At 36.7% G+C, this 140,562-nt stretch overlaps 4 protein-coding genes across 16 annotated transcripts; 1 reads left to right on the forward strand and 3 right to left on the reverse strand.

The window, feature by feature from the left end:
• Positions 1–267: 267 nt before the first annotated feature.
• On the reverse strand, positions 268–16,496 carry WASHC3 (WASH complex subunit 3). 6 transcript variants are annotated; one of them, XM_055711596.1, is made up of 8 exons: positions 16,309–16,486; positions 14,587–14,685; positions 12,228–12,293; positions 10,710–10,838; positions 9,100–9,207; positions 6,587–6,679; positions 5,314–5,378; positions 268–2,048 (listed from the first exon to the last, which is right to left on the reverse strand). In XM_055711596.1, the coding sequence occupies exons 1-8, from the start codon at positions 16,357–16,359 to the stop codon at positions 1,964–1,966; spliced, it is 696 nt and encodes a 231-aa protein (XP_055567571.1). In that variant the 5' UTR covers positions 16,360–16,486; the 3' UTR covers positions 268–1,963. The 6 variants fall into 6 exon arrangements, with proteins under 6 accessions (XP_055567571.1, XP_055567569.1, XP_055567574.1 ...); XM_055711594.1 differs by having other exon boundaries at positions 9,100–9,210; positions 16,309–16,485; XM_055711599.1 differs by lacking the exon at positions 10,710–10,838 and having other exon boundaries at positions 16,309–16,496.
• Positions 16,497–20,385: 3,889 nt separating this feature from the next.
• Positions 20,386–45,230, reverse strand: NUP37 (nucleoporin 37). 4 transcript variants are annotated; one of them, XM_005435045.4, is made up of 10 exons: positions 45,127–45,230; positions 43,546–43,765; positions 41,208–41,332; positions 40,157–40,229; positions 34,108–34,202; positions 24,544–24,634; positions 22,598–22,779; positions 22,014–22,064; positions 21,540–21,633; positions 20,386–20,725 (listed from the first exon to the last, which is right to left on the reverse strand). In XM_005435045.4, the coding sequence occupies exons 2-10, from the start codon at positions 43,699–43,701 to the stop codon at positions 20,612–20,614; spliced, it is 981 nt and encodes a 326-aa protein (XP_005435102.1). In that variant the 5' UTR covers positions 43,702–43,765; positions 45,127–45,230; the 3' UTR covers positions 20,386–20,611. The 4 variants fall into 4 exon arrangements, with proteins under 4 accessions (XP_005435102.1, XP_027655212.1, XP_055567015.1 ...); XM_027799411.2 differs by lacking the exon at positions 45,127–45,230 and adding an exon at positions 44,693–44,711; XM_055711040.1 differs by lacking the exon at positions 45,127–45,230 and having other exon boundaries at positions 43,546–43,767.
• Positions 45,231–45,234: 4 nt separating this feature from the next.
• PARPBP (PARP1 binding protein) lies at positions 45,235–106,859 on the forward strand. Of its 5 annotated transcripts, none has more exons than XM_055711034.1 (11): positions 45,235–45,341; positions 46,994–47,146; positions 56,860–57,090; positions 58,812–58,922; positions 60,300–60,470; positions 64,549–64,703; positions 79,886–80,069; positions 85,336–85,514; positions 89,883–89,964; positions 101,124–101,274; positions 101,926–106,859. In XM_055711034.1, the coding sequence occupies exons 2-11, from the start codon at positions 46,997–46,999 to the stop codon at positions 102,258–102,260; spliced, it is 1,749 nt and encodes a 582-aa protein (XP_055567009.1). In that variant the 5' UTR covers positions 45,235–45,341; positions 46,994–46,996; the 3' UTR covers positions 102,261–106,859. The 5 variants fall into 5 exon arrangements, with proteins under 5 accessions (XP_055567009.1, XP_055567011.1, XP_055567010.1 ...); XM_055711036.1 differs by having other exon boundaries at positions 101,929–106,859; XM_055711035.1 differs by having other exon boundaries at positions 89,883–89,959; positions 101,122–101,274.
• On the reverse strand, positions 102,738–103,862 carry PMCH (pro-melanin concentrating hormone). Its single transcript, XM_027799415.2, has 2 exons — positions 103,623–103,862; positions 102,738–103,094 (listed from the first exon to the last, which is right to left on the reverse strand). Exons 1-2 carry the CDS (start codon positions 103,860–103,862, stop codon positions 102,738–102,740), a joined length of 597 nt encoding a protein of 198 aa, XP_027655216.1.
• Positions 106,860–140,562: the final 33,703 nt, after the last annotated feature.

Below are 140,562 nucleotides of genomic sequence, written 5' to 3' on the forward strand. Positions count from 1 at the left end.
TTTCATTGAAGTCCTCATTAATTTCAGTCTTCCTTAAATTTTCTTGTTAGAATAGTGGCTATGGGGTATTCAGTTCCCCCCTAGTCAGAGTGCTAGTATGGCTTAGGTTAAACTCCAAATCCCTATATCCAAAACTCCCCCCTTCAGACAGCAGATTGATGCAACTTCAGCATAACCAGCTTTGGAGAAACATGACTTGCAAAGACTTCAGAAGAATTGTCATTAACTTCTTTAAAACAACATATGGAAATAAAACAGAACCACAGCTTTGGTTTACAAAGCATAGCTTTAATTAAACAGATTACTTCAATGAGTTTTCAAAGACAGATTTTAAAAAGTCACCGGTGTTTTAATATATGCTTTCTGGAATAACGCTGTAACATTTACCTTTGAAATACTTATTGCTGATATGTTAATATTTTTCAAGTTTTACCAAGTTTCAATTATTTAATATTTTTGTTTCTGTTGAATGATAATTAACTCATTATTGAAATGCCATCTCTAGACATTTTCCATTGCATATATGCTTTCATAGGGATTCAGGCATTAGTCTGATTTGCAGGTTATGAAGAACTTAAATATGTCAGCTAGACTGAAATGGGAGCCATGCTTAAGTTACAGGAAAAAAAAGCAGCTAACCTACCGAAGTGGCATAAATAACTGAGAGAGAAGATAACGACTCGATCATAAAAGCTAACAAATCTATATACTCAGAGCTTCAGTTTGAGTCTTTTCTTGGTCTCAGGAAGAATGTGAAAGACCAGAAAGTGAATGATTCCTGGCCCACAGCATTCTGGTATAATCACAATAACCTGGGGAATTCAAATAGATTGTGAAGAATGTCACGTGGAACAAATTATATTAGAGAAGATTCTTTAATAAAATGTCATTTCTGACTCATGGAGTAGATTAAGTAACTTGCAGGGAAGTCTTCAGGGCCAGTCAGGCTCCAAGTGGGTTTCTTTATGTTGTTCCCTAATGCATACCTCAACAGGTAGCAAGGTAGTTGTATCATCATACAAACTGAATTATGGCTTCTTTGCTGGAGTTATTAGCACAGGCATCAGCTTGAAGGTGGTTTCTTATTCCACGCAAACTGCTCAGCCACAGCTCCTTTCAAATAAGCCCAACAGCCGTCAGAAAGTGGTTTCTACTGACCCACGTGACAATGAACAAGCAGTGAGAATCTGGTATTCCATTAATAATCTCCCAGTCACTTGCTTCTTTCACAGTGTCATTTTCAAACCAGTCTTGCAACGTTTGCACTTGCCTACACCGCTGTAACCTGAATCTGATAAATCAACTCTTCTAAAGAGCAAGAACTGCTTTAACAACTTTGTATTAGACTCTAACGTGACACTAAATAGCAGTACATAGTTCGAAAATAGATTCAGATTGGTTTTTAGTATTTTCAGTTGTATTTTAGTTTCTCTCAAAACAGAGTATCACCGATTTGCAATCACCATAAGATAGCTGATTTCTACGTAATTCTTGTGTCACTACAGAATATAGTACATTAGAAAAAAATAATACCTTTCATCAATGAAACAATTTCATTTTGAAAAGTTACTTTATCTGTAAGTTATGGGACAGGAAGAAGACAACCCAGGTTAAATGTGTTGCACAGAAAATCCAATAATGACCAGAATGCAGTGTTTAGAGGTGTGGAATTTTTAGAGTTTTACAAAGTAATTTCAGAAGAATCAGAAAGGAATCTGAAATGATGCAGCACAAACATTGCAAGGATCTCACGATTCATTTTCATGGTGGAAAGGTTCTAGTTGAAACACACTAACACGCTGCCTGTTCAGACTTTCTGGGAGAGAACATGGAGGATCTTAGCTCTTAAAAATGCTGTCAGATAAACCATGTTACTCATGTGACTCACAGAAAACCACTGTCTGCTAAAGCTCCAAACACATTAGCACTTAACAGAGGTTTCCAAAGGCTGAAATCAGTCTCTTTAATCACTAAATGAAGATTCACTATCGGAACTGTCTTCTGCTTTCCCATCATCTCCCCAGGCAGGCACAGGGGCATCCGGGGTCCTGCAGGCAACAAAAATGTTCTATGTTGTAACTCCCAGAAGGTGGCTGAGAACACAAGCAACTTAGCATGTCATGTTAATGTCCTTTCACTACAATTGCATGCACTTTATTTCCAAAACATTTAACACATTAACTGTTTACAGTTTACAAACTCTCATCTCACTGGTATTGCTTCACTTACAACTGAAAAGCACTAGAAACTGTAACTCACAGGACATCAAAACTCTGTAGACGTCGATTTGAATGCAAATCTTTGAGGCTATCGGAAATACTGACAGATCACCAAGAAGTGGCAAACACTTGTAGAACAAGTTGAAAGCAGGCAATACTGATTAATTCAATATTTTTCAATCTTCAGAGTTTCTAGGGCTGAAAGGAACACGCTGTACACTATTAAGCAGTGTAAATAGTACATGAAAAAAATAACACAGGAAATGAACAATATTGTATCCAACTAAAACTGCAGGGATAATTTAGAGAAGCAAAAAAGAATTACTCAGAGTGGAATTTGGCTAGAACTTTGGGTTAAATTTGACATGCAAGAGCAGCCATGGGATTTTTATTGACTATAAATGATCCGACCTCTTGTGCTTAGTTTTGAAGAGAATTTAAGATGGATCTAAACATCACATCAAAACATTTGCACAGGGGGATCTATTGGGAATGAAGGGGACAGAAGCAAGTCATCTACAGACTAACACTACTGACTGAAGATGCTGTCTCTCCCTGGAGTGTCCCTCCTAAGTATGCAGTGAGTTTGACAATACAAGCAGGACTGAGCCTGGTCAATTCTGAAACCAAGGTAGAAAATAAACAGGCAATTACACTTGGGGAAGAATGATCTTCACAGAAACTAGGCTCCTGTATGATAGTTAACTGCTCTCTTTGATAAAATATTAAAATAAGCTGACAATTGTATTATCCTGTTGATATTTATCTTGGGACTACCTCTGTGTGTCATGCTACAGAATTTCTTTTCCAACTTTAGTTCTGTTTATTATAATTTCTGTTGGAAATCCCTAAGGTACTTTTGAAGTGTTTCTAAACATTTTGGGCACAAAAAATGAGAAGTGCATTAAAGAAATGCGAAAGAGCCTTCCCTCTCCCCCCTGCACACCTCTAAAATAAATCAAAGAGTTTGCTTTCTTATGTAAATACCACTTCACGGTATTATTCCTTGTTGCCGTGGTAATGACAAAACAGAAGAACTGTGCAAAGACATGTGATCTGGAGAGACCAGTGCAAAAACTCGCCTCTAGTAAGGAAAGGAAGATGGCAATGAATTCCTTTAGTTCGTAAGAGCAGGACAAACCCTCTCAGCATTTTATAAGGAGAAGAGAGAAAGGATAAGAAACAAAAGTTAAAAATAGATAAATTGGGAGCTTGATAGAATAGGGAGTTATTAAACTGCAAAAAGTTGAGAAAGGAGCAGTAACAGAAGTAAAACAGCTGAAGGAAGACAGTATAAACAAATCCATATTATCAGAATTAGCATCTCTGCAGCCACACAAAAACACACGCTCAGTCACTGGTTAATAGCTGGGAGAGTGTGCAGGAACTGACTGAGCATACAGCGATAGCGATATGTACGTTTTCCTAATTTCCACTGGGACTGAGTGAGCAGGAAGGAGTGACTAAGGAACCTGAAGACCCAAGAAATGTGGTGTGAATGGCAAGATACATATTTTTTAAAAAGTCTATGATATTGAGACAAGGAAGCAAGAAAATTAAAAGAAGCGTCATCCCTGACTCCTTAAAATATTGTGTGGTGTGCACCTTGCCAAATAATTAGCTTTCTTTAACCATGTAGATTTGTATACAGTTTTCAAACCATTAACATTTTAAAGAAAATCCGCCTAAGCCTTACTGTTGCACAGAATCTTTGACCCCAAACATATTCTGTGAGCCCCAATTCACAGCAATAACATTTCTGTCTTAGCCCAAAACAGACAATTCAAAAGCAGGTACTTTTTTAAAGTTTTTGAAATTTTAACCTATTACCTTATTTTTATCTACTACAATAATCCACCCAAACATGAATAGCAGCATTTACAGAAAGGCGTGGATCAGAAATGCAGAGTAAAAAATACAACACATGTAACACTTGCACACGTTCTTACTTGCGTTCTTTTACTTATTTCTCATTCGATTGGTAAAAATATTAAATGAGGAATAACTACTTTAGGCTCATTCAGAAACCAGGAAGTAGCTGGGAGATAAAGTGACTCAACCTACGACGATACTTCAGTTTTCCTATATTTTTATTTATTTTGTTAAACAAGTTGCTGGTTTCAGAATAAGCCTTTCCAAAATGTAAAAAGACTTCACTGGAAAGGAGAAGCAGACTTTCTAATACATTGACATTTTCTGAAGAGGATGCAAAACCGTATTGAACATTTTAGTGGCTATAATGTAAGAATGAAAGTATTTTCATCAGTTTAACAAATTCTGTGAAATAGTACAGTAAAACTAAATTACATGTCAAATCTAAAATAAGCCTAAAATTCATGCTTATAGTCAGACACGTAGCTTTGAAAATGAGTATCTATTCTTAGTAGTTTTCACAACAGGTTAGCTCAATCAGTCACAATTTCAAACTGCTGACTTCAATTTACACTGTCGATGTTGAAATCAAGTTGTACATTCCATCTACTGAGGGAATCGGGAAACTGCTGCGTTGTCCCTCATGCATCCAGCAAAATAAAATAGATTTTGTTCTTACTACTCTACAATGATGGCATTTTGGTATTGAAGTGTTGAAAGAAAATATCTGGGAAAAACCTCATATTCTTAACAGTACAGTGAAAATGGCTACTGACGTATTACCTGATTTCTCATCACTAAATGAACGTTGTCAAATGTTACCTTGTCATTGCAGTATCTTTTTCCTTGAACTGCATCCCCTCTGCTTGGCTTGGAAGAAGTCCTTCCATTTCCTCTCAAGTCTTAATAGTAAAGTCCTACAACTTTCTGTTTGGGAGAGTGCAGTACTTACCCAGTCTCTATTTCCTGGGCTTTGCCTTGGGCTAGACAATACTGAAAAAACCCGAACTTGAGACAGCATGGCTCCCCCTTTGGCCCTGATGGCCCTATTCAGACATACAAAATGCTTAAACCACCTCTCACAGAAGACTTCAAAACCTATTTTAATGCTCATCATTTAGATTCAAAATACCATAAACAAGCTCTTCTAAGCAAACTTTTTTCCAAGTTTTTTAAACACACAGTTGCTTTCCAGCCCTACTGAGAGTTGCATATTACTTACTCGAGAAGATCTGGATTTAGCCCTTCAGAAATCATTTTGTTTCGTATTGCCATTACAGGAACACCCTGTGTAGGAGGAGGAAGAATATGAAACTACTGAACACAAACAGGTGAACTAAATTCCACAGGTTCTTTTAGGTTACACTTTCATACAAATTTATGCATGTCATTTGTTGAACAAAAGCATGGAATGATAATCTCAGTTGCCATCAGTATGAACCTAGAGGCGAGAAATGACTGAGATCAAAAGCCCTTTTAATCCTTCTCATATTTATGGCAAAACTTCTACAGAAAGTTGCAGGGAAAGAATCAGGAATGGGCAGATAGATCTGCAATTCATGCAGACAAAACCAGGAAGCTGAAGTGATATGTATGGATGAGAACGTGAAGAAAGAACAGAGTAGCACAAAGACAGAAGAGAATGGTTGTGCTAGACAGATGAAGAACACTTGGACATGCTAAAGGTATAGCCAAAGAGGGAGCAAAACAGAAGATGCATCTACTACCACTCCAGAAGAATACCTTAACGCAGAGCTAAAAATTGGAAAAGTCTTTAAAAAGCATGCAGAAAAAGGCAAACAGGACATGAGAACAGGAGCGCAATTTAAAAGTGATTCCACTGAATACAAAGTGCCTGTACAGTCAGGCTTGAATCTTCTATGACTTGTGGACAGATTTTAGCCAACTATATGTGTTAAAAAAATTCCTTCCTTTCACTGCAAGTTCTTCCACAGCTTCTGTACTTTATTTTACTCAGCAACACCTAAGCATCCCCTCATCATGGATTGCGTATCCAAGAACACTTTGACCCACGTCGTCTTAAAAGACACATTCCAACAAACTGCTCCTATGTTTCCACTAGAGTTGCTCAAAGACAACTTGTTGCTTTGCCATCCCCTGTTGCAAACCATCAGAAATACCACCTGGATCACTGCATGCCAAGATAGTTAGAAAAAAAAATTAAAAAAAAAGGAAAAAAAAGAAAGAAAAAAAGAAAAAAAGAAAAAACAAAGAAAAAGAAAGGAAAAAAAAAAAGGAAACAAGGAAAACAAACAAGGAAGAAGGATGCTATAATTTCTGATTTCCAAGAGACACAGCTACTGGTGGTCAAGGAAAGTCAGCAGAGGCCTCACAACCTAAATAAAAAGTAGTGTAGCACTGTTTTGGCACAGGACAAATATCTTTTGTCCAACGTAAGTAAAATAGTGATAAAATAAAGGGCAGCCATGACTAATGTTCCAGAGAAGCATGTGGTACTAGTGACAGTTGCTAACCTGGCAAAGTGAGAGCTGAGCTAGCTGTCTTACTGTGTTTTCCTTGTGCAGTTTCACAGCAAGAATCACAATCAAGACTTGTGCATGAAGATTCTGGAATAGCACACAGACAGGTACATAGTTTTAACAACCTATCAGGCATATCAGGAAAAATGTGACTCAAATAGTTGTAAGGTATTAGCTTGTAATAAAGAATTTCTCAGTAATTCACAACTAATGTACACTACAAAGGGGAAAGCATTTGAGCATTTCATGACAGTTTAAAATATTCACTTATTCTAGTAACAGATTTGGACACCAGGAATTGTGTGCCTATACACCATCTCAAACTATCTAATGCTTTTTCCCTCACTTGACTGCTCTTAGGGTTTCTTTCCCCAGCTCAGAAATCACTGATGAAGTGTTTATGCATCAATTCAAACCAAGTGAAAGCAAGACTGAGTCAGATCAGGCAAAGCAGAATCTGGCAAATCAGAGCTTAACACTGCTGTGACCCTAAATCTTACTAAAATAAAACAGGAAGTATATTAAATATAAACAGTAACTACACGGATCATACAGGTCCACTGAAATGGCAAAAGTGCACTTTTCTAACAGAGGAGAAAATACTAAATTTCCATTGCATTTGTCTCTGCTCAGTTAAGATTTTAAATAATCCAAATCACCACACATTCAACACAGTGTAAGCCAGCCCTACTCCCAGCCTGGCCCCGCAGCCCGGGAAGCATGCAGGTCCTGGAGAAGCCAGAGTGCAAGTAGCAATCTTGCTGCAAAATAGGTTTTGGTTCTTCATAGTGCAGAAAGAGGTCAAATACTCTAAGTGCTGGCAATTCCTGAAGATCAGTGCACTCTCCATGTTTGGTTTTTATTTCAGTGCTTGAAAGCAAGGACCCATCTGTATCAGGCCAGTCAGTATCTTGGCATCTATGCAGTCATATTTGTTATTTAAAGATGTTGTTTATCTGAAGTCATAGACTGCTCCTCTCAAACTGTCAACAGAAGTGTTCTGAACATTTGTTGTAGCAAATACAATATTGCCTTTGTAAGGTTTGCTTGAATATTATTGTATATTTTAAAAATTACGAATTTAGTACGGTCAACCGCACTTCATTGAAATGAGTTTGTTACTATCTCACAGAACAGCTATGTTTAGTGTAAAAGAAATATGTCTTCATAGTGCTAGTTCTTAAAAAATAAAAATATTGTGAACAATAAATAAACAATAAACAATAAATGTTTAGCTCAAACAAATCTTCAGCTAGAAGCTTAATTTGGGCAAATAAATGACACTAACTAAAATACCTGACTGGATGACAAGACAAGTTTGGCAAATACAAAACCACGCATCAGTGTGTAGTATGTTAGTCTGACTTTACCACACTGTTTACAACTGGCAGAGGAACCACCAGGAACTGCCAGTACAAAGTACAAATGCAGAAGGTAAGATCTCACTCCTCTAGCAGTCACACACAAAAAAAGTCAAAGCAATTAGACCATCTAGCTCTTTCACATCCACTTTCAAGTCTGGCATAAAAAAATAACATAGTGTTCTACTCTCTGCTACTACCCCACTGCCAGGTTTCCCAAATGGCTTGTAATAAGCTACCCATAAAGTGACAATTTGTGATTCAAATGAAAAATAAGGTCTGGAGTGTCATCCAAAGTACCAAGCACACCAATTGTAATAATTTGTTTGAAGAGGGAATAAAACTATGAAGTTAGTTTTAACATAGGCAACATTTTACTCATACTATGACATAGTCACATTTTCCAGAATTATAATATTTATTTTAGAGGAAAATTTCCACTGACAGCTTGAAAATAAAGCCAGGTTTTTTCTGTTTCCAATCTCATTTTTAATTTTGTGGACATGAAAAAAAGAGCTCTTAAAAAATGTCACCGAGTCTCCCATTCACCTTTTCACTCCTTCATTAGTTTTCACACATGTAAATATTGAGATTACATTCATTTATTTCCTACTTATCTGTAGAACAGCCCACATATAAAGAGGTAAGCAAAACCTGCATCATGAATAACAGGAAACTGATGTGGAACCAAGTAGTGAAGCAATTCTTGTATCTCTATTTTGAACCCTACAGAAATACCAAATACTCATGCTCTTGAGTACATGGGCAAAGCTGTATTTTGTACCCTACAGCAAAATCAAACTGTAATCATGTCTGTGTGTAGGGAATGATACCAATTCTACCAGAATAACTACACTTTCAGTGGCAACTTCTGTCTGCATTTACACATCTTCACACCTTCAGTTCAGAAGTATATTGGCAAAATTTTGTAGAAAGACCTTGCCTGAAGCTGGCTGAGGGAATGTATTACATCAATTCATTTATTAGAGATGTGCTAGAAATATTATGATCTTATCCTAGCTTAAAGATTATTGTTGCAATAGATGTCTTCAGACATCTAATGTTCACTTACATTCACTTTGATGTGTGTGACATTCCACCTAAAAATAACTAAGTACATAAAGAATGATAAGACAACTGACTTACCACTTGTACCATTTTGAGATATCTGGCATATCGAGGATCCTTGGCCACAGTTCTGACATTTTCTGTTACTACCTCTGTTTTCTGTAACCCTTCTTCATGTATATTGTTCTTCTGTGTACAAAGAGAACACTTTAATGGTTAGGTATGCAGAAGCACGGAGACTTCAAACCATAAAATCTGTAATTTAAGGGTAAAGTGCAACTCTTCTTCATCTAGATTATTCTCACTCGTAGTATTAAATATTTCCAAGATGAATGAATACACAAAACTCAGCTTTTACTATCTGCAGTTACAAGTGTGACTTTCTACTTTTAGTCACAATTTTAAGCAAAATACATGAGAAAAACCCACCTATAATCGCACTCTGAAGTTTGTTGTATTTAATGAATAAAACAGAACTAAATCTAAATGTTCACTTTATACATATATATATTTTTAAGGATTATTTCTACATATCTCTTCTAGTGGTCTAATGCATTTTTTACTCAAAATATTTATTTGATTCCATAAGAAAGGTTTCGTACAGATCATATAATTTTTAAACTATAGTTTTCAGTATAAAGCATTAATCTCAAGGATATCATAATGAAATCAAAAGAATCCTTGAGAGTAAAGAATTAGAAAAAAAAGAAGAAAATGACAAGAGAATGTTTGCTATTAAACTAACCATCTGAAAGCAGCACTGGAAACCTCATTTCAGGAGTATTTGTTCCTACTTCAGTATCTAAGAGGAGGAACATTTTAAAGAAAACAAAATAACCAGGAGTCATTCTCTAACATGGCTGAAACATGGAATGCTAACTGTCTATTCTGTCTCCCACGCTGCTGGCTGAAGAGTTACAACCTTTAACAGGCTGCTCCACGACAACTTCCACCAAATAAGAGAACAAGCAGAGACTGGACTTGGAGATTCCAAGAAAAGAAACTATTGTAGGAAACTGGGGAAAGAACCCCATGTACAAATGAGCCAGAAAGTCTCCCCTAGTGAAGTGGTGATCACAGGATTTAAATCTGGGTTAAAAAAACAACCAAACACACACATACATAAAAAAACCCCCAATAACCCAACAAAAAATTAATTGCAGGGATAGGATCTTAATATCGATCACTTTATTATAAGCTGGCATTTTCTGTACATAGATGGTAATATACAGAAAATATTCATGTAACAACCTCTTTAAAATAAAGTATGCTAGAAACTCCGATTTCAGCTGAAAGCTCACATTCTAAAGAAGGCAGAGAAGAGCTGGAGTCATGTGATTCAAACTTACTTTCATTCATGACCTTCCCAGTCCCCTCATGTAATTCACGTTCATATTTTAGTGTGATTGAAGAAGAGGAAGTAGACATTTACCACTAGATTTGAGTTAGTTCTAATTATTTAAGCCACAAATTCAAGAAAGGAGATACTTTTTTAACAAGTGACTTTTTTGTTTTAAATCACTCGTTAGAACAGTTTCATTAGTGAAAAACGCAGTTTTAGATCTTTACAGTTGATTTCTCTCTTCCAATAGGCTTGCTTCTAACTATTTCAAATAAGACTAGAAAGAGAGACACTGGACACAGAGAGGTATATTCCTTCAATCTGTTAGTTATGCTTCATTACTCACTCCAGACTGAGGTGATACAGCTGTCTGTTGATCCACAGTAGTCTGTGCCATAGGACCATTTGTAATGGTATTCATATTTGCACTGGACACTTCAAATCTGACATCTTCTAGGCCAGGAATAGAGGATAACTAAATGTACAAAACATTATCAAATAAGCAATGAACATTAAGTCTATGTGTACAATAAAATCTGCAGCATGCTGCTTACCACATATTCCCCAGGTAGTTTTCACATTAGTATAATCATAACTTTTTATCACTGGTTTTCATATTTTGATTGGGAGGGGAAAAAAATAATTTTATTCAGGTGGCTTCTACAACAAAAACCCCAAAACACTGCATTGGAGCTTTCACTGTTAACAGCACTGCAGCGCAGGAAAGGCTTCAACACCTTTCCAGCTGCGCTTTATCAACCCCACAAGAGCCAGGCCATCTTCTCTGCTACTTCCCCTACAGTGAAAGAAATCGTTAACAAGAAAAGCTCTGTTATCTAACAGATGGGTGACTGGTTACAGATTTTGCAATCTTCTACATCTTTCACACATTTTTAAGGAAATGCTGAGAGTGGATATTAAATACGTTACATATCTACTTGAAGGAAATTCTGTTTACCATGATTATGAAGAATTCTATAAAAATGATCAATACTGATTATTCCTAAATACTTTGAAATAAATAAGAGTTAGTAAGCACTGTTTGTACTACTACAGTATTTTCTTCACAAAGATCTTAATGAATGGTTTCAAAATGTCCTATCCCTGCTCCCAGAAAAGACAACCAAAACTGCTTCCATCATTTAAAGAAGGACTGGTTAAACCTTTACAGTGGGTGTTTGGGCTTTGGTATTTGTTTCCAGTTTGTTTGTTTGTTTTCTTCTAGCAACTTAAATGATAATATCTGAGTATAGATTATATCCTTTTGTCATTTTAGCTAAAGATACATCAGACACATTGTATTACCTTAGATCCAATTCAGGTCACATTTCAATACCAGAAGATTTACAAAGGCTCTGTCTAGCTACTTATACCAGTTGAGAACCTTATAGTCTGGTAACACAAAGATATTTCGCTTGTACAAAGAGAGTAGCATTTCTTACTAGAGTTTGCATGGCAAATGCAATTTCATACCACAGCCCTGCAACATACTTTAATATTGGAAAACTTCTCTCCATTTTCTTAAAACCAAACATAAAATCAACCATAAAATTGCCATACAGTTCAGCTGCCCTCTCAAGATCCAAGTGCTCCTTTCCTGTTCAGTATGTTTAACAGAGACCGAACCAACATTTCCACTATGTGCTGTTGGTTCCTTTTTTCCATATCAACTACATGTTTAAATGTTACACAATATAAGTGGCAAGACATGCAAAGAGAGAAATTGCCATGTAAGCATTTTATATTAGCTCCTTCAAATCATTATGAAAACTTATTTGATCAATTTAGACTATGATCAGGAAGCTAGTTCATGTAACTCAGGAGGCTGTCACTGTTAGAAGACAAAGTCTGTACACATACAAACCTTTGCATCCAAAATATTGAGTGTTGTTTCAATTTGTTGGATACGGAGAGAGAGTGCTGATAATTTCTAGAATAGAAAAAAAAATTGAACACATAAACACTCCCCTAGGCACTTGTACATATAAAATGGTTCACATCTAGCTAAAAAAAATCACTTTTGTCTTCTACCTGGTGAAGGCAGAATAGAGTATAAGTGAAATGATAACATTTCAAAATAAATGAAGCAACGACATCCCTTTTTAGTACAGTAGCTACAATGGTTCAAATTTTAAGTAATCTTACTAGGCAGTTAGTTTTCCCAAATAATGAATAACAGAAATGAAGACAGACTATGCACAAAGGAAAGCCAAAGTAAATAGGGTATTACTTTGGGCAACTGGAGAATAATGGTAGACATACTGTACTCTCACAGTTTACAAACCAACTTTCTCCAAAGCTTTTTCCAAATGTGGAAGGTGAAAAGATATGAAGTGTATGTATGTAACTGAGCAAATACAAAGTAAAAAAATCTGATAAAGAATACAGCAGGTGACTGAAAGTCAAAATGCATAGTGAACCAGAACTCACCAACTTTACATGCTCCAGGTGTACCTCGATCAAATTTTAACACTTTTTTTTTTTTAAAAAAAGACAACTTAACTTTTTCTACATTACTCTATAAGAACTGTCACTCTTTTAACTAATCACTACCATACTCCACCAGACCTGTCCAAGTGAAGTTGGCTAGCATGCTGGCTGGCAGATATGTACCACTCTGACAGCTTTCTGGCACACTGGCAAGATTCTGCCTGGCTCTGAAGCAGAACTTTAACACCCCAAGAAAATGGCAGTTCTGCCAATATGCTAGAAAAAGTAAAAAGAGACTGACAGGAATTAGTCTTTTTGGATAGTGCACCAACTTATTTACAGATGGCTTTTTGTTCATGAGGAGTTTGTTCCTATTGAAAAGAACTATGTGCCCTACATGTTGCTGGGGAAAGGGGAGGAAAGATGTACAAGACAGTTACATAACTTTATGGGTGAGTTTGACTAGAGAAAGAAATCTAGAGTTAAGGACAGTGTCAGCCCTAATTTTGAATTTCTTGGCTTCTGTTGATTTACACTGGGACCTTTCACATTAAAAACGATTCTGCACTTTCTAAATACAAAAAAAATTTTCAAGGAATTTAGAAAGCAACCATTTAGTTTCTGGGGTAACAACACATTTAGGTTAACCAGTAATGTTTTATTAAGTAGACTTCACAGAGTTGCTGCATGCTCAAGATGGTTTTAAATATATGTGTTCTGACTTCCACAGTGCCTATATAATAGGTAATATTGCGATCATGTGACAACCACGTTTTGGACAACTGACAACAGCATCACCAGGCAGTTACACCATCCCACATATCAAATTACAGTAAGTTTAAAAATCTAGGAAAAAAAGGTAATTATTTTTTTCCTCTGAAGCTCTATACGTTGATGTGGTAGTCAAATTTTATACTTGTCACGGGTCTGGCTCTAAACTTCACTAACAACAGAAATTTCTCAGATTACACGGCTTAGTCTAATTGTATTTGACTGCTGCCCCAGCCCTGCTGGCTAGGGCTGTATAGTAGTCTTTGTTGAATAAACTAGTGAACAGTTACAAAGAAACCACTAATGACAAAAAGGTTAAGCTCAAAGCCGCATTAGAAAACACTCTTCCTACGAGGAAGCACTCTTGTCCTGTTCAGTAGGCAAATCTAGTCCTGTCGGTCTGGTATGTTTCCATTGATGCTGAAGACACCACAAAAAACTTATTAACACTAAATATTTTTATTTTTCTTTTGTTTACAAGACACTAAAATTAACTGCTTCATGTTCCATACTAATCACTTGCCAAAAATGTCTTTTCTTCCACATCAAAATTATTTACATTCAGAGCTTAGTGTAACACCCTTTTAAATTACAGGGGGTAAAATCTGAAAGCAAGTTCTGATGCTATATCCAAAGACACAGATGAGGGGGATACTGACTGTCAAAATGGATGCAGCACCATAGGAATATGGCATCCTTCTTCCAAAACAAGATGATCTCCACAGACAGAGCTGCTCAGAACAAATTCCATGTATCAAAAAGTTCAAAGGCAGTGCCAAATGCAAAAGTTTGAGGAAACAGGATTAGGTGTGGTATAATCAGCAGTTCACTTGGGCATCTTGGGGAAAAAAACCCAACTGTCTTAAGCACTTTCTCAAGAGAAACCTGAACAGAAAGCAGATTAAATTTTCCAGTTTAAGCTACCACTATTACTGCATCAAAAATATTTAAGTGAATGGCTCTTATTTCTAGAATTTTTTTTCCATTGTATAAATTGACATCTGGGAAAATAATAAACATACCTCTTCACAAACAGTAGAAAAGCGGTTGAGAAACTGCACTGTGTGAACCACAAACTGGTTTAGAAATGCTACAGTTCTTTTCTGCTGAATAGCAGGAACCTGCATTAAATAATATAAGAAAATTAGATTATACATAGATGTCAATTGCCACATTTGGATTCAAAGACCTGTTAAAAAAATGTAAAAGTTTTAGAAGAAATTATTTTAGAAATCTGCCTTAAGTGCACTCGCTACAAATGCATATATATATATATACAAACCATTTTTTGATATATATACCTATACAGTATACAAATCCTTTTTCACTAAAAGTCTACTAACATGACTGTTGAAAAGTTGCAGGATACACAGAAAAGACAAGATCCCCATATATTAAGGTCTGTTATCTTATTTAAGAAAACATTTTCAGATGAAATTAACAACATTCCTGAAATTAAGTGCTAACATTTTTAAAAAACAGAGGAAATCAGAATTTTTCCTTCTGAAGCTTAAGAAGGAAAAGCAGACTTATCCAGACAAATAGTTACAACCAACATTAAAATAAAAAAAAACGGAGAGTAGTGAAATTGCTGTCTCAATTTTTAGTGGCCACCTATACTACTTATTTGCAAGTCCAGACTACCCTAAAATTACACTTTAGTGTCACTCCGCCAAGTGAGATCTGATGCACACAAACTTCTCAGACTAAAAGGTAGAATGATACATTTGTCAAAAAAAAAAGGCTGGTGCTCATAATGTAACAGTCAGTTGGCATTTTTATTTACACCATTACACAAGACTGGAATCAGGAACATTCACACAAATGTTTACGTATAAAATTACAGCACCTCAGGGTTAATCACCTTGGACAATTGTTTGTCTTAAACTTCACATAGGAAATCACTGTATTGAATTGCAGTTGGTTACAGTGAAGGATTTACAAGCAAAACCACTTGCAGCCAAGCTTCAGCTGCCCTGAACAACAGTGTGTGATTACGGTGAGCCTCTGGTCTTCACCTCTTTGGTCTTTCATCTGTCAGCGCAGTCATTTGCTACACTTCACCAGTCTTAAGATGTCCTTATTCTTTGTGTGACTTTGTTGCTACTATCTCAAGTTTTCAGCCTGTGCCCCTGTATGGCAAGGTTTGCTGAAGCTCAATACCGTAGTTCTGAACCTGTCAAACGGTGCTTAAGACCTCAGAAATTTATGGGGTAGCACAAAAGATGGAACGGCCACCGTGGCAGCTGGAAGCAAACCGTCTTTATGCTCTATAGTCGAGAAACAAAGCTAAAAAAGTGTTTCTGCATCACTGAAAGCCATGAACAAGCAGCTTCGCACGGCATTTGCCTCACAGTTTTAAGAGTGAAACGGCTTAGCCGTTACCTGTAAGGCCAGCGGAAGAGGCGCAGCGAAGCGCCCTTGGAGCAGCCCGCGGCGCCCTGGGGCACGGCTGGCGGCGAGGCCCCGCGGCGGGACCTGCGCGGCTGCTGCGGAGGCAGCGGGTGCTGGCGGCACCGCCTCGGCAGCCCCGGCGCGACACCCGCAGCTCGCCCTGCCGCCCTCCCGCCCGCAGCGGCGCGCCCCGGCCGGCCCCGGGCGCCCGGCCGTGCTCAGGGGTGGCCCCGCTGGGCAGCGGAGCGCGGCGGGGGCGGCCTGGGCTCGCCCAGCACCAGGGCCAGCGCAGCCGCGGCCGGGCCAGGCAACGGGACAGCTCCGGGCCCGCAGGCGAGCGCCGCCCGTACCTTGGTGAGGTCAATGCCGGAGCCCACAATGGGCAGCCCGTCCTCGTCCATCCCCGCGGCGCCGCCGGCCGCAGCGCAGCCCCGCGCCCGGCAGCACGCAGCCGGGCCGCGGCGCCTCCCGCCGCACTCCGGAAGCGCCGCCGCGCCGCTCGCGGCCTCTCCGCCTCGGCCCGGAAGCAAAACCCCGCCGCGAGCGGCAGCGGGGCCGTGCCCGGGGCTTGCGCGCGCGCAGCCGCCTCTCCCGCGCGGTGCAGCATGGGAGGCGCAATCCGGGGGAGGGCGGGCGTTCGCCCCCTCGCCGCCGCCACCCCTGCCTGCGGCCGGGCAGCGTGCGGGCCGGGTGATCCCGGAGGAGAAACGCACGGGCTTTGCCAGGGATTGCGTGGTTTGTTCTGCAAAGCGTCCGTGCCGCTGAGGGGGCCCGCATTGACTCGCGCCGGTATGGGCACCAGCACGGCTTCAGGACAAGGCCTTGGTCGTGCAGGTTGTGAAGATAAAGAGTCTTCCCCCACAGTCAAGCATCCAAGAAATAGTGAGAAATGACAGTGAAGACACGGTTTCTGTGCCCACATGCATGCTTGGAGTGGTGAAGGGCCACACTTGGAATATATGTAAAAATAACAAGCACTGAATGACCCTGGATCTTCTGAAAAATACAAAAGCGTCATTGAAATCACGTTACAAAACATTCCTGTACCTTAATGCTTACACAACAGGAAAAAAGGGGGTATGGTAAACTTAGCTGTGGGCTACCTGTAACGGTTTTGTTTTGTTCAGCAGTACCTATCACTGCTTTCACTTGATTCTCAAGCATAGGGCGTAAGTAGGACTATTCCGTTTCAGCCAAGGAACCTCCGATGTACCATGCTCCAGAGCGACGGGGGCATTTCTCACACCTCCAAAGGAAGGACAGGGGGTTCACCTACAGAGTTCAGTAGGTTTAATCTAGTTTATAGGAATTGGGCAAATTTTTGTTGGGCAGAGGAGCTCTCTGTTTAAATTATCTAAGTGAGTCATCTTCCCATCTTTATTACCTCAAAAAAACCCACCAAACCTTCAAAAAACTCCCAAGTTCTATTCAAGAAAAATTAATCCCATTTACCGTAACATTTCCATAATACAAGTTTTCTAGGCAATGCCACAGAAACTTTTGTTTCTGTGTATGTAAATGCTTAGTCAAGTTTTATCTGAATCTCTTGGTCTGTAAAGCTGGGAAAGAAATCTCAGAATATGCTCTTTGGTGAGCTTTCTGGTACTTCCTGCTTTTAATTTGGCCAAAAACATTGCATAGAAAAGTGCAACACAGCACTTCTTCTCCCAGCTGGAATTAGGAAATGCAAGGTATGAAAAGTGAGAAACAGAGAGTAGAGGAAAATGATCCAATTTTTTCCAAAACCTCTTAAAAAAATGTTTCAATTAAACTGGTTTGTTACACTGGAACTATTAATGACTGAACCCCCCCCATGGGAGGATTTATAAAAAAATAATTGAGTGGTAATATGCAGATTTACAGTGTGTGATTTGAAAATGTATTTTGTACCAGCATCCGCACTGGATGATAAATGTCAAATTAAGGAATAAAAATGGTACAGTACATAAACTGCTGGCAATTTATATACTATGTATGTGTACACATATATACACAGGCATTTAAAGACACAGTCATATAGCTCCACCTTTTAGTGAAGGAAAGATTAAAGACCGTTTAAGAGTTACTGAAACGCAGTTCAGCTGAACATAGTATTTTGAAGACGTTCACCTTAGAGATGCTGAGGCTAACTTGGAGTGCCAAAGCTGTGTGTACAGAACACTGATCAAAGCTTTGTCTTCATCATTAGTAAATATTTTGTCTTGTGATTAGCACACACTAAAAAGTTTAGCATGGGTTTTAAAGTACTGAAACTGATCTGCTACATAGATTTTTATATTGCACAAAATCAGAACCTCTAGTCAATTGCAAAACAAAATTACACAGGGTGAAAAAAACTGGCAAGCGCTACTGCAACTTACCATGTTCATATGCACTTTGTATGCTTAATATACTGTCTTACAGGTCCCAAGACATCATATTCTGTTAGAATCAGCACAGAACTCAAGTAGCTATACAACTGAGAAGCAAGTTAAACAGAAACAAAAAGCTGATCCAAAAAAATTTCCAGACATGGTGTCACCTGATCCTCCACAGGGGCAACAGTTGTTTTTATTAAGGTGGTCCAATGAACAGCTGAAACAGCCAGAGTGTGGATTAACATTTTTTTGTTTTCCCATAAAGTCTTCTAAATCCATGCTTGCAAAGGGTATTTTGGTAAAGTTTTGTATATGAAACTGATATTGCCTTGATGATTTTCCCCTCTGAATTAATCCCAACTGAGTTTTTTTAAAAAAGTCTATAAATCTAGGTGTGTCAGAATGTACAAATTTAGCAAACAGAAGGTTCAGAGAATTATCATAAACCTTTGACAGTTAAATAGACTAAGAAATACAAATGTCAGGTGTTATGTAGGTTCATTTGAAAAAATAAATGAAATGATAAATGCTTTGCAGTTCTCTGAAAATGGCTCTTCAAGTTTCAGTTTTCCAAGCACTGCTAAGACAGCATCAAAGCCTTAACTCATTATTTTGTTCTGTACAGAAGAACATAGGGAACATACTAAAAACATTAGCTGCTTTTTATTTTTTTTTCTACATACCCATTTTATACCAGAAATAAGTAATACGAAGAGCCTTGAACTTAACATGATCATTCCAATCCTATGTAAATTGTTTTTAAGGACTACTTAAAACTTATTAAAAGCATAAAAGAAGAAGCATAAAAAAAGAAGCATCCTGGCTTCTGAATTAACTACAGAACAAAAGAATTTCTGCCCTCTGCCCCCTTGGGTTTTAAGCAATTCTAAATAAAAAATGTCTTAGTCAGATGCACCTGCACATACCTAACACACGCTGCCTTTGTCAATATGGGTACCGAGTATGATATTCTGCATAACTAGGTGCTATGTAAAGCTTTGCTCTGAATGCACAGGAAAACAACCAAACAACAATCTGTTTCAGTTTCACTATACACCCAGAACTACAGCAGCATCCTAGTCCAATCCTTCCTTTCAGACCCACAGAGAATTTTAGCTACGTCTATGAGCCAATTAAATCTCCCATTCAGCCAGTGCTCTCCGGTCAGACTATGGATACAAGACACACGAAGTGCTGTGTATCTTGAAACATCCTCCAGTCTGCTTTTTTTTACAGTTTAAGCCAACACCAGTCAAGACTGGAACATATGAGGAACTTTATATTCATCTTTTAAGTAAATTTTGGTGGCAGTTGGAAGCAAAATTTCTCAAGGGTAAGAAACGATGAGAAATAACGAGAAATAACATATGGTCTTACTTTTTAAAAGGTGACTATAATCTCACTTTTTGCTGTCCTAATTCTGAATTGGTTTTATGTGTCCAGCATAAATAGGGACAAATAAAAAATATTTAAAAATCTAACTAATGCTAATAGGGATGGCTAGATGGCTACAATGCTGTAAGGAGGTGTTATGCTAGCTAAACATCTTGGTATCACTTCACTTGCAAAACCATGCAAAAAGGATACCGAAGACAGAAGTTGCCTCTGTCCTCTTCCTCTTTTACTTCATTTCTGAGTCTTGTATGGGAGGGACAAGCAAAATACACTTCTAGAAAGCAGAATGTGTTTGATTTTCCTGTAAAAAGTCTGTAAACAGCCACATGTTCTTTGGCATATTTGAAGTAAATCCCTTGGTCATCTTAAGAGAAATACTTCTTAAAATTATCATTCTGATAATACCATTAGCTTCCTACCACTGTTAGTGGTAACTAGCTTATTCAGCAAACAGATTCACAGACAACATTTTATGACAGTACACTATTGCGTTTGTTTCTTATAGCGATAGTCAGGAAAGTTAATACAGACACAGGTGTTCCTTCTGTAGGTACTCTGGACAATTTCAAAGTATTTGAGCCATGTTAACTGCACAACATTGCCAGGCTGAGATTGATAGACACAAAATCTCTTAAAAAAAAATTAAAAAATTAATTTCACACCAAATACCATGTTAAAAAAAGTATTTTATTTTAAGTAACCAAGTATCAGATGCATAGCTGATTTTACAAAAGTTCTTGTATTTGCAAGCTAAAAATCAAACACAAATGTTTCATATTTTACTTGTTCCTTTCTTACGTTCTCCAAGTGAATAAATACCAGTACAAAGAGTAAATTCCTTCGTTTTACCACAAAAGAGACGTTGTGTTGTAAAATTTCATATTGAAGGCAAATGCTTATTTTACATTTCAGTTACCCAGAAGAAAATTTTATGATCTCCTCCAACTGCACATAATGGAAGAGTTCTATGCCATGTCAAACCAGATCCTACAGCTGCAGTGCCAGTAAGAATGGGCTTTGAAAAAAAAAAAATAGAAAGAGAGAGGGAGGGAGAAATATCAATACCATTTACCATATAGATTATTTTTATACCAGATATACCAAGTTGCACAAATAAAAGACCACAGATTTAGTACTCCTTAACAAATACAGTTAAAATACAACAGAAATCCAATTGAAAAATCTTGATTATCTGCTTAGTTCCAGTAGCTACTTACTGCATTTAAGTAAGATACAGCAAAATATTCCGTAACAAATAGTTTTAACTATTTTCATTAACATTATTATTATTTTAAAGGCATATTTTCAAACTTAGAAACCTTTTTTAATGAAATTACTTCCTGTTATTTAAGTGTACTCACAACTTGTATGTTTGGAGGTAGTATTTTTACTGTAAGCATTACAAATGTATACTAACTCCAGCAAAACAAAAATATTTTGTATGCTTTGTATTCATATATTTTCATTAATGATTTAAAATATAATTAGTTCAAACCTGTAAAATACACAACCACCTGCTTCTAGTCTCTTTAGAACTAGAAATACTGAAAAATTTATTAAATAATGGGTTAATGTGTTATTCTTCCCCTTAGCACCAGTAAGACAAAGTAAAATAAAACAAAGATGAAGCAGCTTTTAAAATAGCAGGTTAAGTGTGGTGTGGTTTTTTTTTTTTTTCTTAGCAGGGATAACACAAAATAAAATAGGTATACCAAGCAGCATTTCTGGACAGTTTGGGCTAGCTTTTAATTGTAGCTTTTAAGTATCTATGAGCCTGATTTGAAGGGAACAAATGCAATTCCAGCCAAAAGCCGATCTCAAAAACTTACCTGGGGATGTCCTAAATGATGAACAAGCAGTTGACTAGTTGTCTTTCCTGGATATCCAGTGGTTGCAAACAGATTTTCATTTACTCGGGACCACCTATTAATAAAATTAATGTACTTTTCAAATATCGCTATCAGACTATCAGAAGTGCACAGAAAGTGGAGTTCTGTCCCTTGCAGTTAACTGTGTGAAGCTGTCAAATATTCCACCAACACCAGAGAAATTCAGAGAAATGGCTTGTAAATGATTCACCACCCACAGCCCCATATGCCCATCATTGTAAAACAGAAAAAAATCATGAGAATTTTAGACATATATACTAAATTTAGCTCATTCACAAATTTTGCAAAGTTTATAGACCAGGTCCCCTTAAAAATTACTTAAGTGAGACACAAGCAGTTCCCTAAACTCACAACTCCTTGTGTATACTTAGGTTTATATAGACAAAATCCACAGAATAGAAACAACGCTAATACCTGAATAATCTGGCTCGATCAAGATGGACAGGTCTTTTATCCTGTGGATAACTAAAACAGACATTCAGGGTAAAAAAACTGTTCTGCAAACAGTGACAGCTCATACTGTAAGTACCAAAAGCATGTATCTATTAAACAGTGAAGAAAATCTACTCTCTGTGAAGAAGCTGAGGGAAGACCTGAGCATTCCTGCAGCTTACATCTCAATTTGGGGTAGGAAAACTTAAGTAGTTTTCCAGTTTATTACGGTTCAGTTATGGTTCAGTAATTATCTATTTATGACTTAGAATGAAATTTTAACTAACACATAAACATTACAGTGAGTGGTAAACAGTAGTGAGATGCTGTCTCAAATGGGCAAAAAGACAATGTTATTTTTACCAGATAAATATCGATAAAGATGAAACAAACAATACCAAGGAATGATCTGCACTGATATTGTAATTCCTGATGAATGTTCATTTATTTACTGAACAGGTGATATAAATATATAGTGCATTTGAGTGCTATAATAGCAAAGTAGCTACATCTCTTCATGGCTGCCTAAGAATAGAATAAAGAAACATATTCATGTATGAAAATACCTGGAGCAAGTGATATCCCAGATTAGCCAATCACTTCCAGCAACTGCTCCAATTTTAAGAGTATTTTTTAAACACCAGTCTGCTGACATCAGCGGCGTCTGTTCACACTCTAGGGAGAGGATGGCTTGCTGTGTAATTAGATCATAGAATCGGATTGTTCCATTCTTCTCTGCTACCATCAGCTGTTAAGAGAAATTAATATAACGTTGTAAACTCAGCGTGTAATGAATCTTAGTATGTTTTCTACTCTATAGCAAACCTAGCAGAGTTTCAAGCAAATATTAGTAATATTAAAATAGGTATCATTTTCACTTTGTTTCAGAAAGCATTCTTCTGAACACTCTTCCACCAATAAATAAAAAGCACTTTAATCTGTATTACTGTCACATTGTTTTAACGATTACATTATCTATATATCTTGTTAGAAATCTATGCATATAATTTTGGTGCTTAGAAGCACCAGTTCTTAACCACCAATGCACTGTGCTTTTAGAATTGTAAAGCAAAAATTATTCTTTTAAAATTAAAGAGTCCTTGTTCCGAGTACAAGGAACTGACGGATATAGTGCTGTATAAGGAAATAACAGTATTAATCAGCGTAACTGTAGAATTTGAATTCACACTTAATGGTTTTATATAACATCACAAATTTTGCAACAGATTTTATCTAAACTGTTTTCATTATAGTAATATTTTCAAGCAGTTTATTATGTATTGTAGAAAGAGCTTCCTGATTAAATGATGAAAGAGGTTTTCTCCATGAGGAAATTATGTGCTCAGACAGTCATGAACAACAATTAAGGAAGGGAAAGAACCATTAAAAACAATACTCCAAGTTTGTTTGGAAAAAGAGAGCTGTCAGCAAAACATGCTCTTCTGCAAACTAAAGGACATGGTACAGTAAGCATTTTGACCTGCAGTAAGCTTTTCAGCAACCATCAAGTCTGTCAAGTTTTACAAGATTTTTGAAGGCGGTTTCTCTTTAAAAAAAATTTAAAATCCTGTGCTTACTCTTTCATAAGGGTCCAAGAAAAGACAAGCTAATGTGTAAGATCAGTGTAATACCGCAATTTTTGGGCATATCTAGTACTTTTGTTGTGCTACTGGGCAACTTTGCTAGCAAACAGTAGCAAGCACATTCGTGATACCACTTGAATCAACAGTTTTCCTAGTTTTCTTAGTAAGGACTGGATATTGATATTGGTGGAAAGTATGATGAAATTACTGATCTTTCTTCCCTATCGCTATGTAAATATTTTGATACCTTATTTGACTGCTTTTCTATTTTAAGTGTGTGTTTTTGTGGTAATCTGAAAAACTATCTGTAGCTACTTAAGGCAGTTATTGAGTAACACAACAGGAATAATAAATCCAAGACTACAAGGACTAGACGATTAAAGAAGCTGAACATTTTGGTACACATCAGCTGGTTAATCCTCCCCAGTGCAATAAACAGGTAGGTATAAAATCACAGTTTATTGATTTATTTTTATTTTTCAGCACGTATTTCATATGTTCCAAGCAAAAAAAAAATAAAAAAAAAATCTCTTGCTAACTTCAAACGGGTACTTTTCAAAACTTGGCATGCTTTATAAGAATCTATGTTGTTGGTGAACAGTGTTACCATAACTGAGAAAAAATTCAACTTTTCTACAATAGCAGTAAGTTAACATGCAATTGGCAGAACAGTTATCAACAACAGTTGATATATGTGATCAAATGTGATCAAGAAGGAATAATTCTGATGAGAGGAGTGAGGAACTGAGGGTAAAATGACAAGAATGGGAATGAGAATTCACATTATCAGATCCAACCAATATCCAGTTACAATGGATACTAGCTCCCCAAGCTTTAATCTTAGTACAGCACTGAAGATTCATAGTTTAGGTAAGACCACCCTCCTGTTATTTGAAAGGTGATGAGGGTGAAGAGCTGAAACACACAACCTTAAAAGCCTCCTCAGGATGCCAGCAAACACTCATTCCAGGAGAACGTAAAACAAAATGGGCCTTCTCATTTCCTTCCAAATCCCAAACCCTAAAGCAAAAAAAAACAAACAAAAAAGGCAAAGTATTAATCAATTTATTGCCATCTGACTGCAAATACATAAACTTTCAGTGCCTCAATACATTCACAAAGGAAGCGACCACGTGAAATAGTGTTTGTGCTTTATCACTTCAAGAAGTCAGTAAAAGCGGTCAGTGCTGAAGTGAAGGTATTTTAACATTGATGAACTAGGCACAGCCTCTGTTTAAAAGGGGAATATAAAGTAATTTGACAAGTTTAGTTGTCTAGACATGAAATCTAGAGGAGATGTTCCACTTTATTCTTAAGTCACAGCCTTTGTACTATACCATGAGTAACAGTGACACAATACAAAGCAGAAAGGTCAGTGTTGGTCTAGCTGATACAAGCAACCTACAGTACCAAGTAACTTAAATCATCCATATTACCACATAAAGGATAAGACCATTATCCACTATTACAATACCACTAAAGTATTTTGCTTGTCTAATACACGAATTTCCAATTTTTCCTGGTAAGACAAGATTGTGTAATGGAAATACAAGAAACTACAAATGAAGCTAAGGCAAACAAAAGGATCTACAGCAGAGGTTAACACTAGCCCAACAAAGGATCCTGGCAAGCTTTCAACCAATAAATCATATGTGCCAGTTTAATCTTTTCCTTTAACATCACCTACAGTACATATCAAGCAGTTTAAATTTAATAATAAAAAAATCAACAATATTTGGGTCAGTATGGATTGACAGGGAAGTGTATGCTGAAACACTCTTAAGTTAGATGTTGAGTAACTAGGTTAGATGATGAGTGAGTTTTCTTTGGATGCATTCAGTCTGAGTGGTAGTGAGCCATGAAGCTACTTTGCTTATAAAATGCAACAAAACCAAAACCGAGACTCACAGCCACTGCTCAACTGCCTCTTTTCCCACAAAATCAGCGGCTCAGTTGTAGGACAAAGACATCACAGTTGTGAACATTAGTCTGAACCACAATGCTGCATACTATTTATATGCATTTGAGCAATGAAACATACACATATATCCTTAAGGCCTTGCTGACATCCAAAACCCTAGAAAAAGCCAATTTTTTTGAAGTAGTGTTCTGCCCAGTCTTTTGAGTTAGATGAGTAGTTATGTACTATTATTGTTTATTCTAGAGGATTTTTGCTGACTTCCTCCAGACTTTTTTGGTTTATATCTCACCAGGGTGCTTAGAGCCTTGTATTTAAGAGATTTCAAAAAAACTCTTAAATAATACATCATAAGTCTAGACAAAATATATGGGAATAAAGTAAATATATTTAATGAACAATGCTGTTTTCTTATGCCAAACCACAATAGATCAAATATTTGCTCTCCCTGCAGAAAACACAGGGTCTCTAATATTGAAGAATCAGTGTCCTTATTAAAAAAAGTCAAAACAAAAACCTGAAAATTGTTTAAAAAATGAAATATCTACTTGATTAGGTAATTTAGAAACATACAATACTTTCTTCTACTGCCAAAAATGTTGCCTTGTAGATTTGTCCAAGTCAAATCAACACTTTCCGTGTGTATTTACTGTGCAGAGAGAAAATTATGATACAACAGAAGATGGTGAATCATTTTGACCAAAGGAGCATGCCATCATATTTCCTTCCCTGAAGTGAGCAAGGTTATTAGGTGTTGAGACAGAAATTTATGCTTTCTACCTCCCTAACTTTGTTATTTATAAAATGCAAAACTTGTATCTCTTACTTTGTAAGAATGGTAACATTGTTAGTAACAAACAGTACAGGAGGGGGAAAAAAAGGATAAATGCCCTTATTATTATTTTTGGGTTTCTTTACTGATAACAAAAATGGTATCATTCAGGGTGGAGGGGTGCAGGGTGGGGAGGGACCCCAAAACAAAACCCCAAACAAACCATGCAATACATATCAGAATAGATACTTGTCTGATGCATCAAGTCCATTGCTGGTATGGAAGTTTACAATTACATATGTGTTCAATTAACTTTTTAAAATATTTCTTTGTCTCTAACCCAAGTAAAAAATGTGCAAAGACCAAAAATTTAGCCAAACTGAATTGCAGTTACTCAATTACTCAGTAATCATAAGCAAATCAGCTACAGATGCTAAAAAACCCTCTAGTTTTGTCCACATTCCTATCATGTAAATCAATCCAAAAAGAATGAGCATTTTGTCTCCCATTCAAAGCCCTTGAAACTTTACTAATATTACGATGATTTTATATCAAACTAGTGTCTATGCTTCTCCAAACATCCTGATTTTTTGTAACCTTGCAATATGTCACCCTCTTAATTCTCCTCCTCCTCCCACCAACCATTGTATAGACTTGTTATTTGGCCTTGTCGTTTTTTTTTTTATATTAAAAAAAGTTTCAACATAAATTTAATGGAGAAAAGTCTGAATAACCACAGTTGAAATGAGGGCCAAAGTTTGAATAATGGAAAGCCTCAAAAATACTATGTGATCTGCTCAGTAAATTCATTATTTTTAAAGTAACTAAGGAGAAATTACATACTGCAGTGCTCATAAAATTTAAACTAACAGGAAATACAGATAGTTGCAAATGTCCTTAAAGAAAATTCCTGAGGTATTAGTATGTTTCTCTTGTCACTCATATCCTATGATTAAACAAATAAATAACAACTGCAGTTCTCTCAAAGCATTAAGATATTCAAACTACATTGGAACAACTATATTGTATGTCATATGCATGAATATGGATAATGACATGCTGCATATGTGCAGTAATTTTATCACACAATGGACTTTCATTAAAATTGGCAAAGTATTCATTAGAACATCTGAAAACCTGTCTTGTGGCAATGGAGATTATCCTTATTTTAGATTCTAACTTTCTGATTAATTTGAACTAGAGAGCAAAACCAAATCCTAACGGAATAAAAATAATCATTTGCAATAGTAAAAGAACAAAACTATATTTCAACCTTCAGGCATTTCTCAAATCCCCAGAAGATTTAAGTAAAAAAGGGAATTCTTGCACCATAGGATTGCCAGCAATTTTAGTGAGTGGGGTGGGTGCTAGAACAAAACCTTGTCATCCAATACCATTCCCAACCACAAGGCATGATCAACTATACTTGTACCATTACTCACAGATTACTGTCTGACCTACTCTTAAAAATGCCCAACATGTTTTTTAAATAGTAATATCTAACTTAAAATACCCCTTGCTGATGTTTCTTGATACCTCCATCAGAGATACTGCACATGAGAGGAAAATCCTATGACCTCTGAAAAGCTTCGAGGACTATGGAGAAAGGAGAGATTCCTTTTACAGAGCTCACACAACAAAGGTACAGCAAAGCTGTTCCTCATTGAGCACAAGGAGTGAGAAAAGGAAGATCTCAGAAAAAGAAAATGAAAGTGCAGAGATTAGTTAACACCGTGGACAATATACCCAACACTGGCCTTGTCTCAGGTCTTCTGCAAACTCCATATGGAGGTGGTTATCAAAGATTGGAAAAGGATTTAAGGCAGGACATGAAAGAACAGAAGGCTGAAGCAGAACTGCAGAAATCCCCTCTAGCTGTTCAGAAGAAGAGAAAGGTGTAATATTAAAGACAATTTCCAGTGATTTATTTTATTTTACTGAGAAAATAAAAGACTAACTTTTAATAAATCAGTTAATGCACTATCAAACTAACACTTCATTGCTGCAAAATCTGTAGCAGAATCAGGTATCAGAACTCCCTATTCAGCACACTGTGCAAAACAAGCCACAAAAGTGGTTGCATGGGGAGAAAGGGGAAATCCATCTGTGCCGCCTAGCACTAGGTCACCACACACAGCCATCTTAAATTATCTCCTGACTCAGCATACAGGTTCCTAAATTTGTGCCTGTAGAGCATTTCCTTCACTTACTTCTGATCCATGAAATAAAAGCATTTTCATAGAGTAAATGTGTAAATGCTCTTTCAGAAAGTTGACCATGTTCACCACTTTCTTTTGGTGGTCAATGGAAATGTCAATGTTATTAAAAAATTAGTAATTAGAATCTTTCCAATTTTGGCATTAAAATCCATGTTACCTCTGGCTTCTTGTAATATCTATTTGGGTATGCAAGCATTGATCTATTTTTCATGTGTAACTGAGGGATGTAATTCTGATTAACCCCTGCAACATTGCTAGAAGTGGGAGAAGCAGGGGAACTGCACATATAGTATCTCAAGTGTCTCAACTGACTGTTCTTTGCCAATACGCATTTCAGAACATGCACACTCAGAAATAAGTCCAAGAAATATACATTACTACTACTACTGAAATACCTTTAAAAGTTATCTAAAATAAAGCTAGAGACTAAGCAGCATTTACAAAAACATGACGCAACAGTTGTATCCTTTCAACTGAAGAAAAATTAGCTGTTAGCGTTACCAGCTAATTGTTTCCAATGTAAATGCAAAGCTAAATGCTCCTATGGTATGACCGAGAGACTCAAAACTGCAATTTTGCCAATAACTTCCTAAAATACAAAGGTAAATGCTAAACAAATATAATGCAATGATTTCTATTTAAAACAATTTACAGGCTAGACTACATTCTAGGACTGTGTGACCCTTAACATAAGTCATAATGCATCACACAGGAATTACCTACCACTTTATCCATATATTCTGAAAATTTCCTAACTAAAGGCTTATTCATTCACACTTAAGACAGACCGAAACACATTCTGCACATCTGATTCAGAAAGTGAGGTTTTTAAAAATTTTTTTTTTTTTTTCAGCTGACTGGATACCATTAACAGGAGACCGGTTATACTTGCATAGTGATTGTGAAGTATAACATAAGTTATTGGTTAATACTTTCATCATGGCTGTAAAGGACAACAGAAATTGTGTAAGATTACATTTGGGAGACATACAGGGACGTATACAAAAAGTGTGCGAAGTCAAAGACTAGACTCTTAAAAATAATCCAAGACTTTCCTATATTTTCATCAATTATAATGCATAGCTTGATAATTGTAATCATCCCACCTCAAAAAGGATAAATATTTCAGAATGGCATGTCTTATATGAAGAAACACTAGGGAATTTATCACACAGATGAAGACAGAACAACATGAAATATGATAACTTTTAAAAAAATTTTGGCAAAAATCCGTAACTGAGTGCACTAGGAATGGGAAGATGGAAATAAAACATAGTTTTGGAGGCAGGAGTGAGAATGACAGCTTTTCAATATAGGCAAAGACTGAAATATTTATTGAATTAACAAGGTAAGACTCAAGGGCAACAGGTGCTGGCAACACATTAAAGAACAGAAGACATAAAAAACCAAACAGGAGTTCCCATTGGCTTTCACTTCACATTGTCTGGAGAAAGACCTACACAAAATAACACACAAAATAAGACACAGGAGTAACCATGTAAACCAATACACCACAGACTAAAAACCCCTAAAAACAGATGAAACACTACAATAAATTTTGAGACTCTAGTTAATTTAGTTTCCAGTGATACCAAACCATTCCCCCAGATCTCTGTCCAGGGAGAAAAACTAACCTTCTGATGGACTGGCATTTGTGGTATGTGGAACAGAGAAGGCTGAACTTGACAGTGGCTGATAAATTCACGTAAGTCCTTTTCTATGAAGCAGCATAAGCCACAGCTTAAGTAACTGTACAGAACTCAGAAAGGAATCAAAGAGCAAGCACATTCACAGATGAAGTGGAAGATAAGTCAGCTGTACATTCTTTTCTATTACACACACAGAAAGAGAGGAAAATTATATAGTTTAAGGGGTAATAAAAAAAATAGAGAGGGAGACAGAGGGATGGATGAGTCCTTTTCAGCTTTTTAAAATACAGGGCTATCCAGCACTTGATGAACAAAAGAAATTGCCATGCTCCCATTATTAAGGGCCTGACACTGTCAGTAATCTTGCAGTTCAGCATGAGGATGGAGTATGTGGTGGTTATCAGCCAGACTGAATTAACCTTTTAACAGTCAGAGGTTAATTTTTAGCATGCATATGAGACTAGTGGGTTTTACTAGGATGGTATTTTGCATGAAATAATTCAAGAAACATCAGGTATTGTTAAGCTTGTGCTGTTTTCCAAACACGTCCTATGCTGTTTTTGCAGAGCCTTCATTAAAGTACCAAAACCAAATGATTTGTATATCTGAATCCCTGCAGTCTCCTGTACTGTTTCTAAATCATAACGAAAAAGCCAGCAATAGTTTTTAAGAGTGGTTCACAGGGAGTAGCACACACAGTTCTCATTAGCAAAGTGGGATACATATGTTGCTACGCTTAAGACAAATGTTCAAAGTGTATAATGCATTATAATTTTAAGGAATTAAATGAAATAGTCCTTAAACCTATCATAAAAGATTTTTTCTTATTCATTAACCCAACCTTACGATACCAAGAAATGGACAAGCAAATTACTTTAATTACACATAAATATTATATAGAATTTTGAAACCAAGATATGAAAGGCAGATCATGAAGAAAAAACAACTAGATCTGAAGGAAAACAATTAGATTAAATCCAAGAGGCAATTCACTTCTCTGCCATGACAAAGTTTGGCTTTCAGCAGAAACATAGATATCTTAATTTGATTTTTTTATGTATACACAAAAAACTTTCATTTTTACCTCAATTGTATTCAGTATGTTAACACATAAGACATAAATAAAACTGATTCAAATTTTTGTTTAATATAACAAGTTATTTTCTCTGCCAGTCTTTTAGCATTTTCTTTAGAATTTTGCAAACTTTAAAAATATTTTTTCTATTTTTTAAAGAAAAATAATTATAAAAAGTGTAAAAAAGTGAAACAAAGCAAAATTTGAAAATTACAATAGCCTGCCCAAAATATAAATTAACTATATGATTATGAACAGCTTCATCCATCTTGGAACATAGCCATCCTTGGAACAAAATGATGGAAGTCATGTATGATATTTAGGATCCAGAATTTGAATTTTTCAATCAACTTTGCAGATGTAATTTTTAGCTACAAGAATTTTATCTCTAATATATACAGTTGTGAGTAACTGCAACATGGTAGGTTTTAAGAGTCTTCCAAAGGTATCTTCTTTCAGAAAAGCAATTCTTTTTAAGTTTGTCATATTAGTTTTGAGATTCTCAGTGCAGTGAAACGCAAGATTATTGAAGTGTACAGCACATTTACATACCAACACCTCTTCAGCTGTCTATGAATGCACATAATACTTTTATTCACAATTACATAACATAGCTACTGCAATTATTTTATGCAAGAGTATTTTTAATTCAGTTCTACATCAAGCTGGGAAAAAGTCGTATGTTGTCAGACCAGCAAGGCCAACAAAGACTACATACAAGAAACAACAAGGATTTCTGAATGACACAGCAGCAATTTAAAGGTAAGAAGAACACTGAATATAACCCGTATCTGACTTAAACTGTCTTCCAACCAAAATGACTGAGTCCAGCTCTGAGATGTCACTATTGCAGCAGCTTGTGGCAAGATTGTTTAGTACATGAAAACTGAAAATTCAAGTTCTTTAAAGATCTCTGCTAAATTTAAAACTGAGTGAAAACCAGGGAAGATCAAAACATGTTTGTATATATTCTGGACATAATGAGACATCGTATTAAGACTTGAAAGTGGAACTCTAACAGAACAATACCCAAACATTCAAAACTTCATATTCTTATACTAATTGTTCTAGAGCTTTATTCCAAAGGTATTAACAGATGATGTATTCTGAGAACAATTTCAGGACAGAAATCTACAGACAGAATAATTATTCCTCTTCTTACATTACTGCTGAAGCAAATTACACATTAAGTAAGGAATGATTTTGGTAAGTCCCAAGGAATGCATTTTCCATTGGTTTTGAAAGTGTAACCTTTAAATTCAATAAAAAAGTCTTCATGCTCCGCATGCATGAATGGAAAAAATAAGAACTCAAGTAGCCGAAAAAAAAAAATCCTACTATTTCCCATGGCTTTTAACCAAAGCCTTTATGGTTTACTGCATAAAATGTCTTTCAGAGTTATGAAGTTGAAATCTTGAGAGTATACATTAATTATATACTTCCCATTTCCCCTTATTTTAGTGTCAATGAGACTACTGGTTTTAAAAGTTCTCTTTCATCCCAGGAACACTGAGCATTTCATAAAATAAAAAAAGGCCACACATTCAAACAGCTCTTTGCTGAATAAACCCAGTATTAGTTTAGATTTGATGAAGAAATCAAGGATAGGAAATAAATCAGAACAAGTTACGAATAATACTGTTCATTCCTAATGATTTTGTTGGGAATATGCACAGGGCGTCTATGGAAAATCTGCCTACTTGTCACATTAGTTATTTCTAAGTTCCCTAGGGGTGTTAAAATCACAAGCCTTTTAAATTTTCTATTTATGTAGGACAGAGTAGCTCAACTAAAGCTACTAAACTGTGATTTATGCCAGTTGATGATCTGCCTTTTACAAAATCTCATACACAGTGTAATCATTCTAAGAGCTATTCTCTTCTCTCCTATCAGGTAGAAGAAGGCTTAAGTAAAAAATAACTTTTTTCCCCTCTGAGTACTACCTGGTCATTTATATAGGAATTGATATGGTGGTAACTTCAAAGAGCAAATACATAATTCATATAATCAGAGAAAAAACTAAAACTGATCCTTTAACTGAGACAGGTTTTCAATTATCACAGCTATTACAAAGAAAAGTCAAAGATGATACTTTCTCAAGTCTCTTGCTGCTACTGCAACAACTTGCAAAGCCTGCATAGCCGCCCTCCTGATCCCTCCAACTGTAAGCTATACTGAAGGGATAAGAGTAACAGCTTTACACATTCATGTGCATTACTAGAAGAGGAGGATGGGGGTAAAAACTCCTGTACTACAAAACCTTAACCAGCATTTTTCAAATTATTTAACCATTTTTCTCTTTTACTTCCAGTTACAAATAATTTCATAAATAGGTTTGAAGCAGCTATAATCATGGCATTATGAGCTGCCAATACCACTGTATTAGTATGGTACTGTCCTTATGCTATGTAATCCCACCTCCTAGTAAGGCTAGTAAATTTGGGAAAGCAGACAAATTCACACACACTGGTTTTAAAGTTGAGTCATCTGATGACAGAATGGATAGGGGACTGTACAGTTCAGTGCTGAGCTATGCATGTCTCTTCTCTTCTGTTCTCGTGCCTCTTATCCCTGTCCCAGCAGGAGAAATTATATACAGTGTGTCATTCCAAGACTGAACAGTTTTCTTCACATTGTATCTAGTTAGTTCAAAATATTGCTTTGAAAAAAACTGAACTCGCAAGTCACAACAAAAAGCCAGTCCACAACCTAGTTAACAAGACTAGTCCATCTGTCGTCTTGTTAGTGGGCTATGAAGGCCCACTAAAAATAAAAAATTCTTATTTATTTAAGCAAGCACATAAAGCATACACTCACAGAAAAAGTACTATTTCAATAATGTTTTGAACAAAATGCATACCTGCAGGTGTGGTCGTCACTTACACTTGCAACTTCCTGACCTTCTTTGGGAGCAAACACCAGATCATTAATGTAATCTGAGTGGCCATCAAATGTCTGTCAACCAGAAAAAAGAAATACTTTTACCTTAGAGCTGACTGATCCATCAGTCCACAATGTATTTAACAGAACCACTAAAGAAAAGATGTATGAGTGTTAAGATAAAGCTGTCATTTCACATGGAAGGTAAAAAAAGTATTTATCAGTAACGAGTTCTTTAAAATATCTTGCTTGACAGATCAGTGAGTTGCACTGGAGTTTTTTATCCTCCTTTTGACCACTGAATTTTGAAGTTAGAACATAACAAATGTCAGAAAGAAAAAGAATGACCAGGGAGCGAATGTATGCATGATCTAGGTATCTTAAAGAACTCTGATTACTGGTAAGTACCTCTCATCTCTGAATACTAGTTTTCGCTAGGGGTTCCTGCAACCAGCAAGAGTTCCTGAAGGAGCAGTAAACCAGCCACTTGTCCAGTATGTGTCCTTTTCCAAGCAGTCAGCACACAAATTGCCTAAGAGGATATGTCCACTAAAGGCGGCAGATGAAAAGGCTACCTTTAGAAAACACAGTTAAAAATTTAATTGTAAGAAGATGAAACAGAAGACAGCACAGGCTGAAGACTAAGAAATCCAAAAATGAAGAACAACTGTACAAGCAAAAGCAAGCAAGCCATACAACACCTTAGCAATTAAGCACAGTATCTATGAAGCATTTGAGAAGAACAGACACGATGCCTTGTGTTTATATGCTGTTGTGCTGAAAAGGAAAGAAGATCAGGTATAATGCATATTTCTCTTCTTGTGAACTAATAGATAATCCATTCTCAAACAACAGGATAAAAGCACTTGCCATGTGAATGCACACATGAACTGTCACTCAAAAGTAAACATTTACTGTTGTATCAAAGCATGACCTTGTACCTGTGTAACTGTTCTTGCCCGAAGTTTCTTAATCATGACATTTTTATTTCAAAGTGCTAACAATAATTTATCTGTAACAAAAACCAACTTCGCAGCATAGATTTCCTGAATAAAAATCTTAGTTTTTGTAAAAATTAAAAGTTAGATAACTTTTACGTATTTCAAAGGCTTTTCAGTTATCTTGGCCATAATATCAAGGCACCTTTCCCCCCCCCCCCCCCCTTTATACTCAGTGCTTTGCATTTACCTACAGGTATCACTGATATTTTGATGCTTACAGTATCCTCAAAAATCTAAGTTAAAGAACTTATACACATTTAGCATTAAGCAAGCATGCAAAACTCATCTCATTTAGGGTCCAGTCAAAGTTTAAAGTACATTCAAATTCATTCACATGGGGGCTAGATATGAATAAATCATCTCTGGTCTCATTAGAAAATCTGTAGCTAGTTAAGGTATCAGTTTGCTCCATCTGAGGATTTACATGTATTTTCCCTCACTAACTGCATCTATGGTCTTTCTGACAGAGATCTCAAAATTTTATGTCAGGCAAAGTCCATGGGTAGATGTTATATCTCTTACTGTTCCATCCTCCTCAGTCCCACCAATTAAGTTTCAAGGTATAGCTTCTCTTGTTTTGCTCAGCAAGATATCATAAAATGAAAATATTCTCTGGTTAATAGCATGACATGGAGAGATTGCAGTGGAAAACAAGGGCAAATGAAAACAAGCAGTTCTACAGTTTTCTGAAAAGAAAACACACTATCTGTTCTCTAAGTGTAGCTATTCTGAAGAACAAATGCAGAATTGATAAAACCCAAAAAACAAACCTCTCTCAAGCATACACAATAACTAAATCCCCCTCTCTTAAAATTTGATGAATGCCTCATCAATTCAATACAGAAACATTTTCAGCAGCCAACTGAATGTTTTCCAATAGCTTCTAATTTTATTAAAACCTAGTGGATTATACTAGAACTAATACATCCTAAGATGATGCTAAACTATTTAGACAGAAATGCCAAGTCTTTTGAAAATTTTCAGCATTCCAAATTCAAATATCCTGCCTCATTTTACTTGTGCAGTTCTGATGAAATATGCTTTTTATTAAACAAAATTTGATGCAGGAGAAGGAAGCCACAATTCATTTCCAAATGAAAACCTCAAAAGAAGAAAAAGGTTTCATGAAGATCCATCAGTCATATTTTACCTTTTGTTTGTTGTTCTGGGCTTGATCCAACCCATAAATTTTGGATTAGTCGTGTTGACAAAGTAATGGAAAACTCAGTATGCTTCAAGTTCCTTGTTGATAATTACATCAAGACAGTTTTTCCACTGGGAAAACAGAGTAAGATTACTCCGTCTATCCCTCCAAAAGCAACACATACTAATTGTTTACTATAAAAGACAAAATGTTCAGAGATTACATTTTGACTGTAATCACATACTTCCTTCAGCTTTGCACATTTTGTACCTCTCCTGAAAATCCCACATGTAAAGTATGCACCATACAACGGATCAAAGTCTTGAATGTGTTCATCATGAGTTCAGCCTCAGGTTTATGAAATAGCTTTTCTGAGGTATTATCAATTGACCATTACTAAGAAACCATTATATCAAACTTTTTTGAAAGCCAGCTCAGCATAGCTAACCAAGTATTTGTGAACATCAGAGATACTCCAAATACTTTCAATCAGAGTAAGGCGTTACATTTTTCTTGACAAGAAGTAGATAGTACAATGATAATCCAGGTATAAGAAATCAAGATAATTATCTGGAGAAATTATTTCCACACATTTTGTCAAAAAAAACCAGAAGGTAGTCTGAAGGACATAAACACACTAATCCACATTCTTCCTTTTCACTAGTGAGTTCCTCACTATTAGGTAATTTTTATTTCCTGTTTCCTGATTATTTTTGACATTAGACCAAGCCTGACCCAGTAACAATATGGATTTTTACTTTTTCCTCAGTCTCAGTACATCCTTACTGAAGTTCTTACACTGTTAATTCCAGTGATGGAGCTGGCACAAACAACACTAATATCTTTACTTTTAAATTGAAGCCAACATTTCTCATTTGTATTGTGTAAGTACCAAATGATCTTTAGTCCTCTATAGTGTCAAAAATGAAGAAGCAACCCATGGTATCTTCAGCTGACGAAACTCAAATTCTATGATCCTTCTGTCTACATTGAACACTGGAATAGTTTATACAAGAGATGAATAATTAAGATATTCTAATTGCTTGTTTCCTTCTGGGGCAAAATAAATTCTGTACTTACAGTACTTAGATCTGTGGCTGTTCAGCCTAAATACCACATTCTGATGTCCAACACTAAATACCACATTCTAATGTCTAATGCTCTGTAGTCTCTGTACTCACTACCTGTCATAAAAAATTATTCTGACGCGTTATGCCATGAACACACTTTTGCAGTAGAAGTTTATAACTGCAAGTCAGAGCATTTTGAGTAGAAAGAAGTCCTAAGGGTAGATGAATCAGTTCTCCAATGAACCTTCTTGTATGAAAAATAATTGCTATCTTAATGGAAATGTAAATGTGGCATTTCAAATGTATTTCCAGGCATCCAGTCAGAGCTACTGTGTTATAAAAATCCCCTAAATTAGAACTGCATGTTTAAAATGTCATTTGTGTTGGTCTGATAACCAGAAAAATACCTTGTCAGAACTGGGGAAACAATAACTTATCACAGAAATCCTACTCTGAAAAAAGAGCACTCACCAGACTGTACTACTGAGTTGCCCCCTTTGCTGCTCTGCTTGTAATACACACCATGCACTGATAATAAGCTAGAAGAGAATCATCTCATTTGGTATAGTCAAAATTATTATTTCAGAAGTGTGCTGTTTGTATATCTCAATCTAATTCAGTAATAAAAGGCTTACTAGAATTCTGCATTGGAATAAACTTGCTTATTTGAACTTGTGTGTTAAAAGTTTAAGCTCATGAATTATCAAAGATGAGCTTGTGTGAAGTTAGAATATACTGATTATTTCTCTGGAAGCAATTAGTTCCTAACAAGCAAACTGGCAGATCCATTGGTAATTCCTAGTGTTATGTCTGGGTTGTATCCCACATCAGTGTGGAGAGTCTGAAAGCTGGTGTAGACATGAAGTCTGCTCTGGAGAGTATAGAAGCTTTTTTTTTTTAGCCTTTTGCTAAGTACCAGATGATGTAGAAACAGGAGGAGTTATGAAAGTTATGCACTATGACAGCTGTCACGTTCAGCTTTTGGCAAAAAATTATTGAACAATAATTAACCCCCAATAAAAATAATTAACAGCTTTCCTATTTATTAACTATGTGGGAGAAAACACTCATCCATGGCTTGAACCAGTGTCCACTGAAGTCAAGAGACTTCTCATAGATTTTAGCAGATTGTTGATCAGGTCCCTTGTTAATCCAAAATAATAAAAAAAAAAAATCAGAATTTAGATGCTGAATTTAGCGGAATAAAGCCTGTAGTACCAGGTTCACCCATATGTTTGATTATTTCCACTTATTAACCATCAATTATCTACAGTTATTAACAATTTCATCCATTTTCTTGCTTCTGCATGCTTATGAACAGTTCTATAAATTTCTCAAATTGCAAGAGACATAAAATAAGTAACTTTACATTCTGTCAAAAGATTTAATTAATAACTTAAATTAAAGCTGCTGTTGTCTGCAATATCATAAAACTGGCAGATATTATATCAATAGATAACTTTAATAAGGAACGACAGAAATCAACTCACAAGCAATCAGCATTAAAAACTTATATAAATATTTTGATAGAAGTGCCACCCAAGTTGATTATAACTATGTCAGCTATCCCCCTGCCTGGGTGACAAAGCTGTGCAAGATGACCAAAGGTGAAGGAAGGGAATTAACAGTATGTGCACATATCAAGTAACATAAAAAGTAGTTTCTTTAAAGAAAAGCCATTCTGTTTTTCATTATTATCCATCTTTACTTCTTATGCTATGCTTTATTCACTCCATTATCAGTACAGCCACATGTGACATCTGCAATTCACTTACTTCCTGTGTGACAAATATTATTGTCTTACTAATACAAATTACCAAACCACAAGTGAAAATCTATTATTTTCTCCTTGAAAATAGTACACTATAATACTCCATACACAGCTGCCACCAAAAGAGGCATTATCATATTCAAAAGCACTAAAAGAAGGAACCCTTTTCCACAATTTTTTAGTCTAACTAGCCTTGCTTACATTTTTGGTTGAGATCTCAACAAAACAAATTCAAACTGGTTAGCACAAACATCTAATTAACGTTAGAACTTGGACTGGGCCATTGTTTCAAAGGCAGAATTTTGAAAAATATGTACACATCAGAGTGAGATAGGAGTTGATGTCTTGCAAAAACAGAAATCTCCAGAAAACCAATCTTCAGTTTATGAAGTGAAGACAATATTTAGACCTCGTTTAAGAACACTACCATCTACATTGAAAGAAGGGGAAACAAAATTGTATTTGAAGTAGACATTTCCTGTGTTTCAATCTTAGACATAAAAAAGTGACAGCCTATGGGCATGTCTAGCGTACCTGTCTGCAGTTATGTATCAAATTCAGTATTCTTTCTTTAAATTTTCTACAGTCTGAAAGAGTTGAATTGCAACATCCAGTTCCCCATGACAGAGAAATTACTAAACTTTCTTTTCTTATAGAGCAATCCAATCACCTATACCACTTAAAATCTTACAGGTCTGTACATAAAGGAACCTTATCCAACATGGTACTCGAAATTCACCTGTAGGACACTGTTTATGAGTATATTAGAAGATCAGTAAACCTCTACTTGCTTTTCTTCAATTTGGTTAAATTGTTACACAAATATTTTAAAATCAAAAGATCAGGTAGCTGATAAGTACAGCTATTCCCACTTCAAGGCAAAAAGGTATACAATACAATGATTTGCTCTAGAAATAATGGATATAGGATCTGTCACAGTTCAGTGCTGTACCTCAAACAATACATTAAGCAAAACTGGGCAGAAGGGCACTTAAAGATTAAAGACTAAAGAACTTTTTAAAAATCAGCTTAGCTGCCCTTACCTTAAATTCATTCTTATCCTGCAGGTCTGACGTAAATAGCCTTAACTTCTTATCAGAAGCCGCAGTACAAAACCTACACCCAACAGACAAAAAAAAGCCCTTCAGTCAATTAACACTGCAATAGTTGACTTTTTATCAGTTTCCCTTCAGTTTAAACCTGTAAAGTGACATGCAAATGAAAATTCCAATTTAAAAAAAAACAACCCAAAACACAAAAGCTTCTATTTTAACTTTTCTGCTTTGGCAACAAGCAGGGTTATAATTGGAACTTACTTATAAAATAGTGTGTATTAAGTGCCAGGAATACTTTTCCATGGAAAGAAATGCGAAACATTTTCAAAGCTAAATCTGAATCCACTATCAATTACCTGAAATACCTCTTACAACTGCCATTGAAACTTGCCTTGGAAGAAGTTAAGTGGCAGAGCACAAAAAAGAACACTCATCATCAGTCTTTTAAAATACCGAAACAAATTCATAAACCAATTTCTAACGTATTTTTTAAAAAAAGACTGTAAAAAAATGCAGCAGTAAGCAACCATAATTGTGAATAGGCTCAGAAGCTACTGAGAACATTTTAATTCCTAAGTGCATATTTAATAGTTAACTATTTTTCTAGATTTACACCTCAACAGGTCTCACAAATAGCATCTGACCTACTCCTAAACACAGCCCATACTATGCAGACCATTACAAATAACTTTATAAAGCAGGCCGCTACAATAGTCTCATCCTTAGTAAAGTTCCTAAAATAATTCCTTCTTCACAGATGTACAAAGAACTGACTACATTTTAGGTCCATTAAAATAATGAAAAAGGGGAAAAAATTATTTCCTGCTAGTTCACTGGGGGGAGGGGCAAGAGACACAAGAAGTAGAACAAAACAAAACAAAAAAGCACGACTAAGAATGAAAATGTTCTACTTAGACTTTGTCAGTGATTTCTAAAGAGTCAGATTTTATCCATAAGTTTTAAGCTTAGTCCAACATTAAGGAATTAGGGAGAACAAGTAAGAGACAAGGATTCATTGTACTCATTTACTACAAAATACCTTATCTGGGGAGGTAAAGCGTCAAGTCTAGTTTCTGGACTCCATGCTATGGCATCAACTCGGATTCCATGATGAAACATTCTTAGTGTCTTATATTGCATGCCTTCCACTTCTGCATCCTCCTCCTATAGAAATATTGTAGTTAGCTAATCCAGAACAATGTTTTGATGACTTCTAACAATTCAGACTGATACGAAATTGGAAGGCTTTCAAAATTACATGTATCTGTAGATTGTTAACACCCTCATAGTGAAAACTAGGAACATAAAGAAAGTATCAACTTGAATATAAGTACTTAAAAATACATGAAATGATTGCAGTCTCAAGTCAGAGGCCAAATGCAGAGCACAAAAATCGGAACTGAGCTACAAATATACTGAACCCATTCTTTGTACAAGTAGTATCTTCACAGATACAATTAAATCTACTTACTAAAGCATGGTAAGCATACACTGCAATGAAAAGAAGTAACAGAAACAAAAGCAAGCACATCATTTAAGCTATTTTCTCTCTGAACTGTTTTTGGACTATAGAAAAATGCCAGCACTTCATGAACATCATCCTTCAAACAGCATGAGCTAGAAAGGTACCTTTTGTCATCTAACATGACCAGAATTACTAACCTGTCTATTCTTCCCACTGGTGAGCACACTGGATGGTGGGAAATATGAAACAAGGAGTTGGGGTTGTTGATTCAGTCAATCAGTTGACCTCTATAAAACTTTAAAAAGTTTTAAAAACATCTAATGGAGCACCTCAAAGAATAGTTCTACAAAATTTTCTCTATGTCAGGATTCTGCTTCAGGGTAAAGAATGTCCCTGCGTGCCCTCTGAGTAATGTAAAGACTAAGAAGAAGCTAGCTGAGGAAGCATGAAATTACCCAGAGTTTTTCAATACTTCCTGAAGCAAGGAGCAAGAATAGCATTTTCTTCCCCTACTCCAAAATACTCAATGACTCCATATGTGGAAGGGAAGGGAGGATATGAAAATTATAGAAAATATACCTTGTACCAGTGGTTGTCAAAATTTTGATTAGTTTCTTTTCACCAGAAACAAGACAGAGGGAAATACAGATGACAGTAGGTTTTTGTGGTTAGAACCAGTTGTTTTTCAGAAAATTTCCAACAGTAAGGCTTTAGAGAATAATAATAAAAAGAGCAGTTATGCTGTTATTTGTATTAGATAAAGTAAAAAAGACAACCCACTGTATAATAGGGAAGCAAGATGAAGAAAAAAGTTTAAAAATAGATTCCAAAGAACAGTTGTCTTCTATTGATTTTCAAGCACCTAGGCAAAAAATATCCCTAATTAAAAAAATCTTACACATTATAAAAATATACAGTACAGTGTTTTACATTTTCATTCAATGACTAAATTTCAAGGTAAGAAAACATGTTTTACTGTTTCCAACAGTCTGTGAGAGATCCAATAAAAACAACTGGGAAAGCAAAAAACAACAACAAAAAAAGGAGTTAAATTAGGTAATTATTTCTACAGAAGTATCTATAAAATTAACACAGACACCTTAATTGTAAAGCTGCAAGTAGTTATAGCCTTTGCTGTTTCACAAACTAGCTGAAAGCTTTAGAAACTAATTTAATCTAAATAGCAAATGTACATAGAACAAAATATAACTGCAAAAAAAGGAGCCAATTATCCTGTGATGATAAAGAACAACATAGAGCAAATATTAAGTCACATATTTCCAAAGTCATGTGCTTATAGTTCTCAGATAGCAGTCACCAACATTAGTAAGAGGTACTAAAATGGGATTACTCTTTCAGTGGAATAGTCCTGTTTTCTTCGCATCTATTAAGGGAGTGTAGGGACAGGACGAGTAACAATGGTTTTAAACTGAAAGTGGGTAGATTTAGATTAAATATTAGGAAGAAATGCTTTACTGTGCGGGTGGCGAGACACTAGACCAGGTTTCCTAGAGAAGCTGTAGATGCCCCATCCCTAGAAGTGCTCAAGGCCAGGTTGGATGGGGCTTGGAGCAACCTGGTCTAGTGGAAGGTGCCCCAGACCACGGCAAGGGGGTTGGAGCTAGGTGATCTGTGAGGTCCCTTCCAACCCAACCCACTCTATGATTCTATTACTCTGTTCAAAGCAGGACAGTAATTTATACCAATGTGTATTTTATATGTTTATGTGTATATATATATTCTTGAAGAAAAATATCTGAGCACTGTTAACGTAATAAACAGGTAAAACCTTCCCTTGATTACATGGGGAGGGGAGGAAACAGGAAAGTGACCAAGGCCTTTGTGCAGTAAGGGTGCTGGCAAAGTAAGTTTTAGGAAGCAACTAATAAAATGAACAATAACACAAACTAACCTGAAATCTACATGTCCCAACAACTACGTAGTTATTACCACCATATGCAATGAGGGAACATGCATCTCCACTATCAAATGGATTGAATTTTACCACGTGCACATAATCTTCACAATCCACAGTGTAAGCAGTGTTTCTAGTAGAATCTTGCTTCATTTTCAGTGGACTAGGTTAAGGTGTCATGGAAGTGATGTCTTCTCCAGGCTGAAAATCTACATTCCTAAACGGAAAATTTTAAAACCCACGCATTACTCATTTGCACAAAGAAAAAATGTGGAAGGCATTTGTGGCACAATAAATCAAAATTTCTTCTAACATGTTTAAGAACACAAAAGCTGCACATATGGTCATTATTTGTAAATGTAGCATGTATAAATCAAAAGATTAACTAACATAACTAATATACATTCAAAACTGCCTCTTCAGACTTCCAGCAATAACTGCAAATTTTGTGCTGCTGTTGAAAACGCCTAGACAAGCAATTAAGCAACTGTACACACCAGAAAAGTCACATACAGAATTTTTAAGTTTTCAGCCAAATGACAAGAAATGATAAATTACCACCTTCAGCTTCTCTTGCATACCTCTTTAAAGACTATGTATCTAACTAAAAGCAGAGTGAATCAAGGCTGCAAAACTGTAAATGAGAATACTGTCACGCATAACATTTAAACATGGTTTCATGACATAAGCCATTCCAACTGTGGACAGAGCACCTACACCTCTGTGTACCAGAGAACTCATACTTTACTGTTCAACAGTTTTTAAGAAAATCAGGTTCCTGTGCTAGAACCAAGAGGATGAGAAACCCAACTAATTTCAGAATCACTCCTTGTAGTCCCACCAGTTTAAGCCTTTTTGGGAAATCAGACCTTTAATTACACACCACATGGAGAAAACAGCCTTAAATCTCAGACCTTTGACAGATTTTGCCGCGTTAACGACATGAAGGTCTCAGCATCCAAGACTGAATATTTTGCTTGGGAGCCACCCAGGTTTGACACGGGCATCACTGAGATGCAATGACACTCTCCATAGTTGCAATGTTTGTTTATTAAGTAATACAACAAACCACCACATTAATACTTTAGCCATATAACTTGTATATAGCTATGCTTTTAAGACCAAATACAAATTTTAACTCTACCCGTATTTTTCTTTTTGTTGAAGTCTTCCCCTGAACACAGGCCACCAGACTACCTTTTAAGTGAAAATATCAAAAAAGCCATTAGATTCATTCCTTTAGGAAACACAGTTCGGGACACCGAGCCGTGGGCGTGCGGGTTACCTACGCACCCGCATCTCCCCCGCCTTTCTCCCCGCTTTAATCTACTGCTCTCTCCTTTGTCCCTCAGGACCTATAGCTGCTACTCCCGAGCGAGGCTACCAGAGGCTGTGCCGGTCCCACAGCGCAGCCGGCCCTCAAGCAAGGCCGAGAGCCCGGGCCCACACCCACCCACCCACACACCCACTCAGCAGGCAGGCCAGCCCGGCTCCCGGGCCTGGTAGGGTGAAGCACCGTCTTCCCCCCGGCCCTGGCGCAGAGCTCCCTACCCCCGCCTCACACGGGGACACACACACCTCTGCGGCCCCAGACACCAGCGGCGCTGCCACCGCCTCTCCCGCCAACAGCGCAGCACCTCCCGGCCCAGGAGCGGCAACCTTGTGCTTCCGGGGCAGCGGCTACCCCGCTCCCATTGGGCGGCGGCGGCGGGTTTAAATCCAAACCGCCGGGGAGGGCAGCCGTGCCTCCGGGCTGCCGCGCTGCGGGCGCCGCTGTCCTCCTGGTCGCGCAGGTAATGTCGCTAGAGAAGCAGGAAGTGCGCCGGGCTGTGCGGGGGGCGTGAAGGCCGCGGCGGGCCTCCCGCGGAGGCGAGGGTGCTGCGGCCCCGCGGTGGGCCTGAGGCGGGGGACCGGCCCGGGCCGGCCCGGCCCCTGAGGAGGCCCCAGCTGGGAGTTGTCAGCGGGGGAACCGGGACGGGGGGAGGGCAGTGGCGCTAGTGGTAATGTCGGTCCTTAAGGTTTAGGGATTGGGGCTTGTTTCTCAGGCTTTGGGCTTGTTCGGGCTGTTTGGCTGGGCGCTGGCTCCGAGTGACAGGTCTCAGAGGGGGGAGGGAGAGGTTTTTTGTCAGCCTTACACTGACTTGCACCTGCCCACCTGCTTCATCATCTATGGCCCTCATATTTTGTTCATGTTAATGTAAAATAATAAAGTCGATTGGCCCCTCCAAACATTTTGGAGAGTTTAAGTAATTGTGGTTGCTGCTGCGGTCCTGCTTGTTACCTGATGTCTCCTGTTTTCCTGCCCCTCTCCCACACTTAATTTTTTTCCTGATTATACCAATAAAAAAAAACCCCAAAAACCAAAAATAAAAGCTGTGGACTGTGCCATAGCTTGGTGAAATGAAGGAAGAGGTTGGTTCTGTGTTCTGAAAGTGAGTGGTATGGGTGTTGCTCCTCTACTGTCACATAGGGAACTGTTTCAGGAAAGAACAAGTACAAGAAGGTGAAAAAGATGAAAGCATGAAGAGGTCAAACTCAAAACTGGTACTGAAAGTCATTGCTAAAGGAAATAGGGGAGATAATGACTTATGGAATGGAGAAAAAGACTACATGGGTAATAAAAGCATTTAGAGATATGTTTGGTAGTAAGTCTTAGAAATGTTAAATGTGTTTCCAGGTTTAAAACTTTTGGATAGACACCAGCCTGGATGTATAGAGAATGTAGGTAGTATAGAAGGTGCTCTCTGGGGCATTCAGACTGGCTGCTTTCAGCAGCAAAACGCTATCATGTTTATGATAATGGTTATTTTTTTATGTTGGTATAATGTACAAGGCAAGTAAGGAGCCTTCATGAAGACCTGCCAGTCATAAGCACTTTTAAACCCTTATCTTCATGCCTGCTGTGTTGTAGCAAGCGTCACCAGACTTTTGGTTTAGTGGGAAGAGTTTATTGTAGGAATGTTGCGACGGAGGGAAGACACAGTCACTCAATATGAGTGATCAGCAGACTTCGTTTATTGTACCTTACAGTCACCTTTTATGCCTTCTTATAATTAGCTCATACATATTACAAAAGTTAAGCTCATTATTGGTTAGTTGCCTAAATACCAAGCCCACCCCTAGTTTCTCTTCCGTAGTTTTCTGTTCCCACCTGCAACATTCTTTTCCCACCAAAATCTTCCTGTTATTGTGTAACAAGGACAGCCAAAGACAGTGTATTTTGCTTTACTTCAGATAAGCTGAGAGCGATGTGCATTTTTGTCCAGCCAGCTGGACTATGTCTATGTGACCCTTTTCAGCTAGCCAGTTATCCACATAGGAACTTGATTTGCAAGAAGATGCAACAGGATTTGCACAGCTCTTTGGAAGCTGAAGACATGCATAGACCTCTTGCATAGCTATAGTGATTTTTATTTCTCTTAATTATTTCTATCTTCTATTATAGACAATGATTGCTTTCCAGCAAAAAATTTTAAACTGGATCAAGTGTTTCAGAAGACAATGGGTTTTATTTTCAAACTCTGAAAGGACTACTGTATGTGGAGCAGACTACATGCTGATGGCGTTACAGCTGTCGATGGCTGAAGTCAATAAACAGGTTAGCATTCATTCAGTAACTTCTTGGGACTTGGTACATCTTGAACTTTGTTTAATTCCTGGACTTCTTGCTTAGGCACCTACCTGAAATGGCTGTTTTGGTTACTTCGTTGTTGATTTAACTGAGGGTCAGATGCAGCAAGGCACTAAAATTAGTATAATTAAGCATACTGTTGAATAAGGGCTTAGAAAAAGAAAAACAAGACAAATGGGAGGATGGAAGTTTTCTAAGTGTATATCTGAGTTTAAAACTTTTAATATTAAATACTAGTGTATTTTTTTCCTGATCATGTAACCTCTTTTTATTTCCATCATATGTTTGTTCTATGCTGTAGATGAGGGTGGGAGAACTATGGCATTTGGGATGCACCTTTTTTCTGAGTGCTCCAAAACCACTTCGGAATGACATGACAGTATGCATACATAACTGATTTGGTATAAGCTGCATGAGTTGTGCTTGTAGAAGTCTGTTCTTGGCTGCTGTTTTTCCTGAGGCTCATCAGATGAAGACCTATACATACAAGTTGGAGCATGCTCCCAGTACCACTAGGAAATACATGGCCGCCTTTGCATGTGTACAAGAAGTATCTGTCAAAAGACAAACAGGAGATGTAACTTTTAAGAGCCTCCGTAAGAAGTACTGTGGCTTGTCACAGCTGGAAGGTTGGGCATTAGCAATCATATGAAACATACCGAAACTGATGCAACATACAGTCAGGCCTTTGCATGTGTCTCATCTAATGAGAACAATTGCAATAGTCACTTTAATAATCTAAAGATATCTTTTTAGGTCAATAATCTTAATTACTGATGAAAACAAATTACTGTTGTTGGAAGACTTACCCAAATGTTGCATATTAAATTAAACATGTAGTACAAATCTTTAGTTTAAAAAAAAAACCCAACCAAACACAACACAAACAACAAAAACAACCCCTCAAACCAACAAAGAACCCCAAACAAACAGAAAACCTGCTTCACTTTGTGCACTTCTAGGTGCAGTGTATTCTTTAAAAAAATTACCACTTGTACTGGAAGAAGCTTAAGTCTTGGAAGAAATATTTCTAGAACACTCTTTAACCTAACTAAATTAATCACCAGAAAATGTTTTGTAGTCTAAAATGTGCAGAATGGGGGTATCTGTTGTCTGAACATTAAATATAACACTGGTCAATTCATCCCCACTAAAAAAAATAAAATGTTACAGCAGAAATATTAGAATCCCAAGATTCTACATTTGTACTTCATAGAATGTAATATATTCCAGCCAGGATTCCAGTGTCTTCACAGTACCTGTGTAGGTAAAACTAGAAAATTATTGCACATCAAAAGAAACTCTAAAATAAGTGATAAAAGACAATAGTGTAAAACTACCTGTGGAGGCAATCACTGTTTGTCGTGTTTGGTGTGACTCTCCATTGAGAATCACAAACATTTTTCCAAAGCTAACTCGGGGGACTAGAACTTGTTATTCTGCTGGATGTCAAAAATTGCAGACATGGTAAAGATGATATTTTTATGGTTCATTGTTATTTCCTTCCTAACAGCTTATAAAAAGCTCTTTCCTTCCCCTAGAAGTAACTAGTTCATTCTGCTTTCTCCTTTTTTCTTCTCTAGCAAGCAGTCCTCCCCTCTATAAGTATCTTTTCTCTCAGATATGATCGAACAAAAATTCAAACAATTAAAATTTGAAATATACTGCTTTTACTTCAAATCTGAAGGACCAAGTGCTCAAAACCTAATTTGCTTTTTCTGATTATACTAGTTGGTCTGATAAGACAAATTAACAGTATGTATAAACTTTGTCTGCCATATGTGGATTAAAACTTTTCCAGCATTTGCATGTGCTGCCTCTGAAATCCAGTTTCTTCAGTTGGATGTCCATTTTGATGTTTATAGTGTTAAATATGGCTGTTTTATTTGGTTCAGTGCTGAAATATCAAACTAAGATGCAGAGTATTATTGTTGTAGGGCATGTGTTTTGCTGATTGACTGGATACCAAGCAAAAATGAATTCCAAATCAAATATAAGAATAAACACAGTTTATTATATTACAATATAATAAAGGAAAATAGTATGCAATATGATAAAAGGAAACAGTACTAGTTATTATGCCCAATATGATGAAAGAGCAATAGGAGCGAAACATCAAATCCTTACTACAAAAGGATCTTTAATAAGAAAAGGATACATCACCAGTTACCACCTTAATATCATCCAAGCCCACACTTCGGCTGGGAAGCCCAGTTGCAGCTGGCACCAGGAGTCTCATGGTAACTGGGAAAATTCCTACACTGTGTGTCCATCTGTAGGTGAGGCTTCTGTCCCAGTCCTGGAGCTTGCCCACCTTTATACTCGGTGAAAAACAAAAATAGTTTACACACCTATGTATGTAAACTTTTAAGTTTAGGCTAAATGCAGGCGTGCAGTATTTTGTGATTTGTAAGGTTCACACGTGCCAGGGATGTTGGCCCAATGCCCGAATGTGGTGATGTTACCATTGTGACACAGCTGCACACAATACTTGTTGTCTCGATGGTTCTGCTCATCTCTTGCTTGTTCGTGGGGCTCAGGGCAAACACCACCTGCTCCTTAAAGATATCCTTGAGCTCCCTGAGCTCACTGTCCAAGTTAAATGATTCCTAACTAAAGACAAAGTCTTTTTCATAAGCTGTAATCAATTTAATAAATTTTCACCATGTTATGTCCCTTGTTAGATCTCTCATTTAAGTACAATAATTTCATATTGTTAACATAACACCCATGGAATAGAAGTCTATTATGATGAAGTAAGTTACTGCATGAAAAATAACTGTGCTAACATGCTGTTGACTCACTGGGTTGAAAAAAACCCTAAGCTACCACAAACAACAAAAACCTATTCTCTTTCTTTAGGAACCTGGACAGTTGTGATGGTATTGGTGTTTTAATGTTATCTGTATCAGCAGTAAAAATGAAAAATAACAAAGCTTTTTTTGAGAAATCCAGAAAAGTTTCAAAGTCTTCTAACTTACTAGTCTTAAATTTCACCAAAAATAAGGGTAGCAAGCAGTGTGATAAACATTGATCAAATAGCGGGGATAAAAGGAAAAAAAATCATATGCTTTGAATTCCTCTGAAAATACTTTGTGTTGTAGCTATTAGGACAAATACTTACTTGTCATTTTCAGACCATGGCTGTTTTAGCTACTATTGGGGGAAAATGAGACATCATATAAAACTTCTTTTTTTTCTCGAGTCTGTCCATTTAGATTCTTAGACTTGTCTTAAATATTTTGTAAATTTCTATTCTAGCACTGGGACTGTGACACTGGAGGAGAAAGTGCTTCGTTGTTGTTTTTAGAAATACATTTTCCCTTCAGAAATTTGTTTTTGTCTCTTTCTGATTCTGCATGAAATCCAGCTTTGTGTGTGATTAGTTCTACCCTGTGCTTCCATGACTACATTTTGTACACTATCTGAAAAAATATGTTCTGTTGAGGTTCTTGCATTTCTTGAATTGTTTTCCCAAATAATCTTGTTTCTATGTTGACAAATAAAGAAAAATGCAAAGTTGCTTTACAGCCTTACTCCCTTAAATAGTTTTATCTGTCTTCCTTTTGGTAATGAGACTCCTACCAACTTTGTAGCAATTTTATACGATGTTGCTTGTAACATATGTAAGGATGCTACCAAGAGGCATTGTCTTGGCTGTTCTTCAGTATAATTAATTTTTCACAGAATGGTTGATGTTGTAGGGGACCTCTGGAGGTTACCTTGTCCAACCTGTCTCCTCAAGCAGGGCCACATAATGCCAGTTGTCCAGGACCATGTGCAGATGGCTTTTGAGTATTTCCAAGAATGGAGACTCCACAACCTCCCTGAGCAGACTGTGCCAGTACTTAATCACCCTCACAGTAGAAGAGTGCTTCCTAATGTTCAGCGGGAACCTCCTGTGTTTCGTTCTGTTTGTACCCAGTGTCTCTGGGCTTGCCACTGAGCACCTTAAAAAAGAGCCTGGCTCCATCCTCTTTGTACCCTCTCTCTAGATATTTATATACATTGATTACATCCTCCCTGGGCATTCTCTTTTCCAGCCTAAATGACCCCAACTTTCTTAGCCTTTCCTCATACGTGAGATGCTCCCGTCCCTTAATCTTTGTGGGTGATTCTCTGGACTTTGTACTCTCTCCAGTATGTCAGTATGTCTCCCTTGTACTGAGGAGCCCAGAACTGGACACAGTATTCAGATGTGGTCTCACTAGTGCTGAGTAGTCTTCTCTACAAGGGACAGGCTCTTTTTTGAGGAAAAAAAACCCAACCAAACATTGACATTTTATAGAAGAAAGGTTGAAGTAATGCATATTTAATTGCATTTTTTTAAAAGCAAATGATGCCCTGAGACTGTTCTGCTGTCTTTCCCTATACCCTGTGTAACCAAAGCATTAGTAGTTACTGTTTCTAGTGTTTTTGGGTTGCTTAACAGCTGGAGTAGTTTTAACTGTGTTAAACTGTTGCTACTTAAATCTTGAGGCACCCTCTTTAGTTTTTTGATAAGGCTTCCTCTTCTCCCCGCCTCCCTTTCTTCTCTATAGTATTACATGCTTCTGTTTTGAGGGGTGGAAGGGGAAGCAAGAATGTGGTGTAGGGCTCTTTTGTTTTGTTTTTTTTTTAACCAAGAGTGTGCTACATTTTCTGTCTTGTTTTTATTACTGCTATAGTTGATAGTGTTCACTTTAGAAAGTAGGAGTTTGTTGCTTGGATGAGTACAGTTCTTACTTTGTCTGTTTCAGGATCTTATTGTTGCAACTACTAACTCTTCTACTCACCCTACTGTAGCTCTCCAGACCTCCTTAAACTGAGCATACTTCTACTCTCTTTGATCCTGGTACTTTTCCCCTTGACACCCCACAGTGTTGCTTGCCCCTGCCCCCCCCAAAAAAGGTGTTCAGTCCCAAACAATTATCCATGCAAGGTATACTGGCATTTCTCCAAGCTTGGGATATTGGCCTGTATCTTCACTGGCTTTGCTTCTGGCAGATTGCAATATAATAAATATTAGATGCATATGTCTATTCACTTGCACATGTATGAACCACCTTCTAAATCTGTGCATGGCACTATCGGCGTTCACTGGAGTGGGAAACTTACTAAAAATGCTGCTTTAAAATACTTTATTGTGCTTTATATACCACAGTTTGGGAACTTATGTCTTGTGTGAAAGTGTACAGAAGCAAGCAAGACTCAGTAGGACCAGAAGTGACAAGACTGCAGAATCACACAGCTTGAGGGCAATACCAGACAACAATACTGCATTTGAGGAGTATGCCTGAAAATAATAGAACTAGAGACAACACTTCTGTGGAGGTTAAGCATGGCAGTCTTGAACACACATATTCCAAAAATGGGCAGAGACCATTTGTTTGAGAAGGGCAGGAAAGAATGTGATATTGCTGACACACACGTGACTTCATGTTTTTTAAAACAATTTTCTGTCAAAATGGAAGCTGCTTGGCTGTGTAGTTAGCCCTAGAAAGCTTGCAATACTTACAAAATACTAAAGTATGTTGTCTGTAGGCATTAAATGTTGCTGCTGGATTTCAGACTTTCTAAGGCAAGAGTCCAAGGAAACTGAGAATACTGCACTAACAAGAAGTGAAAGTGCTTCATAATACTTCATTGTTTCTATGCCTATGAAACACAATACTTACAACATCATGGAATGAAAGTATGGAACTTTTTTAACTTCCTTAAGGTATTAGCTAGTTGGTACATGCTTACTGAAACACCAATATTTTTTAAAATTAATTTTAAAACCAGAGATTCTTGACAAATTGACTCTATAATTAATGGAATACACTGTCATAGTGAGCACTTGATCATGAAGGTTAATATCTGGAGTGCGGTTTTATTTGGATTTAAAATATTTTTGCAGCACTAGTATAAATTTTGTGAATTTCTGCAGGTCCTTGGTCTGATGAGGAAAGGTTTTGATTTATTAGATATCATATTGAAGTTGTACTTTAACTTGGTAGTTCTGGAGAATTTTGTTTCAAAACAAAGTGAGAAAACTTTTTAATCTTCTTTTTTATTCAACCTACTGCTGTTTTGGTATGTTTAAATTGGATTATAATATGATTACATGTTTAATTTTTTGAGGTCTGAAATGGAAAATAAGTGCTTTTCAGAAAACATGTATGCCATTTTAATATTGTGGTAATCTGTGGGATAGCAGGCAAGTTCATAGTGCTGAACTATTGTAGCCCATGCACAAACTAGAAGGCAAAAAAGTGCTCTAAAAATAATATCTGTGAGTACTCTTTCATTTTCACTCCTAGTTCTCTGCTTAGGCAATATTGAAGGAGTTGACTTTCAGGACTTTGGAATTGTATATTTAACCAGGTCTATTGGGAAAGTTGTGCTAAGTATGCTAGAACCCTAAGGAGGGATCTTTTGGGCTGGAACAACTTAAATTATTACAATTGCTGCTGACCTGTTTGCGTATTTAGTTTTGTATTCAGTTGCTAATGGTGTTAGTAAGTAATCACTTTTATGCAGATTAAAGTCGCTTAATGTTAAAACATGAAATAAAACCTTTGGGCTAGATGGGAGTTATCTGCCATTATTGATGTAGCAAAGCAAAGCTTGTCACTCAGTCGCAGGACATTTATGTCATGTTACATGACTGTATAATACAGCTCTTTTTTTTTTTTTCTTTTTTTTTTTTTTTTTTTCTGTCATATGCTTTAGGTACCAGTAGCATGAACTCAGTTTCCTTAGTGAAAACTGGAAAATTTGCTACAGATGCAAAATTACTTGTTGTATGTGTTCTGAGGTCTAACTCAAATAGAAGGACCTTAGCTGAAAAAGTAAGGGTACGAAGTAGGGACTAGTCTGTAGATCAGAGCTGAGTGTGGACAAAAATAGTAGTTGTGAAATGATGCCAAAACAGCAGAGTAACTGCTCAGAGATGGATTTTGTCTTTAAGCAGCAAAGGTATTTCGTGCCAAATTGGGGAGCTAGCCAATTCACATTGGACAAACTAGCTCCAAAGTTTTCAGTGAAAAGTTAGGTATTTTAAAAAGTTTGTGAGAGGTTACAACATCTTTACATACATATTCATTTGATTTTGACACGTAATCATTCTATTCATAAGTGGGATCTAGGTAGACTAAGCCTTTCAACTTCCTTTGTTCAACAATTTCCTGACTCATGGTCTCCTTATCTCTTTCAGGTGCCCACCTTATCTTTTCTAATTATTCAGAGCATGTTCCTTTATCATCAGTGGTACATTCCTTTAATTTTGTTAGTGGAACCTTTCCTTATTCAGAGTACTTTTCAGAGTACATTCTTTACTCAACACAAACAGAGCATCACCCAGAGCATTGTACCAAGCTCATTCTGACTAATCTTTTTAAGACCTTGCTCTGTTTCAGAGGAGAGGTAAGAGCAAGTAGTAAGGAAGCTGCAAGATTACAGGAGAAAGAGGAAGTGGTGGTGGGCAAGTTGACACTGGGAGGTTTTAGAGTATGGTAGTATGGAAAGGACTGCAATAAACATGGCTATGAGAAAACAGATTGTGGTGGATGTTGAGTAAGACATCAAGATTTGGGAGCAAGGCGAAAATAGGCACAGGATATAATGAGGTATGGGTGTGTAAGGGAGATCAGCATCTCTTAGGCCGAATTTTGGCAAGGCAGAGAACAGTACAGTAGTGCAAGTCCAGGGGCAGTGGTCAAGAGATAAAAAAACAGGTTAACAATTGAATAAAGGACCAGATTCTGAATTGCAGAGGCCAGGAATATGTATGTAATCCTGCATCCCAGACACTGTGTTTTGTCTCTGCAGTCTTTAGCTCAATCTAATCAGTAGCAGAATTCTATGTTAGCATGTATTTTCACTTATATAAGTTGCATCTTAATGGAATTCTTCCTGTGCATAGCTTGGTTTACACAGATTGAAACTGATTTTTCTGGCTTCTTCAGTATTGCAGTCTTTGACCACTGACAATACACTCATCTCCTTTGTTGGCAGCCACAAGAGACAGGCTCAGGTTTCTTGCAGTTCCTTGTTACACCTGTGCTGAACTGGAAGACTTAAAACCTCTGATGCTCAGTGAGCTGATCCCCTCCACCCCTTCCTCGCAAGCGTGAATCACTTGGTTTAAAAAATAACAATACTTTGCTATAGGGCTATGTATTGTACCTAATTATTTCTTGCTCAAGAGTTCAGCAGTAACTGCTCTCTCCTCTAGTTTTACTGATACAACTGGATGGTTAGCTGCCTTGCATTCAGTAACATCACTTGATCTGTGACTCAAGTAACAAGGCTTTGTTGCTTACTTGGCTTGTTTTTTAAATTCCTCTGAATTTGAATTCCACTGTCTGTTCGTATCTGTGGTGATGCTTTCACCTTTTTGTTTGCCATTCGTGCCCTGCTGCCATACTTATAAACTTCAGCCATGCCAGTTTTGTTAAAACCTATGGTTCTTTAGTTACTTCTCCCTCATAAATGAGATGCCATGTAGCATTATGGACTGCATACATTCTCTTTTTCTTAGTCTCTTCTGTTCTCCCATGTAGAGATAACTTTTAAAGAAAAGTTTATTCTTTTTTTACCCTTTAGTTTAGAACTGCACAAGAAAACTGCAAGCTTATTGCTTCACTCTTCTAACTAGTTAGGCATGATTACTTAATAAACCTCTGCCTAAAAGTGTAGCAATAGCAGATGCCCCCACTGTAAATCTTTTGAAAAAAATTATGAACTAGTATGTAAATTAAACCTTTAGTCATTAGTTTTATACATTTTCTGCTTCTGTCCACCAAAGGTCAACAGAGCATTCCTCTCAAGAGTTGGAAAGAAAAGAGGGACTTTAACTGTGTTACAAGCCTCTTAAGTTTGTGATAAATTTTAATTTTCTTTTTTTTTGCCTAGAATAGGAAAAGGTTCTCCAGTTGCAAAGAAAATGCTTAGGTTTTTTTGCTACCCATGTATTTGTTGTCATGTACCCCCTTTATCTGCTCTTTTAATTTAACTCTTTGTTAATCTCTAATTCTTGATAAATTTCTGATAAACTGTAAAACTTTTTTTTTTTTTTCCATTTTGGAGGTTGGGGAGAAGGCAGAGGGGTACATGGAATGTAATCTAATAATTTTGACAGGGAGAGTGGGCCAGAAGCTGGGTATAAGATTCTGGCCTATACTGTACAGTTAACATTAGTCAAGGTCCTAGTAATGGGTAGGTGTGCATTGTTTTAATGTATTTGTTAGTAACACTATCAGTGTTATGATAAAGTATAACTATACTAACAAAGGAAAAGCAGGTTTGTTTTTTTTTTTTTTGACATAGCATGTATTTTCCCAGATGACTGCTTGAAGCAAGGTAATAGAGCTATATCTACTGCCTTTGGGATGTAAATGCCTGCCACACTGAAAACTATTTCTGCAAATAACTTTATGTAAGCCGCAGTCCTGTAAAAAAGTCAATGTTTTTTCTTATGAGTGAAGTTCAAGGTACATACCTGGTATCAGGAACAAATACTGCATGTAACAATACTCAACTGTAAAGGCAAAGCACTGGAAGAACTTCAAGTAAGACTTTGTTTATAATAAATATTTAGGTTGTAAGAGGTTTATTTTTTGAAATGCATCTTTTTTAAAAGTTAGTTTTAAACCTATGCTGAATACTTTTTTATTTATAACCAATACTATTTTTGCATTTTTCTGTTTTATTAGCACCATGGAGATTTCACAGTATCACTTAGTGACGTGTTGGAAACTTGGAAGTATTTTTTACATGACAAACTGGGATTATCATACAAAAACATGAAAGAACCTGAAAATTATGCTGACGTAAAAAAAGCCTATCATGCCTTCTTAGAAAGAAGCAATATGTTAGATCTAATAGACATATGTCAGAAATGCTGTGGTCTTGGACTTGTATCTGAAGATGAAAGCATAGCCCCTGTAAGTATTTTGTTTGCTTGATCTCTTATATTGTTCTGACATAATTTTGATTCCAGTTACGGATTTATGACACTTCTAAATATAAGCAGGAGCTCCGAATTATTCACAAGTTACTTTGCTCTTCTATTGGGGAAGCAATGACTTTAAATTACTAAATCTTTTAAAGAGATCTTAAATTTACTCAAAATTATTTCTTTCTGTTTTCCTGCTAAATGGGTGGGTCCCACAGCTCTTCTATAAGTATATCACACTTTGCCAGAAATGGAACTGAAAAATGAACTGTAGAGATTTGGTAAGACTGGAACAAAGCTTAGTGATTAACATGTGTCATGGAGTTTTGGTTGTATGTTGATATGCAGTCAAAATATTTTTGATGATCATCACCTTAAAAATACCACTCACTTAACAGCAGAAACTACCCTATACTACATATAGTTCCATTTTAGATTTTTCCAGAAACCAGAAAAGATTCCACTTCAGCCAGTCTGCAGTACTATTGCAGTTTATTGCATCTTCAGATGTTCTTATGACACTGCATGTGAGGCTATACTCTAGAGAAGTTTTTGTGTGTATTCCACTCTTACTCTAATAAAAGTGTGAAAAATGAATTTGATTAATCTCTGTTATTGAATAAAAATATATGTAAGTAGCAATTAAGACAAGTTTGAAAAACAAACATTCCGCATGATTTTATTTGATCCTGTGCTTCTAGAGCATAGAAAAGTCAAAGGACAGAGGATATTGATACTGAAAAAGTTAATGAATGTTGGATTTAGATGCATATACTTCTAGTTTGTAATGAGAATTAGAGAGTAGTTGTCTGCTTTTACTGCCTGCTCTCAGCATTGCAGACTTAAATTATGTTTATTTAATCTTCTTCATTTGATATATGTTTAATTAGATGGCAATTTTAATATGAGGGAAGATATGCCAGTTACTGAACATTAATTGGACTGAGGTATATTATGAATGTACCATGAGTTATTAGTTACAGCATGATTAAAACTGTTTACCTTCCAGGCCTAGTAAGAATAGCTTTCTCCATGAAAAAGTGGTCAAATATCACTAACAGGTTGCCCAGAGAACATATGGAATCTCGTCTTTGGAGATATTAAAAACTTAGCTCACTCAACATGTCACTGAGCAACCTGGTCAAACTGGTCCTGCTTCAAGCATGGGTTTGTACTAGGTGATCCCTATAGGTCCCTTTTAACCTAAATTATTGTATGATTCTGTGACAAGTATGCTTGTAACCAGCTTGTCTACTTCCTTAAAGGTTCAGAGAACCTACATTCAAAACACTCATGTGATTATTAAACACAAAAAAAGATTACAAGGAGAACTGAAGCACAGGAGAAAGGCATGGAAACTGCGATTTTGGGGTTTCTTTTCTTCCTGTTTTCATAGGGAAGGTAGAGAACTCTGGTAGGTTAAAGAGCTCTCCCTGAACATGGTAGAACATATTAGAAGTTCTCCAAAACATAAGCAGCCACTTTTAGTTTGAGTGTATTAGGTAACTGTTTGAGATACCTTTTCTAAGATAGTTTGACCCTTGCACCTCATTTCTCTGCTAAAGACTGTAAACCAAAAGTAGGTCATGAGGTCTGTGTTAACTCAAAACAGTAGTAAACTGGCAGTGACGTAGTTTCACCTGGTTGTAATACTACTTTTGCTTTCTAGTCATCTTCATATTTAAGTTTATTCTGATCTTTTTACTACAGGCTCAACTGTTGGAATTTATTTCTGGCATACAGAATGCACAAGAAAATAATGTTTCTGTTCCTTCTACTCCTCCCACACCGGTCAACAGACAGGGCCAGGAGAATGTGAAGGTAAAAATTATTTCTATCTCTTTTGTAATGTTCCATATATATTGAAGACAGTCCTTCTGTGAAGCAGGCATTTGCTGTAGACTTAATCTGCCTTGAATCACCAGGGAATAAATTTTTCTACAAGTACACCATCAATAAAACATTGTCTTGACTAAGAGTTAAATGATTTGCCCAATGCTACAAAGTAAAGTTGTAGGTGAAGTAAACTTCTTTGATTTCACTTTGTTAGCTCATTCTCCCTTACAGAAGAAATCTGAATACCCACTGCAGTGTTAGCTGTAGCAAAGGAAACAAGGTTTGTCTGTCATAGTAGAGGACTTGAGAACTTTCTGGAATACTGGATTTTTTCCTTTTACCCTTTCAACCCTTAAAACAAGAATCTCAGAATACTCTATAACAACGCTTAAAATGCTGGCACTTTAGTTAATTTCCAAACTTGCTTTTCTCGTAAGTGGCAATTTCAATTCAATATGTGGGTACAATTCAAAATATTTCTGAACAAGAAAATATTTTCTGAACTGAGGTTCTCCCCTAGATAGTACTTCTTCTACCACTAACATAATGGCTTTCTTGCTGCTCTGACTTGTGTAGTAAAAATACTCCTTCCTTTTTTTTCCTTCTCTTGTCTATCTTTTCACTGTCACACATATATGTTTGGTTTGTTTACTGCCTAGATTTTTGTTGTATACATCCTGTTGAATAAGGAGGAAATTCCGTAGAAAAAATAGGTCTTCTCATTATCTTTCCTTTTGTTCATGGCCTTTTCTTCATCTTTTCTTTGCTTGTGACAAAACTGTAAATTCTTCAGTTCTGGGACCGTTGTTCTTACAGGGTCCAGAACAGTGCTGCAATATAAGCATACAATGTTATGTTTTGGTTATGTGGGTGGATCTAGGCCACAATTTATGTCCAAACTCAATCAGTGGAGTTTCTGTGATTGACATCCCCTGGGAGCCAAGGCAAAAATTACTGAATCTTCTGCAGAGCTGGCAAGTTGTTTAAAATATTAGCCTATTTGAGGTTAATGACAAATCCTTATGTGGTTTAATGGTGCTAGTATTTTACCTTGGGATAGAAAAGGAATATCTGAAGAGGTGTCCAAATAGAAATTGATAGCCAATTTTAATAGCTAGAGATCCAACCCTCAAATATTTTGTGAATATTCAAGCACACTATATGTAACTTCAACATAGTAATCATACCTGCTTTTGTCAATGCTTCCAGAATCCCCATACATGAAGTAACATTTTGAAATTATGCAAGGTGAAATTCTTACTCTTTCCAAAAATCATGTCAGTACATACCTAAATATATTTAAAAAAAACCACCATAATTCAGCAGCAGGATGACCAATTTGTGTGATGCTTTCTTATACAGGTGACAGGCCTAGCAAAGAAGTGTGTTTGTTCATATTTAAGCTTGCTGGTGAATTCTAAGGATGATCTGGCATTGGCTCGTATTTTAAATGTTCCTGACAGAGGACTTGGTAGAGATGCCTTCACTAACCTAAAACATGCCTCACAGAAGAGCGAAATGTCTATTTTCTTGGTAAGTGTATGTCCTGGTTTTGTCTGGGATAGAATTATTTTTTTTTCCCAGTAGCTGGCACAGTTCTGTGTTTTGGATTTACTATGAGAATAATGTTGATAACACACTGATGTTTTAGTTATTGCTGAATAGTGCTTACTCTTAAGTCAAGGACTTCTCGGTTTCCCATGCTCTGCCAGTGAGGAGGTGCACAAGAAGCTGGGGGGAGCAGAATCCAGCTGACCCAAACTAGCCACAGAGATATTCCATACCACAGGATGTCATGCTCAATATATAAACTGGGGGGAGTTGGCTGGGAGGGGCTGATAGCTGCTCAGGGACTGGCTGGGCATCCGTCAGTGGGTGGTGAGCAGTTGTATTGTGCATCAATTATTTTTCTTGAGTTTTATTCTTATATCTCCCTCTTTCCTTTTTATTACTATAATAATAATATTTTACTTCATTTCAATTATTAAACTTGTCTTATCTTATCTCAACCCATGGGTTTTACCTTTTTCTGATTCACCTCCCCACCCCACCAGGGTGGGAGGATTGAATGAGCTGCTTCATGATACTTAGTTGCTGGCTGGGGTTGAACCATAACAGTGTATCGAATGAAACTTGCTGTAGACCAGGGGCAATGTAATAGATCTATAAACACAAAATGTTGCTTTAATCTCATGTGCAAGGCTGACGTTTGCAAGCCAAGTCAAATACCACCGTAAATGTGATTCCTAGGTTAAAAAGAGACAACAGAGAATCTGTGTGAAGAAACGGGTGCTGGCTTGGTCATGAGATCTAATGATGCACAGAGGAACAACTGTGTGCATGAGTACCTCTAGAGCTCTAAAACATGATATCATAAAAACAGGCATCAAGACTGTTCATACCAAACAGTGACTGAAATCCTGAAAAAGTTCAGCTTTCTTAAAAAAAATATATGGGGGTTTTATTATTGCTTTTAAAATTTTGAAGTCCTGGTAGACAGTGTGAAGTGAGGTCATGAATATTCATATCAAAGAAAAAAGGCAAAGGAAGGAAAAGATGGCATTAGACCAAATATCTCTGAAATCAGTCCTGGTGAGTTGACCCTGGCTGGACACCAGATGCCCACCAAAGCCATGCTATCACTCCCCTCCTCAGCTGGACAGGGGAAAGAAAATATAAAGAAAAGCTCATGTGTTGAAATGGGGACAGAGAGAGATCATCCACCAATTACTGTCACAGGCAAAAAAGACTCAACTTCAGGGGGGGGAAAAAAATAATTTAATTTATTACCAATCAAATCAGAGTAGGATAATGAGAAATAAAACCAAATCTTAAAACACCTTCCCTTCCACCATACCCTTCTTCCCCAGCTTAACTTCACTTCCAGTTTTCGCTACCTCCTCCTTGCAAAGTGGCACAGGGGGATGGAGAACAATGGTTGCAGTCTGTTCATCACATGTTCATTTTGCTGCTCCTTCCTCCTTGGGGGGAGAACTCCTCACACTCTTACCTGGCTCCAGCATAGAGTCCCTTCCACAGGAGGCAGTCTTCCCTGAACCTCTCCAGTGTGAGTCCTTCCCACAGGCTGCAGTTCTCCACAAACTGCTCCGGCGTGGGGCCCTTCCATGAGGTACAGTCCTCCAGGAACAGACTGCTCCAGTGTGGGCTTTTCTCTCTACAGGGCCACAGGTTCTGCCAGAAGCCTGCTCCAGTGTGGGCTTCCCATGGGGTCACAGCCTCTTTCAGGCATCTGTCTGCTCTGGTGTGGGGTCTTCCACAGGCTGCAGGTGGATATCGGTTTCACTGTTAACCTCTGTGGGGCTGCAGGGGCACAGCTGCCTCACCATGGCCTTCACTAAGGGCTGCAGGGGAATCTTTGCTCTGGTGCCTGGAGCATCTCTTGCCCTCCTCCTTCACTGACCCTGGTGTCTGCAGAGTTGTTCCTCTCATGTATTCTCACTCTCCTCTCCAGCTGCAGTTGTGCAGCTTTTGTTGGGCTTTTTTGCCTTTCTTAAAAATGTTATCACAGAGGTGCTAACCAGTGTTGCTGATGGACTTGGCCTTGGCCAGAAGTGGGTCCATTTTGGAACCAATTGGCATTGGCTCTGCCAGATGTGAGAGGCTGCTAGAAGGTTCCCCTAGAAGCCACCCCTGTAGCCCCCCTGCTAGCAAAACCTCACCATGCAAACCCAATATAGCAATGAGGCTGAGTTAAACAAACATCACAAAGCAGTACTAACAATAAGAAAGCCAAGCCATTAACAATGCATTACAATCTGATTAAGTTTTAAAGTGGTGTAAGTATTTTTGTTAAATAGTAAACCAGCATTTTTCTGTGCATTTGTTAAACTTGAGATGTCTAGAATCTGAAGGATTTCTGTCTACAAATTGCTCTGAGAGCAACCTGGTGACAAAACCCTGCCTTGACATGCTCACTAAAAAAGAGGCCAAGGTTTAAAAGGGCGGTATTGCAGTTTTTTCAGCTTTCACTCAGAATTCGGGGAGGGTAATACTTTCCAGTCATTTGCAGCTTGATCAGCCTTGAAATACTCTTCAAAATGTCATTGATATGGGAGAGTCCTGCTCATTTTATTCTGAAAGGCACAGAGCTGGAAAAAACACCCTCAAGACAGTGGTATACTCTTCCCTCAATGCCCTTGTATGGGAATATAAGAAGCTTACAGCATTAATGTGCAGTGCTCACAGAGGTTAAAGAATCTGGTTTGGTATGTGAGGTGCATTTATGCTTACAGTAGTTATAATCAACACAGAGCCATCTCAAAAATACTTGGGATAAGATAAGTAAGAATTCTTTCTCCAAAGAACCACTATAGTCCCTCATATTCTAAATAATCAAATTTTGCATGCACAGTGGCCTCAGTCCAGACAACAGCAGACCAAGGAAAAGCAGTATGGGTATGTAAAAGTCACTGAAGAAGCTGCATTCTCAGATTTTTATGGTTGAATAAATGTGGAAAATTTATGAAATCTCAGTTCCAGGATTAATTATTTTAGCTCCTAATGTTCTGTTAACATTGTGTAAAAAAAAAAAAAAAAAAAAAAAAAAAAGTATGTGTTTGGACTGGATTTATTACTTCTTCCTCAGAGTTGCCAGAGGGAAAACTTCTCTACCATGTAAAGAAGTCTTCTTTTCTGGCATCTGTGTTTTGTAGAAATCTTGCAAAGCTAGTATATTTCCCATTGGGAAGGCAGGGTCCTATGAACTGTACTTCATCCACAGGTAATCTTTAACAAAAAGGCAGGGATACTGACAGGTATACATTCTTTGCTAGAGTAATCCCATTGTACTCTTTCCAGTCCTACAAGCTTTATGATTTAGCTGTAAAGTCTGAAATTAAAACTTCTATGTAGAATTAATATTACTGAATCTGTGTTAAGCATATTGGATTGTTATCTTTCACCATTCTGAAGAACTACTAAGCTTTTGATTCTGACTGTTGCCTTAAAGTTTGAGGGGTTGTCATTTAAGGTTTTGGTACTGCTTTGGGACATCTCTTGTTTTCAGTGTCTTTATAGCATTTAAAAACATATGGAGACTTTCCAAATTGGGTACCTGTGATGATAGAAGCCTTAACTGTTGTATTTTTTCAGAAGCTTTGAATATACGTTATTTTCATTTGCATCTCTGAAAACAGATACACTACTGATGTCAACTTTTACATACTTATGTTAAAATTGTTCTTGGGTCACAGACAGTCCTCTGACTCCAAGACTAGTTTTTGAGGTCAGTACAAGCATTTAAACAGCAGCAACAATGAAAAAATTATATAAACTGTATAAAATGTTATGTTAACATTTTTTTAAGCTGTTAAAAGGCCAATCTAGATATCAGATTAGCCGGGTCATTTTTGCTTTGACTTGTATGGTTTTTTTATACTGCTGCACTATTAAAGTATTGATCTTGCAAATATTTATCATAAGATCTACAAAGCTTGCCATTAAGACTTATTCTTGATTGATTCCCGTTAAATTATTTCTGCTATCAACCAGCTGTTACACACTTTGAAAATCTGTAGGACAGGTTCACTTCAACATGCGTACATTTCATGTATGTCTACAGTTTCATATCTCTGAATATTTCTCCTAATAGATGGCAACATCTTTTATCCGAACCATAGAACTTGGAGGAAGAGGCTGTAAATCTTCATTATTTGATCCTTTAAGAGTCCATGTAAAGGGGCTTTCAAATCTTGTTAATTTTATTGACAAGCTGCAAGACATTGTTGGTGAAATCTTAAATCCAAGGTAATCCCCAATGTTATATTATTGTCTTGCTGAGCACCTGCTTTTGGGTTTTTTTTCTTGTGCATGTGTCTGGAGGAAAAGGAACAAAAGAAAATCTGATGATTTAATACTTCAGAGTAAATGTTTACACCTTAAACCTTATTACCCCAGCTGTTATTCAAATATTTATATTTTGTAAGCTTAGAAATTTTTGAGGTTATTCTTTCTATTAAATTTCTATCAAATCAATGTATGTATGGCTATTTGGTTAGTTCCCTACTTGTAAATGAACTTCCAAAGATTTCAGTCCTGTGAGTCTGGTAAGTACATAAACTGATACGTGCTTTACTTTGTGCTCATCGAATACTTCCTTTTTTGTCATTTTGTTGGATCTACCCTTATATAAAGGAGTTTTTATTGCTGCTGACAAATGGCAACTTTGGTTATTTAGCCTTTCTTTTCTCTTCTCAACTACATAAGCGAAGCATAAGAATTATTTCTAAGTAAGGGTCTAGGGAAGTCACTGATTTTGAATGTTTTTGAAGACCTGAGATTAGTTTTTGGGCAAGCTTATAAACATGAAATTAGAGAGAAGTGTAAATGTAACACAGGAATTTGAATTGGTAAGTGCTGGCATTAGTACAGAGAGAAGAGCAATTTTCTTAAGCATTATAGAAGTTAGTAATTTTTTTCATTTATAATCAGTAATTTTTCTATACAAAACTGTAGCAAATCAGCTGTAATAGTTCTGTCCTTGATACTAAAGAGCCTTTTTTTAGTTTGAATTGAGTCTAATCGACACAGTTCAAAACAAAATGTTGTAAGCAAACCATAAGCATTATGTAAATTACCATTCAGATTACATTGAAGCTAGAAGTGGGAAGTATTTCTGAAGTTGTTTTGCAGTTTTTGTTTTACTTTTTAATTTTGCTTCTTTGTTCTTTCATTTCAACATCCTGGATGCCAGACACTTGCTGTCTGTGGTGGCAATTAAAAAAAAGTTTTGACTCTGCATCTAATGTATGCTTTTTAAAATTTAAATCATATATGACACTGTACATTGATAAAAATGAGAGATAAAAAAGATTTATGTGCATGACCTTACCACTTAGGGTGCAAATCCTGCTTTGTCAGGTATATACAGTTCATTAAAGTATAACGTAAAATGATACATCTTGTTAATTACCCTTCTGTTCAAGGCACGTGAGAAAAATCAGAGTGGGATAGTTGCTGGAACTTAGTAGTTTCTGCTTGGGAGAATTCCCTGGAGCTTGGAAATTCTTTTCAGCATTCAGCTGTTTATTCTGTTGCTTTCTGTGCTGTATCTGCTGTCCCATTTATTCTGGGATACAAATCTCGTTAATGTCAGATTCTGGCATGCTCATCAGATTGCATGTGTACATGTAGGTGTCATTGGTTGTATCATTGACCAACAATGGAAGCTAGCTGTACTGTGGTGTTTATAGGATCTTTTGTATTCTGTATGGGCTTTATAACCTCACGATGTAAAATACTACTATTGTTTTTCTGTATGTATCTATGTAGTAGCTCAGTGCTTACAGAAATAGAGTAAGCAGTTGGCGGTCTGAAAGAGTCTTCATTAGTATGCTAAAGTTCTGAAATATTTTAGGACTAGTAAAAAGCTTATGATCAAAACATTAGTAAACAAAAATGTATTTTTCTTAAGTGTCTGGTAAGCCATATGAGTGAGGACTATCTATATGCCCTGCCTGTGATGTGACAGTTGTTACGAATTACAGAAGATGCAGTTTTACAGAAGAAACTTCCGTAGTTCTGTTACTACTGCACTCTAAAGACCAGAGGGGGGAAAAAAGCAACAATGCAGCAAAAGATTTGGTTGCTTGGTCTTTAGAAGCCTGCTGGGAAATCTAAGAGCAAACTGGACAACCTGTCTGTGGTATTGCTGGTTCTCTGATGTAGAGATTTGCCAAGCTGCAAAAAACAGGTCTCAGTATTTGCTATGCCACAAGAAAAATGCAGTGGTTTTGGTTGTTTACTTAATGATTAGAAGTCTGTTATTTCAGTTAAATCTTGTTACAGTGGAGATCTTATGAAACTTGAACTTGCATAAAATGCAAAGTAGCCAAATAATTGCTGTGTCATTCTGAAATACATGTTGAAAAGAAGCTTTCTTCATCAACTGAAGTCAAGTTCCTTTGCTTTGGAAACCTAGAAACTGAATCAATGATGTCGGACAGTGATGGGACACACTTAAGAATTTTTGAACATGGCAATACGGTGCAGCCAAGTATCTGCTAGTCTATGGAGAACAGCAAAAATGTGGTTTTCTTCCTCAAGTCATTTGGCTAACTAAGTGAACAGTAGATGAGAGGAGGGAAGGGAAAGCTATCAAATAGAGTGGAAATCTAATGAAATGATAATGATTTGATTCAGATATGGCACAAAGTGTGAGCAGACCTGATAGCAGGAGAAATTGAAAGATACAATGAACTTTAGTAGTTTCAAGGTGTATTCACTGAGCAGATCTAACATTCTTACAAATCTCTGGGTTTTGAAATAGGTAAGCTTGTCTTTCCTCATTCTGCAGTTTTTTGATTAGAAGAAATCACTAATCTTTCAAGAATCAGTATCATGAACATTCCTTGCAGTCTGGGGATGCCATAAGACTTGTAACCCAAAAACTATTTACAGATTCTGTACATATAAGACTTGAACAACGTTTATGCAGTAAATAGAGAGCCTGGATGTTCTATTTGTGCCTGTTTCTTGACAAGAAACATATCAATGTTGTATTTGCCAGTGAAGTGGATGATTATTACACACCTGAGGATCTGGAAACTCTTTTCTGTTGGTATAAATTAAAAATGTCAGTACTAATCCATCATCCTGGAAATCCTTCTCTTTTAGGCCAGTCAATGCTTCTGGCATCTGGAAAGAACTTATTTCTGGAACGTCTGTTTTCAAGTTTGTAAAACATGTGTGACTTAAAATTGAATGATGAAAAGGGATTTGTCTTATTGGTTACTGCACTTGTTGGTTACTGCACTTGTTGGTTCATATAGGGGGTGTGTGTGTTTATATATACATACATATACTTTAAAAGGCCCCCCCGATTTTGTAGCAAAGCTGGCATATATGGACAGTAAATACTGTTCTTGAGTTGGGCCCTGACTTTGCTGTAAGCACTGAGCACTAGGTGACACTATTGTACAGCTCACATTAGTAGCTGTTTAAGTCTAAAGTTAGCTGTATTGTCTCATTCAACACATTTGAGTGACTGTGATGCTTTGGAGTGGGTCTTCATTTCAGGTCTGTGCGCAGTCTTCTGTAGTCAATTGTAGAAGCTATACAGCTTGACTTGATTATCTGTGTGGAAAATGCTCTTTCTTACGTGTTGGCTTTGTGAAACTGTGGTTACATCTGGATATGCAATAGCATTTTGGGAGAGAAAGCATATGAGACTATCTAGTCCTGTGGTGAATGTTTGAGTTAATTGGGTAGCATTCACACAGCATTGGAGTTTCGTGTTCTGAAGTTGCTGGAAAGTGTGCAAATGTGTGTAAGACATTGGCTGTATGACTCCTTAAACCTAGGATCACAGAGTAATTCAGGTTGGAACATCAGGAAGATTTTAGTTCAACATCCTGCTCAAAGGAAGTTCAGTTTTGGGGTCAGTCTAGGTTAGCTGGGGCTTTATACAGTCAAGCTTTGTGCAGTCTCCATCCTTGGAGGTTTTCAGTCTCCCTCTTGACAACCTGTTCCACTGCTTGAGTGTCCTTGTGTGGTTTTTTTTCCCTCCCTTATATCCAGTTAGCACCTCTTTTGTTTCAATTTATGCTTCATGTCTCTTTTCCTTCCACTAACTGCCAACATGAACAGCCTGGCTCAATCTCATTGGTTTTCTTCTTCTAGGTATTAGAAAACTGTTACTAGATCCCCCTGAAGCCTTCTCTTCTCCAGACTGGACAAGCTGTTCCCTTTTGCTTCTCACAGGGCCTGTCTCCCTGACCATCCTGGCAGCCCTTTGTTGTACTTGCTCCGTTTTATCAGTGTCTTTCCTGGACTGGGGGGCGGGGGGAGCAAAACTGGATGCAGTATTCTAAATTTGGTCCAAGTGCTGATTAGAGAGGGATAATCACGTTCCTTAGACTACTGGCTACGCTGCTGTTGGTGCAGCCAAGGGTACTGTTGACCTTTGCTGCCAAGGGACAGTCCTCGTTCATGGTTAGCTTGCTGAACATGCACCAAGACTCTTGGGTTTTTTTTACATAGAGCTGCTTCCCAGCCTGTATCATTGCAAGGGGTTATCCCTTTCCAAGACTTTGCATGTCCTGTTGAATTTCATGTGGTTGCTGTCAGCCTATTCCTCCCATCTGTTTAGGTATCTCTGCATGGCAGCTCTGCCCTCAAACATATTGACCATTCCATACCATGACCAATTCGGTATCATCTGCAAACTTGATGAGCATGTATTTTTATCACTGAGTCACTGGCAAAGATATTTAAAAGAAAAAACCCAATTTCCAGGATTGGCCCCTATGGTAGTCCATTTGTTACTGGCCTCTAGATACAGTGCAACACATTTAATACCTTCTGAGCCTGATCATCCAACCAGTTTTTAACTCATCTAGTTGTCCACCCATCCAGATTGTAACATCCAAACTTGTACATTGAGGGTATTTTCTGACAGTGTTGAAAGCCTTACTACAGTCAAGGTAAATGGCGCCCACCATTCTCTCCTGATCTGCAAAGCCAGTCATCCAGTCATTTTAGTGTAGGTAACAAACAAATCAATTAGGCATAATTTACAAATATATAATAAATCCGTGTTTACAGTTACCAGCCAGCACCTAATCCTTCACATGCCCAGAAATGTTTTCTTAGAAGACTTTTCACATTATTTTCTCAAGGAAAAAACTGTCTTTTTGGCCTTTTTTTGCAAACGTTTGCTTTTCTCCATTTGTCAGGGACCTTCCTGATCACAATGACTTGCCCTCCCACCCCCAGCTGGCAGTTCTCTGAAAACTGTCTCTAATCAGAGGGCTGGGAGACCATGTTGGTGAAGGCTGAGTCAAAGGCAGCATCAAGTACCTCAGTTTTATGTCTGTCCAGTGTTGCAAATTCTCCTGCCTTTAGCAAAGGTCCCTCCTTTTCAGCCTTTTGTTCAGCATATTAGTACACAAGCAGCAGATGAAGCTACTTTTAACATTCCTTGTAAGTCTCAAGTCCAGCTGAGTTTTGGCTTTCCTGACAACATCCCTAAATGCCCAGGCAACGTTTCTAGATATTTCTTTGTAACCTGTCCCTTCTTTACCATCCCGTGTAAAGCCTTTTTTGCATTGAAACTCTGTTGTCAGTTCACTGTCTAGCCAAGCTGGTCTGATATTTCTACATGTTTTCCTGAGTATTGTGATGGACTGTTCTTGTGCTTTTAATATGCTGACATTAATAACATGTCAGCTTTCTTAACCTCTTTGTCATTTAGAACTTTCTCACATGGGTTTCCGTGGACCAGTTCACTGAATAAACTGAAATCTGCTCTCCTAAAAAAACAGTCTGTACTCCTTGCTTCCCTCAGATCTTGAACTCCACTACTTCATGATTGCTACAGCCAAGGTTGCCATTGATTATTTTTTTATTATTATTATTATTTTTTCCCCTCTGTGTCCCTGACCAATTCTTCCTTGTTAGTGAATAGCAGACTCAGCTGTGTGTAACTCCATATATCACTCATCCAGTATCCCTGATGCTCTCCAGAAATCTTGACTGCTTGCATCCCATTGTGATGTTCTTCCAACAGATGTTGGGGTGTCCTTTAAGTGTCCTGTAAAAACCAGGGTCTGTAATACAAAACCTGCTGAGAGTTGCTTTAAGTATGCTTTGCCCATTTCCTCATGTCTGTTGGGTTGCCTATAACAAATCCTTACCCTGGTTCACCAGCTCTCAACAACCCTCTTGTCTGTCCAATAGAATCATAGAATGGGTTGGGTTGGAAAGGACCTTAAAGATCACCTAGTTCCAACCCTCCTGCCATGGGCTGGGACACCTTCCACTAGATCAAGTTGCTTGGAGCCCCATCCAGCCTGGCCTTGAGCACCTGCAGGGATGGGGCATCCCCAGCTTCTCTGGGCAGCCTGGTTTTGTGCCTCACCACCCTCACAGTAAAGAAGAGCTCCTCCATACGTCTGAGCTGCTCCTACATGTAGAGGACACTTCCCACTTGTCTTTCCTGAAAAGCCAATATTATATTCATCCTTTGTAGCACTCCAGCTGTCAGGCTGTCCCACCATGTCTTGGTTATTCCAATGAAGTTGTAGTTGTGTAATCATGAGTAGCTTATATTCCTTCTAACCTTTTTTATTGTGTTTTAATGGGTAAATCTCTTTAGACTGTTTTAGAGTGTATGCAATGTACTGTTTTTCAGTAAAATACTGAGAACTTAGCCACTAACCTTAGTTTCTCAACTCTTAGCATCATTGAAATGAAGACTATTTTGATGTTTAAATATTTACAGTGTAAGTTACTGATTCTATAGAATGATCCAAATTAAGACTGTATTACCATTGCACCATGTTAACAAACATTGTGTTTGTGACTTAACTAAAAATGTTCCTGTGTTTGGAGAAATAGAAAAATACCAAAAAATCTTATGTAAGTAAATAATTATTTTATAAGAAAAAAAAAAAATTAGGTTTAAACCAGACTCTCAAATTTTCCTTGAAAGTACTTGCCACTTCAGACTAATGTGCTTTAACATAACTTTATAATAGAAATACTGATATGCTTTAATCTGATTTTTTCATTTAAACTTAATGTCAAAAATGTTTTAAAATATGTTGAGAAGTAAATAATTTTACAAATAAACTTAATTGTGATTTGAAATGGATTTACAAGAAAACAAAAAATTTTGGTGGAAAAAGGTGATCTTTTGAGGTTAAGTCCAACTTCAGACATCACAGTTGAAGTGTGGTATCTTAAGTGCCCCACTTGTAAAATAAAGCATTCAATTAAAAAAGTGCTTTTTGTAATTTACTGTCCTTTTCCTTCCTAATTTAGGCTGGTGCTGGAGAATACACTGACCATTACGTCCTAGATATGGAAAGTCAGATATAGACCCTTAATTAAAAAGAAGACATGAAGGCTATGGCACTCTAGTATTAGTGCTGGATTGAAAAATCTTACCCTTAAGCCATCATACAGACACCAAACTACCAGTTCATCTGTTTCCACAGCCTACCTTTAATCCATATTCGAGAAGCAGTCTGGCAGCTCCCTGCCCATAATTTCTATCCTGATAACTTTCATTAAATTGCAGGAAAGTAATAATGTGTGGAGGGAACTACTAAGCTGGATATGTTACGGTAGAACAATTGAACTGTAGCATGGAATGCACATGGCTGCTCATCAGGAATCTTGTTCTGAGAAGAATACTTCTTTAGTTTTATAGTATCTTTGTCACTGGACTTGAGGAACATTGCTTGGTAGGGAGAATATCCAAAATTAATCCTGGTGAGAGCAGACACTGACAGAACACCAACTTTGTTTGCAGTAAGTTCTTGGGAAGGCACTAGATCTTCTAGATGGTGGTACTTCCTGAGGAAGAGTCACCCTGGTTTTTTTCCACTACAGTAAAAGAAATTTTTGGCAGTACAGCAAAAGTGGCAGCGGCAAGATGGAAAAATACTTAGCAACAGGATTATTTTTTGCTGTATTTTATTACAAATCTAATAAACTGCAAAACTCCAAAGGGCCTAAAGTAGGGTCTTCAGCTAATATTTAATTGTTTATAGTTTGAAAAACTAGAGTAATAATGCATGCATCCATTGTTTGAGGTAGAATTTTTGATTATTAGGAGTGTTTTAATATCACTTTTTTTCTTTTACAGATATATTTAAAATCTAGATAAGTTCACTGATAACAATTTATGAAATTAATGTGAAGTAATCTTTTTAAATTTATGCATATAACAAAAAAAAAGGGTTTGCTTTAAAGGCACAGTTATTGCTCTGTTAAGAGCATGTGTATTTTATATTGTTTCTTAGATAAAATTTGTCCCGCTCTTCTAACCAGGTAGATGAGGCTGTAGTTGTCATCTTGCTGCTTTGTGTTTGAGAGCAGAATTAGACTGCTATTCTCTTCATATAGTTCTAAATTAAAAAGTTGGCTGACTGTTCAGGTTTTACTAAGTTCTAAAACAGCTTTGTAAATCCATAACAAAGAAAAAGGCTGTGCTACTCTTGCAACCCATAATCACTAGGCGTTTGTAATCTGGTTTAAGGCATTTTTTCCTGCTACGTAAGTTAGATAGATATGTTTGTCATCTATTTTTTAACCTCTGTTGGAGAAGTTGAAATGAATGAATAAAAATGTTGACCTTACTATAATAGAATTTTCATATATTGTTTTCTGTTCTTGGAATAGGCTTCAGGAGTCTGTTCTGCTTTTTATCAGGTTTTGAATATTGTCCATATCCTCAACATTTTTTCTTCTGTATGCTACTCTATAGTCTTTTCCACAAAAGATCTATTTCCAGAAAATAAATAAAAGTGCTTCTGCATCACATTAATTTTGCACACTGAGGCCCCAGTTCTGTAAGAAGAGCTCTTGCCATTGTGATTTAGTTTTTAGGTTAGCAGAGAAGCTTGTATTTGTGGTAATTTTATTAGGAACAGAATAGACAAGTTTGATAAGGAAAATGAGTTGGAAATGTGATAGGACTGGGACACAGATGATGTAAGGCAAAAGGGTTCAAGTGGGCACAAGATTAAGAATATTTTTAGTATAAGTAACCAGTGACAGAAGATATGGTTTATACAATGCCTAGTTAACAAGTAGAGTTTTACATTGTACTGTGGTTTTTTAAACTCCCTTTAGAAGCACTGGTGCAAATAAGGCATTTCTAGCATATGATTCATTTTACCTTAGACATCTGTTTTTCTCTGGTTACAAGACACCTGAACTGTCTGCTCCTCTTAGCACTGGTTTGTGCTGAAGATGGTAAGCTATTCATTCTGTCGGTTGACGTAAAATGTTTAGAAGCTTGTTAATTTAAAAAAAGTTAACTGAATGTTGTCTGTAAAACTAAGCACTTAGAGGCTGCTAGTGAAGTCTTAGTTCAGTCACCCGAAATGCATGCATTAGCAGTCTTTAATTGTGTGATCAAATACTTTCCCCTCATCCACCCACCCAGCAGTCCTAGCTTTTGTGGCTAGGAAATAAGAGTGCAAATTGAGGCTGTGTAATGGAAGACAGTAGTCTTTGTTGGACCCTTCCAAGCTGCTGAAGCAAATGAAAAGTCATGCAGGCCATCAAAGGAGGGAAAGGGTGCTTGGTTCTATGTCTCTTCTGCTATGGACTTACCATGGAATACTGGACAGACACACTGATGGTCACATTTGATCTTTGCCAAGTCCACTCAGCTGAAGATCGACACTGTACTGTTGGATCCAGGCTTTTGTGTCTTAACATTCCCAGCTGGATGGGCAGTGGAAGGTGGATGCTTCTGAACGGCTGGGTTTTTTTAGCATTTATAATTGCTCTGATAGATTTTCTCTGGTTATTTCTATCATAGCTGAAGGTAGCAGTAGGTTTTCTAGTTGAGGTTTCTTTCAGTTCATACCTTTTGAACAAAGAAACATTGTTGCACATGACGCTGAACAGAAAATCATATTATTAGAGTCTAAAAAAACTGCTATTTTACAACCTCTTATAGTGGTAGTTGACAGATGTTTACTACTAACTGGATTTGATGAGTCGTCCTTTGATACGATTTAAAAGACCATGGATGTGAGATTAAAGCACTTTGTCCTAGAATGTTCCATGTCAGCAGGTTATGGTCTGAATAAAACATCAGAGGAACCTTGTTAGCAGGCACCCTGAGTGGAAAGGGACAAGGTCTCTCCAGTTCTCAATTGCCTTAGACAAATAGCATTGCTTTGTTTAATATATCAAGTTCATTCTTGAATTCAGTTAGATTTCTTGCTCCTCTTTCAGATTTAAGAACTAGAATTCTTCACCTTTGCTGCTGTAAAAATTATCTGAAGATGGATAACTTTGCCCATTTAATTCCATATTCAAAACAAACTTTGCTGCCTTTCTAGCTGTTAGGAACTGCAAAGTGGGTAACAGTGTTCAACCTTACTGTGTTCGTATAAACATTTATTTTCTAGTACCATGCCAGATATTTTGAAGTTCATTTAAGTTCAACTGATTTTCTACATAATATAAACCTATAAAAGAGTAATATCACAGCAATCTGGCATAGACTCTCCATTTTGTATAAATAAAAAAGCCAAACAAAACACAAAGCAAAACAAAAAAACCCCAAACCCCAAAACCCAACCAAACAAAAAACCTCCCTACAAACAAAACCCCCAAATCCCAAGTTGCATTTTTACCACATTTTCCTTTTATCTTCGTGCTTTTAGTTAATCTTTTTAAATCTCACTAACAATAAAGTATACTACTAGTGGTTCTGAAGTTGCTCAGGTAACTTATCTGATTGCTTTAGATAGAACTACTATATTTATTGTTAATTTATAGTTTCATCTTCTTGATGGTTGTTTCTCAAGTTGTTTTTTGCCAGTGAGTTGTGTTTTCTGGGAAAAGAATGAGATCCTTTTTACCACAGAAAGGACTCTCTAAATTTAGACCAAGTCCTAGCTATCTCCATTTGTGCTCTAGATTGCCTATATAAAGAGATGAAAAGAATGCTTCTCCTACTGAGACTTTCTTGACAGTACTTTCTGAAACTGCTAGACACGGTTAGTTAGGGCTTTCTGTAGTAAGCTTTGAAATATTCATGAAATAGCACAAATGAGACAAATTCAACATTTTATAAATATATTCAAGATTAAGAAAAGAAACCTTACAATGTAACTTATTTTGTTATATCCTGATGTAAGATGGCATAAGCTGTGGCACAGTGTTTCAGTACTAATCCACACACATTAGATCAACATTTTATGTCTTGGCTTGTTTATATAAATTCTAGTTGAAGTATGAATAAACTTTTCCTTTTCTTTGCTCCAGTTAGTACTGTGTATATCTGATGGGGGACTGGAACTCTTCCCTGGAAAAGGAGGAATATGGGGAAAAAAAGAGATTAAATGAACTTTACTTCTACTAGCAAATATCCTTAGTTGGCATTGAGCAGTAGAGGCAAAAAAAAACAACCTAGAAAATGTTTTTATCACAGTTGTTTTTTGGTGGTTTTTTTCCCCTCTGTGAAAAGCTACAAGGTAATAGGCATATACAGAGCACAGCATTTAAATTAAGGGCATAATCATCTTAATTAACTGATGCCCGGTGCTATATGTATGGTAATACTTTTTCTTCCGGTATACATACGTGTATATGTATGTAAAATGTGTGGAATGATGTAGATAAGCTCAGGATATCTCTAGACAGAAAGGACTAAACAAAGACAAGTTCAGTCAGTCCCTTCACCAGCTTGTTTGTCTTGGAGTTCTAGGTTGAGCACAGTATTTATAGAATAGATACTATACATTTAACACAATGCTTTTCCCATTTGAGGGTATTATTTTGGAAAGTGTCAATTTGGGGCTGAAGGAAATAAAGCAGTTCAGCAAGAAGCATCAGGAGACTTGGCTACAGTTCCTATATGCATCTCTGAGACAGAACTTTTCTTCAACAGTGATCTGTTCTTACCTCTTGACAACTTGCACTGGATGATTCCCCCAGCCCTTGAACTTTTCATTCTCTTGTGGTTAGATTGAATTGTGGTTTTTGTGGTTTCTGGAGCAGAGGTACACCAGCATCTTTTTTTTTTTTTTTTTTTTTAACTATCCTTTCTAAGATCTGGATGGTTCTTGACCTGTGTGCAGAGAGACTTCACATGGTGACTTTTCTTTTGTCTAAGTGCATACGTTGTGCTTAGATTTCTGCAAAGCAGTTTTTCTGTTTAACCAAGACTGCAAATTTAATGTAAATTGAATAAACTTTTACAGATTAATGTTAAAGCTGAGAATTCTGGGGAAATGTTTGGTTTTGACCTGGAAAAAAGCCAAAAAAAAAAAAGTTTCAAGTTAACTTCACATTTTCTAAGTTATTTACAGGAGTCTTGTTCAGCCAGGATAAGCCAAAACAGCAAGGTCTCTGGCCCAGTTCCCTCCATGTATTTTAACAGGAAGCAATATAAACCATCTAGTTTTCCTCTGACTAAATTCCTGTTCTTACCTCTGCCCTTTTATTTTATATGAATGTAGACATACAGTTTCATTTGATTGAAGTTCTCCCAACCAGAATTCTAAAATTAATCTTCAGAATTTGATGTGTACAAAATAGTAACTTTCTTTCAATTTGCAAGATATGCTTTTAGGGTAAGTAGGCAGGAGAATGGAGGAAGCCAGTAAGCATGGAGGAAGTTGAAAAATTTGTCATCATTTCACTCTTGGATATGCCACCTGGAGTAATAAAACCATTGCCATTGCCTTGAGTTTTTGGCAGTTTTCAGCATCATTGATGTATCTAAAAATTTTACTGTAGGCGCCAATAGCAGCTCAGGAGTTCAGGGTGTGTGAATAAATATGGAGTCATTTTGTACAGCCCATGTACAATAGTTAAAACAATTGGTTTCTGAGCTAGGTAGACTGATGTTAGGTTATTCTCTACATTCTGCCTTTCTGCTTTGATTCGGACTATAAACCGAACTCTCAGGGGGAAAAAAAGGTAAAACTTCAGTAATTCTGCTTTTAAAGGCAAGATTTAACAGGCTACCCTTTTTCAGGGTTGGCCATCCTATCCAATTATTAGATGTTGCAGGAAAATGGCTAGTGTTTCTTAAAGTCTGGAGAAAGAAACTGTAGGTTAATTGGAAAGGGAAGATGGATTATTGCAATAGGAAATCAGATGGTGCCTGGAAGGCTGGGGTTTGGGTTTTTTTGCTTGTTTTAATTTTTTGAGTCACTGCTGTCACCGCAGAGAATCTCTATTAAAGATATGAAATGTGATTGTACAACTTCAGAAGAAAGGTCCACAAGTACAGGATCTTGTCTCCAACACTGGCAATAAATACATGCCTTGTATGAACAGAGAAAGTCTTTATGATACTTCTCCTGAGTGCTGTCTCAATCTCTAATCTTAGTTCAGAGTGTGTCCTAAACACAGAGTTCTACCTATTTGTCCTGGGAATTGTTTTGTTTGTGTTTTTTTTAAGAACAGGTCCTTTGTACCTCTTGTTATGATTTTTTTCCATTATTATTGTGTGTGTTATTAGCTGGTATTCAAAGGTGAAAATTACTCTGTACATAAGAAAGTAAAAGGGGAGGGAATTAATAAAAAACCAAAAAACAACAACAAACAATTATAAATTAGAGCTAAAAATAAATTACAGATTATCTCACTCTGAAATCGTTGAGGAAGATAAGCAGAGAGAGAATGAAATTGAAGACAGTGTGTCACAGGGAAATAATGAAGTTCTTAGACATATGATGTTGAAGAGAAGATAAATGGTTGCTTGGTGAGGTGAGGTGAATCTTGATTATAATCAACTTTGTTGGCCTGGGTGATGGGTTCATGTTCTCAGAAGACTGAAGAATTGATAAAGCATGCAACTTCAAAAAGCTTTTTGCGAAGAGATGCATTATGATGTAGGAAAGCTGAGTGGTTCTTGTAGTGCTTTTTTGCTGTTGTTGTTTGTTTGTTTGTTGTTTGCCCAACCTCAAGCAATGGCAAAACATTAAGTGAAAGACTATATGTTCTGTGTAGATACTGGACAAAATTATTAAGCTCTTAACTCAAGGGGTTTATTCTGTCTTTCACTAAATCTTTAAAGTAGCCAAGACACATTTGCTGTCTCAATATAGTTTTTTATAATCTCTGAGATAAGATCTGTGATCCCCTAGCTAATTTACTTAAGCTGGTTCATAGTCATAGTTCATAGTAGTGGTGGATAACTAGTGATTCTTACCTTTGTACCTCCATATGGCTTTTGCACCTACTCACCACGCAACTCCTGCAAAATAAGCAATTCACTCCTAACACTTGAATTTTCCATTATTGTCATGGGACTATGCTCACTGTCGTTACAAGGTTTGAGTTCTTTTATTATATTTGAGCAGCATTGTTCAGGGCAGCATTTTCAACCCAAGCGGAAAGATGCACTTATAAATGGCCAGTGGAATTCTTGGAATTTTAACTGCTTCTTCTCATTCACTAGGTCTGGGTAAATCAAGGTGTGCTGTCACAAGAGCTTTGGTCCCTGTAACCAATTTTTGGACACAGAATTGTGGGGTTTTTTGTGCTTCTTCAAGAATTTTTTTTTTTTTTTTTTTACATACTCAGGGTAATGCGTTCTACCTGGCAGCCTGTTATATTACCATTTTTATAGAATATGTGGATCTTGCAAGTCTGAGGGAGCAAGACATGGTGTAGTTCTCTCAGTACTGCCTATTGGAACAACATCTGTACAACTGTAACTGCTAATCACTCAAGAGTCTTTTGAAGAGACCTGGTAGTTCTAATCCAGAAGTGATCCCCAAAGTAGTCTGTCATACATGCAATGTGGTTCAAGGTACAGGACAAAAAATGAAATTAACAGTCTAAACATAGTTTAGGTGCACTCACAAATGTCACCTTATCCTTTTATAAGAGTTAAAATAAAGTTCTTCTATCAATTAGATTCAATTATTTATACTTTTGATGTCAAACTGCACGGACATTTCATGATTAAACTAAGTTCTTTTCTGTAAGCATTTTTTTCTAGATGATGAAAAAAGATTAATAGTGTGTGCCTTTATGGCAGTGATGTTCATCTAGTCTAATTACTATCTATTTAAATAAAATTGAAGGCAGATTGATAGTTTGAAGTACAAAAAACTCAAAAATCTAATGGGCTGTTAAATTGGAATGCGTGTTCCAATGAAACATTTTTTTTTTACACGTAAACAACTTATGAGCAAAACAGTAGCGGTAGGTTTAAAGAAAGTAGTTTTCTCTGAACTTTTATGAAGTCAGTTTTATGTTGCAGCTCAGACTATCACTAAATGCTGAATTCATTACCTTTCCTTATAATATTTTTCTTTTTTTTTCCCCAAACTATTATGTTGAATAATACTTCTATGCTGCTGTTTGATTTAAAAGATCAAAGCTGTTCTTTGAAGAGTTTTGATTAGCTGTGAAGACTGGCTATGTTCAACACTAATAGGTATACTAGAGTGCTGCCAAGGTTAATGTGGAGATGACCCCGTGCCTATTTTCAGAATTGCAGGGGAGCGAATTCTGTCAACAGTGAAGATGCATTTGATAAAAGACCGAAGCAATGGGGATCCTTTCTGTCAGGCAATAGAGGAGGTTGTAGAAGATTTGGATTTGAAGATTAAAAATATTATTGATTCACAACATGAAGTCTTGACTGCCAGCACTACTGGAGTCAGTCCAGCACGGGTAATGGGACTTCTTTTGTTCTTTTTACTATTGAGCTTTAACAAGAAAGCAAATGCCTTTTGTCTGGTTTGCTTCTTTTTTTACTTTTTAAAGGACTTTACATAGTGTATTATCTTTTCCTAACAGTACAGTGCAGTGTCATTTCCTTTACACTGTGGTTTTAAACTTGTTGAGAGACTTATATTTGAGGATTACAGTGTGGATTTCAAAAAGCTGATTTACTTAAATGTCTTACCTCAAAACTGTAAATAAAATACTTTGCAAAATGTAATTTGTTCATGTAGTAGATACTTATAACTGTCAGGTTTGCCAGTAATTTCAAGGCAGTAGAGCTGTAACAAATTTCCAAACAAAAAAGCCTCATTGAAGGTGGAATTAAGATTGGAGAACATGTGTCAGTAATTTTGATTAAAATACACAGGTTTTAATTAGCTCATCATATTTCTCAGGGTAAGGCATTTAAAATAAGGTTAAATATGAAACAATTCCAAAATATGGTGAAATGTGGAGTGGGAGAGGAATAAAAATAACCCCCCAATAATCAATGTGTAGGTTTTTCTCTTTTAGTATTTCAAGACATTAATGAAACTATTAATGGTTTTAATTTCATGGAAAGTATCAGCATATTTGAAGTTCTTTAAGTCAGGTGTGGAGAGTGAAATACAGGTTTTGAAAACATAAATCTGCTTTATTTTATTTTACGTTGTTGATATATAAAAAATATCTAATGTCATGTATTTTTGTCTAGGAAACTTTTAAAACCTTACAGGCACTTTGAATGTGTGTATGTTGTTAGACTAGTTTGTTTTGTGAAATTGCTGGAATTACCCCGTGGTAACATAAGACTTTTAACAAATTTTTAATTAGACTTCCAATGTGCTTTTTCTTGTCTATGAGAGAGAGCTAAAACCAGACATATCCTAGTGGCTAGTTAAAATGGTTTAAACGTGTGTTTCCACTGAGCAGCTGGAGTATCTATTTCATCCTTATTTTCCTGTTACCCCTGAATCTTTCATCATTGTATTTCCCTGTTTCCATTTCATATCATTCTGTTTCTTTCTCTTCCCTATCTGAAAAACTGATCACAGATATCAGTTCTGTCTTTAGCTACTTGTATTACTGATAAGATTTTAAAAAAATTAGATCATTATAAGCTAGGTTAATAAACTGTTTTTTTAAAACTTCATTCTTCAGAGGAATTCACCAAAAAATTGCTTTTCCAAAATGGTTCATGTTTCTTATTGCTCTTCAATTCACAGTCTAATGACTCTATAGGACTGTTTACCAGTATCCTTGTTGAGGCAGAAGATAGTAAAGGTGGTTTTATCCTGGTATTGTTAAGAAATGTGGTGAAATACTTAATGCCACTGATAGCAGTGTGAAGTTATTTTTCTCAAAATGGGCACCTGAAAGCAGCTTATGAACGTAATTATATTACTGTGAGGCTGTGGTTCTATGTTGAAGTTTTTGCCAATTCTTGAGTTTAAGTTAATTGATTGTTGGAACATCCCATCTGCTCCTGAATGGTCAGATTCTACCACAGCTTTTCTCGGTGAGTAAACTTGAGTACATAGCAGAGGATGATAGATTTGAAGCTAATTCTTTTCAATGTACTCACTACAGTATATCCATACTCACTACCATATGGATATAACTGAGAGCCATCAGACATGACTGTGGTCTGGATGTGACTAAGCTGCCACTTGGCTTGACAAATCTAGTGCAGTATTGGGTTTATGTGGCTGTGTTTTGGTAGTAGGGAGGGCTGCAGGGGTGGCTTCTGTGAAAAGACACCAGAAGCTGCCCCCATATTGGACAAAGCCAATTCCAGCTGGCTCCAGGGTGGGTCTGTTGCTGGCCAAAGCTGAGGCAATCAGCAATGGTCATAGTGCCTCTGCGATAACATTTAAGAAAGGGTAAAAAGTGCTGCGCAACAGAAGTGGGGAGAGAGGAGTGAGAACGTGTGAGAGAAGCAACTCTACAGACACCAAACTCAGTGAAGAAGGAGGGCAAGGAGGTGCTCCAGGCACCAGAGCAGAGATTTCCCCTGCAGCCTGTACTGAAGACCATGGTGTGATGCAGGTTGTCCCTCTGCAGCCTATGGAGATACACAGTAGAGCAGATATCCACCCTGCAGCCTGTGGAAGACCCCATGCTGGAGCAGGTGTGCCCTGAAGGAAACTGTGACCCCATGGAGAGCCCGCACTGGAGCAGGTTCCTGGCAGAAACAGTAGCCCATGGAGAGGAACTCACACAGAAGCGCATTTTCTGGCAGGACCTTATGGGCAACCCATGCTGGAGCAGTCTGTTCCTGAAGGACTGTACATGGTGGAGAGGACCGATGCTGCAGCAGTTCTTGAAGAACTACAGCCTGTGGGAAGGACCTGCACTGGAGAAGTTTGTGAAGGCCTGTATCCCATTGGAGGTACCACATGCAGGAGCAGAGGAAGAGTGTGAGGAAGAAGCAGCAGCAGAGACAAAGTGTTAGAAATTGGCCACAACCCTCATTCCTCATTCTGCATCCCCCCTGTGCCACTTGGGGGAAGGTGGTAGAAGAGCAGGGCGTGAAGTTGAGTATGGGAAGAAGGTAGGGGTTGTATTCTGATTAACTGGCAATGAATTACATTAATTTCCTTAAGTCAAGTCTGTTTTGCCCATGTTGGTAATTGATAATGAACTCCCTGTCCTTATCTCAACCCCATGAGCTTTTCATCGTATTTTCTCTCACTGTCCTGTTGAAGAGGGTGAGTGATAGAGCAGCCTGGTGGGCACCTGGTGGCTAGGCAAGGTCAACACACAATGGTCCTTTGTGGTGCCCAATGTGGTGCCTGAGGAACTGGAGATAAGGACATTAATTGGGAGAGGTAACGGACAAAATATGGACTAAACATCACTAGAGTACAGAGTAAGTTTGGGGAAATTTTGTTTTTGTAATTGCGGTGAAGGGACAAGGGGTGGAGTGTGTGTAAATTGTCTGCCTTTGTTGGTGTTGTGTTGATTTGTTGATGATGCTTATTTGATTTTGGTGTAGGGAATTTTTTTTTGTTAATGTAAATGAAGTTTGTGGAGAGTGTGATGAATGCATATTGTAATGATAATTCTTAAATGTGTGATTCACAGAGACACGGGATGGAAAAGGGAGCTTAGGCAAATGTTGAGACTATTATCAAATTACATATTTTAGTAGAGCTTAGTGTAGAAGAACATTTTTTTACTAACGGTATAGAGGGGTAGGTACCATTACTAATGAAAAAAAAAAAACCAAAAAAAAACAAAAAAGCCCATAAGTTTTCCAAATTAGTTTGAGCTGTATAAAAAATGTAAAGCATCTGTATTGTTCCATTAAGATCTCAGGACAGCAAAGATTCATGTTCTATGCTGAGTTTCACATAAAGCTTGTTTTTTTATTTTGTTTTCTTTTTTACTTTATATAGAACCCCCCAAACCCTGATGCTATAATTTTTCAGAAAAGACAGTCTATATTCAGAATAAGTTCTGGCTTTGACAGGATGTTATGTTTTTTCATACGTAAGAGATTGCATCATTTCTTTGAGTGCAGATTTAAAATATGATCTTAACTATAGAGCTGAAAATTATGCCTTCACTAACTCCTGGGAAGGCCGCTTCCTCATGAAATGTACCTGAAAAGAGTTATTTTGTTAGAAAAATCCTTTTTTTTTTTTTTTCCCTGCTGGCAGTGACAGTTTTCTTCCATCATTGTTTGTTTTTCAAGAATCTAGAGATCCAGGAAAAGTTATTGCTTTTAAGCACTACCTTGTGTTGAATGAAGCCTGCAAAGTGACTAATGGGAATTATGATTAATTTCTTCCCGAGAAAATTACTACTGTAAATGGGATCTGGTGTTTCTGGACCTAACAAGAATACTCTGGAGTAGCTAATGGTCACTATCCTTGAAAGACTGATGAACTATTTTCTTGAAAAAATAATTTGAATTATGATTTTAAACTTACTAACAAACAAGATTTTTATGGCAAGGATTCTTGTCTTGCCTAAAGTTCTTATTGTGCCTTGGACAATATGTTTTTAGTCCATGGTTGGTACACCAGGTCACTTCTTGTAGTACATGAGATTTCTGAAGGTCATCTTTTGGCAGTTAGGAGCTTGTTATATTCTAAAGATTATTTTTTTTCCTTTTTGTATAATTAGTCAAGATGATGCCAAATTTGTACTTCTCTCATTAAGACAGATTTACTGTGACACACATGACATTTTATAAAAATCTATTATGAGGTGATGTAATGACTGAAGAGGTTCAGAATAAATTTTGAGGAAATTAAATGGTACTGAAATAGGCCAATTCTGTAAAGCCAAGTAACAACCATTTCTGTAATTGCTATTTCTAGCTATTGATTATAACTTATAGTAACTGACTGACATGTGTTGCTATGGTTTCTTGAAAGCTACATACACTAATTGATGTAATCAAATAGAGAGAGAAATAGAATTTGATCTTTTCAAGACTGTGTTTAGAAGCAGTTAACTGATTAGATAAATGCAGTTCATTGCTTGTCCTGTCCTGAACAAAGTCAGGCTACTCAGTGTTTCTGTGTATTGGTGAGTAAGAAAGCCTACAGTTTTTAAAATCTACTAGTGTGTATTAAGCACTAAATTTCTCTGTGGAACTCCTAGTACTTTTAAAGAAAAATACAGCAAACTTGCAATTCTTGCAGTCCCATAGTGGCTATGGAATTCTACATCTGTACTGTTGACTGTAGCATTGAGCACTTCCAGATGTGGATTATTATTTTCTTTAAGGAATTCTTTATTCTTTTGAAAATTGTGAGGAATTCATCCTGTTCCAAACAACGGGAGATTGTGTTAAGTACCTCTGTTGTCAAATCTTGATGGAAACCTCACTTTTAACCAACTGCTTTACCAGATTCAGTTAATCAGAGGAGTTGGACTTCACCAGAATGTGTTTGTGTACCACATAGCACTCAAACTGGTTGTGAGAAAATGTATGTTAATTTCTGCTACATGGCTTCATCACAGATTTGTATATTTATCTGTGTGACTTGCTCATCAGTGTATACCTCCAGTTGGCAGTGATCTAAACTCTTCTCATTTCTTGGGATGAGGAAGAAACTTACCCATGGGCAGGTTCCCCATAAATGCTTACTGCGGAAGGGAAGGAGGGGCTTCTTAACACCTTGTGCTGATATGGGTTGCTTTTGGAAGCAAGCTGTTGGTCTTGCTCATTGACCTTTTCCTGTTGTATATTCCTTTTAATTTTATTTACTTTCAGCCAAAATTGCATTCCATAAATCATGGCACTGTGTATTGTGGCAGACACACTGTAAAGGTCTTACTCGTTCTTCTGGATGAAGAAGCAGTCAGTCCTCCTACCCAGAACACAGCAGAACTATTATATGATGATGAAAGATTAAATTTGTTCGGAACCACCTCTGTTTTGACACTCTTCAGGTGAGTACTAGAAGGTTTTTTTGTGTTTGTGTTATGTTTGTTTATTTTTAAAGGTCTTATACTGAGTGGCTAAAAAGGCATTGATACTACTTACACAAAGCAAATGACCAAAGTGCAGTCTGTTGTGAGGTTAGATGTAAAGGGAAGGCATTCTTAGAATAGTCTCAAGTTCTCAGAAGTATTCTACCTCCTCATTTGCATTTTCTGTATCTTCAGAAAATATCTTCCATTTTTGTAATATGGACTTTTTGAGCTAGTACGCTTCTGGGCTGCACAAAAACCATGAAAGAAGATCATTTGCAACAAACTGTACAAATACCTGTTGAGTTTGAAGTCCTAAGTTCAAATGCTGTCTGTTCAGTAGCTAATTAGATTACAATTCAACTTGAAGATGCCTCCTTTGTCTAGCTATGACACAAGAAATGTTTGTATTATATCATGTTTCCTTCCTACACAGTAATTATTTTGCAGATTCAGTTTTAAATAGTAAAATAGTTTTACATATCATCATCCACCAATCAGGATAGTACTCCACAAAGGATGTTGAAACAAATTCACATGCATAAAGATTTCAGTAGGGTCTGTAGCTGGTAGCATACATTGACTGTAATGGTGAAAGTTGCTTTTGAGGAAGAATAAAAGAGGGAGAGGAGAGGAAAGAGAAAACTCTCTTGGTGGCCAGCTGGGAGGTAAAGCAGCCAGGCTTCCCAGACAAGCATCTTCTGTAGTACAGCAGTCGGTTCCCCAATAGTGCTTTTCCCAGAGCAACTGTATCGTCATCATAAGGACCTGATCAAATCCCATATTGGTTGTCACTGCTGGTGATGCCTTTAGTGGTGGTTGGAGCATCTATCTGTTCATCAGGGCAGGGGCTGTGTGGCCAGTTGCTTATTAAACTCTGTGTATGCACATTTTTGGGTTCCCTAACATAAAAGAAGAGCTACAATGAAAAGGGTAGGAAAAGTGGGGAAGCAGAGGATGTTTCTTCTGCTGGTTGCAGTTGTTTCCCATGAAAGCTCACTATAACAACACTAACAGAGTGTGCAGGTGCAAGGCTGTGAAGGTAACAGGAAGGAAAAAGTGATAAGTCCTAAATTAGAAGATGGAGGATCCTAAAAGTCAAAGAATTTAAGGGTTCTATTAGATTTACTGTTTGAGCTCTTTTATTGAAACCAAAGGAAGAAGCACATTCTAATAAAAAATTAAAAAAAAAAATTAGTTTCACTAATAAGAATTCTAAATAAACCTGTAATAATTTTGAATACCAAAGGCAGCTTGTAACAAAATATTGTGGAATATTTCTTTCATCTCTCAAATATCTGCGAATAGCTGTAGCTATAAATTTCTACTTCATTATGTAACAATCTTAAAATAACCCTGATTTCAGTCTCTTATTTTTCCATTTTCCATTACTTCAGATTCAGAAAAAGTGATCCACATTGCTTTTTAAATTGTTTCATTAATTTAATAAACCTCACCGTGGCTGTATTTTTATCAGTATGAAAAAGGAGCTTAATCAGATCTAGGTTAATGCTCTATGTGAATGGAATCAAGGCCCATCTGAATTCTTCTGAATTAAACATTGCTGCTATTCAGAGATAGCAATCTTGATTATTTTTTTTTTAAAGGTAGCTCTTCAATTTAAAATGGATTTTAAAGCACTTATTTCTGAATAACAGTGCCCAGTAAGTGCTTTGGTTTCACTTACTCATTTGATTTGTCAACTGAATTAATTTTCTGGAGTTTTCTCCAAAAGGAGAAACATTTCTTTGACTTAAAATCTTCTCAGTGTAGGTGTAAGCAGGTACTGCTCTCTGGGAATTAATATTGTGGTCAAGACAATTCTTGTGTTTTCCTTAGTAATTATTAGTGGTCAATTTGTTTTAGATTTCATTCTTCTGTATTTTTTTAAATATTATCTGCATGCTTCCATTTAAAAAAAAATATTAAGAAGTAATTCATTCATTGGTTTATGATCCTAAATAATTATTTTAGGAATAAAAAAAATCACAAAAACTGAAATAAAACTTGCAAATAACACCTGTTCTCAATTTTTATCAAATCTTTGTGTTCTGCATTTCTCTAGCAGCTTTACTGTAAGGCTGCAATTGCTTTATGAATGCTGAACACCTTAATACTACACAGGATAGTAGCTAAGGTGTCACTATGATTTACGTCAATGTAAGGCACCTCTATGGTACAGCACATTTTTGTTAATGCTTATGTCTCAGATATTTGATCTAGAGTGTTTGCTGCAGTCTTTTTGCCAAGCTGCTGTTAAGAGTAAATCTGGAACAATTTACAGGATGAATGGCAGTACCTTTGGCAGGAAACATCTCTACAGTTTTCAGATTCTTTTTCCTAATCTGATTCTGTGTATCAGATTGATGGTCATCCCATATGGTAGTTATTGTTTTATGTTTTCTGACAACCTGTTAGTCATTGGTTTTAGGTTTTACTTCTAGAGTTTTCATTATTGAAGAAATATGTTTAAAGCTCGTGAATAGTTTTGTAGGTGCTCTGGTCAGTTTGAGAGAGCACTGTTAATTTTCAGGTGAAGGCTGAGGTTAAATGAGAGCACCTCTTTTTTTTCAAACTGCAGCATTTCAGGAATTTTTCTTGCTTTGTTTTCTTTTAATAAATTTCTAGATCAGTAGGGTAGATTTATTTTTCTGCAGTGAAATCCTGCAAAAAAAGCTATTGCTAAGAAGCAGCTATTGTGGGGTGTAATTTTTTTTGGCTTTCTTTAATTAGAAGTATTTTAATTGTAATTTATGAAATGCATGTGTTTGGGAACTGAAAATGTAAGCACTGACAATACATCCTCAGTGTTTCAGAACATCATAACCAAGCTGAAGTTTTTCTTATTTAATCTGTCCTTTAATATATTAATCAGATGTTTTCCTTCTGTAAGCACCTCATTTTTCAGTCTTCTGGAAAATACTCTTTTTAGATTTGCATTATAGAAGTTCAAATAAAATTGTGTTGCTATTTTTTTGTATTTTGAAGCTGCTTGCTTACAAGGCAGAAGTGTGCTATTTTTCCCATAATATTTTTAAATTTTTAAGCAAACATAAAAAATGTAGTGATGATATTGAAATCCAAGTAAGGTAATTCTGATATAATTAATGGTATTACTTATGTTTTAGAGTTAAACTCTGCATGACCATGGATAAGTATTTTCATAACTTTCTACAATAAAGGTTCTCTTTCTGGATTTGCAGGTTCAACAGTTATTTGAGGTTTGGGGCAACTTTTTTTTTGCTGCTGTTTTTATATCATTCCCATCATCTTCCTATCCTAGTAATGTTAAAGTCAGTCATTACTACTTGCTCATTCTTTTCTTGGTTCTTAAAATTTCCTTCTGTTTAAGGAATAGCGGTGTTGATCTGGTGTACAAAACAAAGAATCTTTTGAAAACACATTTCTGTGGGCACTGAAAAGAATACCTATCCATGCACTGGAGAAGCAGTGATCATTTAATCAGTTGCTTAGCCTGAGGAATCATTAGTTGTTGGAAAAGTGGAATGCTGAGAATTTTGTCGTTGCAGGTTACAAAGAGGACTCATGAATGAGATCAGCATAGATGGGAGCATGCTGAAGCTATGTATTTTGGCAATTTAAATGGTAAAAACATTGCAAGGTCCTGCAGAAATTTTGCATCACAGAGAAACAGAAATAAATAAAATAAAGAATAAGCTAAATAAAATAAATGTTGTTTATGGAATTATTGAATAGAATGAGCTAAACAAATCAAATAAAAATGAGTTATTTTTGAAAAAAAACTGCCCTCATGCACACTGGCCTGCTATGAGCATAAACAGAGAAGTAATATTTACAGATGCACAGATTAGTTCCTATTTCAAGATCAAAAAATCCCCTCTTATAAGTATCAATAATTTTTTTGCATTATATGCATTAAAGAGATTCGTTAATGTATGTAACTATTCACATACTGCAATATAGGAGGGCGGAAGCATTTTCTTTGTGTGAGTATTTCTATTGAAAAGTCTGTAAATATGAGGAAAACTATTCTGGATGTCAACCAGATGCTATTCAGAGGGGTGTAAGTAGAATGGTGACTTGGTAACTCATCACCACCATTACGAATAATAATACTATAGCTGCAGAATTACAATGGTGTAAACATACTGCAAAATGATACCAGAAATTGGAACTGTATGTTTGTTTTCATTATGCTGTCTTCAGTTGTCACAGTACACGTGGTTAGAAAGGGAGAAAACAAAGTAAGGCTTGGAGAGCTAAGATACTTGCCTTCCTGCTTCTGAGGAACTTAATATGGTAACTATTTTTCTTAACTAATTTATTTTACATATTCTAAATACTTCTTATCTCTTTTTAATATAGATCTCCAGCACAGTCCAGTGGATCTTCTCCAAAACCTCTTAGACAACGTATTCAGAAATCTATGGATGAAAAAAAAAAAAAGGTACTGTACAAATTGCTATGCAACTATAGATACACTGAAATAATGAATAATGTTAAAATAAAAAAAAAAAATGGTGTTCAAATTCTCAAATACTTGGCTGAAATGTGTCCTATAGCTAAAGAAATGTGATTTGATTTACTTGTGGTGATTAGCTGAACTCAAACAGGGTTCTAATATGAATGGAAATATCTAAAACTCCAGAAGAGAAAGGCTTTAAACTTAAAAGTACTTCTAATGAAGATATTTTAATGGGTATATGCTGAGTTAGTATATATCTCTTCATTTAACCATCTGTGTATTTCAATAGGTTTATTGAAATAAATCTGAAGCTATGTGAAAACAGAACTAGAACTGAACACAGGCACTTGATTTCAGTTCTGATAATATAGGCATTCTAAAAGTGTAATAATGACTTTTTCATTGCATTTTTGGGGGGGAGGGATGCTTTTTATTTATAAAATTCTGAGAACATTTTCATAACATTGCTTTGTAAATAATAAAATAAAGATGCTAATGTTTGCTATTTTGTAGGTGAAATGGAACATTACAGGAGTATGTTGGTATTGTGAGTGGCAATATTAAAAAGAACAACTTCGATGTGACTGAAAATTGCAGTCTTCCAGGGTACTGCATTTTATGTAGTCTTTTTTCCTCAAAATTGTCAAACTTGAATGTTGGGACTATGGAAAGTGGCAAAGCTTGTATTTTCCACAGCATTTCAACAGAGCACTAAATTAAAGTAGTGATTTAATATTTTTTACAAACAGTCCTGACAACAGATAGAAACATAAATGTAATTGGTATATAAGGAACAAAACAGAGGTGTTTTAAGCCATCAGAATTGGTTCTAGAACAGCCACTGGACTTGATGGGAATTTTAATGTTACATGTTTGATAAGTAGGTGGTCATGAAAAGGAAGTAAAATGAAAAGCACTGTCAGTATTTCCAGCATGTTTTAAATATTCTCCAACTTTGTTCCATGTGCTTTTTTTGGAATGGGAGTGGGGTGGGTGATGGGTATTTTGTATACATGCACTAATTATTTAGCTTAAAACTCATAGGCAAATAATGAAAGATTTAAGCTGATAAAGGATCTTCATATTAATTTTACAATAAGCAGCATATTTAAATTATAGCTTCTCATAGCAAAAATGTGATATGCTGTTTGCATAATACATTGACACAGTTTCCTTATCTAAATGAAGGTTTTGTAATTGGATTCATGAACAGATGTGTTCAGTATCAAAATAGAAAAAACTATTATCTAAAAGCAATTACCTGTCACATTTGAGACCTTTACTGGAAACTTACAAGATTTTTGACAGAAACTACCAAAAATATGAGTCTTGAGACTGATTCATATTATGAAACTATTTTAACTTTTTTGGGAAGTACTTTTTTGCTAATCAAAAATACTAGAATAGCTACCATCATTTCCGTGCAAAGAGTAGTTCTTTCAGAGGTCTCAGAGTAATTGAATGAGTTCTACTTCAGGAGCAGGAATTGCATGCAAAAGTGACATTCCTGTGCTGCTTTTTTAGTGCTTGGCTCTAATAAGGGTCCTGTGACCCCTGTGATTCTTGTTAACACAATAAAGAATCTGACTTTTTCAATAGGACTCTTGTCCTAGCCTTGCTTCACCATGATTGGTGAAATAGAATGTTCCTGTAGCAAAACAGAATGGTTTTACCCAATAGTGATGGTTTTACCCAATAGTTCTTGAGATCTTTCAGGTAACTTCTAGAACTGATTGTGGTGCTCTCCTGGTGCCTCCTAATATAATTGAGGATGACTATATTGAAATATGTATAGCCTGACATCGGTGCTGGGGGAGGTTATGGAGCAGATCATCCTGAGCACCATCACAGGGCACTTGCAGGACAGCTGGGGGATCAGGCCAGGACAACATGGATTTATGAAAGGCAGGTCCTTCTTGACCAACCTGATCTCCTTCTATGACAAGATAACCCCTCCAGTGGATGAGGGAAAGGCTGTGGATGTTGTCTACCTGGACCTTAGTAAAGCCTTTGACAAGTCTTCCACAGTATTCTGCTGAAGAAACCACCTGCTCATGTCTGGGACGAGTGTATTCTGTGGTGGGTTAAAAGCTGGCTGGATGGCTGAGCTCAAAGAGCGGTGGTGAATGGGGTTACATCCAGCTGGTGGCTGGTCACAAATGGTCTTCCCCAGGGCTTAGTATTGGGGCCAGCCCGGTTTAATATCTTTACTGATGATCAGGACAAGGAGATTGAGTGCACCCTCAGTAAGTTTGCATATGACACCAAGCTGGAGGAAGTGTTGATCTGCTGGAGGGCAGGAAGGCTCTGCAGAGGGATCAGGACAGGCAGGACGGATGATGGGCTGAGGCCAGCTGTATGAGGTTCAGCAAGGCTCAGTGCTGGGTCCTGCACTTGGGTCACACCAGCCCCACACAGCGCTACAGGCTGGGGGCAGAGCGGCTGGAAAGCTGCCTGGCTGAAAAGGATCTGGGGGTGCTGGTTAAGAGCCAGCTGAACATGAGCCAGCAGGGTGCCCAGGTGGCCAAGAAGACCAGCAGCATCCTGGCTTGTATCCAAAAGAGTGTAGCCAGCAGGACAAGGGAAGTGATTGTCCCCCTGTACTCGGCACCAGTGAGGCTGCATCTCGAACACTATGTTCAGTTTTGGGCCACTCACTACAAGAGGGACACTGAGGTGCCGGAGCATGTCCAGAGAAGTCCAATGCAGCTGGTGAAGGGTCTGGAGCCCAAGTGTTATGAGGAGCAGCTGAGGGAACTGGGGTTGTTTAGTTTGGAGAGGAAGACACTCAGGGGGAACCATAATTGCTCTCTACAACGGCCTGAAAGGAGGTTGTAGGCAGGTGGGGGTAGGTTTCTTCTCCCAGATAACAAGGAAAGACAAGAGGAAACAGCCTCAAGTTACACCAGGGGAGGCTTAGATTGGATGTTAGGAAAAATTTCTTCACTGAAAGGGTGGTCAAGCATTGGAACAGGCTGCCCAGGGAGGTAGTGGAATCACCATCCCTGGAGGTGTTCAAAAAACACATAGGTATGGTTCTTAGGGACATGGTTTAGTGATTGACTTGGCAGTCCTGGGTTAACAGTTGGACTTGATAACCTCAAAGGTATTTTCCAATCTAAATGATTCTATGATAAATGATCTTTTTTCTTAGGAAAATCAAAATTCAAAGAGAACAATCAAAAGGTCTAAAGGCTGTGGTTTACACTATTAAACTTTCTTTGGCATTTTAGAAGACTGTAAACCTTTGTTAGGATGTTATCTTCTGTAGTTTAGATCTGTGATGGTGGACTCTGTTCCCCTACTTGAGCAATGTGGATGGTAACATGACTGACTGTCTGCTTGGGGCTATGCAGCTCATATCTTAGAGCAACATTCAAGCTGCTAAACTGCCTCTAGCAGTCACAATCAGTCATCCTCACTGGCTTTCTTCCAGTGTATCCTGTTGTACCAGAGACAGAACTGCAGCCAAATATCTCAAGATGTTTTTACATTTAAAAAAGTGAATATAAAAATCATGCGGTTCGGAGTGTAAATGTTCCTCAGTTATGTATCAGCATGGAGTTCTCTTACTCAAGATAAGATATCGGAGTGTTTCACATTATGTTTGCATTTCTATTTTCTGTGTGTCAGCCAAACATTGCCACCTAAACTACACTATATTCCTGTGAAGTCTGGAATTATTCTTCTGGTATTCCTGTGTTCACTTTAGTTGTCTTCTCCTTCCAGTCAACTAAAATTGCTGTTGCCAAACAATTAATGACTTTTGTAACTAAAACTCAGATAGTTCTCTGCCATTAATCTTTAACCTCCATCCTCTCACTTAAGATTCTGCTTGCTTTCTTGCAATCTTCGTCTTTCATTTTGTCTTTTTCTGGTTTTCTTTCTACCTTTCTAACAATTTCTACAGAGTTTCTTTTGCGTGTTTCTACTTCTTCCTTTCTTCCTTTTTCTATGAAGACTTTATAGAGCTCTGTCTTTACTTTTCTCTTCTGGTACCTTCTTTGTGGATGAATACATCTACAAACAGAAGTTCAGCTATTGTCTTTGTGAACAGTTCACAGATCTACATCTGACCTAAGTGTCCCTTGTGTTGATACTGACATCTTTTGTTACTTGTATGCCATCCTGTTGTTGATCTTGAGATGGTATGTTTATCTTTCCTGGTATACTTAACATTGAGGATGGTATCCTACCTGTTACTTTTTCACTCCAGAACACTTCTGGAATATGTTCTTCTCTATCAGTATCTCCACTCAACTATAACTTATTAAATGTTCATTTTGCTTTTTCATGTGCTCCCATGTATTTTTCTTGGACTTCGTAGTTGCAGCTTTAGCTTGTCTTTCTCCACTGAGATTGCTGTACAAAAAGTTGTTATTAAAGGGATTAGACACTAGATGCCATTCTTCTGTTTGCATCTCAATCTGTTCCTTTAAGTTGTAGTACATATAAGCTACTTATTTTAACCTATCTCAACCCACTAGTTATTTCTGATTTTCTGCTTTGAGTATCTATCCTTGCTTACATTGTCTGCAATAGCAATATTCATTGTTCATTTGTTAATTTTCAGGCCAGCTTTTTCAGCTGTCTGTTTTATACTGTTTCTTACAGCTGCAGGGATTTCCAACAGGTATCTGCAGAACTCATTATCCTCCTTTAAAACCTTTTTCAATACCTTTAAATCAACCTCTCCCCAAAACTTAGCTGTGCGTTGTGTTGAGATGGATGCCCGTTACAATGACTAACTTAAATTCCTTTCTCTGTGAATCCATATATTTTCTTGTCTTGAATTGTAATGCCTCTTGGTAGAAATAAATTTTGTTCTGTCTTTATTGTGCAGCACGTAGCACAATGAATTCCTTGTCCATGACCACAGATCTCAAGTACTGTAGTAATATCACCTTCTTAACACTGAATATCAGTCTCCATTATTATTTGAAATGTGTACAGATTGCTTGTAAAATTCACAGTTGTAAATTTTGTTATGCATAATGCACTAATTTTAACTGACTCGGAAGAGATAACATACATTTATTTTTTTGAATAAGACAATAGCAATATGATGTTTCTTCTCAATGTCAGTGATTCTTCTGAGAAGTTTCTTATGCAGTATGTGTGATGTTAGCATTAGTTCCATAAAATTGTCCTAAGGACCTTTTTACCATGCTGCCTCTGGTAGGTGGTTCTATAGATAGTGTGTAGTACAAATTAACGATCTCTCATTAGAACTCGTCCCATAAAAGTCTCCTTTTCCATATTTGAGAGGGGAAGAAAACCACAGTAGTGATGGTTGGTTTGGTTGTATGCTGAGTCCCATCAAATAAAGAAATTTAGGAAACTCTGTAAAGCGAAAGGAGAAACACTTCTCTAAACTTAAAAAGAAAAAAAATTAATTATGCCCTCTCCTTCCTTAAGAGGAACTGTTCTCAACTTCTGCAGAATTATGTGGAGGAGTAAAGATTGATAATAGTAGACCTAGGGCATAACATCATGCATATGCGTTTAGTGTCTAAAAATACGGAGAGTGGATAAAGTAAACTGGAATTGGTGTTTAAAAATAAAATAAATCTGTGGGTATTTCCATTGTGCCAAAACAAATTCTTGGCAGCAATGAAAGACAAAGAAATATTTTTGTCTTTCAATCCTCATTAAATACTGGAAGAGATGCAGAAAGATCACCTAACTGTAATGGCATTTGTTAGGAGGCAAAGCTGTAGCTCTGATCCCTTGAGGAGAAAGAAGTCTGGGGAACTAGCATGTTGCATTTTTTTGATTCCCTCCAGCAGAACCAGGTAAGAGTAAGAATCTCAATCTTCCTTTGGAAGACGATTTAGAGTTTCAAGTTTGTTGTGTTTAAGTGGAGTGTTTTCTGGTGAATGGTGTTTTGTGGAAGGATTCTGTAATGCAGAAAGGACTATAGAGCATCTGTTGAATTATGTCTCTTATTGTCAGTTGTTCTTATCACTCTTTTCTGCTTTATAAAAAATATATAGAAATTTTAATGGGACAGGAGAGGGGTATTTTATCTAAGAAATGTTCATCCAACCTCATGTCTACTTCTTTGCATCAGACTCATGTATCTGAAATAGGTATCCTACCGTATTGTTTGACTATTTCTGTTGATTTCAAAGGGGTTGTGCAACTCCTGCTTATTGGTGCTTTGTTTAGGTTAAAGAGCAACTTAAGACAACAAAACTGTTGCAGAATAAGATTTTCATTTGTCCTCTGTACCATAAAAAAATAATTAGATTTTCAAGCTATAGGTAAAATACTTTTCTGAACTGATGGGATCGGGTGAAACAGAACTCCAGGCGTTAAGAAGGAATAAAAGGTATTAGGCTGTCAGAATGCAGTGTATGAGGGTGACAGTTCTTTTTTCATAAACTCAGGATTGTTTTGGCCTTTTAATACATTGTTTTAGAAATCCTGCTGCATTGTTAACACATTTACTCTGAAACAGCTGCAAGGACTTTGGCACTTTTTTTCTTAATGTAACTGGAGACAGCTTTTCGTATATGAGGCACCATTTCCCTCCAATTTGGAGTGAAACGGTAGTTTTAGTTTTAAAAAGAATTTGTGTCTTAAGAACTCTAACAAATCCTGGCATGCTTGAAGTTCATTGTAATTTTGCTGTGTATAGAAATCCTTCCAAGGAAAAAGCTCCACAAAGGAAAACATCAGTCTGCCTTTCTCATGTGACTTGTTTGTGCCTATATAAAATGACTTAATATCTAGCTTCATGCACTGCTGTTACTTTTTATTGCTTAGTTCTCTAAATGCTGTTATTTGAGAGAATTGTTTTGCCTATTTGTGATTCCAGTACAAATAAACTGTGACTTGGAAAACTATTAACAGGAAGTTATGAAGAGTTTTCTTTATGCCCACTGTAATTGTGAACAGAAAATTCATAGTAATAGAGAAAACAATCTTCCTCAGATAGTAGTCTCATCTATTGTAGCAAGAAATATTTATTTCTAAGTGGATTATAACTGTGGAGAATACTAAGCTGACTAGTAGCTTTGATGTGTATGGAGTTTGCTAAAAATTAGTATCTTGAGGACAGAGGGGGAGGGGGAAAAGGTTATGTTCAGCACAGAATTGGAAGAAAGACTTTATTATAGTGTCAGTTGATAAACTGCACTTGTGTAGAAAATACCATTTTTGTTTCTACAAGTCCCCTAAACTACTTTCCTAGGACCCACAGCTGTGAGTTTTGAGTATTTTTGAAACCCAGTAATGAGGTGATTTGAGGCTAAATGTTCTCACAAAAGTTGTAGATTAATTTGGGATAGCAAAAGACTGCTACGATATCATGCTACAAAAAACTGAGAGTTTCAGTACAGTAAAAGCTTGCCATTACCTGAGCTATTCAGGACATTTTTCATGTTTGAGTAACATAATGCCTTGGTTTGGCAATGATACTTACCATTTATTGTTTTGTAACTCTTCCCTTTGCATCCCTTCGCTTTTTCAACTTTGTCTTTCAACTTACCTTTAATATATTTTTCTTTAAGGACAAGGGTAAGGGTGGAGAAAATACATTTTCTCTTTTCATCTCTTTTACTCTTCCAAATTGTACTCTAATTGCTTGGCTAGAAAATAAAAACATGTGTTTGTTGTTACTGATGTAGGTTTTCAAATTCTATTATGCCATTCCAGTGTACAAAACCCAAATCTGAACATTCTTAGTGACTAAATATTGGCAGTACTGTCTGTATGTAGCTGCTCGAAGGAGATCTGGAATAGATTATCAACTAACTTTTAGAAATAAATAGAGCATGCACCATTAATACTTCATATAAAAATGGATGTTTTACATTAGCATCTCAAACAACTGAAAAACTTCTCTAGATGTAGAAGTCAAGGTGGGAGAATGTCCTGCTTTATCTACTCATTAGGGCTACTAATTGACCTACATGTTCTGAAACGCTGTCTTAAATTCTATCATACTGTCTTCCAGCTGAGCAGTGATAACAACAAACCCCTTTTTCTGAAACACAGCAGAACTTCTTTCTTTGTATAGGAATAACAGCAGCATCCCGCTTGCTTGTGAATAGGAGAGGGGATATTAAGTCTGAATTCATTGTACGCCATTTGTGTGCAACTACTTGGTTAGCAAATTGAGCTCCCAACATCTTTTTGCTCTCCCAGAGCTGGGTCCCCTCAAAGCAGTGGATTTCAGGAAATCTAATATAAAAAACCTCTAATTTCTGAAAGCTATTTCAAGCTGTTGATAGGCTTTATTATGTGTACTCCAATCAAGCTTTAAGTTCCTCCTTTTTTTTCTTTTTTTTTTCTTTAAAAACATTCCAGTGAAACTCTACTTTTTAATTCAGCGCTAGACTTGTGCTCTTTTGTGTTCTGCCTTCAGCCTCCTAAAATTACTTACTGCTATTTCACTCAGTGTCATTCACTTGTGTTTACTGGCAAATATACATTCCTAGACTAGCTGGGAAGTTTGACTGCTTCAACAAATTCAGTCTTGCACTCGTGATTTATATGTACCCTCTAGATTAGTACTAACATCATCTGAAACAGTCATATTTGGTAGAGCTTTGTATACTGTTTGCAAATGGCTAACTGGTATGTGGTGCAGTAGAGTGAAGTTTTGAGGCATATTTCAAGCTTCAGTGAAGTTGAAACAGGCAGATGGGTTTGTGCTGCAAGTTTTCTGTATTTAAGCTAGATTTCTGTCCTTTTGACTTCACATATTCAAATCCCCACAAACTGAATTATTGAAGTGTTGAATGGGGGTGGTAAAAAGAAACCGCCAGACATAACTGGATTTATTGGTTATAGAATGGTAACTGTCAGGCTTTCTTGCTCAAGTTTGATGGCTGTTGTGCTGTGTTGATCATCAGCTCAGCACAAATAGTAAGTTATTTGCCTCTTGCAATAGGAATATGTGATAGAACCCTGTGCACATTATTGTGTAATTTTTTATGTCTGTCACTTGCTGAACAGTAATTAAGAATTGAGGGAATTTTAAAGGATTAAGGTGAAGTGTTTCAGAAACAGCAAATACAGGAATATTTTTTTTTTAATATTACAGTAACATTAAAGAAAATGTAAGCCCATATAGTCTGAATATTGTAATTATATAATAGGATGTTGATTAGGTTTAAATTGGATTAGAGTTGCATTTTTAATTACTTAAATTTTTTTTAAGCTTATTCTGTATATGGCTTCTCTAGCCTTCAAAACATTTTCTGAAAAGAGTATAAAGTTAATGACATACACTTAATGACTCATTGAGCTAAGGCACAAACTTAAAGCACACAAAACCTTGTAAATATCTATGTATATAGTCTTACCTTACAGGAAATGTTTTAAGTACAGAGTAGATTAACACTTGGAAAAGATTAGAATTGCTGAGAGTCAGGCTGGCTAGTTCCTCCTGATGAATCCACCTTTCTTTCTCAGGCTGTTTGGGAGGGATGGACAACTGGATCTTTTTAACTCTAGAAGGGAATACTGAGGTTTAAGGTAATACTATATATGTACAGATATATTAAGTCAGAAGGAACTACATTTCTGTAAATAAATGGGTTACTTTTTTTCCGAAAAGACTAGGTGTGTTCACCTAGTCAGCTGCAGTATCAGGAAGAAGAAGAGACACTTAGGTTGCATGTCAATGATAAAAAGTTAGTCTGTTAGCTTATTATGAACAAACCCAGTATTTGATGAAAGTGGTGTAAATTGTGACTGGATTTTGTGGATGAAGGCCCCTGGGAAAGGAAGTTTCTGGGAACATATTATTTTATTTCATTCTGTCTAAATCTGAGGTTTTGAGTTAGAAGAAAAACATATCTATAAGGGTCAAACCTGAACTGCAAAATTTAAACATGCTTGTGTTAAGAGGAAAAATAGACTTGCATAATACAAAATTTTTAATCAGCAGAAAAGTGGCTGTAACCTCATACTTGACAAATCATTCCTTTTATCTATCTATATATACACTAATATTTTTTTGTGACGTTTCTTGCTTTAGCTTTTTCCTGATATTTGTATGTAGCACCTGTTCAGCTCAAATATGACTTAATCTGTGATGTTATAATAGAATTATTAGCTAAAAAAAGTAATATATTGTAATTATCTCTTCTGTGCTGTACCTTTCAACAGATTTTGTATAATCCAGTGGGAATGAGAGTAGAATATATTTTGCAGAGTCTATAGCATTTGTGATAAACTGGTCAGAAATTACAAAGCTTGACCCTGAAATTCCAAGCTGTTGTGAAGCTGTAATTTAAGTGTAAACTGAGGAAGTTTGACCTGTAAACATGGATTCATTAAATATGGATATATTTAATATATTGAAATATTTTTTCTGTCATTGAGCCCGATATTTTGATTTCCCTGTGCTGAGACTAGGTTCCCTGCTTCCAAGACTAGAAGGTGGACATGAGCATGCACAACCAGATACAACAGTGCTTTTTACTATTGTAGGTTTCTGGCAGCTTACACTGTATGGGTATGTTTTGACAAATGTGGAATTAGGCATTGGCATTCAAAGACGGAATGGCTTTATTTTGTGAGTAAATGGGAAATCTGAAATTTGCCAAAGAAAGATCTGAAATAATACTTTATATTCCAATTTTAGGTATAAGTATATTGAAGCTTAGTTTGTATTCCTTATCATTACTTTTCAGTGTTGCTGTTATGCTTACCTCCATATAAATTGGTTAAGTGGTGAGACTTGTCATATACTTGGCATTTATGAACTGACAAATCAAAGGTGATGACCCGTAGAAGTATGATAATTGACCGTAGCAGCTAGGACAACTACTCAAAGTGGCGGAGTCTAGAATCTGCAGTCTACTGAAAGAGGGGGCTAAATTTGACAGAAAATCTTAGCTTGAAGCTTTAAAAGTTAATGTGTAACTTTCTGAAAGAGGTGAAAAAAATTGTTTTAGGACTTTAATAGAAGAATTTATAAATATTCTTGAAAGGCTTTACACTTTGTAAATAAGTACTTCATAAATATTTTTTACATGAGTGTACTCATTTTTCTGGTATTTATGTGGTCTAAAAAGTTTTCAAGGAAGAAGAATGGGGAAACTTATTATTTCACTAATCTTGCAGGTGTTGTCTTTTACTTTTGTAAATAATTAAAGCTAATACCAGATTGTTATTTGCAGATGAAACCATCTTCAATCAAATCTCAGTTTGCATGTACATATAAAAACGAGTTGAGTGAAACAAAGGATCAGCATTTCCTCAGCAGTAGCCGAATTCCAACCTGCATGCATCCTGCACCAAAGCAACATTTAAAAGCTGGGTATCTCACAGGTAAGCTGTAGTAGGATTGAATAAGTAAATGTGATAGTTAATATTTCAAGTGTTATCAAACCAGGCTTTAGTAAAACTCAAGTACAAATGAGTTTTCAAGAAAAAAAAAAAAGACATCTCATTGCTGTCTGTAAGCTATGATCAGTTAACTGTCTTAGCATCAAAACTGTAATGTTAATGCTTTGGAAATATAAATCTGTTTCAAAAAAATATGCATTGATGCTGTCTTGGTTAAAAAATTGATACATTTTACATATATTATGAAAAAGTTTCTTCTTACTTTACAAAAGAAAGCTAAATTATATCTTTTGCCATTAAAAAGGGAAAACATTTTTTACTCCACCCTAAACCATATCATATATATAACTTATAAGCTCTTTAATCATATTTTCCAATACCTTAATATTATAAATCCAAATCCCTAAGTTAGTTGCTATTACATGTTTTTGAGCAATGTCATTTTAAATTGTCAATACACTTAGGAACACTTAGCAAATGTAACTGCAATGACCAGCATAGTTTTGTTTTACAGATAAAGCACTAGTTTTGATTTAAAAAAACACACAGGCAGTCCGCTGATAGAAAAAGAATGAATAATCCCAGGTAACTTTTTATTTCTTCACATATGTTTTTGATATTCTTACATGACAGAAGGTATGAATTCCTGTCTTGATGTACCAGTGCTTGGAACTATTTCTGAAAATGTTCACCAGACTAGAAGTTACACAGAAATGGGAAAGCTGAGTTGTCAGCCAAGAAGTGAGAACTCCAAGAATGAACAGATGGATTTGAATAATGACAAAGTAATCTGCGATAAGGAAAGCGAACTGTCTTTGCAAAAAATTGCTAAAAGACCTAAGACTTCAAACAATCCTCAGAAGGAATTAGACAGCAAAACTGGTGGAAAAAGAAAACACAGCAAAACTGCGAGCAAGAATAAGCTGATTGCTGGTCAGGCAAAATTAACTCACTTTTTTCGACTATAAGGTTTTGTTCGACATATATGGTATGTTGGCTGGTTCAGATTTGCAAGAAAAGGGTGAAATTAATGAACTGCTTCCTTTCATACTAAAATACATGGAAGGAGCTTGTGTGTAATATTAGACAATTAATTACAAGCCTAGATTATGCGGAAGTCTTTTATTTTTTGATAACAATACATTGTTAGTAGTTACAGCTATGTTCTTTTTTGATAATGAATTACTTCTCCTTCTACAATGCTATGGGAAAGCATTTTTGGATGCATATGTATAGCCACACTGAAACACAGTAACTTCAAGTTACATTAAACTCATAATAAAATGTTTGGTCTTCAAAGAAGGTGGTGTAGGTCAGAAGTTTTCAGACTTGCCAACAAGGTCGATAGACTCTTCCCAGCATACACCTGAGCACTACAGAGAAAAAAAAATATCTGGAAGTTTAAAATATCAAAGATCTAGAATTCTTTATGGCCTCTGGAAATACTAATTGAACAAGCTTAACAAATACTTCCTCTCCCGTGCACTGAACACAATAGACATGAAGTTTCTAAATGAATCTTTATCAAATTCCTGTATAGGCATTGCATTATACTTTATGAGAATGAAATAATTTTTGTGTAAAATGAAAATATCTTTACCATCAAAATCTCTTCTTCCTATAGGGAATTTAGGCAAATTTTCTTCATCTGCAGTCTCTCTTTGCTGTATTGATTCAATGTTTCGAATTTCAGTGTCAGCTGGGAAAGCCATGGCTCCCTTCAGTGCAAGATAAGGTAGTTGCTTTCTACTTAAGTTGATTGACATAACATGATTTAAGAAATCATGTCTGGAGCCTGTGTCCTATTTTAAGGGAAAACAAGAGTAGCAGTAAATAAAGTCAGTTGTGGTCACTTTTTATACTTGACTTTTTATACTTTATACTTAGCAGTGCAAGTGATTTATATTTCAAGATTATTTAAAATCATATCTAATAAGAATGTTTAAAAGTAGTTAATTGCTTTACATCTTTGGCTGCAATGGTTTTGTGGTAAGGAATGAGAGAAAATAATGAGTCTTGTATTTGGTGAAGTTAAAAACCTGTTGATGCATATAGGGACATGCTGAATCAAATATAAATACAGGCTTTTTCCTCCTCAAGTTTTGGGTACACATAATTCTGTAAAAAATCAGATTTCTTTTATTCAACTGTCCAACACATTTAAAATGTTGGAATTATATTCTTACAGTTGAAAATTTATTCTTGACTATAGTATGCTATTTTTTATATATTCACCAGGTTGTTGCTTTAAATCCTTGTACGTTTTCTAAAGGGCTATAAAGAGAATATTTGTTTTATGATTAAGCCAAAACATAAAACTGAAAACTCACCAAAAACTTCACGTTTCTGTCATCTTCTTCATCCAAAACACTACTGTCTTCAGTCTTATAATGCTTTAGCAAAGGTATAGCTCCTCTGTTCCCAGTTGTATCTCCATTTCGCAAAGTTTTTCCTAATGTGGTTAGCAACATATCTTCATCTACCTTCTGCAGAGATTTTGAAACTGAGAGTAGAAAACCTTGAGAAAAAAGACAAAGAGAGAGAATTAACATGTAGGATGAGATACACATTCTTAGTTACTCAATACTTGCATAGAAGTTAAGCAGTTTTCAAATTTTAAGAAGTCTTTTCCAGTTGTAAATTAAGATGTTCTCTATCTATGCCCACTTTATATATTTTATGGATTGAATGGAAACTACTTCAATGGCTGATGAGTTCAGTCTTTTTAAAATGACTCATATTAAGGAGTAACCTTTTCTATAATCCCTCTAATCCCATCTGTTGCTTAGAACTGCTTAAATGTGGGGTTTTTTTCAGCATGGATGATTTGTTTCTTTGTATGTTTTTAGAACAGCACAGATTAATTCCTCTTGATGGGTCACTATAACAGAGTGCACAGAAAAAAGTGATGTCCATTTGTGTTGTTTTTAAAGCCTTACCTCCAGTTAAGGCAATTTAAGAAAAGGAACTAATCTACATAAGTAAGCAGGACTGTTGTAGAGGTGTAATCTATCATAGTTTTTGATCAAAAGTGATTCACAAAAGAGTTGAAAAGCTTGACATTTAACAATAGCTTACACTGCTTTACTGGGTTAGAGCTGAAATCATTAATTTGTATTTCTATGTCCATTATGTCAGGTTACATTATTCAGAGCTTATGTCTAGAAATCTTTATTAATGCCCAAGTAATTATATTTATCTGCATCTTCTTTCTGAAAATGGAGCTTTTCCAGCTACAAATGTAATGTAGTCAGATATGCTTGCTAAGAATGTAGAAGGAAAAGTAAACTTCAGTTTTTCATTTTAAAAGTCTTTGAAGTCTACCTATTACTCTGTGGAAGGAAATGTAGGAGTCTCAGCATATATATATATATATATATATATATAAAATTTCTTTATTTTACCTTATGTGGAAAGCAAATGGGACCAGCTCTAATTTAGCTAATTTCAATGTCAGTGATACAAACCACCTATTCAGTGGCTGTGTGCCTCTTAGTTGGTACCCATCTCTTCAATTCATGTTTGTTTTACTCTAGTGGAGAAAGCCAAACATCCTGCTAGACAAGGCAAACCACTAGGAAACTGAGCAAGAAACTGACTATGCGGAAGGAGTACCAGTTCCCCCTTGTCTTCTTCCCTCACTCTCCATTTTGCTGTTCTGGCTTTTTGTCTGTATTGTCATATGCTAGGAATAAAATGTAAATTTTTATTAGCAAAAGTGATTTCTTATAGTGGTTCTCTCTTTTTTTTTTTTTTTTTTCTTTTACTGATTTTCTGACGGTCTTCACTAGTACCTACCACTAATGTGGTGTGAAGGAGAAATTAAGATCAATATTTAATTGCCTGGACAAGCCTACAACACATCAGTGGTAGTCACATATAGCAAGTATACAATTTGTCTTTATACCCATTGAACAAATTCCAAGGAAGAAATATGACTGCTGCTAGAGAGGTGTTGCATAGTCCTAGGGAAGTATGGAAAGAATAAACGATTCCTGCTGAAAGCAGGCAAGGATACCCCTCTAATCCACAGACTGAGGACATTGTGTAGAAGGGCTGACCGGTGTTATTGGAACTGTGGTATTTTTAATCACTGCTCGCTGCTAAACTTCCTGGAAAAGCAGACTGCCTTGCCAAAGTAACTTCTTGGTAAGAAGTTTCATGGGAAAACACATCCTGCTGGACTAAGCAGATTTTGACTGAGACATTTTGGGTATACCCACTTTTCCTCAAATGAGGAAAGTGCTTTTAATCCTTTCCAGGCAGAGTGTCTCTGCCAAATAGAACTACTACTTCTCATTCTTTTCATTTCCTTGCTGTAGAGCCTGCGCTTGCCTCTGGGCAATTGAAATGGTTTCTTTTCTTTGACTTTTAATTGCCTGGCTACAGAGGAGACAAATTTGAAAGTCAATTGTATACAGTTTTATATTTCTGATCCAACCGCCCTTTGCTGATTTGTATTCTTCCCTCACATTCAATATTTGTACAGTTTTGTTCAGTTTGATAAAGCAAAAGCCATCTCTGTTCTCTAATGGTACTTTTCATTTCGCTCAGCCTAGGAGAACAAGAGGAGTGCTTTGGAGCTGCCATTGGCAACAAACCTTTCTTTTTATATGCTGGCATATGAGTTAAGAGTTGGGAAACATCCACCCCAGTCGTTGTGTATGTGGCAAGAGTTTCTGCTTATCTGAAGCTGTAATACCCACAGGTATGCAGCATAGATCACACATGACTTGCTTTCAAACACTTCTCTTTCATTTAATACAAAACACAGGTAAAATAAGAACAATTGACATGCATTAATTGAAAAGTCCATCTACAGTGTCTAATCAGTTGTCTACTGTGTCTATAAGCTGATGTCTATGGAAGAATACAATATCAGGGCAAACTTAGGGTACGCCATTCAGTATCCTCTAGCACTTTTCGAACTGGTTGTTCATTTTTAAGGATCGTTGAAGATCTGAGGTGGTTCTAATGATAACTAGTAGAACCTCCTAATTAGACCGCTAAAAAATCAATAGCATATGTCTGTAAATTCGGTGACTTTCTGACTGTTCAGAGCAGTAGATAACATTTGTACACCTGCAGATTTGCAATGCACTGTGTACACCTCTTCATAATGCCTTTGTAAGTCCTAACACTGCCTGCATTTTTTCCTTGTCATCTTGAAACTTGCCGTTTTAGTGAAAATGTAAAAAGTTTTAATATACCAGCTTCTACGTTTTTATCATTGTTTATAAAACTTTTTTATTTTTATAATAACCTAATGCTGCATATAGAGTAATAACAATTATTTTGATAAGGTCATCTTGCTTTTACATTGCATTTTGTTACAAGGAAATATAAACTCTTAACATCTGAAATTTGATGTGGTATATGTAAGTAAATAAAATCTAAGTGATAATGTGTCTGGAATTTGCCTCATGCCCATTTTCAATACTTCTAGAATGGGTTATAAAACAATTGTAATAGTTTTATTTGGTCTTGTATCTACTGTAATTGCCATGTTTAAGTGTTTGAGCCCAATGCCTAGTAATGACTGAACAATAAATAAAACGGGTGTATCTCATATCTTACATAAAGCCTTTTTTTTTTTTAACTGTTATCAGAATTTAAAAACTTTGCAAGGCAACCGAGCATTTGAGCAACCTTAAGAAATAATTTTAGTGAATCTTAAAATAGCAGAAAGGTACCTGGTCAATGTTAATTTGCCCAATAGCATATACTTCTGATTTTAAAAGTTGGTGTGGGTTTTTTTTTCTTTTGATGTTTTTTCAGGGTTTGTTTTTGTTTGGGTTTTGGGCTTTTTTTTTTTTTTTTAATTTTGGATCTTGTAAATTTTGTATAAACAGCTTATTTCAGTCCTTTTTGAGTGCAGTTAGAAAGTATTTGTCAATTGAACCAAGAGCCACACATACTGACACTTTGGAAGACTCATTTAAAACCAAATCCAAAATCTTCATGAAATCCTTCATTTGTGTGATCCTCTAGTAGCAGAAAAGGAAATGCAGACTGTCTTATTCCTACGGAATGCAGAAGCATGGAATTGTGTGCATGAGACTTATTTCTGGGGCACCTAAAACATTTGGGTAGTTTTAAGTAACCACATAGCATTTCCTTACCTTGATAAATAACCGAATATATTAGATTTATATTTTTTGTGGTAGAAAAAATAAATTTCTGGCATTTATTTTAAGAGACACATTTTGGCAACAGAGTTAGAAGTATACATTGTGCATTGTGTTGAGACTTAGGTGAGTATGTTTAATTTTTCAGCCATAGATTTATTTTTCTCCTGATACTTTTTCTGGTGATCTTGGACAGATTAAAAAGAATAGACCTGTGGTGTTAATGGATTTGTGCATTTTGTTTAGCACTGATACAAATGCAGGTTAAAACAAAAAAGATCCAGAAAAGATTTATTTGTTTAAAAACTGCAGATCCCTCTTAAGCCTTGAGGAGGAATCCTGGTTTTCTGTATTGGTTTTGGGCTAGACAGTTATTCTGCTTCAAACTGGAGTGTGAATGGAATCTAGCAAGCACATTTGACAAGAAGCTGGCTACAGCTGGTCAGCAGGAATTAATGAGGTTATAAGTTGTATCTGAAATCCCAGTCCCCTCTTGGGTATTAGGTGTATCACTTACATTACATGTACATTTGCTCATTTTGGACCCAGAGTCCGGAACTTTCTCATGGAGGTGAACACTTTCTTTCAGTGACGTTAGTGCCTCATTATATAGGCTGTCTATCTTCAATACCTAACATAAATGTTTTAGTTGCAAACCCCTCCCACCCCTGATCTAGCAAGCAATATTAAAGTGGAGATTCCCTGTGCTATTAATGGAAAGAACCTCTGATCAGCAGTTCACAGGACGTAACATAGGTAATTAACACACTTCATTACTGACTGCAGGAAATTAAGACTCTTGCCTAGCACTGATTTCTTGTTCCTCCCTGCTGACTTGGTAGTCACCTCACCTAGAATCAACAAGGTGATTTAGTGTGAAGTAGGCACTATGCTGCTTATAACGCAGAACAGCTCTGGACTTGTGCAGGAGTACAGCTCTGAATATTTGGAGAACTCAGTCGTCTTCTGTTTATGTGGCAGGAGACTGTACAAGGAAAGTGTGGGGATGGATCCCTGCAATCTTAGGTGACAGTTACTGAGTTTCTGCCCAAGATCCAGTATACCCATTTCAGTCCTCTGTTGAATTATAGTCAATGTATTTATAGAATGAAGCGTTGCATTTGCTTGCATTATAAATAAATTCCACAGTTGGGAAAATGTTAAAATATTTTCTGCTGTTTGTTATTTTGAAAGGAATTTCAGAATTTCATGTGGAGGAACTGCATAGAGACATTTTTCTTAAAGAATTATCGAGCAGAAGAACTGAACGTTGCATATACAGTTCCTTTTAGCAAATGATAATGATAGGTGTATTGGTCATTGTGTCTGTCCTTTCTTAGGATTCGTCCTACTGAACAAAACGGTTTGCTCTTGTGGGAATTGCCAATAGACTACGCTTTAAATGAATTGAACTGTTCTTTTCACTGTTTAAAAACAAGTAAAAAAACCCTGAAACCAATCCCCTCTCCCAATAACTAAGTTTCTTATTCCAAGAGACTTTGTGGAACAGTCCATATGTAACTCTTGAGGGATTCCCAATTAATCAGTAAAGTGGAAAGAGGAAGGAAGATTCCTCAAGCAATATTAGCTTCTTACTGAATAAATAAGCAGTGGTGATGGTGAACATGTTGTATAAAAGCTTGCCTACTAGGCAAAAATTGAATAGCAGAATTATAAATATTGATATATTGATTACAGCAGAGTCAAATAAATTTTTATCTGCTGTTGGATTCAAGATAAATCTGTAAGCAGAGAAGCTTATTAGTATCAGAACCCAAGGAATAGCTTTGGACTTCAGAGTATAGATTAAATCCTTATGTAATTTTTTTTAAGCTTTATTAACCTCAGTCTGTCTTTAGAAGGCTTTGCTGTATCTGCCAGAATGCCTGACCTTTTTGAATATCTTTAGACTATTTTGTTTCCCTTCAGTCAATGGTACGTCATCAAAAAAAACTATATTCTTGTGCTGGTTTGACCCTAGCTGGACACCAGGTGCCCACCAAAGCCACTCTATCACTCCCCTCCTCTGCTTGACAGGGAAGAGAAAATATAAGGAAAGGCTTATGGATCAGGGTAAGGACAGGGAGATCATTCACCAGCTACTGACTCGGGCAAAACAGAATTGACTTGGGGGAAGATTTAATTTATTACCACTCAAATCAGAGTAGGATAATGAGAAATAAAACCAAATCTTAAAACACCTTCCCTCCCACTCCTCCCTCCTTCCTGGGCTTAACTTTACTCCCAGTTTTTTCTGCCTCCTCCCCACCAGCAGGACAGGGTGATGGGGAATGGTGGTGGCAGTCAGTTCATCACACCTTGTTTCTGCTGCTCCACTCTCCTTGGGGGGAGAATTCCTCGCACATTTTCCCTGCTCCAGCATGAGGTCCCTCCCACACAGGGGAGTCTTCTATGAACTTCTCCAGCGTGAGTTCTTCCCACAGGCTGCAGCTCTCCACACACTGCTCCAGCGTAGGTCCCCCATGGGGTCACAAGTCCTGCCAGCAAACCTGCTCCAGCCTGGGCTCCTTTCTCCATGGGGACACAGGTCCTGCCAGGACCCTGCTCCAGTGTGGGCTTCCCACAGGGTCACAGCCTCCTTTGGGCATCCACCTGCTCTGGTGTGGGGTCCTCCATGGGCTGCAGGTGGGTATCTGCTCCACTGTTAACCTCCATGGGCTGCAGGGGCACAGCCTGCCTCACCATGGTCTTCTCCAGCACCTGGAGCACCGCCTCCTGCTCCTTATTCACTGACCCTGGTGTCTGCAGAGTTGTTCCTCTCATGCTCTCACTCTTATCTTCTGATCGCTGCTGCTGCTGTTGCACAGCAACTTTTCCCCCTTCTTAAATATGTTAGCCCAGAGGCACTGCCACTGATGGGCTCGGCCTTGGCCAGCGGTGGGTCTGTCTTGGAGCCAGCTGGCACTGGCTCCATCAGACATAGGGGAAGCTTCTGGCATCTCACAGAAGCCACCCCTGTAGGCACCCCCAGTACCAAAACCTTGCCATGCAAACTCAATACAATTTTTTATGTCTATTTTGCACTTACATTTTTATTCTGTAAAAAGAGTTTGAATTAGTCTGTTTTGATGTAAGAATCTGCATTTCTGAGAGAAGTCCCTAGTACGCAAAATTGTTGTGGGGGAGCCACAGTCAGTTTTGCTGAAACCAACTAACAGCAGGAACTTCCTGTTATTATAACTTACTGTTATTATAAGAGTAATAAAGAGGCTAAGAAAGACCAGGCTCATTTTCTTTACAGGCAGGTGAGAGGATTTCAGCCAATTAAAAAAATACAGGAAAAAGCAGGCAGTGCAATTGCAATTTTGAACTTCATCTGAGTACGTGATATCTGGGAAAGGCCATGAACCTGGCTGTCCAGTGCAAGTCTACTAGGATTCCGTGATTTCTATTCTTCACCATTACTGTTCATGTGGTTTTGATGGTGCTGATGTGAGTCATTTGTTCTGCATAACTAACACTGAGGCAGGAGAATTTCTCTAGAAGTATTGCCTTTTGAAAGTGCTGGACCAATGCTACCAGAGCTGTTAGCGGATCAAGCCCTCTGAGGGGCTGTGAATACTGGTGCTGATAGACAGTGATCGTAAGACTGATCAGGGCTTGCTTTTGAGACGAGCAGCAGTTCTATTTGCAACTTTATATGAAAGAAGTCTGGGTAAGGTAAAGGATGTTATTACCAATGTTGTCACAGGTCTTACCCATAAATTCTACAGAAGGTGTATTTGGGTTCCAAGCATGCCAGTACAGATTCTTTTAGTGAGCTGGATCTTCTGAGTCTGTCTGCATGAGGAGACTTGACATACTGCTCACCTGGGGCTGTAAGATGAATGAAACCAACTCTACCACAATTCCTTTCCACAGACCAGCTGTACATAAACTGAGACTCAGTAAAAATCCAAACAGCTGGTTGGTTGTTACCTGATTATTTTTTTAAACCAATAATGTTTATTTTTATTTAATTGGGTTTTAGCTTTCATTCCCTTTTAAAAAGAATTGCATTTTCATCGGAACTGTTTCTACTAATGTTTTGTTCTTATGACAGAGTACAACCCTCAAGTTTTAAGATGTGGTTTCTTGTGAAGGAATAACATTGCATTATGAGTCCACAAATTATTTTTACACTGCTTTGCATGTGAAGTATGTCCTTTAGATATGCTATTTTGTAGGTAATTCTTGAAACAAGTACAAAAGTCAGAGTTGTTTGCAAGCACCTGTGATGCCTGAAGAGAACACAGAAATACTCTATTATACTTTTCATGTGGTAAGCTGAGTCATGTACTAAGGCATGGGTCTGGGTTTCTCCTCCTGGGTCCTAGCATGGGGAATCAGATACCTTACTGATCACTGATACTTACTGTGAAGTGGAATTCAAAACCTACAAAGGACTCACCTGGTATTCCCTCTTTCGTTTGCCATACCAGACCTTGATACTGACTATTCTACTATTTACTCTAGCAACCCTGTCTACACTAGCAACCTAGTCTAGTGGAAGGTGTCCCTGCCCATGGCAGGGGGGTTGGAACTCGATAAACTTTAAAGTCCCTTCCAACCCAGACCATTCTACAATTCTACTCCTGCCATTCAAACAGTATTATCACTGTGGTGTACAGAACCTTACAATATTTCTGATCTCTTAATTAAAGCAGTAGGTCACAGCAATGCCTGTAATTGTTAATCAAGATCTAGGAGTGACATTATGATTTAGTGACTATTGTATCCTTGCAACATTTTTTCTTGACTATTATCTATGCTAGCAATCTAGCCAAATTGTACCTACTGCTGTTATATTAATTACAGTCAGGTCTTAATCATCTCAAGCATGTGAAGTTTGTATATGTTTGAAACATCTGACTCACAGGCTCTGAGGAAGAGGAGTTGCAGGCTGCTAATCATACAGTTTCTATACTAAATTACCTATGTCTATAGATGAGACTGTGTTACCATTAATAGTCAAAAGTACAGCCAGATACTTATAAAAGTTTTCAAGAGTTACTGCACAGAATGGCAGTCACACTGGCGATTCCAGTGGAAGCTACACAGGAGAAATCATGTAAGTTTCTAGACATATTATGTACCTCTATGCCAGCCTGCCTCATAATTCCCTTAAATCAGGGCCTGTTGGAGTCAGCCAAATTACTCTGGCAGACACCTGCTGCTTTGGTCTTGACAATCCCTATGGGTGAATTGTTGTTTATCCAGTGCTGTCAGCAAGCTTCTAACAAGTCTATAAACACTGGTGCTGGGATTGTTAACTGGGGCAGCAATCCACTGGACAGATGAGCATCAAGGTCTACAAAGATCAATGCCACAAGATAAAGAATTACACAAAACTTCAGTTATTTAGAAACAAAACCAACCTGCTTTTAAATTATGTCTAGTTATGAACTAATGCTGGTTGTTTTAATCAGGGGTGTCTTTTAACTACGATAGCACTGTTAGTGGAATATCAATAATTATTTGCAATGATACAGAATTGTGAAACATTTTCCTTAGCCAGAGCTCTATTTTGTAATATTCAGTTAATTTCCCACCAAAAAATCAAAATGGTTAGCCTAGTATATCCCTATGTTTAATATTTGTTTGGCATACCTCATATTTTGAATATTAAGGGTCATTTTGCCTGAAGGAAAGCAACATCAGCTGTCTTCTTTGGAAAATGTACTGCTGCAATGAATTTGCCAAGCATTATGACTTTAACTTGGTCATTCATTTAGATGTCAAGTTTCAGACAAAAGTGCTGTTTGCAGATGCAGTTACTCTATCTGATCATTTGGGGGAGGATGCTGTCTGCATTCATAGTGGTATCCACATTGATTCACAGTCAAAGAATAATGACTTGCTGACGTTATGTCTGATTCTCTGAGATGTTATCAGCATGCATCCCATAACATACTCTGTTTTCGGTTTTGCTGGCCCTGCCCGCTATAGACATTGAGTTGTAGGTGATTTTTAAGGAAACAAGGGTTCCTTGCCCTTTATGCTATACATGTGGGTATGAGGCAGCTGAGCATACATTGTGTTTATATGTGAGATCTTAATTTATTTTCTTTTTAATGGAAGTTGTTCTTATACACAAAGAATGGAACCGATATAGTTTACAGCTTCAGCTGGATGAGTCATTGCTGTTTTGCATGGATTGTGATTTTATTTGGATATATAGTGGTTTGCCAGATTTTGTTCCTCACCATCTACTGTACCCTTGTTTACTGTTTCACACTTCAAACCAGCTTGTCCTTCAAAATAATGGGCTTATTGCAAAATAAATAAATAAAATCCCCACGATTTTCTTAATTAGTATTATGTAGGGATAGTCAAAATTGAAATCTCATCTATGTTTTTGACAGATGTGTTTCTTGACCAAAACGGGAGGTAGAAATTGCGTTTACCCATTGCTTACCCAAGCGTAATTCAAAATTTTTGGAAACTTGACTTACTGATCATTTCACAGATTTATTGCTTAAAAAATTCTGTTTAATGAAATTTTAGCCGTTAGCTATTTTTCTGAACTACTGAAATTGGATTCAGTTGAACTAATCTAGAGTTTCTAAGATGTGGCTAATATGCAGTCATCATCAAGAAATGGCTAACACTACCTGCTGATTCAGAGATGCCATCTGTAATTACAATCATTAATTTTAAAGAAACATGCTGGACAATTCCTGTAAAGGAACAATCAGGTTTTAAGATCAGTTTTTATCATAAAATCTATAAACTCCTGCCTGCTGGATGGGCAACACAAGCAGTCCAGGAAACATATGGAGTGCACTGATTATGACTTCTTGACACAGATTGATAGAAAAGCCAATGTGGGAAAGCACTCTGATGGACATGGTATCAGTAATTAGGTACTGGGTGTAAAGACTGGCGTGGCCTTGGCTGCAGTGACCATGAAATGGTGCAGTTCAGGATCCTGAGAGAAGAGGACAGGGCAAATAGGATCACAGCTTTGAATTCGAGAAGAACAAACTTTGCTCATTTTAGGGTTTAGCTTGGGACAAAACCATGGGTTGAAATCCTGGAGAGAAGGTGTGTCCAGGGTTGCTGAGTCACCTCCTCTAAACTCAAGTTTTGTTTATCTGAAAGTTAAGGGAAGGTGGCAGGAGGCCTGCATTGATCAACAAGAAGCTCCTAATGAGACTCAACCAATTATCATAAAGGATGTGGAAGTAGGGACCTGGGAGACTGTAGAGACACACTGAGTGTGTGGGGACTGGCTTAGAAAAACCAAAGACCAGATGGGGTTGAATCTGGTGAGGAGTGTGAAGGGCAAAAGTGACTGCAGGTTTCTCAGCAGAAAAAGGAAGAATCTGGAAAATGTGAGTCTGCTGCTGAATGGGGCAGGGGACTGGGCACCAAAGGACATAAAAATGCTAGGATGCTCAGTGCTGGTTTTGCCTCAGTCTTTACTGATAGGTTTTGCCTTCAAGAATCCCACATCCCCAAGTCCAGAGGGAGCATCTGGAGTAACAAGGACTTTCCTTTGGTGGAGGAGGATCAGGTTAGGGGGCATTTAAAGAAACTGGACATGCATAAAGGGGATGTTCCTGCTTTGAGCAGTGGGTTGGACTAGAAGATCACGATGTCCATTCCAGCTTCAACTATTCAGTGATTTAAAATTCTGGATCCACTTTTACATTGGTGGAATCTCATGTTTGCTAAATTTACATTTTCCTGACCATTTGTATAACACTACCTTACCTTTCTTTCAATTTATATCTCCAGCTTCAGCAGATGTATATTTAACCTGCATGGGCTACCTGATTTATTAGTTTATCTATCAAAGAATCTGGAATATTAAACAAAAATGGTTTCTTCAGGGATAAAAGTGAGTGGGAAAAGGTTTAATAACAATGTGATCTGTATATGATCAGAGTGAACTAGTTTTCTTTCTGATCTTTTGTAGTGAAAATTATTCTTATTAGTTTACTTAATGGAAATACGTCTGGGTTTAGCATTTAGGTAAGTATTTTTAACCTGAAGTGATGATCTTGTTTTCTGTCTTGCAAGTCTGAAATATGTCTTGCAATATCACTGCTTTTTGCAAGAACAGTTTTAATGATTAATGACTTTTCTCAGCATCTGTATTTGTGACTTCTACTTCATACACATTTACAATGACTTTTAATTTTAAAATGTAATTACAGTAACACTTCTTAAATTACTGCCATAGAAAATTCCAGAAAATGTAATACAGGACCTTTGAATAAGGGAACATTATATTTATTGGTGGCAAATTATGGAAAGCCATATATATAGCCATACATTCTTTGGTAGAAAGTGGCGGTGATCAATTTTTTTCTTCATATTTAATGAGTGCGCAACAAGTGCATATTTATTACATTCCATACGGTTGTTAAGCATGAATAGAAACGGAAGTTGGAGAAAATATAGAGAAGTCGACCCATGTGGTATGGTTCCACAATTATTGTCAGTTTTTTACAAGGAATATGACCTACTTGAGTTCTGAATCTGACTTAATTTTTGATATATGCATAGTATGTAATATTTTCTCTACACTGAACATATAAGCTATCAAAATCATGGATTAATATGTGAAGAACTGTGTGGTAAGATATGAAGATGTCCAGGGTAGATGCCAAGCTGGTTCATTTGCCTTCTTGTCCCATATGGAAGTCAAAAGATAAAAAAAAGTGTTTCTTCCCATTATTATGATATTTTTATGGTAAACTGGTGAAGCATACTTACATACATTTGGCACTCCACTTGCACTATCATTTCTGATTGCATAATCTCTTGAATATTTTTGTAGATGAAGTCAAAGATAATCTTAAAAAACAACAGTGTTTGGATGTTAGAGAACTGTACCAATTGCAGTCATCTGGATTTTTTTCTGCTGTTGAATTTTCTTTCATAAACAGGCAAACATTTCTAGAATGGTAAGGAAATTGTTTATCATCAGCATATGAAAATGGGTACAAAAGCTAAACAGTTACATATGACATTGATTATATTGAATAAGATCGTCCCTGCAGTATTCGCCACATGATGATTTTGCAAAATCATGCTTCCGATGACGTACTTAATTGCAGTCCTTCAAATAATTTTTCATTAGAAATAGGCAAGCTCTACATTTTGCTAGGTATTGTCATTAACTTTACATATTTTTTGAGAGCTGGAGGGCTTAATGGAAAATTGGTTTTAATTATGACAAGAAGTTTATATAATATTTCCTTCCCATTTTAAACACTGACGTGTTACTTCTTGTAATCATTTAGAGATGAAGCTTGTCAAACCAGTAAGCATTTTATCAACCAAAAGAGATCACTAAAGTTAAACTTATAATTAATATACCTGTTTTAGGAAACAGCAGAATTTGGCCATCAGATAATGAACTAGAACAGTGAAAACGTGGTGAAATAGAAAGCAGGTTGTTTTTATATCAAAAGTTATTGTTAATTATAGTTTAAATGTAAAGATAAGAAATTTATATTGATGATGTATTCCACTATTTATTTTGAAAAGTATGATCTGTGTTGAACTAAGGCTCTGAATGAAAATGCAGTGTTTTGTTACTTGTATGTATATGCCTACACTTACAATAGTTTGAAAACATAGTGGGTCTCTGTCACACAGAAACATCACGTGTGGGAGGTTGCGGTCTTATGCTCTCACAAATGTTAAATCCATGAGATATATAGTAATGTCATTTAATACATTCTGTATATACTACCTTCTACAGAACAATTGTTTTAAGAATGAAAAACTCTGAATGCAATTTATTGCATTTGTTTGTTAAAACCAGCCAGAATATTTACTTACTATTAGTCCGAAAGAGATTGTAGGTAGAGTACAATGAATATAAATGTAAAACAATTCTGGTATTAACCAGCAATAGCTTTTCATTAACATAAAGCTCTATGTGTAAATGTATGCATACACAAAAACATAGTCAAGTTAGTTCTTTTGAGTATAACATTGAGTATTCTGAGACTGGGAAATGGGTCTTGTTGAGATCTTTGCATTACTTGACATTTCTAGCTCAGCCAGACTATGAAATATCTGATCTTACATATTAAAATATCACAAGATTAAAAAAAACCATGTCGTTGGCATGTGACTGAAACGAACTCAGCCTAGAGTAGGAGTATTTGGTATTTGGGGGGCAAATTCCCATGGAGAAGTGTAAATGTTTCTCTGTCAAGATTTATAATACTAATAACAGTAGTTACTAGTATTAATTATTAGTTTATTGGAATCTTCAAACGCTAGGCATGTTAGTCTTGGCAAAGGGTGGCAAAAGACAGGTAATGCAGTCAAAGGTCAGTAATAAATTTTGTGGTATTACATGACGTTTATGTGTCTAGCAATACTGGCTATTGGAGACAGGTGGCTACATTTGTTAAAGAGTGAGAGATCAGATATGTATGTAAATACTAATTCTGTGAGCAGCCTAATTTGCAGAAGAGAAAAGGGATATGTTTGCTGCTCTGGGCAGAACACATGTCCTTGGAGGCTTCCAAACAGAAAGCCTAGATATTGCCAGCTGATGAAGATAGAAGCACCAAGTCAAGGGACTGTAAGACTTGTCTGTGATTTAGAGATGTTTGTAGGTCTTGCTGATGAGGATAGGTTATGTTGTGAACTAAATGTAACTTTGTCCCTTTCAAGCTGATTATGTGCTGTGTCCTCTTTGGAGAAGAGTGCTTAGGTGTTTTGCTTGTTTGAGTAAGAGTGGTTCCTTTCATTACAGCTGAATTTTTATGTTTGTTTGTGGCTGTAAGTCCTTTCTTGATGTGACCACTGATGCTGAATAAACAGAGGCTCCCTTTACTTATAGATAGTACCTTTTACCTGCATGTCTAACATAATTTTTGCTGTTGAAAAGAGGACCGTGACTCCTCTTTTCTTCACCTTCACAAAAAGTATCATCCTTCCTAATTTTCCTGTAATCTTCATGTAATCTATAAACATAGATTGTTTTTAAATTGTGTGTTCTTTCCTAAGAATCATGGTTAGTCTGTAAATTAAAAGCAAGACTGTTTACTAGTTCCAGTATCAATGGAACTGTATCTTGATACTCTGCAGAATGGGCCTTTTGAATCGACATTGAGTTGAAAATGCAAGATAACTCTAGAAGTTCAAGGACAATGGCTCTGTGCTTTTGGGAATAGGTGAGATATCAATTCTTTTTTTGACAGATAAGTCTCAGTTTAATCAGAGGTTTATATAGACACCTATGGTAAATTATGACCTTTCTGTTCCTTTTAAGTTTTCAAATTAGGAAGTAGTCTTAATCGGTAAATTATGAATCAACTGTAGTGCCTAAAATAAAAAAAAGTACATGCAGAAATATATTTTTTTCTCTGTTTTGCTATATAAAGCTTGAGTCAGCATGAAGTATGCTATATACAGTTTATATTATGATGCTTGATAGTCACAAAACTAATGAGAGAGCATCCCTCTTCAGTCTTTGGAGTCCCTTGTGAGCTATCCAAAAGGCTATACTAAGAGCAAGAAACTGCAACTGCACAGCAATTGCCTAATAATCATGCTTAAGTATGACTAACTATCTATTCAGCCATTGAAAAAAGTATCCTGTTAACAAAAGAAATACCTGCATAAGTGATTAGGTTCATGCACACATGTCTGAGACTGTGACTGGAGCCCATTATTTGATCTTTTATATAAGCAAAAATCTTTGGAGTGAAGAGAACAGAAGCTATATTTTTAAATTGTAACAGTAAGTTGTAAAAACCAGAACTCTACTTTTGATGTCCATTTGCATAGGTAGGTATGTGAGAATTTTTATATTTGATTTTGCATACATTTTTCTGGCATACAACATGTTACAAACCATTCATTAACTTCTGCAGCTTAATCTTTATATCTATTATCATTCCTTTATTAGTGTAATATGCTCTGCTGTTTTTGTATCATTTATACCCAGAATTGGTTGTAGCGCCAAGATAATTTTAAAAGGATTAATTAAGATAAAAAGGCATTTGGGAGGATAATTTTGATGAAAATTTAGGAAATTATAGAACATATTTTATTCTTTGTTAATTAATTTGTTTACCACATGACGTTTGCTGTCCTTGAAAATATTCTGAGTTTGCAACACCATGGAGAATTTGGCCTTCTAAAATTATAAGGCAATGAGTAGTAATCCAGCTGTAGGAGTTTAAGCTATAAATGGAAAAGTTTAAAAGAACTGGAGCAGTAGTTAGCTAATAAGACAGGTTTTGAGCTAAATCCTTTAAGTTCATCCTTTTAATCATCACTTTCCTGATCTCTGTGGTGATTTGGTATCTGGGCAAGGTAAATAACATAATTAGATTTTGTGTAATTTATCCATGGGGTTCATTTCTCACTTCCAGAAGTGAAATGTGTTAGTTAGGCACTTAGTAAGAGAGTCAAAATAGGGTCTGAAGGATTCACAGATACACAATTACTACATTTTAACTGGAACGCTTGTTATGTGTGACCTTTCACGTAAAATACGTACATATATAGCCATAAAAATAGTTTTTGTTAGGGATTTATTCTGTGGAAGCACATTTGTGCTAAGTGCTTCTGAAAGTGAGAGACAACTGGTAGCAGGAATGCTATTTGTGGAAAGGGTGACAAAGAATTGCTGCAAATGAGATGGTAAATAATCACTTCTACCTCATCTTATTTAGAGAATAAAAAGAAAAGTGGATTTATATCAACAAAGCACTTAACCCTATTGCTAACTTATGCATTTCAACAGTAGAGCCAGTGATTAACTTGGGTAATGTATTTTGCAGCACTGGTCCTGTGTTGCTGCCTGTGTTACAATGATTAACCTGTTCTATTGCCATCAAAGTTCCTAAAATGGCTTTTAATGTCATTGTATATCTGTTCATCAAATCCGGTTGCATAATCAGGGCAGGTAATATACTGCAATAGGATTGACAGTGGCATTGTAACAGCTCTTTCCTAGTTCCAGTTTAGTGATTCTGTGTGTAATGGGGGAAATTTAGTACGATGATGGTGAATATTAGTTTTTTTCACTGGCATTTAATTTTACCCTCAAATAAAAAAATCTACATTAGTGTAGTCCAACTGTAATACAACCCTACACTGATTTGACAAAACCTCTGTTCTTCAGCAGAACACTGGGGAACAAGTACCTCTGACATACACCATCATATTCAGTTCTTAGCTTTATATCTAGCTGGCTTCAGAAACTGGTAGGAATTAAGAGCATTTGCACTGCATATTTTACATATGCCTCACTAGATGTAGGTAATTTATCTACCTGTAGATTATTCACTGAGAAATGTACTTGTGGCTTAACATTGTATCTGAATAGAAGCAGAATTTATTGCCTGACCTTGTCTGATCTGCAAATACAGGGAAAAATTCACAAGATTATCGTGATGCTATTCACCGTCTACCCATGGCCCAATGGTCAGGCAATTTGTATACTATTTGTTTTCAATGGAACATCTTTTAGTTTTCACTGAGGGAAAATAGTACAGCTGATCATGGCTAAGTGCATTGTATATTATAGTGAGACGAACAAAGAAATCCCAGCAAACTTGGGGCTGATTGAGCACAGAAAGCATGTTCCACAAGAAATTCAATGATCTGTAACCTAAAAAAGAATGACAAAATTTCTGACACATACCTGATGTTTTTTAACCTGACTCCTTAAGGAAATGAGACTTGGGCAGTCACAGAGTGTGTAGATTTTGTAAGTGTGTTGTCATCTTCTACCTCCCTGCCAATTTCAACCAAATTTGTCTGGAGAGTGTAGGAGAAGTAGAGCTCTTGCAAATAAAGAGTTTTCATGAAAGTTATTAATATTAATGATTAATAACAACTAATCAACTTCCATTAACTTTCATTTTGGTTTCATTAAAATGGCTAGAAGAAGAGAGACCCATTAAGTTTCCCAACTGAAAGACAACCTTCTGTCTGAGTTCATGCTTTCTTAGACTCTAGGGAATGAATGGATGAGAGTTCCAGCTACAGGAAAAGCTTCAACTGGAACTCATAGTAATGACACAAATTTGATGCAAACTAAGCTTCCTTAGTTCCAATGCTCATGGAAGTGTTTGTTTAGATTGAAACTTAAGTACTAGTTGATGTAGCACCATTAAGAAAAATGAGCATGAGGTGAAAATTTAATCCCAGCTCTCCCAGTGATTTATTCTATGACACCAGACAGTTGCTTTTCCTGATACACCCCACAGCCCCCACTTTTTTTTTTCTCCTCCGTTTAAGTATCCTGCACCCCAGAAGACTGTTAGCCTTCTTTTGCAGCAAGGGCACATTGCTGGCTCATGTTCAACTTGGTGTCTACCAGGAACCAAAGTTCATTTGCTGCCAAGCTGCTTTCCAGACAGTTGGCTCCTAGCATGGGCTGTATTACTCCCCAGGTGCAGGACCTTGCACATTATGTTGTTGAACTCCCTTAGGTTCCAGTCAGCCTTTCTCCAGCCTGTTGAAGTCCCTTTGGATGGCAGTACAATCCTGGTAGATCAGTTACTCCTCCCTATTTTGTATCATGAGCAAACTTGCTGAGGATGTACTCTGCCCCATCATCCAGCTATTAATGAAGTTGTTGAACAGGATTTCACCTAGTACTGAACCTGGCTTACACCCTGGGGTGTGTGGATAGTTACTAGCCTTTAACTGGACTTTGTAATGCTGATCACCACCCTCTGGACCCAGCTATTCATCCAGTTTTCAATCCATCTTACTGTGTGGTCATCCAACCCATATTTCATCAGCTTCTCTACAAGGATCTTATGGGAGACAGTGATGAAACCCTTACTAAGGTCTAGGTTGAAAATATCCACTCTTCTTCCCTCCTCTACCAAGTCAGTCGTTTCATCAATGTTACCAGGTTGGTCAAGCACCTCCTTCCCTTTTGTGAATCCATGCTGAATACTCCTGATGACCTGTCCTTCATGTCCCTGGAAGTGGTTCCAGTTCCATCACTTTCCCAGAGACAGAGAGGTAAGATTGACCAGCCTGTAGCTCCCTGGGTCCTACTTCCTGCCCTTTTTGAAGACAAGTATGCCATTTGATTTCTTACAGTCATCAGCCACCTCTCTCAATTGCCATGTCAATTCAAAAAATACTGAATGGCCTCAAAATGCTGTCAGCAAGCTCCCTCAGCACTACCGTACCTCCCATGATGGCCCATAGGCTTATATATGTCTCCCTTGCATAAGCATTCCCTAACCTGATCCTCTTCCAGTGAGGATAATTTTTTCTTTCTCTAGACTTTTCCCCTGGTCTCCATGGCCTGGGATTCTGGAAGGCTTATCATGCTAGTAAAGACTTCGAGGAAAGAAGGCAGTCAGTGTCTTTGCCTTTTCCATGTCCTGTGGCACCAGAGCCCCTGCCCCATTCAGCAGTGGGCCTGTGTTTTCCAAAGTCCTTTTATTACTTCTCTACTTACAAAAGCCCTTCTTGTTGCCTTTGGCATCCCTTGACAAATTCAGTTCCAAGTGGGCTTTGGCTTTCCTAAATTCATGTCTGCAAGCTCAGACAGTCTCTCTATTCCTTCCAGATTTCTTGTCCTTGCTTCTACCTTCTGTGTTATTTCCTTTTTATGTTTGAGTTTTGCCAGAAATTCCTTGTCCATCCATGCAGGCATCCTGGCATTTTTACCTGACTTCCCACTCATTGGGATAGACTACTTAGGAGCTTGGAGGAGGTGATGTTTGAATATTAACCAGCTTTCTTGGGCCGCCTCTTCTCTCCATGGTCTTATCCCATGGAAGTCTTCCAAGCAAATCCTTGAAGAAGCCGAAGTGTGCTTTCCTGAAGTCTAGGGTTGTGATCTTGGTTTTTGCCCTCCTTACAGGATGCTGCACCACCACCATTTCACAGTCAGTGAAGCCAAGGCTGCCTTTGATCTTCACATCCACAACAAGCCCTTCTGTGAGTTGGGGTCCAGAAGAGCATCTCTCCTCTTTGGCTTCTCTGTCACTTGGGTCAGGAGGTTATCATCTGCTCTTCAGGGAACTCCTGGGTTACATACGCCCTGCTGTGTTGTTTCTCCAGCAGATGTTGGGGTGGTTCAAGTCCCCTGTAAGAACCAGGGCCTGTAAGTATGAGGCTACTTCTGCCTATCTGCAGAAGGCCTCATCTGCTTGTTCTTCCTCATCAGGTAGCTTATAGTAGACACCCAATATGATGTCACCTGTACTGGTCTGATCTTTAATACTTATTCATAAACCCTCAGTTGGCTGCGTGCATTCCAGCTGTCTGTCCCATAAAAGGCAACACTACTGCCTCTGCCTGGCTTTTCCTTCCTAAAGAGCCTGTTTCCCTCTATTGCAACACTCCAGATATATGATCCATTGTACAATGTCTCCATGTTCATAACAAGATCATAGCCCTGAAACTGCACACAGATCTCTTAATTCCTCATGTTTCTTCCCCATTCGGTGGGCATTAGTGTGCAGTCTGTTTTGCCAGAAAGGGTTTGAAGGTTTTTCCATAGGATTGCCTTGTGGGCACTTCTGGCTTACATACAAATACTTGAGGTGATCCTGCTTAAGCTATTTTGTGTTCACTTTCATTCACACCACCCCAGGCCCTTTGTTCATCAACGGGGTCCATCCATCAGTCCCTTGCATGGCTGCTGGTAACTCCCTCCCTGTCAAGATCTAAGAGCCTGAACCTCTTCTTAAAATGGGTCTTTGGTTTCTGTATTGCTGAGGTGCTTTTGAAAATCTTACTGAAGAAAATTTATAAGCTCGCTTATTTAAAAAAAAAAAAACAACCTTAATTTTACTTTGTCATTTGATGATGTACACAGACAGTTAGACAGATATATTAGTCATTGATTTGCATTCAAGAGTAATTCATGTCGTATTTATTGAATTCATATGTCTATATCTGGAAGACTGGAGAGAGGAAAGCTTGGCAGATGAAATAATTATGCTTTCAGTGACAATTTCTGAATTGTTTGCAAATGTTTAAAGCCACAGGAGTGCATACATGTCCTAGGTGATAGACCATGATTTACTGATTTATACGCCAGACACATCTGTAAATAAACTTGAGTAAGGATCTTACATATTGCCTATGTCCTTGTTTGAAGATTTAAATTAAAGAAACCCCATTCTGACTTACTTATATAAATTTATTAAGTTTCTGATCATTCGTTTCAATCTCTTTGTTGGCTAGCTAGTCAGGAAAAAAACCCTAGTATTAAAATCTTTACGTTCCTATACTGGAAAAAACTAAATCACCTATTAACCTTTGTTAGAATATGTGGGTTGGGTTTCTGTAGATCAGTGTCTCATGTAAAGCCTTTATTTAACTGCATTAATTACATAGTTTATTGTCATAATATAGCATGCAAAATGGCAATTGAACTTCCTTTGCTCTAAGCAGTGAACTTGAAACCTCAAAATCGTTCACCAAAATAAACATGGAGGTTATGAACTCCCATAATTCTTACACATTGTATAATTAATTGTTATCCTGTTATTTTGATTTAATATCATGCATAGGCTCAATATACCTGAAAGTTTGAACTTTAAAATTAAAATACTGGTTTTGTTGTTGGTCATAATAAGGCAAATATTATAAAACAGTACAGTCATAAAAATTATAGAAAACATATTTAAAAAGGGAAAGCATTTTTTGTGTTCTGTTGATAACTGCTCAAATACATAAAAGGTGTGTTAACTCTGTGAAGTAGTGTACCATATGCGAGAATACAATTTTTTTCCAAATATTACATCATATCTATTCAGTATAACAATAGCTTTAGGCATGAACTAAGACTTTGATTGCCATTATTTTAAACTTATGTGAAGAGATGTTTATGGTACTCTTGGAAACACTGCATTGAATTGCACTTTTTTCCTAGATTTATATTGAACTAAAAGAAGTCATTAGCAATTTGCATTTTGAGCATTGTTGGTACAATGTGGTGGTGTGAGTCACCAAAAGCTTAGTGACATAAAGAATTACAGCCTAAAGGAAAAAAAATACTGTTTGCCCGGAGTACTGCATCTGATTTAGTATATTATGATCAGAGATTTTAATTGCCTTTTTATATGTTGTTTTTCAAAATACGGATTTAGTGCTGATAAAAGGTACTAACTTGAAGTTTTCAAACAATTCCTCTGTGTCCTTGAACAGGCACAGCACAGACAGCAGCAATTTGTGTCTGTGAACAGATATAGCATAGGCAGCAGTATCGTGATTTTCCCCACATGGTGCATGCCTTGAATGTGCCCTTACAGCAATGATGGCAAGCTTCTGGGTTGCATCTCAAAACTGTCACGTGTTCCCATTGTCAATAGAACACAGTGGTGCCTTTAGTGCTGCTGTGCTGGAGTTTGCTTGTCCATTTTCTGTTGCTCTAACGAGCTACTAACTGTGTGAAATGGACTGGTATGATGATGATGGCAATATTAGCAGGGGACCAAAAAAAAGTTAGTCATCATTTAGCCCTTTATCTTAGTTATTTTTAAAGGCAAGATAGCACTTTTAGGAGACTGGGCATATATCCATTTCCAACTTACTGTTTGCTTAGGCAGCCTTAACTGGGAATACAAGTATAACCTCCAACATTTTCTGATACACATGCCTCTTTCTTCAGAATTCACTACGTATATAGTTTTCCGTGGAGGAATATTTGAAAGGAAGAAAGTAAGCACCAGTTTGGAACACAAGAAGTGGAAGAGACTGTGATTTCATTTATAGGGAGCAAATAATAATTTTAGGGTCTATCCCATGGAAATGTATTTTCTGTTAATTGACTAAATTACAGTATTTTGGCCAAATATAGATAAAACAAATTCCTTTGGCAGAGTAATAGGCTTTGATTATCCTACACTAAAACTGACACAACTGTTTCAAGCAATGGAAGTTTTATCTAGACAGGGAATTTTCAGTATGAATAGATGTGAACTTTTTAGCAGCAGATAGTTTGGGATCTTTTATCTAGATAAAATTACATCTAGAGTTTTCTTTACTGATAGCTATTACATACAAACATTTTTCTTATTCACTTCTTGTGGAAAACTGGGAGGAAAGCCCCCACTCCAATTTTAACCTTTCAGTTGTTTCTGCTCCAAGCTGCATGAACTCCTATGCTACCCAGTGTTCATAACATTATCCTGGTAAGTTCTTTTTTCCTCGAGATTTCTTGTATTTGCAGCCACATGGAGCATGAATAAGAGGGAATAGTGTCAAGTTTTTTAGCACAGGCTCACCAGACTGCACAGTAACGGGAAAGGCTGCCGCTATAAACCTCTGCTGCTGGGCGGCCTCGCCTACTAAAGCTGACACTTAAAGTTCAGCATTGACTTTGTAGATTCAGTGGTGTTAACATAATTCAATCTAAAGATTTGTTGATGCTTTTATATTTTATAATCATGATACACAGTGATACTGCTTATAGTGTTACTTCATATTTTACAACAATTCTTGACTGTTTCATGACTAATATTTCATAAACATAGGCAATTTCATATGCGTTTGATGGGGGAAGAATGTTCATTGGATAATTTTATTTCTTTTTTTTTTTTGCCAGATGAATGTGACAGGAGGACACACAGAAACTCCTAACATTCAGATATAGAATGGTAGCAGTAGCTGTGGTTTAAAACCTGATCTTAAATTCTTTGGAAGAAGAATACTGCAGTGCTGGGAAAGTATGTAGCCTTTAAAAGATAGAACTTGTAAAGTTTAAACTGAACATGTTGGAACAGAATAAGATACTGGTTCCTACTTGGTATTTTAGCAATAGTATCATGATGACTCATCAATATGGTAGACTACACAGGAAAACAAGAAAACCAAATTGCTCTATGAAAACTTCCCCATTTATGTTTATAGTTCAGACTATAGCCCTTCTTTCTGTGGGAGCATTAAGATCTCATTCTTCTACTCATTATTATGACATAAAACTTGCAGAAACGTACTGTCTTTGACATGTCTACACCTTACCAAATTTCTTGAAACATGCAGCCCGTTCAAAGTTGTTAGAGATAGATACACTGCTACATGTATTATGATCATGCAAGATTTATTTCTCTATGAAAGCAGTATAAAAATATTTTAATGAGGAAAGCTTAGTCTTTTATAGCATTTATTCCTTTTTTTATAGATTATCACTAACTAAATTCCATGCTAATGTTATTGATTCTTTTGTGTATCCTTCTACCAAAGACTGTTAGAAAAGTTCTTAATTAGATTCTATTAAAGAATTTTTTAAATGCAATTCAAGATGTTAAGATGCTTTTTACTAAGTGGGATTTTTTTCTTATATGTAAGCAATATACCAAAGAGCAACTTCTTTTTCTGTCAAGGCAAACTGTAGTAGAGCATAAAGCTTGGTAAAAGCCTGTGCCACACCACAGGTATTTCCACAGTTTTTCTTACAGGATTCTTTGGTCTGAGAGCGAATTCATAGGACCAGCTGATCTAGCTGCCTGAAGGAGACAAGAAGATAGCTTTGTATACTTGTGCAAGGTCCCAACACCCAGCAAAACTATTCTTAGTATAAACACTTAAAAGAATTTATTAAATTCTAACATCTCTTACATCATGTTCATGTGCTGGCTTGCTTTACAATTATTTTTTAATTGATTAAAACACTAAAACGAAACAATACTGCAACACCCCTCAAAATCCAATCTTTACTAAATGAGCCTGGATCAGTGTACATTGGGTAGGCCAGAACTGTTTAAATATAAATTTAGACTGGATCTAAACTGGACTCCAAATCTCTTTTAAAAGTGCTTAGTTATAGTCCAAAAATATATCCTTGGAACTTGCCTAAACTCATACCACTTGGATGCATAAATACTTGCTTCTACTGAAGTTACTATGTTTTTTTAACTATATTGCTTTTACAAAAAAAAAGGATATTAAATTCCCTGTATCTGCTTGCTGCTATTTACTAGTGAATCTGGATGACGGTCAGAAATCTAGACAGCTACAAGAAGTCTAAGCAGGAAAAAAAGGGTACTTAAACTACAGCTGATTCTTTCTGGATAATACCAGCTGCCTAGATGGAAAATGTGCACCAGGTCGTTTTTGAAAATTCTATGTAAGACTTATGACTGTGACTCTACTTGATTTGGAGGGAACTAATTTTCTTCATGGAATGTTTTTTTGCTTCTTATAATTTACGTTTTATTTTTATGATGACAGCATTTTGGTAGCATAGAAAATGAGCATTTTATTTTTTTAATTTGGTAATTAGACATAAGAGATTTCCCCCTCCCCAAGTTTTTGTGAAATCTTAATTTGTTTCTATGCATTACCAAAGAGCTAGTCAGAAGAGCATTTGCACTGTGTATGGCTATTTTGTAATCGGTAGAATAACCGATTCATTGTCTTGGACTATTGTGGATTCCAGTGTGATGCAAAACCACTGAAAAAGATTATAGGGAAAGGTCATAGAATCATCATCACTACTGATCTCTAAGTCAGTCATGGCTATACTCATTGGTACCTTTTATTTTTGCTTGTCTTTAATGAAATAAATGTGTAATCCCAGCATTGTCTTACATTTTGAATTGTTTTGTGCCAGAAACATTGCTGTCTCTTGTCTGTATGAATGCATAGTTATTACAATTAATAAGTAATATATTTAGTCATATTTTGTGCCAAAAATAATTAAAATAAGTCTTGTTAGAATGTAGATCCAACTAGTAGATCTAGTTTCTTGCATTATTTCATCATTCTTACTCATTATATCTTCCTTTCTTTAATCTGATAATACATATATTAGAGGTCTATCTCGCTTGTCTGCCCATAATAAACTTTGCTAAGCAACTTTCCTGATCACAAAAAGTGTAAGAATTGACTAAGGCAGTAAACAATTCCAGACATGGTAAGAGTGAATTATATGTATATATGAAAAGAGAAAACACTGTTTGATTGAAATCTTGACTTTTTATTAAAATGTAGTGAGAAACTTGCAGTTGAAGAAAATATTTTAAAGCATTTTAAAATTAAAACAGACCATCATATGGGAAAAGTTACCTTTAGCGGTTTTTCTTTTAGAGTTACAGTGTAGAACTTTGACAGGATCCTAGGTAGTTCTTTTCTTTATTGCTGCTGAGAGTCACCTGGCTTCTGCTGCATCATCTGTTTTTGGCTGGCAGCATAGAGACTTGGGTCCCCAAGTGGAGGGCAGGCTCTGCACTCATATTACATATGAGAAAATGCCATGGAAAAGCTAATTAAATAACATAAAGCGGGTATAGGGTATAAAAATCAGGGTTCATTCTTTAATCAGCTATTTTACTTCTAGAATTTAGGAAGCAGCCCACCTGTGAAGAGGAAAGTCAGCAAGATGGAGCTTCTGCTTTGAAATCCTTCAGCTTGTGGTATTTGTAGATACCAAGATGTTTTCCTGAGTGAAGCAAAATTACTTAAGGTCACTGAAATTTTATTGCATCTCTTATACCGTCAGCAGATGGAAAAGAGTTTGTCAGTAAAAGAGGAACATAAGGTCAAGTGAGTATCTAGTGCAATATGATGCCCAGTGTAGTTCTTACAACTAAGAGGTGGAAGGAAGTTATAAGACCGTAAATCAAGGTTCAGCTTCTCCTTGCATCTGTCAACATTTGTATAAAGTTTGACAGCACCTTTGCCCTTGGTGACAGTGGAAAGATACCTGCAGACCCACCAAAACTGATCTTATTTTGGGAGGCTTATATAATATCAGCCATTCAAAAGCAAGCATAAACTGCACAGAGAGGTGATGACAGCGTTCGATAGCACCCTCGTTGCCTCTCATTTCAGCCCAAAGGATCTCTGACATCTTTACCGGTTCTTAGAGTCAGTGAATTGAGTATTAAGGGACTGAAATTGCCCCAGCAGTGTGATGGTTCAGGGAGAACAAAGTTGAAGGCTTCTTTTTTTAATTTGGTAATTAACTACTAACAAGAATTGCATCTTGGATTTTAATAAGCTTTAAAGACTGTTTTCAGGTTTCTCAGTAATCTCAGACCTGCTTTTTTTGACAGAAATTGTTGCCCTTTCCTTTTTAGCTGCTTGACTCTCCTTAAGAACATTAGATTCAGCCATGATATGGTTCAGTCATGCAGCTCATCCCATCAGTTTTGAGTAATTTCAACTGGGATACTTGTACATTCAGAAATGAAAAATTCTGATTAGAGTTTATATTAGTTATAAGAGCCTAAGTGACAGGGAGATAAATTCTTTACATTCCTTTTGCTGACGTGATTTTGTTCTTGGTGATGTGGGTTTGTATTCAGTATTCATTTATTTCCACTCTTTACTCTCCTTTACTGTTATTAAATGCATTTCTCTCTAGTTCAGCCAATAGTCCTTGACTATTCAAGCACAGTTGATCCAAGCCGTGTAATGCTTTCTCACCGAGGAACTCTTCTCACTTCTTTTCTATAAACTATTTACCTACCCAGTGATTTGCTTACGAAACTTCGTTTTTCTTCGTACAGAATATGAATTCTATGTTTGGAAACATTTCATCATTCCCAGTTTATAAGTTATAGACTTCTTTAGAGAACTTCATATAAAGCAGAGGTGGTAATAACTGTCTGCACATTCATCTCCATTGTACAAATGTGATGAATTTTGAGAGACTACAAAGGAGTTTAGTTCAGTATAACTCATCTTTTTTAAAAAAAATATTAAGTGTTACTATCAATGTCAGCATTTCCATATGCATAAAATTTGGCAATGGGATTCAATTACTTATTTCTCCTAAGATGGCTGAACATCCTATATTTCCTCCAAGATTAGTGTGAGTTCATTCTGCACCATGTCAAATTATGTTTCTAATCTAGCCCGACAAACGCTGTAAGAATACTTCTTTCTCTAGTGGAAAAATGAAATCTTGACTGATTTTTGACTGGTATTTATTTTGGTTTTACCTGATTTTTTTGTTCCTTTTTTTTTATGTTGAAATTTTCTGTGCAGCTGGAAATCTCCAGATTTCAATCAAATATACTTGCATGTTTTAAGAAAAATGGGTAGTTCTTTTAGAAGTGAGGAAGTAAGCTTTATTTAAAAGTGAGATCTGTAGCTGCCAGTGGAAGTCAGTCTCAAGCAGCAGAAGTTAAGGAAAATGAAATAACTTTAGTAAATTAACTTAAATTTAAGAAATCTGTACTTGGATGTTGTCTGATTGCAATTCCTATTTCCTACTAGCTAACTGAAAGCTTTATATAATTTCCACTAACACAGGAGTCTCAGCTCATATTGTTTGGCCCTTAGCTGGATTTCTTCTAATTTCTTTTCAGTTTTAGTCAGAAACCCCATTGGCATTTTACGAGATTTGCAATCTGTAGCAGTCATATTATACAGAACAAGAGGAAGAGTCTGTGCTTGGTCTTCTGTTTAACAGGAAGGCTGTCTTCAACAGAAGTGCTCCAGTGCTATTGCTTTTGCAACATATCATTACAATCAGTATCATTTGTTCCATGCTTTTTCAGCATCTGTGAAGCAGCAGCTGGTTACTGCTTTCTTCATCATCAAAGAGCTTTCAAGGACATTGGACTAGAAACTTCTAGGAGAATTTTATTAATTTGCAAACACAGGAATATGAGTATTTCAATGTTGGTTTCAAATGTAGGTCAAATAAGATGTTAAAAAATATTGGGGAATGCTCATCCACCATGGCAATGTGTGTATTGGTTAAATTTGAAAAATCTTATTGGAAGCAATGAAATTTTCTTCTAATAATTTTGTTGATTCTCCATTATTTTGATAAATTTAATTTTCTTCTTTATGATTTATTTTTATCTTGCTAGGGGTACCAGAAATAAAATTAGTCCCTCTAAATCTTCATGTCGACATAAAATGTCTGCATTTAATACACTTCACTCCTGGCATTTACACAGCTCTAACACAAATCTTCTTCAAACAGAAATCTGGGCACATTCTAAGCACTTCTGCATTCTAATCCTTCTGCAACATTTAATATATACCAGCCTATTTAATATTTGCCAGCCTACATTTTACTTACGTGAAGTTTGGCAATAAAAGCAAAAAGATGTGGACATTTTGGTTTAGAAGGCATCATGTTATTGGTATGTTCTTTGCTTATCTGTTCTTACGTGTAAGTGGGATTCCATTTTTGTGGTAAAGCTATCAAGAAATGTATCATAAAGAGGCAGTTGCTGTCTTAGTTAATCAGCAACTTCATGTTAATAATTAGACATAAACTTAGGGAAGAGAAGATCCGAAATTATCAAAACTTAAATGTTTTAAATAGGTAGGCAATGGTGGTAAAGATACTATGAGACATAAGAATATTAGATCATCTCAGGGCTCTGTCATATTCTTCATTTACTTAAGGCCAACCTATTGCAGATGTTGTTAACAATAGCTAAAATCTGATACAAGCAAATATACAGCAAAATTGCTTTGATAATTTAAGATGACATCCGTGTGCTGTTACACCTAGAAATGTAAATTCTTGCTTTCAAAGTTCTTTTAGGATGGGTGAGACTTGAGGATTTTGGAAAGACATCAAACTTTGCTGTTTGGATTTTTCCACCTATCTGCATATCGTTAAAGTATTTGCAATTCCATTGCACTTCCTTTGGTAAATATAAATTCAAGGATTTATGTTAATTAGCAACTATAATTTTCTCCAGAGAACCTGATGTATTTTATTCTGTTGTTATGAAATCGTAGAATCATTGAGGTGGGAAGGGACCAGCCTCCCTCCTCAAAGCAGGGTCAACTACAACATGTTGTTCAGGACTGTGTTTCGAGTATTTTGAGTTCAGTTGGGTTTGAGTATCTCTAAGCCAGGGAGACTTCACAACCTCTCTGGGCAATCTTTTCCAGTGTTTGACTGCTACCAAAAATAGTCTGGCTCTGTCTGTACTGCCTTGCATCTGATATTTGTGCACATTCATAAGATGTCCCCTGAACTTTTCTTCTCATGGCTTAACAGCCCCAGCACTCTCACTTTCTCCTCTTATGTCAGAGATTAGAAATTATTTTGGATAGGTGCGGAAACCATCTTTTATGCCTTTGTAATACAATTATAAAGTTTATTCCAACTCTTATTGACGTATTTCTGTTATTCCTAATAATTTAATTATATTTATGCCACTGCTGATCCTAACAGCATCATATTCTTACCCCCTCCCCACTTATAAAAATCTCCTGTGTCCTCTGCATATCTCTTTAGTCTGTACAGTGAAAGGATATGTCTAATCATCAAATATTTCTTGTTACAGTAAATGTCTGCAGTTGTACTACATTTAAGGTGTAGTGATTGGAACTAAAATTGTGGAATACTAAAGTGCATTTATTTAGAATGTCTACTCTGCTTTTGATTTCTGCCACTAGGAGGTGAAAGTGGTCCTTTCACATAATCAGCATTACCAAAAACTTGTCTTGCTCAGTGCCTTTCCTGTCTCTCCACCATCTCTTTTTTGGTTTGGTTGTTTGTTTTTTTTTTTGTAGGCTAGGAATGTATTGTCTTTGATTTTTCTTTTATAATGCTTCCTTAGTATTTGTGGCTCACCCTCTTCACAGAATTATTTCCTCTTGTTAGATAATCTGTTCTTCCCTCCCTCAAAAGGGACTAAAAGCATTTCCTCCCTTTGCTTTTTCCAGTGTTTCTGCCTGACTTAAAAAAAAAAACAAACCAAACCAAAACAAACAAAAAAAACCCCAAAATAAAATAAAAAAAATCTCCAAGCTAGCTTTTGCAAACTGTCAGCCTGGTCACTGTAACTCTGAATCCCCTTAAAGCCAAATACTTTAAGGCCACTTGAATTCAGGGAATTCAGATTGCCCGGTAATTGCCAAAAGCTAGGGTTATTCAACAGATGTTGTAAGGACACCACCTCTGGTTCTTGGCCCTTTACATTTGTCACTGTTGGTTAATATTTATGAAATTATCCTTTTAAGTACTTTAAAATTCCAGCAAAACCACTGTCAGAAGCTATCTATGTTTTCCCCTAATTTCTTTTTTTCAGTAACACTGCCATATTTCTAACTAACTTTCCTTCTTCAAAATTTCTGTCCCCCGAATTATTTGTAACTTCTTAGGATAAATATTCCCCAATTGTATTAAATGCTGCAAGTTTGCACTCATATACACTCCTCTATGCACTCTTTCAACAGATAAAGATCAGTGAGGGACAAGAAATGTGACTGCAAATGAGAAAGACCAGGCAAAAGGCATTTTGTGGGTCTTGCATGTAGTAGCAAGTGCTAAACATTACGTTTTTTACTCTAATTCAGGTGTTTACTTGGAGATGTCTCATTCTGGTCAAGCATTTTAGAATCTTATTCTGCAGAAATGTGTGAGAGCTTTTCAGTCTCTTGCTTGCAAATCTTTACACCCACAAATAAAACCATGAAAAATCAATAGCAGAACACTTTTTTTTTATTGAAGTATGCCTTAAAAAAATCATTCTTTTATGCAAATTACAGAATATAAAAATAAATAATAAACCACATGACTATGAAATAGATCAAGGTGTTGTTGTTTCCTAAGTACTCTGGATTAGGGATAATGCATCCTGACTTTTTTTCCTCATTGATTAGAAAATTAAGATGTAGGAATTCCATCTCTTTTTTTACTCTTGGTATATTCCCCTACATTCTGATAATAACTGAAATGAGGTCAGTTAAAAACATCTCTGCCATAGATTGTCAGGGAAGACAGCAAGGATAAAATAATGTAGGCATAAAATAATGTAAAGGAACTGTCTTTTTCTTATTCTTGATTTAAGTGTAAAATATTTACTAGATTATTAGAATTTATCCTCTTTCTTCCTCTAATTTTTTTTTGCAGCAATACACTTTTCCTTTTGCTGAAGTGAAGGAAGTATATACCTGAAGAACACCAAAACAATTATTTTTTTGCAAAATCTTTGTAATTTCATAGTGTTTCTCTACCCCAGTGGTGGACTTCCCTATTCTTACTTTTTTTAATTAATAGTTTTATAAGAATGATGAACAGTTTTTTAATTAAGCAAATTTAGCTACGCAGATAGAGGCTTTTTCCTAATTTACTGGTTCCTGCCATGTGCTGTTCTTCTTCATGTTACCTTTTAGGTAGCACTTTCATTTATCAGCTACAGCTCTATTTGGAAACCCACTGAAGTTAATGGTTAAGTTCATTGCCCCCCCCAACCCGGCCCTTATCTTTTCCCCTTGCTTTTGTGTTTATGAGCTTTGTTATTGTCGGTAATGTTATGATAATGTTACCCGTATAACATTTTTTAGTAATTACATACTTCAGGTCTGTCTTGGATCTGTCACATTGAGCCAAAATCTATGATTTTTAATCACTAAAGTTCTTGACTATAGTGGGAGTTTTGCCCAGTTTAAGACCTGCAGCATTTGGCCTGTAGTTTTTCCTGTACTAAAAGAACTAGATCATGTTTTCATGAAATAAATAGAGTATTCTTTTCTATTGGTTTTCCTTTCCAGGATCTCATTTCCTCTAAGACATCTGGCATGTAAAATTGGCTGACAGGAATTTGCCTGGTGCATGAGCCTTGGAATGTTAGCACTCTCAAGCTCAGTGCCATATCATGAGTGTGTTTTTCATAATGTCAGGGAGGATGAGTTTCCAGTTTATCCTTGTGCACAGGCTCCGGATTTTTCTTTTAACAGTGCCTTGACCAGTTGTTACATGTAGGAGCTGAACCTCTAGCTGATAACATACAGAAAGCCATAACCTGTTCAAGTAACCAGTCTCAAAACATGACATCAAAACTGAAAGGCTTGATTTCCTCTCTGAATTGAATGACACGTATACATTCAGAATGATTGTAGATTATTTTTTGCCAACTTCTGTTTTTACTTATCCATTGCAAGGTTGATGGACTGTAAAAATATTTGCTTTGCAGAATGGTCATGCTTTATGGCTTTCTAGTAAAAAAATAAAAAAAGAAAGAACAACCAACAACAAAACTCCGCTCAACCTGAAAATCGTTCTTTAGTTTCATTAACATGGAAAGAGAGGTTTCCCTTGAGCATACTAGATTTTGGATGGGGCTTTCACACAGGCTTACAGCTGAACTATGTTTAGTTTTCTAATATAAGGAATGTATAATTGAAATATTCCGAGCTGTTGTCACCTACTGCACATAGCATATATAAGTGGTATTATTGCGTTAGTCAGACTTGCATCACATTTGTGCTGTCATACATTCAGCTATACTGAAGTCAGGGAGCTGCAGCTTCTCCCAAAACCCTCTAAAAGTTCTGTGTCTGTCACATCAGACAGTCAGGTGAGTGTCATATTCACTGAAGCTCAGGGAACTGAATGCATTGAGGCTAAAATTGCTGCAACAGGTTAAAGAAGTAAAGCTGCAGAGCAAACAAGAGTGGGGTGGGGTAGCAGAGAAGGTGCGAAATGAGAAGGCAGGGCTGAAAACAAGCAAGGACAAAAAGTATTTGTTAAAATTAGTGAGGAAAGGAACTAAACGTGCACTGCTTAAGCTGTCTCAGAGATACTCTAGGCAGTTATCCCTGGTATACTATCCCTATGCATCCGTTTGTCAGGCTGTTTTTCTTGTTCATAGCAGCCTGATACTTTCTAACATGTAGGCTCCCACTCCACTGGCATATTTGACTTTCCTTTCCTGTTTGGTTCTCCTTAATTCTGGATTATGCAAAAATTTGGCTTTTGTTTGCTTCGCATCTGTGGGATTCCAAGGGGAGAAATGAGTTTGGTTTTTTTCATCAACAGCAAATATAACAGTGAAGTACCCTACCAGCTGTGAATATCTTCACACTGACACTGTAATAAGTGTGTTTAAACTTTTAGGATTTCCATTGCTATGGAGGTAGAGAGCTTGCCTTGATTTCTGTGTTATTGAAAGATACCAAGGCATCAAAATTATGCATTTTTTAAAAAAGTCTTATTTTAGAGAGCAGAATATTTTGCATGCTGAGCATAGCCTTGACTGTCTGCTGAGAATTTTCACCAGAGACAGAACCTAAAATAATATAGCCCTAGAAAGGATACTGAATGGATCTGAAATCTGTGCCTGTTTCAAATTTCAGCTACTGGTTTTGCACAAAGAAAACAGTTGTCAGATATAAAATAAGGCTTATTATGTTACACACATATATGTACACACACACAGAGTTTAGAGGAATGCTGTGTGTGTAATGAATTTCCAAATTTACAGTAAAAACACATTTCAACATCTCCTATGCAGAATTAAAAAGAAATATGCAGGATATAAATTTTGTATTTATTTAACTATGCATATCTGTACCATTCTGCTAAATGTTTAATATTTGTTTTGCCACTGTATATGTTCAATAATATCACTTGCCTGCCAGGCAGTGCAGTTAATGGAATGCAACAATCTTTTAATGTGTTTTATTTACTCTGCCATCTCTTTCCAAGACCAAAAAAACCCCAACCCTAAGTCTTTCATATTTCACTGTATGTCATGTTTCCTAGACCTCTGGTTATTTTTGCATCCCCTTGGGTATTTCTGTTCAACACTATCTATGGAATTTGATGCAAACCCCAAGTACAATATTCCAGTGGAAGCCTCAACAAGTCTGAAATTGCTATATTTTCTTTCTATCTTCCACTCCTCCTCCCCTAGTTTGGAAGATGTGCTTTACCACAAATTAGCTCCATTAGAAATGTTTTAAAAAGTTAAGTAAATTTTGTGTGTTAAAGATCAGGAGCATTTCTTCCTGTATTATTAAATCTATGTGTAAAGTATTAAAGAACCTTTTTTTTGTTGCTTTTTTTTTCCCCTTTCATGCAGTCTTTTTTTATTAGGGTGGAAGAAATTCATCAGCACAGGAATTGTAATTTTGGATCCATAGCATCATGTGTGTGATAAGGCATTCTCAGTTGCAGTATGAGAATGCTTGTCACAATTTTTCAGTCCTAGATTTTGTGCTAATAGAAAGGTGAATCAATATTTAAAACGTTAAGTATCTACTAAGTTCATCCTATTTATGGTAGGAAAAAATTATGATACTTTCAGAGGAAGTTTTCCTTCACTGCTTAAAGGGAAGGCCTGCTAATTAAAATTTACAATGGCTACATGTAGGTGTGATGAATGAGTGCAAATGCACAGTGGTGGAGAAAGATGGAAACTTGGAAATTCCTCGTCTCTATTTTCTCTCCAGTGAGTCAAGCAGATGCTAAGGTAAGTTAGAAGTTAAGGTTAGCAGAAATGAATTGTAATATGGAAATCAGAAATTACTTGTTCAGTGTCTCATGATGTCTAAAATTCTACAGTGAGGTAGGTGCGCATTTGTTAATATGGATGACCAGAGTTAGTACTTTAACCCCAAAGATGTAGCCTGACATTCAAAAGTGTCCCTGGATCAGCTGGCATTCCTCTTCAAGTTTCTATTGTGGATTAGCTTCTCTGCCTTAGAACATCAAAATGAGAATTTTGAAACAAATGTTTTCACCCAAAAATGGTGCTTTGTCAATACATGAACTATACACATAATCTTCTATATCAAAACGTTTTTTCAATGACAAGTTTAAATTTGTGAAATGTTCCATAGCATATTTTCCAAATATGTTTGAAGCAGTCATTTGACTTTTTTTTTTTTAAGTAGGCAAACATGTGCTATAATTTCTTAGTTATGAATCTGATCTTCTTCAGATCCTGAATTTAAGGTGAGATTGATGTTTTTCTTCAATTAATAATGAGATGTTTACTGTTTTCTTCTTGACACAGTATGTAAACAGAGATGTCACTACCAAGCCGTTAAAATAAGCAAAATCTTAGATGTCTACCGAGCAAAGTGCAAGACAAACAATTGGCATGTGAATTTGGTGTATTGTTTTTCCATATTCAAAAACTGTCTAAATCTCATTTGATTAGGCATAAAACCCCTCTGTGAATGCCATTAGGAGTATCGATGAATATTCAGTTTTTCATTGTGTCCTTTTGTTTTTGATAAGATATTGTTAAATTGCATGTTAGTCTTTCCTCTTATATGAATACACTCCTGTTCTTCAGAGACTGAAGGAATTGTTTTCACAGTGAGATTTTCTTTTTAAGCATTTCCTTTTTCAGTTGCAGTTGGAAAATTAATCAGCTGGTAAACTAGTGTGTATTTGTTACAGCTTGTTTGTCTGATGCTCCTGTTTCCTTCAAAAATACATTACAAGACTTTTAAATCTTATCAGCCACATGGTGATTAGAAGAGGGGTCACAGTTAGCAGTGATTCAAAACGTATTGGTTTGTTATCTTCTTGAATTAGCTCATTTTTCTTTTGTCTGTTTTGAAGTTTTTGCCCTTTTGACAGACAGTAATGTCTGTTGTGCAGCCCTACTGACAGAGCAAGTGCTGAGAAACAGGTAGCAGTTGCTGATTTCTCCTAATTCAATATCACTTGGCTGCTTAGATGGTGTAAATTCTTGGGTTGGTCCCATCTAGGCCTTGATTTCCCAAGAAATTGTTAGAAAAACATACAAACCCCCTTTACCACTTCTTTTGGTAGCTGAATTTCTGTGTATGTTTTTTCCAGGAGACCAGTGAGGCTACATTTTAGTTGGTTGGAACTAGATGATCTTTAAGGTCCCTTGCAACCTAAACCATTCTCTCATTCTATTATTAGATTGCAGTCAAAAGTGCTACATGTGTTTACAATGTTTGTAGAAACCTGTATTGATTTTTACTTGCAGGACTTGCTAGATGTCTGTAATATATGAAGACTGTACTATATGGTGTTTTCAGTAAGACTTCTAGGCTGATGTCAGGATACCAGTTTACTGTCTTTCGTCTTCTGAATTGGCAGTCTGGTAGATCCTGATGTCTGAGATGTCCATAATTAACTTTTAGGATGACATGTTAAAAGTGTGGTATATATATTCCCTATATATATAGCTGATACGTTGATCTAACGTTATGTTCAAACAAATGTAATAGCTTAATTTTTCTTTGAAGTTGGTCTGAAAAGTCTGAGTTGACTTTATGTATGTATTTTAGTGCACAGGTTAAATTCTTCAGCAGCAAATACAGAATTTGAAACAGTGACTAGGTACAATTAAAAGGCAAACAAACAGGCAACAAACTTATATGTATGAAGTAGCATTGTCTTGTCCCATGATATATAAATATAGATAATCTCTTTGTAACTAGAAAAGGTTGTCATAAACATTTCAAAACCCTTGACAGTACTTCCCATTGATTTCAATAGCTTTCTCATCAGATCTATCCTACA

Source organism: Falco cherrug, chromosome 5, assembly GCF_023634085.1.
Source record: "Falco cherrug isolate bFalChe1 chromosome 5, bFalChe1.pri, whole genome shotgun sequence".
In the NCBI taxonomy this organism is placed as follows: Eukaryota; Metazoa; Chordata; class Aves; order Falconiformes; family Falconidae; genus Falco; species Falco cherrug.

Bases quoted from the DNA above. Each gene is read 5' to 3' on its own strand.
- WASHC3 (XM_055711594.1), bottom strand. From the start codon at position 16,359: ATGGACGAGGACGGGCTGCCCATTGTGGGCTCCGGCATTGACCTCACC. The intron at 12,294-14,586 runs GTATGTTTATTA...TTTCTATTCTAG, and splicing joins TTTCTACTGTTTGTGAAGAG to AAATTATCAGCACTCTCTCT. The intron at 10,839-12,227 runs GTTTGTATGTGT...TTGTACATTTAG, and splicing joins TCAATATTTTGGATGCAAAG to TTATCCTCTATTCCTGGCCT.
- NUP37 (XM_005435045.4), bottom strand. From the start codon at position 43,701: ATGAAGCAAGATTCTACTAGAAACACTGCTTACACTGTGGATTGTGAA. The intron at 24,635-34,107 runs GTATGCATTTTG...TTTTTGCTTTAG, and splicing joins AGTGACGACCACACCTGCAG to GGTTTGGGATTTGGAAGGAA. The intron at 21,634-22,013 runs GTATTAGCGTTG...TTTTATTAATAG, and splicing joins GATCGAGCCAGATTATTCAG to GTGGTCCCGAGTAAATGAAA.
- PARPBP (XM_055711034.1), top strand. From the start codon at position 46,997: ATGATTGCTTTCCAGCAAAAAATTTTAAACTGGATCAAGTGTTTCAGA. The intron at 47,147-56,859 runs GTTAGCATTCAT...CTGTTTTATTAG, and splicing joins TGGCTGAAGTCAATAAACAG to CACCATGGAGATTTCACAGT. The intron at 60,471-64,548 runs GTAAGTGTATGT...TTCTCCTAATAG, and splicing joins GCGAAATGTCTATTTTCTTG to ATGGCAACATCTTTTATCCG.
- PMCH (XM_027799415.2), bottom strand. From the start codon at position 103,862: ATGTGTATCTCATCCTACATGTTAATTCTCTCTCTTTGTCTTTTTTCT. The intron at 103,095-103,622 runs GTGAGTTTTCAG...CCCTTAAAATAG, and splicing joins ACAGAAACGTGAAGTTTTTG to GACACAGGCTCCAGACATGA.